Source organism: Triturus cristatus, chromosome 10, assembly GCF_964204655.1.
Source record: "Triturus cristatus chromosome 10, aTriCri1.1, whole genome shotgun sequence".
Taxonomy (NCBI): Eukaryota; Metazoa; Chordata; class Amphibia; order Caudata; family Salamandridae; genus Triturus; species Triturus cristatus.
The window spans coordinates 996,108,388-996,252,566 of NC_140593.1; the positions used below are offsets into that span (position 1 = coordinate 996,108,388).

A 144,179-nucleotide genomic window follows, 5' to 3' on the forward strand; every position below is an offset into this window, starting at 1 on the left:
GTCCGAATTTTATTATGATGAGGCGGACTATTTTGAGGAGGAACCCTCTGGGTTTTTGGAGTATGAGCTCGTCGAAGCTCTTGATGTGGGAGTTCAGCACTCCACGTCCAAAATTACTCCTTCTAGCTCCCCCCCCCCGGAGGTGATGGTAATACCTCCTCTGGTACTTCGTCGGAGTCCGAGTCTTCTCCTCCGCCAGCAAAGAAATCACGTAAGGAGCGATTTGTGGACGCCCCCTCGCATCCCTCTTTATTGACCTTTGAGCCTTCTACAATTGTCCATCCAAACTCTTCTTCATGGCTCCCCTCAGATGAAGTTGCGACCTACGTCCATTCCCACTTATGTCAACCTTTTGACAAAGATGTTAGAGCGCGTTTGCATTCTGAATGTCCACGCCCAGACCTAGCGGACAAGGCAGCAGATACTCCTGATGTGGATCCTTCCATGCTTACATATCTTAAAAAATAGACAAAGGACCCAAAGAGAGGTCTGGATCGGGCATGGAGATCCTGCCAGGATAAGTTGCTGGATTTGTCCGGCCCCTTCACACAGATTTTGGATTTGGGTTATATTGCCAAAGCCTCAGGGCAGATTATCAACCCTGATGATTTAATTGGTTGGGCCCAACGGGCAATATGTTTATTGGGCAATGCAAACTGTGCCATGTCTAGTGAGTGCCGCCGCTCTATCCTTTTAAAACTTGATCCCAAACTAGCTGAGTTGTCTTCCTCAGAGTCTGGCCCTTTGGCTCAGGGTCTCCTTTTTGGTCAACCCTTTTTAAAAGAGTTGACTAAGTTTGTCGCGACATTCAGTGGTCTGGACAAAGCACAAGGCTCCTTAAAGCGGGCTTTCCGCCCGGTTTTTGGAAGGGCCGGACGATACAGGGGCGGTCGTTCGGCCGAGGTTTCCAAAGAGGCACCCAGCGAGGCTATGATGCTCACCGTGGAAAATATCAGGAGTCCACTTCATCCGCCAATTTCTACCCCACACGGGGATCCCGTAATTCCAGCAAAAAAGGACATTTTGGAGGCAACCAAGGAGGTCACCGCGATGCCACTCCTTCAGGTGAGCTTAATTCCCTTTTCAGAGGTTCTATTGGGGGGCCGTCTCCAGTTTTTTCTCCACAAATGGCGAGAGATCTCGCAGGATGCGTGGATCCTGGATACGGTGCAGGGATACAGAATAGAATTTCTTCATTCTCCCTCTCAGAGTCTTGCCCCACATCCGATGGTTTTTTCCCATCTAGATCGGGTCTTCATTTCCAGCGAGATAGATTCGCTTCTCCAAAAAGGGGCCATAGAGCAGACGGTTCGTCACCCTCAGGGTTTTGTCAGCAACGTCTTCCTAGTTCAGAAGAAGGGGGTTGGATCCAGGCTTGTTTTAAATCTCAAGGACTTCAATGGATGGGTCGTATATCGTCACTTCAAGATGGAGGGGATCCATCTTCTTCGCGATCTTCTTCAGGAAGGGGACTGGATGGTCCGTCTAGATCTGAAAGATGCTTATCTGTCAGTACTCATCTTCGGACCTCATCGTCGTTTTCTCCAATTCCAATAGCAGGGTCTATGGTACGAGTACAAAGTCCTTCCTTTCGGCCTCTCGTCAGCACCTTGGTGCTTCACGAAGCTTCTGAGGCCTGTGGTCGAGTTTCTTCGGGTCAGGGGCATTCGCCTCATTATTTACCTGGACGACATCCTCATCATGGGTCAATGTCCTCGTCTTGCTTTACAACATCTTGCCTGGACCACGGATCTCTTGCAGAATCTAGGATTCTTGATCAACCCTCAAAAGTCAATGCTGATTCCATCTCAGTTGGTGGAGTTTCTGGGCTTTCTTGTCAACTCCCTATCTTGTCAACTCCTCTTACCCCAACAGAAGATCAGATCGATCAAGAGAGAGTTGAGGTTGATTTTGAACAAGCAGACTGTGTCCTTGAGGTCAGTAGCCCGGGTTGTAGGGTTGTTGGCTTCTTCTATACAAGCGATTTTTCCAGGTCCTCTTCATTACCGAGCGCTTCAACGCCTAAAAATCCGCCATCTCCAGAAAGGCCTCAAGTATTCCGATAAGATTCCTCTTTCAGAGGAGGCGAGGTGGGAGATGTTATGGTGGCTGGAACATATGGAATCTTGGAACGGTCGAGCCCTATTCGGCACCACTCCGGAGGTAGTGATCGAATCCGACGCCAGTCGGTGGGGTTGGGGAGCCCGATGCGGTCAAGTGTCGACGGGCTGCCGTTGGTCTCCGGAAGAATTGAACCTTCACATCAATTGTCTGGTGCTATTAGCGGGCTCCTTTGCGATTCGTTGTCTCTCTCCCCGCCAGACAAAATGTTGCATCCTTCTCCGCATGGACAATGTGTCGGCGGTTCGGTATGTCAACAAGCTGGGGGGGACCCGGTCCCGTCTTCTGGCAGAAATTGCCAAGGACTTTTGGCACTTTTGCCTTCAGAACAGTCTTTTTGTAGTGGCGGAGTATCTTCCAGGGTGCAGCAATCAAGTTGCGGATTGGAATTCCAGACATCTCCGAGATTTCAGCGATTGGCGGCTTCACCCTCGAATGTTTCGATTGTTGGACAGGTTATGGGGCCCTTGCCGGATCGATCTGTTTGCCTCCCGACTCAACAAACAAATTCTGTAATTTTTCAGCTGGCGTCCGGATCCGGAGGCACTTGCCACGGATGCTTTTCTGCAAATATGGCCTCCAGTGATGTGTTATGCGTTCCCTCCGTTTGTAATGATTCCCAGGGTACTAGCCAGAACCAAATGTTATCGCTCAGAATTGATTGTGTTTTATAAGGCCCGATTGTATAATATGTATCTTTTATGGCTATTTTTAATAACCGAATAAAGATTACTTGAATTGAATTTAATTGATTCTGATCACTCCTCTTTGGAGGGCACAAGCATGGTTCCCGGTAATTCTAGAAATGTTATCTGCAGTTCCGGTTCTTCTTCCCCTTCGTTGGAATCTATTGTTAGACCCTCTCCAATCTCCACATCCGTTGATAACATCAGGTCAACTACGGCTGGTCGCTTGGCGAATTTCGGGGATCGTTGGAAAGTCCCTGGCCTTTCGGGAGACGCTACCAGATTTATCAATGAGGCTTGGTCGCCCAACACACACATTATGCTACAGCATGGAAATGATGGTGTGATTGGTGCTCTTCACGGGATGTGGATCCCTCTGCAGCAGATGTATCCTTGGTAGTGAACTTCTTAGCGTCCTTAGCCGCTTCAGGTCTTGCTTATCGTACTGTTAATAATTTTCGATCAGCCATCTCGGCAGGTCACGTGGCCCTTGAGGGCAAACCGATTGGTGATCATCCTTTGGTGTGTAAATTACTTAGGGGTATCCGGTTGGTAAAACTTCCGTGTCCTAAATATTCTGAGCTCTGGGATGTCTCCATTATACTACGTTTCTTGGATTCCTGGCCTGTCAATCAGAGTTTGTCTCGCAAACAGCTTTCTGCCAAACTAGCGATGCTACTTTGTTTGGTATCATGTAAACGCGTATCTGATATTCGCGCTCTCGATCTAGCGGGTCGTAGTTTTTCCCCTGAGGGTGTTACTTTTTTGGTCACCAGACGCACTAAAAATAACACCACTTCTGTCACATATCCCGCGTTTCCTGACAATCCCAAACTATGTGTGGTACAATGTATCCGAGATTATGAGGTAAGTACTGCAGGTTTTCGTCAAGATTTGACAGGTCAATTGTTGATTGCTCTCCAGAAACCTTTTCGTCCAGTGACCCCAGCTACACTGGCACGTTGGGTGCGTTGGCTCATGAGCGTAGCTGGTATTGATGTTTCCAAATTTGGTGCTCATTCTGCTCGTGGTGCTATGGCATCCAAGGCCTTTTCTATGGGAGTCACTTTAGTGAACATTATGAAGACTGCTGATTGGTCCTCTGAATGTACATTTAAAACTTTTTATTATAAACCTATTGTAAATGTTGCATCTGTTGTGGTGGCACAGCTTTAAACAAGCATAATCGGAGCCTCCGGTCCTGACATAGAATTAAAAATTTGCAAACATTTGTGACAAGAATTTTCAATTCTATTAAGGACACGAAGGCGAGGATTATCCCACCCATACTCAGTTCTGTACTGTTTGATTTGCACTGTTTTATAATGAAATGTATATTTATGCTCATGATTTTTCCCTCCCCTTTTTTGCTATATCCCTTCTTGGGAATATGGTATTACGGCTTTATATTTCTGTTTCCAGGTTCTGATCTCAAGTGAGCTCTGCTACCTTTTCATCTTCAAGGAAGGATCTTCGTCGTCTTCCAGGACATGCTGTTCCTTTGAAGTTGTTTTCACGTTTTCCGTTGCTGCCTTTGGCTTTTTGGATTCCTTTGGTTGAATGGACTTTTCCAGTTTTCCTCGCATTCCAGACTGTGACTATATTTTGACTTAACTTTTCACACAAAGAAAGAGGAAGTGGTATTCTCTTGTGCTCCATTTATAGTGGACTACTCTATAGTTATGATGTGATACCCACTAGGTTTATGGGTATTGTTGTACTTATTGTGTTTTTTCTACTTTCTGATTGGCTGCTGAGATTTTCAGTAAAGAAAATGAGAAGCATAATCCTCGCCTCCGTGTCCTTAATAGAATTGAAAATTCTTGTCACGAATGTTTGCAAATTTTTTAATTGTGTAGCAGACAGGTAAGTGGGCGTACTCGTTGGCGCTTGTTGCTTCTTATCAACTAACTTGCTATTAAAAGAACACAATCCTTCTCTTTGTTCATGCTGATTTGGTTTGTCTACTGGTCCTGTTGTTACCGTTCCTTACTCTGTTAGTGTAATATGAGAACTGAAGTTAGCACTCTAGTTTTTCCTAAGAGAAATCTCTTGGTTTTGGCCGGTCCCAGTCCATCGTCTAAGTCGATTACCCGCCACGGCACAAGCGACGTTTCTTCTGTCACGTATTTCTAAGGAGTAAGCCAAAGTATCCAAACAATGGGAGTCTATGCGCGCCTGTTTTTATACCTTCCTTGAAAAAAATGTTATAAGGCAACGGCCGTAAAGACTATGGGGGCGTGTCTTTTAATGAAGAAAAATATTTGTATGAAAAAATGTGTCGCCCTTAAAACGACTGTTAATGACCTGTAAATTAATATCCTGTTTGTCAGGCATTCAATTACGCAGCCTTAACGTCACAGGGGTCCTCATAATCGCCACTCGTCATTCTAACTTGTGTAGATACATAATATACTATGGTCGTTTGATGGAAGGTCGACTGAACCAATGGGTAGAGTAAGCGCTCCTTTCTTCGCCCCAGCTCGTTGTCGCGGCCAATGGGACTGCGAAGGGGAGAGGCTGGGTCTCGCTGTCTGAAGTTAGGTTGAGGTGGAGACCGGGATTTGCGGGCTGCGCTACAGCCAGGCACCCTAAAATAACCCGGTTTTCGTTGTTTTGGTGGATAGGGGACTACCAACGTCACTCTGCCCCCGAAATCCCTGCTCTCCCGGGCAGGCGAAGGCGGTCCTTCATCATGGACTCTTTAGCTCGATCTTGATCTTGCCCTCGCGCCGATCGGCGGAGCTGAGCCATGCGCGGCGGCGGCTCCCCCTGCTGCAGCCGCCTTTGGGTGATGTGAGCCCCGCAGCATGGCCGCCAGTGGATACACGGACCTACGGGAGAAGCTGCAGTCCATGATGCCTTACCATAAAGGCCCAGAGCCGGGCTCCAAGAGAAAGCTGTCAGACGGCGAGTACAGCGACCATGAGGAGCCGCCACTGCCCCCTCTGCCGCCACTCCACCACCGGGACGAGGAGGCGCGCCTGGTGAAACACGGCATCCGTCAGATGCGCCTCTTCAGCCCAGAAGAGTGCGCCCGCATCGAGAGCCGCATCGACGATGTGGTGCACGCCGCCGAGAAGGGGCTCTACAAGGAGCACACCGTGGACCGGGCTCCGCTCCGCAATAAGTACTTTTTCGGGGAGGGTTACACTTATGGAGCGCAGCTGCAGAAACGCGGGCCCGGCCAGGAGCGGCTATACCCCAAGGGGGATGTGGATGAGATTCCCGCCTGGGTGCACCAGCTGGTCATCCGCAAACTGGAGCAGCACCGGGTCATCCCCGAGGGCTTCGTTAACAGCGCCGTCATCAACGATTACCAGCCCGGAGGCTGCATCGTCTCGCACGTGGACCCCATCCACATCTTCGAAAGGCCCATCGTTTCTGTGTCCTTCTTCAGCGACTCGGCGCTGTGCTTCGGCTGCAAGTTCCAGTTCAAGCCGATCCGGGTGTCCGAGCCCGTGGTGTTGTTGCCTGTGCGGAGGGGTAGCGTCACCATCCTCAGGTAAGGAAAGATGGGGTTACTGCCATGCTGGGGGAGTGAAGATACCTCCGTGTAGGGCTAAAGTGATAGGTAATGTCATTTTAATTGCAAAAAGGCTAAAACATTTGCGATCATCGCAGTACCGCAATGCAGTGCATAATGCCGTCTGTTGTTAATATCGAGCCCCCTCAAACTCGGGACCTGTAACAATTCTTAAGCAAAGCGCAACATGTAGTTATCAGTCTTCCTGGCAGATGGACAGATAAGAGGATCACAGTCCTTGAGGTAAGGTGGTATAAAGGCCCACTGCCCTCTAGTAAAGACATATATGCTAAAACTATCCACAGGGGGAGGAAGCATAATTCACCACCTTGATTGATAGAAGAGTGTGGCGGAAGTCACCCTCTGAGGGTCGGAGCGCCATGCTTACGCACGGATGAGCGTCACGGATACTTCCCTCAAGTAAAGTGGGGCCTTGGCTGAGGGGGAGGGGGGGCTTGCGTACTTTTCTTGGGATGACATGGTCATAGTTATTGCAAGGTGGGAAAAGTATGACCAAGTCCATGGCGATTGTACTGTGGGGTTTACATCCACTCTAGAGTCGCTCCCTGTTGCTGAGTGTCGCTCCCTGTTGCTGGGTTGTCATTTCCTGGTAATAAGAATACCATTACTATTTACATTTAAAAAAACGGCATGTCATTGTTAAATCACAGCTGACTATCTAGATTTGTTTGAAGTAACGCTGCAGTGTTGTTTTGCTCGTACTGGCGATAGAGTGCTGAGCATTTTATAGCGCACGATAGGGCTGCGGAGACCTACTTGTACTTGAGGTAATTCACCGTACGCCAGTCAGTTGGTGGCCCAATGGCCAATCTGTTTGGTCACTTGCGATCTGAAAGAGAAACCTATCCATCATTCTTTGCTGTTGAAGTTGCAGCATGATCCCCGTTCTCGGATAAGGAACGCAGATTCCTGATAAACCAGGATATGGATGGAAACATTCCTGCGGGAAACACTGTCCTCATTCTCCCATATGGTTCTTGAGACTGATTTTTCCGGTTGAAAACGTGATAGCAGGATCAACATAATAAAGGAATTTCAACACCGTTCTATGTTTACACTGAGGCAGAGTTAAAATTCATTGGCAAGTGGTTTTGGCGGATAATCCCCCAATTTTGACTTCGTAGAAGAAAAGTGATCCCCTTGCTTGGTCGAGGGTGACGGAATCCTCTTTCTTTTTGCCAGAGGGAATCCTCTTTCTTTTTGCCAGATGTATGTGGGTAAGCTGCTACCTTTGAGATATCAGTGGGCCATCAAGCTTGGATCTTAAGGATTGACCGCATCCTTGGTGAGGGGCAACGGTTTGCGATCGAAATCGAGGGTCGCCGAGTGCTAATTACTGTCTAATTATGTATATTCTGTACCGGCATAACTGTACCATTTGTGGTTGCCAAATCATTAATTGTAGTAACGGTGCGTGTATGCTGAGAGAGTGGCTCAAATTACTCTAGTTAGTTTCCCTTCACTGAAGCGAAACTAATGTTGAAAGCATTAGTTACAGTGTTGTAAAGTGAAAGCATTATTTGCAGCTGCAGTGGTATGTTTTCTTATGGGATTAAGCCAGCAAAAACATGTTATTGCATTAAATATATTCCACCCTGATTATAGAAGATTAGGTGCCGCCCCCCCCCCCCCCCGCCCTTATTTAATAATTGTAGTCATAGGATTCCTTAGTGGTGTAGTTGCATTTTTTTTTCCCTTTTCATTCCATGTGCAAAAAGGGATACTGAGCAAGCACAAGGAGATGATGGACAGAGCGCTGAAACTTTTTCGGACACTGGCCCCCAGTCACAGAGCTGGATTGAATCCATCATCGTTCCTTAGCTCATTTCGCCACCTCAGTTCAGACCCAACTATATGCAAATCAGTCTTGACCCTGTGCCTCATGGGAACAGTCCAGCCCAATCTGCCAAGCCAGGTCTTCCCTGAACCGGAAACAAGCATCCTGGGACTGGTTTCGGGGTAACACTCCTCATCAGCCAGACTAGCTTGAATCCAGTGGCAAAGTGAGCAAGGGACCCACTTCTGGGCATACCCTGCCAACTTAGCGCGGACAAAGCAAACACAAGGAGATGATGGGTGGATACTGAGCATTGCTGAGATGTATGCATTGGACCACGAATAGGCTTAACCTCTTAAGTTTTAGCCTAACAATTACAAAGTTATAAGTAAATCAAAACTGTATGACCCTACCCACCCCTTAACTTGCCTCCACCTCCATTCCATCTGCATGAAACCTGAACTACCTGCTCTGAGTGTAAATTGATAACTGCCTTAGACCTTTGATGCAGGTTCCTCAAACTGCGCTAAAGTTATTGAACATTTTATTGCCTGCCACTTGATGAATTGGCACAAAACTCGACATAAACCAATCCGTCAACGCATCTGCCTAATTTTGTTCATATGTGGTATTCAATGGCAATATTATTATTATCAAACGAATCTGTTCAGATGAATCTGTGCAAACTTTATATACCAGGCAAAGGTTAAATGTTCTAAGTCTCAACCAGATTTTGTCCACAGTTTCGAATTGGGACAATTATTAAAAAAAATCAAATATATTTTTAACCTGTCCAACCTGCGTTTGATTCCTTGGTTACACACACATATTCCAGCCAGCTCTTTAATCCTCTCGACTTTCTGAGGTTGATAAAATCGATACCATTAGCATGACAACATTAAACGTTCATTAGTTTGCTTCCGGAGCCCATTCACAATGAACTTGCACTCTTGAGATACCCCTATTCTTTCGGTTTACCTTTATTTTTCTACATATGATTCAAAAGTGTTGTGGGGCAATTTGTGGTTATATTTGGGGCGTGAGCGAATCCTCTGACTTTATCGCCCTTTTAGGTGTAATACTGACACATCACTGATTCTGGCCAGCTAACTTTTAAGATGTTATCCTGACGTATGGCTATTGTCAGCACAACAGTGATGTCAGTAGTCTGTGACCATCGTTTCAGAGAGAAATATGTCACACAACAGACTCTCACCCAGCCCTACTAACTTTGTACAGGTGATCATCGCATTTGACTGACTTGCTCACTCCTGCCCCCTGCCTTTGGTAATGTGACAAGTGATAGGCACTCTTCCAAGGCTGTCCATCTTTCGGAGATGATTTTGACATGTGTCCGCAGTGCTGCAAAGTTGCCCCAGATCATTTGTGACACTTGCAGCCAATCTAGTATTTTTGACACCCACACTACCGTCTTGGATTTGTGCTTTTGCTTTTTTCCATGATAATCGTGCGCTCCTAAATCTCTGCTTGGGAAGTGCTCTCTGCTGTCAAGCCAACTGGCTGCGGGTGTTGCCAGAAATTGGATCTGTATGGAGATACGTGTGTGGTGCTCCATTCCCCACTCAACCCCCCCCCCCCCCCCAAAACCCATAATAATATCCCTACCGAACGACCGAGGGGGCGTTCAGTGACAGCTGTCAAAATAAGTGAAAACCCAAGCGGACAGGAACAAATACATGAACATCCTGAAATGCCTATTGTGGTTTTTAGAGATTCACAACTGGGTAAGAGAACTGTTTTTTTTTTTTTGTTTTAACTAGATGGCTCCTTTTAGCGGCAGGTTGGGAAAAGACAGTAACACATGCGTTAAAATAAAAGTTTTGTTATGAGCACTGTAAGTTGGACAAGTATTGCCTAAAAGCAGAAATTACTAAAAGTATACACAAATGACACCATTGCTTTTCCACACTTGGGTATATGCCGTGATTTGAGTCCTTCCCAGGACATGGGATCAGGCAGGTTCTAGGCATTAAGAATATCTCCAGTTCTACGGGACCCTCACTGGAAAATTAACTTTCTCGCCCCAGTGGCGGAGTAAAGTGATAAAACCAAATTAACCTCCAGTAAATCTTCCCATCATTACGAGCGGACGGCTATGTTGAGCCTTGAACTTGTTTCTCGCGGGCCTGCAGTTTAGAGATATTCCTGTTCAGTCCAAACTGTTCCTGGTACCCAGGAGTGGTCGACACTTCCTGTTACACTTCTTTCCATTTCAGTCCTTGCAGATTCACTCCATTGAGTAAGGTATGATGCAAAGTTTTCATAAAGAAGTTTGTTTGTTAAACACAAGTGTTGCTGGGCAGTAAGGAACCTTTACGCCTGGACATCTATGTTGGCCACTTGCGTTTTTTGCCCATGTCATCACATCAAAAAGTTTCCAGGCGTAAAACAAGGACCCACAGGAGCACCAGCCCTGACAGCCCCCTCTTAAACCTTCTCTGGGACACTGAACGTTCATGAACAGCAGTGTGTTGTATGCCTGACATGGTTGACCTCTCGATTTAGTGTTTTTACTAGAGGTTGCTGCTGTTCGTTAGCACAGCAGGATGCTTAAACATTTAGCTATCGTTGAACACCCTAAACAATACGGATCAGATTCCAACCAGTCACATTTCCTGAATGTGTCACTCTTAACAAGGCATCAATTGTTCAGTGGTCCCTCTGTGATTTTGTAATTCTCCACTTGGTTGCTAGAATCCCTCCCACAACAGTTCTTCTCGGGACTTTAGGCGGCATTTCCGTTTCTGTTATCAGAAAAGTGCGCGCGTTTTTCAAGAGGGCTTCAGCATTCTATTGTCACAATGGAGACTCCAAACCTTGTTTTTTGTTGCCTAAGCCTGTTAGTACACTTGTGTGTCCCATCACAAATCGCCTTTTTCCTTGTGTTATAAAAAGCTTGACTACGTATCAAACGGAAAATAATCTTAAGAAAAACGAAATATATTGTTACGTAACAAACAGTCCAGAACATATAGTTAGTTGATGGGTATATTTCCTTGTTCATAATTTCAGTTTCTGAAGTCCAACCAAGCTGCAGCATAGTTACATAATCCAGTGCTGTAAAGGTCACCCGGTACCAAATGGCTGCTTTTGGCGGTAGTGATGTTTAAATTGGACGCTACAGTAGGTAAGTCCTACGGAAACTGTTTTAAAGGGCCACACAACGTAAAATAGCACTTAAAAATGTTGGTAAGGGACTGCTGTGGAGACGACAGGATATTCACATGTTGTTCTGATATGAATCCATAGTTAACACTGCTAGGTATTTCCGAATTCAGCAACGTTTTTATTTTGCGTTAGGGAATGGTTAGGTGAAGATGGGAGTCCCATTTTTCATAGTGTTTGGATGGCCAGGATACTGGCCAACCCTGGCTGCTTCCACTTTTCGTGCACATACGATCATAATGGATGTTTCTGTCTGCTTGCTGCTAGCACCACCTAGTTAGAAAGTGCTTGTTTCAGTGTTGTTTTGCTGCAACTTTTTATGTTCACGAGTTTCATATTTGGCGTTCTTGCATTCTTTTTCCTTCACTAAAATATATTGTGAAGGCATAATTTTGTGAAATTACCTTCATAGGAGTCAAGTATGCAACTTTAATGATGCGTGCAGTTCTTTAGGTATTTACATTTTTATAAAATATGAATAGGACTATGTAATCTTCACAGAGATGATGGTGAATGTGAGCCCATTTGTTTTTCTTTTTTTTTTTTTTTTTTTTTTTATTTCACTCCTGAGTCTGATGAAATCTTAAGACTGCTTAAAGTAAAGGCAGCATTGTTTGTTGAATTCCAAAAAGTTAGGTAGTTCGAATAGGAGGCATGGTGGCTACCAAGTTAGGTGCACGGCTAGAGCTCCACATGTTGAAGCTACCTTTCCGTGCAGTACCACCTGCTGAGCACTCTAGTGGGTTCTTGATCACCCAAAGGCATGTGTTTTCACACTCTTCTTGCTGAGAGCAAGGCACAAGAATATTTCTTTCCTCTAATAGTCAAGGCCTGAAGTTAGAATAATAGATTATGCAGTCTTCTAGACTAGTAGTTGATTTCTTTGTATGCTTTTCGTCATATTTACAGGGCACGGATAGTAATACAGCAACAGACGAGAGAGCTTCTGCATTTAGAATACCAGTAGAATGGCTCAGTTAGATAAACGCATGCGCCCATCTGATGGAATGTGCTGGAATCCAGCAAGTCGAGCTGTGCTTCTGTCTTTCTGAGTTAATTTGGGTTATAGTAACTGCTTTAATTTCTACATTTGGAGACTACAAAAACTTTGGGATAAAGCACTGTGTAGTAAACAGGTTATTTGTATTCACAATTGTGTAGCAAGCAGGTAAGTGGACGTACTCTTTGTCGCTTGTTGTTTCCTATCAGCTAACTTGCTATTAAAAGAATGCAATCTTTCTCCATGCTGATTTGGTTTGTCGACTGGTCTTGTCGTTACCGTGCCTTACTTTGTTATAAAGAGACGCACACAGAAACACAATGCAGTGGCATCAATGGGTGTCTTGGTAACCAGGAGCCCACCATGCACTCTTTATGAGCTCAGGCTTCACCCCTTGCTTTGTTTCTCCAGCATACCTTGTGATAAGCTATCTGATGACAAAGAAGTAGAAGGCCGTGTACCATGCTTTGCTTTTCCATTTGTGTGCAAGTGTTTGGTTTACCCAGTGCTTTTGAAATCTGCTTGTTTGTCAGTCTCCTCTTCCTTAAATGTTGCCTGTCTCTGAGTTTAGGAGGACGCCATACACTTCTTGCCTCTATCGGCACTAACTCTTGGGTAATATCTTTAATCCTGCAAGGAGGAGCAGTCTCTATCTCTATTGGTTCCAATTCGGCTCATGGATCAGTATTTGCACATCACTCCCTGCCGTTTGGCTGTCTGTCATGACAGTGCGAGGTCACTATACCCAGAGCTCAAGAGGATAGGTACGAACTGAAGTTTAGATCCTTTACTGTTTCATGCATTCACAATTTTAGATTTGGTGTTGGCCAAGACCGTTTCAATTTACTAGGGTTATATGTATAATAATTGGGCCTTCCGGTCAGTCCTCTTTAGTCTGTTATTGTGTCATTCACATTTTTCTTTCGTCCACTACAGCATGGGGTCATCCTGCTTTAGCCATTGGATAACTTCACTGCGAGTGGTTGCGTTTTTCCCGTTCTAAAGGGATGCATCCACAGACAACGTAGTTTCTTCACTGCCAGTGGCTACTATGGCAATTTGCTTGATTTGGGACTCAGCAACTTCCCCCAATAATAATGTTTTGTAAAAATCATGACAAAACAAAAATTGCCAAAACCAAAATAGGTGCCCACCACCAGACCTGTTGGCTTTGCCAATGCTTGTTAGCTTCTCTGAACAGACTACCATGCGCAAAGGAAGGGATGGCCTTGCACGTCAATCCTAAAACTTTGAAAGACAGATAATGAAGGTAAGCTTAATAGTTATTCTGAAAGACATCTCTGTATGAGTCCTCGCAGAAAGAGCTGCAACAGCCAACCAGTAGCCTAGAGCATTGTCCCCATAAGTGAGGACACTGGTGGACTGCCTAAACTGCAGAATGGGTGGTTTGATCCAGGGCAGATTTGCAGGATAATCACTTGCAGCATAAGCGTTCCAGCTAGATTACCTGTATGTACATTTTATTTTTTCTGTTTTGGTACGGATCCAACCCTCCTAAACCTACTTAGCACAATCCCGATACAGACCTTTGTGCAGGTCACAGTAACTGTCTATACTGGAGTGTGATTAGTGAAAACGCAGCAGTAATTATGTTTGGTGCATGAGGATAGTTGCAGTGACAGAGTGAGGAACGATTCCTCCCCTAGATAGTGATTAGTTTACATAAGCACTGTGGACTGGCAGTGCAGTAGGCTGTCATGCAACAGCCTCTGAATGTGCCCTTTAACAAAGTGCTGCAGCTGGCTGGAACCCGCGTGCGCCATTGATGATTTTATAAGGGTGAGTAAAATGGCATTAATATTGCATTTTAGCCCTGGCTTTGAAATAACAGGCAATCTTAACATTCATCCGCATTTGTCTCTTCTGTGGTGAATTGGCGAGCAAAACCTGATTTGACATGCTTGTTTATGCCCAGAAGCAGCCAGCCAGCCATCAGGTTAGGTCAACCAAGGGACAACGACAAGACTGGCCAACCACACCCTGTACTCGATTAACCCCTTCAGCGCTGCGCGGATTCCCCCGCGGTGCTGAAGGGTTCGAGCGCGGGCGGGGCCATGACGGAACGGTTCCGTCATGAGCACAGCTCAACCGATGCTCATGACGGAATCGTTCCGTCATGAGCATGGAAGGGGTTAAACATTAGTCATGAGGGACCACATACATCAGAAAGGGCGAGGGGGGGAAACCATAAACTGATAGGGTGCTTTCTACAGATGTGTACTGCAACTATGCCTGTGCCCCAGTTTGTGGGAATGAAGAGGAGCATGTTAGTCCCCCTTGTATACTCTTTTTCTCACCTGAAAGCTTCCTCTGTCTTTAATGACGAGCCACAGTTTCCGGTACTGGTCACGTGCCCACTATGTATCCTTATTTCTGTATTCTCCAGTTACCTGATGTGCAGTACTATACTGAGCACCACAGGTTGACTTTGTATGCGATTTGTGGAATTTCCAAGGCCAACTCCTGTTTGTCTTGTTGCTATTTTTCGTACTTTAAGGCATTGAACACTTTTATTATGGTGTGTAGCTTATGCACGCCTCTTCTTACTATGAATTTGTAGGGCAATAATGCACATCTTGCATTCCTTTTTCTTCTGCGCTTGATCTTGTTGGCTTGGGTACCCATAACTAAACTAACCTCATGAAAGTTAAGTCGCCTTATGAGCTGCTGAGGATACGTGTCTAGTTATTTTCTGATGCAGTGAACCACGCAGCACAGGTTGCATAAATGGCTGCTGTGTATGACCACTGAAGAGCAGTTGAGGAGATGGAGCTGCTTACAGAGAGCATGGCAAGAACATTTAGCTAGGAGTCCTAGGTGCCTCTGTTTGTTGGTATTGTAAATTTGATGTTGGCAGTGTCCTACCTGCTTCACCTTAGCACTGTGTTGTGTCCTAACATGATCATGCAAACACTGTTCTGATGCAGATGACGGGGATAATGGTGAAAATGGTGCATGTGACACTGCCTGTCGTTTTAGAGTAGTTGCCTTTATGAGAGGTTTCTTAACCTCTGAAAAGCCTCAGGCCTTTTTTAACTTTTTTAGGTCTGGTGTTAGCCAATACCTTTTTGTTTTTAATAACATATATATCCTCTTCATCCATTGGTCTGCTGCATTGCCTTTCACTCTTGGCTTCCCACCTCCACTGCGTAAAGCATGGGGCACAGGGTCTGCCAACTTCAGCCATTGGTTTATCTGACTTGAGTGTCAGCCTGCTGTTCTTGCACAATGCAGTACAATAAACAATTGGTCACAGTAGCAACAATTTAACAATACGACAGAAATAGTGGCATTCACTACACCAATATGCAAAATCCGCAGTGAATGCAATTTATTTTCAAAGTATTAATCACTTTTTATAGGCAACACAGTTGCTCATGCATCTAAACTCATAAATATATTTTTAACGAAGGTGCTCTAGTGTTGGGAAGGGTAGGGGTGTTCTGGATCAAAGTGAGTGAGTGAGGGTAATTGACAAGGGAGAGGTAATGTGAAATATATATGTCAAATTAACATAGTGAAACCTTTCCGGCCTATCACAGGCCAAATGTTCCAGTAAATACACATAGCGTTTAAAGACTCTGATAATGAATTCAGTCGTCGGAGCTTGTATAATGGTTAGTAGTAGTCAACGTTTCGACCCCTTAGAAGTTCAAGGTGATTCGATCCTTAGAGTGGGGTCTTCATCAGGACAGTGCGAAAGAAGCACCTGAAAACAATTGGATACTCTGTATTAAAGGGGGGGTCATCATGACAGGGTGTGAATGCTCATACTGAAAGATATTGATTACCTAATCTGGCAAACAGCACATAGAATCAGGCTGTGCAGTTAAGGAGAGTGGGATCAATGGAGCTCCTAAGTCGGAGAAAACAAAAAATCTGATTGTGAGCTATTCAATCCTACTGAGAACTCAAATGTCTATCCAGGCGCTGAACCATCACTTACCAATTAGCAGGAGCCAGTAACGAGATCAATAGGAATATTGATGGACATTAGAAACTAATCTCGGTGACCATGAGATTCCGGATCCACCTATGCACTCTTTTAAAAAAGCGAGAAACATCAGAGACCATGTGGTTCGATCCCTCCTTGACACGCCTCCTCAGCCCACTATTCAGACACTGTGGAAACTTCCAGAGATTGTGGGTTATTTCAAATGCGCACAATGCAAAGCGTGTAAATTGACCCTTGAAACAAAAAAATTCTGCTATTAGCAACACACCATAGACCTCAAGGTACATATTAATTGCAACTCAACAGATGTGATTTATGCCAGTCTATGTCCCTGTAATGAGTTGTGTATATAGGTCAAACGAGGCAGAAAGTGAAGACCAGGATCTTGCAATACTGTAGCAGGGTACAATGTGGCACAGTGGGAGCACCCCTGGTTGAACATTTCCTCACTAGAGCACACAAACCAGAGTCCTTTAGATGGTTGGTTCTGGAAAAGTTGTCCCTGGGCATAAGGGGTGGTGAAATGAATTCCTTTCTGAATATGCGAGAATGTAAATGCATGTACACAGTGAATAATGGCCTTAACGAACTTGATGCCACTAATGCGCAACTCTCCATTCTAAATACTGAATAGTGTCCGATAACTACTATGTAATTGCCCTTCTGTTTGTTTAATAATACAGGCTGTGGTATTTATACAGATTTTGCTACTGTATCCAAACGTTTAACTGTATTTCACATATAATGCTCATTTGTAATGTGGGGCGAACATAAGACCTTTCACTTCTGGAAGTGCCTCCTTGTGCTTAGCGCGATTGTGTTTGACCACACTATATTGTAATGTTTAAATAGATTACATGTCGCAGCTGTAAAATGCACCCCCGGTAGTATGAACTATGACACTACCTAACCACACTGTATTACATTGTATAGACATAGGAGTGTTTAGATTTGCCTTTTGCTCGGTTTCCGCTGACATCCGATCCCTTAGTAGTATGTCATCCAACATACTTGACACAAGAAGAGCCCGTGTACCACCTGGGGCTTTTTGCCGCCACTGGTAATATCGCTGTTATGTACATTTTCCCTGAGTATTGTACACTTACTGCAGAATTTTGTCTTTTTAAATAAACCCATGCCGCGACACCGGCTGCGTTGGGAAGCTCCAAGCGAACCAGTGACTGGCCTACAGTGAGCAGGGTTCGGTTCGTGCTGGCAGCAAGCGGCTGCACTCAACGTGCACGTAACCGCTCGCGCCTTTATCTTGCACATTGCATTGGCCCGGTCCCACTTTCGCTTGAGGTATAGAGCCGGAAGGTTGATGGTTAAGGTATGTCGCATTCTGACAATCACGTTCGTACTCGTTAGTGGGGACCATCGCCTGCATGCTTATTTAACTAATGTTCAAAAGCCACACATATAACCATCTCTCTCTAATTACCGTTTTCATGTAGTTATGGAAGATTACGAACGCCGGGTAGCACACTCACTTTCACGGCTCTCCTTATTATCACTATGAGCAGTTTAGTCTGTCGAATCGCACTCCGATTTCTTTCTGAATAGTCCTACAGTTTGGGACTACATTGAGGGGCATTTTTGACCGTATATGCATTGAAAATATTTTCACTGCTACCGCGTTCATGACACTTCTTCCCTAATCACTGTGTGGACGAGCAGGCAACATGTATCTCCACCGTGATATGTTGTGGGGCAATCCGTGCTTTATTTTCTCTTCAAATGCGCTTCTTTAGGGCTTTTGATTGGACGCATCAACCAGACCAGCATATCCTACAGTCGCTTATGTAATTTGTGCGTGGCCGCCTTTACGGGCTTAGTGCGATCTCATAGGATTCGTTTCCTATCGCCTTGATAATGCGCTACACTACGGTAATCAATTTGCATGTATATATTTGTTGTCTCACACGTGTTGGACCATACTTAGGATCTTAGCGAGGTCCTATAGGATCAGAGTGTCACCCTCCTGCTGATGTTTTATAAGGCGCTTCTCACAACTATATAGAATCTAGGCTTTATTTCATTTTTATTATTTCTTATTTAATGGTATGCCACTAGAACCCGGCCATTGAATTGGTTAACTAAACACCAGACCAGTCTCTGTCTTTTGAAACCACCCTGTCCGTAGCATTGTCCTTTCCTTTGTTTGATAGATGTGTCCTTTTACTGCGAGGTATCGTTTAACCCACAGTTTAACTATGGATGTCCGTACGTGTACTCTTGGCCGTACTGGTTCTGGCTAATTAGTAAGTGATGGTTCAGCGCCTGGATAGACATTTGAGGTCTCATTTGGATTGAGTACCTCGTTGTTCTCTGCCCCTCCCCAATCCAGTCAAGATATCACTGAATACAAACAGCTCAGAAGGCAGGACACATGTTGAAACACTGATCATGACGCATGTAACTGAGGTGGTTGTGTACAGGCTCACAAATGATGAATAGGTAGGTATTGGGCAGTTCTGGATCTATAAACAGCATAATTTAGCCCTGTTCATGGGTCCTACATGTACATTTTAACATAGTTTGTAATGCCGCATAATCCACTAGAAAGTGCTGTCTCGGGCATTGCACCATCCAGTGGAGGGGGAGGAGGAGGTCAAGAGACAGTTAACGTTGGTTTACCCAGAGGTACATGTCTACATTTGGAACCAAATCTCAGCTTGGGGAATTCTGCAAAAAGATTTGCTCTCGGGGCTTTGGATGCCGTTTTTTACGGCCCGTGTATAAAACTGAAGAGCTTTGGTCAACTCTTCCTTGTCTTTCCACAGTTAGGATAGAGCGTATTTAATTTGTTTGCATACAGTTTACGCCCCTTTGGCGACCTTGCTTGCTCTTTGTATCCACACTACCCCAGAAGGAAAATAGAGTTTATCTAAGCTAGTGGAACAATGGCCTTTCTTCAGGCTAAGCTAGGGTGCAGTTTTCCGCTCCTTTGAACAATGAGGTCTAAGCTATTGACCACGTTTCCTGCAGGCTCCCCTGTAAGCTCTCAATTGAGTTTTAAGTAGGAGACTATTTTGCCCCCTTTGGGTGTAGTGTAAATTTGCAGAGCGCTGCTAATCTCTCGCGCGGATATCCAGCTGCTGAGTAGGGCAGGCCTGAGAGGGGTAGGAGGAGATCATGACAGTTTTGTCTGGAAGAGCCATTTCTTGAGGTTCCTTTGGCAGTCTATTAGGGAGGTGGATGTTCTGAGATGATTCGGGAGGCCGTGCCAGGTCTTGGCTGCGAAGTATGAGAATCAGCGTCCTCCGCTTCTGTTCTTCTTGATGCGAGGGGCGTGTGCTCTTGTTTGGGACACACATCGCAGGTGTCTGGTGGATTGGTAGAAGTTGAGGCAATGGTTGAGGTATGCTGGACCGGTGTTGTGGAGAGCTTTGTAGGCGTGGGTGAGTTGTTGAACTTGCTTCTTTTCTGGACTAGGAGCCAGTGGAGATTGTTGAGGTGTGGAGAGATGTGGTTATTTCGCAGGATGTACAGGATGAATCTCAGTGCAGCGGCGTTCTGGGTGGTTTTGAGTCTGCCTAGGACATGAGTTGAGATTCTGATTTAGGGGGTGTTTCCGTAGTTGAGCCTTTTTGTGAGAAGTGCCTGGGTGACCGTTGGTCTGGTGTTCAGTGGGATCCATTTGAAAATCTTGTATAGCATTCACAGGATGTTAAAAAGCATGAAGAGGTGGTGTTGTCTCTGCTCATAAAGAGGTTAGTGTCCAGGATGATCCCACGGTTCTTGTCATGGTCTGCAGGGGTCGGGGGGGTTAGTTCAGGGGGCCACCAGGAGGCCAACCAGGGGGAGTGGTTGTTGTCGAACATTAGGACTTTGGTTTTGTCTGTGTTTAGCTGGAGGCAGTTGTTTTTCATCCAAGCAGTAATGTTGCTCAGGCAGTTGGTGAAGTTTGCTTTGGTGGTGCTGGTTGATTCATTAAGGGAGAGGATGAGCTGTGTGTTGTCAGTGTAGGACACTATGTTGATGCTGCAGGCACTTACTAGGTCAGCGAGGGGAGTCATGTAGACTTAGAGTGCTGAGCGACGATCCTTGAGGGACTCCGCAGATGAGTTTCTTGGGTTCTGAGGTGTAGGGTGCAAGTCTAACTCCTTGGGTTCTGTCAGTGAGGAAGGAGGATATCCACTTGAGGGCTGATCTGCAAATACCCAATTACTGAAGGTTTCCGATGAGTGACTTGTGGGCGACTGTATTGAAAGCTGAGGAGAGGTCGAGGAGGATGAGTGTGGCTGTTTCTTCTCGGACGAGGATGCTTCTGATGTCATTAGTGGAAGCAATTAGGACTGTCTCTGTGCTGTGGTTGGTGCGAAAGCCTTTTTGTGGGCTGTCTAGGAGTTGATGGAGTTCTAGGTGGTCTGCAAGTTGGGTATTGATGGCTTTCTCCATGACTTTAGCTGGAAAAGGCAAGAGTGAGATGGGTCTGTAGCTGTTGAGGGTGTTGGAGTCTGCTGTCTGTTTCTTCAATAGTGTGTTGACTTTCCAGCAAGACAGGAAGGTGGTGGTGGTGGTTTTGGATGTTTTGATGATGGTGGTTAATGGCTCTTGCAGGGTTGTATATGAAGTGGGGTTATGGGTTTGAGGGGGCTCCTGAGCGGATAGTATTTATCAGGGCAGTGGTTTCTTTGTTTGAGAGGGGCTTCCAGTTTTTTAGCTGCTGTTTTGGCAATGGAGGTATCCAGGCAGTTGGGGGTCGTTTGTATCTGTATGCTGCGGGTCAAATGTGTTGGAGGTCTTGGCAGTCTTCTGTTTGAAAAAGTTTGGAGGTCTTTGAGAGTGCTTGGATGGGATGATGATGGCAGCTGCGAGATTGGAGAACTCCTTGACGATGGTGAAAAGTTCTTTGATGTTGCTGGAGCTGGATTTGAGTCTTAGAGTTTAGGCCTTTTTCTTTGCATCTTGTAGTTTTGGTGGTAGACGTGGAGGACGGCTTTGTATGTGGATCTTGCAGTGGTGTTTTTGTCGAGTCTCCCATTTTCTTTCAAGTTGTTTGAAGTGGTTCTTGGACTCCCTTAGATTGTTTATGTACCAGCTAGGTTGTTTGTGATTTTGTTGGTCTTGCTTCTGGTGGGAGCTGTGCGGTTAGCGAAGTCGGTGGGCCATTTATTGAAGAGCTTGCTGTCAACATCGAGGTTCCTAGTGTGGTCGGGTGGACGTTCCTGTAGGGTATTGGTCCAGTTTTCTTTGGATATTTAGCCCTAGTGTCTTGATGGAACTTTGGGGTTTTCTGGTGAGGTGGCTTGGTGGGTGGTTATCTTGAATTGTATGATGTAGTGGTAATACTATGTGAGCGGGGTGGTGTGGGTTGTGATACTATTGTTGGGGGAGAAAATAGGGTTGAGGATTTGGTCTGCTGTATGAGTTGGTCCTTGGACGAGCTGGGTGAATCGAAGGTTGCTGAGGCTGTCGACGAGGGCCGTGGAGTTGGGGTCTGTGGCTCTTTCTACTTCTAAATGCACCTACTACTTTATTAAATGGCATACAACACTAATTTGTGCAGTTGACTTTAGCACTGCTGGGGACATCTAGACTTTCCTCCTCACCCTCACTTGGGTTTTTAGGTCTTCCAGGTCCTTATCCGTCAACAAGACTATCTGTAGTTCCAGTGATTGGTCAGTGGCCCAGATAGTCCAGTTGCTGTCAACTCCTAAAAATATGACATGGTGATCCAAAAGCATGTTTCTTTTGCTCCAACACTACTTCACAATAGGGAAGTAAGTGCACTGCAAATTGTTTTGGAGGAGTTTGCACAACTCTTCCCATACCCACTAATCAAATACTTAAGTATGTTAAACTAGACTGTCTGAGTGCACAGTGGAATCATGTAAAACCGTGTATCCATATGCTTGTAACTGGACAAAGACACAGTTTACCTTTGTACAAGGAAACCCCATATAAACTTGTAGTGGCTTCTATTTAATAGGTAGCTTGTTTGAAAATGAGATTGCCTGAAAATCAGTGTACAAAGCGCTATTTATTCTGAAATACAAAGTGCTCAGCTATAACTTGTCTGGATGCAAACTTTTTAGTCTGCTCAAAATGTAATGCAGCTGTACTTTGCCTAAGTGCAGCCCTCCATAAATTGGACAGCGTGGGAGATTCTGACAGCAGTTGCAAACCTTCACAAGAGATGGAGGTTAGATTAAAGATTAAAGAAGTGTTTGCTGGCGTCTTCTGAGTTCCATGTTTACCTATGTCTGTATTTCACGTGAGAGTTTGAAACGGTATGTAGGATCTATGGAGCATTTAAAAATAAACACCAGCTGTTGACCTGCTGCTGTAACTTGACCGTTGCAAAGTGTGACGTCAGTGGGTGAAGAGTGCCTCTTCCTTGTATGTGCAAATTGAAACATTGACTAGCTTAATGTGGATTTGCATCCAGAGACATTCATAATTGCAGCAAATTGTCAGAACTCTGGCTGCACAACGGCAATTTCATTTTTGAGACCCCTAGGAAATGTTGGAAATGTTTCTTAAATAAAAGTATGGCCTGATTTGTGGGTTGGTGTTCTTTGAAAGCTCCATCCACTGTAGAAATTTGAAACAAAGATTTGAAGTTTTTGCCAGAAATGATTGCATTAAAATTCTGCTCATCTACCCTCTTTTTTTTCTATGTTAATTTTCTTCATTCCATCAAAGTATTTCTCTTTTTGTATTCACACCCATTTTACAAAAAGAGTCTTCGTAGTAGGTGGATTGTGGTGGATGTCATGTTGCATTGATTTTTAAAGAGCAAGTAAGCTATTTAAGTTGTTGTACACGTTTTCCATCATTTCCTCATCTATGATAGAATGGTGATTAGGATCAACATTTTGCTGCTTCTGCTGTTGAATGATTAATATAGTGGTATACAGGTGTTAGCTAGGTTTGACATGCCCCCCCCCCCCCCCAACCACAGATGCAAAATTAGGCTTTTGGGATGGGCCCCGGAGTCTTCCATTGTCTGGCTGGAACTGGTAGCGTCTGCCCTCAAGGAACTGATTTTGTAGGTTTGTGTATAGTGCGTGCACCATTCATAGGCAACATATTTTATTCTGTCCTTACTTGAAAGGGAATTGAGTCCCTCTTCTACTGCCATTGACGTCTTTGTTCAGAACCTTCAGCCTTTGGCTTGAGACATTGCAAATCACACCTTGGTTCAAGCCACACTAGTATTTTATTTTCTCCATTTTTAGGTCGAGCCAGGGCAGCGCATGTGCTGCTGCGAGGCATGATGTATTGGAGTATGGCTTTGAAGCCCCGCCCACTCTCTGCCCATATTTGTCACTGGCTTGTGTCATTGTCCTTCGTAAACGCTGGCTTCCGAGTTATTAGGCATGTTAGTCCGTCCTTGTTACTGCCTTGTCTGCATTTGTAACCTGGTGACTGGCCCTTCTACTTCGGATGCGATACGGTATGTCTTATTTAGTCTGTAAGCACTCTTTTCTTCAATGGGTTTCTCCTGCTGCAGCCAGGACTGCTTTCCTAGCCATGCGTGCTTTCACTTTCAAGCAGCCCCAGACAATGGCGGCCGCTTCTTTGAAGTGAAATAGGTTTCGCATTTACAAGAGTGTGAGCTATTGCCCTTGTAAATGACAATAGCTTAAACACTCGTAAGTGCGAGACCTTTTGCATTGCAAATGCTTGTTATATTGTGCTTTTGGGTTTGTTCTTCCCTCTATCTCTGTTGCAATGTATGACAAGCTATTTTACAGTAATCAATTAAACGGTGAGCACGGAGTAGTGAGTGCTGACAAAAACATCTGAGAATGGATGCTACTGAAAAGGAAACTTTTTTCCACACCAACGATGTTTTTTTCTGTTCTTGTTCCCATTTCCCAAACAAACCTTGGCAAAGCTAATAGTACTCTGGTAGTGTGCTTGTTTTTGTATGTAATCCACGTGGAGGTGCAAGGCAAGCAATTTATAGAGAGCTGAACAACATGGCATTGGTTGCTCAGCTGGGAAGCAAATTGAGCAATCTTTGCTCAAGGAGTTAAATGTTCACCATTGTCCTTTTGTAGTGGCCTGAAGGTCACAAGTTTGAAAAGGCAGAGACGGGAGTTTATCCTTCAAAGTTCGTAAATGTAGTACTACTAAATTAGTTAATGGTAGCACCTGTTAATTGCAGTGCTTTCAGGTAGCAGATGCGGCATGAAGCTCTTATATTAAAAAATATATACATATCCAAAAACTCTACTTTCCCCCAACTGTCACCTTCTAAATATTTTTTGCATTTGAGCACTAATGTTCTTACAGGTCATATGATACCTGTAACTTTTAACTTCAGTTTTGATAAATTCTGCCTCCTCCTTCACTTCCCCTAAGTTGCTTATTCAGTCACGTTTTTCCGCAATCACTGCTATTCAGAATGCAGCTTTTCAGAAGGAGGACTGTGCCAGTGCTTTATTTGAGCAGGTGGCTGTTACCGGCACTCCTATTTGGGGACCAGCACTTATTTTTCCTCATAACACATTTCCCCAGAGCGAGAAAAAACACAAACGGGAAATGAGAAAAACGGAAAACTGTCACAAAGGAGAAAGCTGGCACCTGGGAGAGTGAAGAAAGGGGCTGGCAGGGAGTGACTGGTAGTGGATTCAGAACTCCGAGCCTTGGTTCTCGGCGCGTTCACATTTCTGAGCAGCGCTTTGGGCACCGGCACTCATTATTTTCCAAATTAAACACTTGTCTGTACCTTTTATATCTGCCTCAATCTTATTCCTAATTTTAGAGGTTTGCCTTCTTTTTACCTTTCCTTATTAACCGCCCACCGGTCATATTTTTAAATTTCCATTGTTTTCCCTGATTCCTATCCAGATATTCTAACGGTCATGTTTTGTGTTGCCCCCATGTCTGTCTGTAGGCCTGCTCACTCTATGCTTCTCTTGCTGGATATTATCAGTTCTCACCCATTCCTTTTCACTCGTCTCAATTTTCTTGCCTCACGTTTTATATAATGTATTTTTAGTGAGCGCGTGCGGTCTATAATTTTACTGCCCCTACCCTCCCAAGCGTTAATATTTTCTTGAAGTCGACAGTGGAGAATATGTTAATGGAGCATAATATGAAACCTCTCCTAATAATGAGTTAAACCAGTGTAAAAATGTGTTTATTCTGCTTCCTTTTCAATATTAACATAACTTTGCTCTAATAAGCTTTTATATCGTTTTTTGTTCTTTACTTCACTTGGGTGCAAAAAAAAAAGCTTCTCACGTTAAGTGAAAAGCCTGGAATGTTAGAGAGTGGTTCGGATTTTAAACTGGTAAAGATGTGAGTTTACCGGATGACAGTCACCAAGGACGCTGTGCGCGAATGCAGGATTGAATTAAGTCGCCGTAAACCATAGTTTGTGGAAGAAAAGCGAAGGGCTGGAAAGACATTTGGTGTCTTGGAGTTCATGTGTGTAGCCTCGCACAGATTCGAAGCAGAGCTCTTCTGAGAGTTTCTAGCTCGGAGTTGCGGGTCCCTTATTGGCTCTATACACCTTTTGTAAGGTTAGAAATTAGGAATGGAATAGAAGGTTGGGTAAGAACCTCTTTAATTTTGCGATTAGGGTGCAGTGACTGTTGTTCCAGGGAATGAGACTTCACAGGCAAGTTTCTCTTTAGGTCTCGCCTGACCCAGCGCATGCGCTGGTCTGGAGAGACTTATTGAGAGGGCTCTAAAAAGTGCTACCAGGCCAGCCTCGCTTTACCGCGATTACTTTCACTTTGACGGCCGCTTTGATGTTTGATCGCGATCACTTACGCGGCCGCACGGCCGCTTTGCATAGCCAATAGGTCTCGCTTTTTGGACCTTTATAAGTATTTAGTTATGCAACTGTTGCATAGCTAAACACTTCTAAGGTCCCAAAGGCGAGACCTATTGGCTATGCCAATGCTTGTTTTAAGAATATGAACACCAAACAAGAACAGGTTGTTTTACCAGAGTTTAGCCATAACCATCTGTGTTGGCAACGACACTTGCGTCTAGACAGAATCTAGACAGAATCTGTAAGTTGAAATTGAATTACATTTTTTTAATGCTTAAGGCTGGAGTCTCGTGACAGCTGTCGTTTAACACTAGTGTCTATTGACGTGTGCCAGTTTGCGCCGACATTAATGTTTCTTCTTGTGACGCGTTCCTAGCCAGTTCTCGAGAACTTGACCTTTCTAGAGTATATTTTGCACTGGGTAAAGCTATCGTCAGTATTTTAGTGCAAAGCTAATACATGAAGTCCAAGAATGCCATTTTGCCTTTTAGGTCTGCAGATACAATCAACATTCTGTAAAACACTGGGAAAAGAAGGCCGAAGCGTGGAATGCAGCATTATTTTTATCACATGAGTTATCTAGCCAAAGGGTGCTTCAGAAACACAAAACACATTTGTCTCTACCTTCTTGGAAAAAACAAGATCATGCTTATCTTTAGAGTGTTGTAGCATGAGAGATTAAAGGGCAGCCCTGTGGGTAATGCGCCTGTTGCAGAAATCTGTGCGCTGAAGGTACGTCTCAAATCAAGTAGACTGACGTAACTTATCGTCTTAACTCCTGATCTTGGCAGCAAAGGCTCTGTGGAACAAGGTAGTATTTCTTGATCGTGCCTGTACAGCAAGTAGATTGTGACTTTACTGCATGACAGACCATATAGGTTGGTGTGTGTGTGTGTGTGTGTATTTTAGAAAACCTCTTTCCATAAGCTACACTGCCTTTCCTCATGAGCTTTCTCTTTTGTTGCTTTGGACTAGTGAACCCCCTATGTCTTTGCCGAGTTCTCTTCTCTCTCAGCATCCTTCACTGCTCTTATCTCAGGTTAGGGAGAAGTGAATGGGGTAGCCATAGACATTTTAGAAGTTTTGTCGTGCATTATTTCTTGATGCTTCTGAGTGGCCTTGCCGGGAGTGCATCAAATGCGAGACCTATTACCTTTGTCAGGTCCGTTCCCAGTTCGTAACACGACTTCCCTTCGACCTGTAATCCACAGAGCTCTCCTGTTGATGTTGCAAGATGTCACTTTTCTACTTTTAGAGCCTAGCATTTACGACCCTCCTTCACCTCCCCCAGCACTGGGTTCCTTTATGGGTGTGCAGTCTGATCTGCCATCCAGTTACTAAAGAGCCCAATGGTTTGCCCCCACGTGCACTACTTTGAGGTTGCTGGTAATAATATTCAAGAGTATTTTTAACTCTCCGGAAATAAATAGTCGTACATACTGTAAAAATATACTCTGTACTGGGCGTCTTTTTTAGACTTCTTTCTATTGCATTTTATGTGTTAGCACGTTTCTGCTTTGAAGAATCTCATGTAAGCGGCAGACGTGCTGAATCAAGTTGCTGTGGAAAATCTTAAATAGTTACTTTAGTATCGGTAGTCTCGCCAGCAAATTCTCGGTTTTAATGGAACTAAATCAGTGCCTTTTATGTATCCCTTTAGATTCTATCCTGCTCCTGCTTGCACCAATAGATTAAGAAGCACTCGAACACGAACATGGAGCTCCAAGCTTAAGCCCTTTATTAGTGGTACGGAAGACACCAGCCTGCTCCCTTTCACAGCCATCTCCCACTTCTGCCGACGCGTTTCGAAATTATCTTTCTTCTTCAAAGGCTTGTGGGAAAGGAGAACAAGCTTAGTCCAGTCTCTCCCAGTTAAATACACAAAGATAGCGCGCCCTCTATGGACCGCTCTGCATGAGTCAACGCTGAGTGTTCTGGGAGATGTGGTCCTGAACAATTGCTTGTGAATATTCTGTTGGTGCGTGCGAGGCCCGTAGATGAGCCCCGGCAGGTGGGCGCTTCCTAAATCCAAATGTTCATGCCCCACATAGAGAGGCCGTTGGATATCAACCTCAGTGGCTCCCACTTTAGACGGGATGGTGCATTCTCTACGGCATGGCCGCCGCAAAAATATCCTGCTCCTGCTTGCACCAATAGATTAAGAAGCACTCGAACACGAACATTACACAAGATAGTTCACTTGTTTCTAACTTGATGAAGATTTCGTAATGTAGGAGAAAGTCTAACTCATGAATAGTCCTGTGTGTGAGCAGAGGTGTTCTGGGACAACTTCCTATAACATTTAAAAGATTTGAAGATTTAGTTTCTGATCCGTAATGGAGCAGCCTGTCCTCGCGCGACCTTTTTAACGGCTTACGATTCTGAGGTATTTATTTCACATTACAGCACTGCTGCTGTCGGAGTTTTTGTTGAGCTCTTTGATAACCAAGCTGGTGATTATAACGGATCACAGGTGTAAGCCCAAGTAACTTTAGTAACCTCCTACACTAGCCTCTGAAGCTCTTCAATGGTTCGATGCACAAAGTGCATTGTTTACTTGCGCAGATCCATCTTGGTTATTCACAAAATCTGAATTTGCACTCATACAAGGATTTGCTGATATGGAAAATTCAACCAGTAAGTCACCATTGTAAGTGAGAGCAATCCTATAGCGCTGTTTATTGTTTTTTCCGACGCCAGCAAAAAGGTGGTGAACACCTATAAATTTGCAAGTTTTCCAAATGTTGTTTTTCAGATAGTGTCCCACCCTGAGTACACTATGAGATTTGCATTTCTCGCTGGCAGGGTAAGGAGAATGACTCTCAGCTAGTGGGAATGATGAAATTATGGAGGCTTCACCACAGTCCAACATAAATACTTTGACCAAAAACAAAAAATACATCACTCACTACATAGCATTTCCACATTAAGAAAAATGCATTTTTATATATGCCATTTATATAGCGCAAACCCAAGGCAGCAAAGCGCCTTCTTTACAGAGTCCAAAACTGAGATGCAGTCTAGATGTGTAAGGAGGGATAGAGAGAATGTGGACTGTTGGTGCATCATGATGGGATGTTTTTAAAGAGGTAAGTCTTCTTTCCTAAATTGGAATAAGATTTGGGTATTACTGATCTATGTGGGGATGGGCCTTGTTTTTACGCCGAGCCTACGAGAAGGCTGGTTTCAAAAGACATTGTGGGCTTACCAAGAATATACATGGACTAGGAGCCCACCCATTGCTTACCACTGGTTCACTTTCCTGTCGCTCATTTGCTTGCCTCTTATTCTTGTCCCAGCTTGATAGTTTTGTGTTTTTCCCTCCCATAAAGCACAGCCTCTTCACCATCTCTTTTGATTGGCTGGCTTCCATTGCTTGCCTTTCAAGCACAACGTTTTAGGTCTCGCCTAGCGATGCAAGGCATGCGCTGCTCCCTTGCGAGACTATTGTCGTCGGTTTTGCTTTGGAAGCGGAGTGGAAGCTCCACCCATGCTTCTCATTGGTGCGCGTTAAAAATGCTCACTTTTGATTGGAAGGGAGGCATGTTTGTTCCCTCCCTGTCTCCTGTTTGCAGTGCCTGCCCGGACAGGAGATGCGCACAGCGTCTCTTTTGCTCGCTGCGTTGCTGTGACACCACCAGGTTAAAACATTTCCTTGAAGTTCTGTACTAAGCAGCGTGTCGTCGGATGTGTGTCCGATTTCAGGAACACTTCCCACATTGGCCGCATTGCAAGTACAACATTATTTCAAGCATGCACATCAATCACAAAGTTGTCATGTGCGGCCCATCTGATAATGCACTTTGGCGCCTCGCAATGGTGTTTAAGCGCTATACAGAATTCTTGACAATCAAAGCGACATCTGTGCCTTTTCTCGATGCACGTACGGACAGGCTCGGATTGTATTTCTCATCTTAGGAACGCATTGAGCTATATATCCAGGCGCTTGTCAGCTTTGTCGGATTCAGAGTGCGCATGTCTTAATGTGTGACTGTTGTGTTGTGCATCCGTCTTCGGGGTGCGTGCCCAGCTACCAGCCTGCCTCTGCATGTAACTGTGTTTTCCCATCCATGCTGCAGGCAGCACGAACACCAGTCGTTTGATTTTCTGCCTGTTTTCAGTAAAGGCTAGGCTCGCTCGTACCCAAGGGACTGATGTGGTTTGTCAAAACCAATTCATTTTCTTCCTAAGAGTGCTTTAGGCTCCCGAGGATCTCACTCAAGTGCTTGCTCACCGAAGAATCGAGGGAAGCGGGCAATAAAACGGCTTTGCAGCCTCTGAACAGCGGCCGGCTGCGGCTCCCACAGTGCTGAGCACGGAGGCGCCCACCCAAGGCGCGCACCCTCTCCCCGCGTGCCGAGGCTCCCCAGGCGCCGCGTGACCTCTTTAACGCACCAGCTCTGGAAGGGAGGCGCAGCTTGCACGAATCGGCAAAGAAATCCTTCAAGGATGCATAACCTAGATGCTGTTTAATGGTAGGGGGTCAGCCGCACAAACCAGTGCTGGGTATCGATAAAGACTAGGGCAAGACCACAAACCATCTTTGACTGGTGGCGTTTCATGTCCTGTTTGGTAAACTTAGGAAGCACTTGGGGCAAACACCTTTTACCACCTACTATGAAGGCAGGTTTCTGGAGGTTCTAATGTGCAACAAGAACGCTGGAACATTTTTGATGCATGTTACTTTGTTGTGATGTGTGCCTCTGTGTTTTTGTGCTGCAATATTACAAAACGATGCTGGCTTGTACAGTGTTGGGTTGTGTTTGGACTGTTGTGCCCAGCTACGTTTTTAGTGTGCGATGTTGCGTGTGTATGCTATTTTGGTATTTTCTATTGTTTATACTCTATATGTCTACAGTGCTACATGTCCATGCAAAACCAGCACATGCCTTTACATTTCCAATACCAGCATGGCTTTAAGTGGGATATAAAACTCGGAGGGGGGGGGGCTTCACTCAAAGGGACGTGGCCAATGTAATTAACGGCCCGTCCTTAAAAACACGTAAGCTAAAAATCTGTGCTTAGCATAGTCTCTCCTTAGTACCTCCTTGTCTAATTTTGTAACATCCCATGAGGACACCCCCCTGTTACGTGTGTTGTTACTCGGTAGGCTTTAATCCCCTGTTACGTGTGTTGTTACTCGGTAGGCTTTAATTAAAGCCTCCGAACACTATTTTCTGCGGCTGTTGCATGCAGGACACGTTTTCTTCTAACGGTTTATTTTTAATATTTATAGCACTGGCGCCAAGCGCAATACAATAGGTCTCTGATTTGCGAGAGTTTTTTAGCTATTGGCATTGTAAATGACAATGCCTTTTATTTATCTGGTTTAAAAACACAAAATCGCAAATGCGAGACCTATTGCATTGCAAATGCTTGTTTCTTTTTGGTTCAGCATTTCTCAAGAATGCATGTTTCCCAGCTGTCACCCCCATGTACATACTTCTTACCACCTGCACTCCTTGTTGCCCACTGTCGCCTTTGTGCTTCTCTCCACAATCCTTAATGTTGTGCTCATGTCTTCGCCCATGTGCTTCTCTCCTCGCCCGATTCATGTTGCTCTCATCTGTTGATTCTCCACACCCTCCCTATTGCCTCCCACCCCCTTCCTTCTGTCACCCATTGCTTCTTCACCCTTCCACCGCCCTCTGTGTTCCTTTCGCCCCCCCTCCTCTCCGTGTTGCTTCCTCGCAACCCCACTCTCCTCTGTCAACCGTTGCCGTTCTTCACCCCACCCTGTGTTGCTTCTCCTCCCAACCCGCAGCATTGCTTCCCGTCACCAGCAGCAGTCTGTTACCCCATCCGCACCTTCCATTTGCTTTTGCGCACTTTTTTTTCTTTTTCTTTGCCGATGCAACTCAAAAAAATAACTGCTGCATCATTTCATAGGCGCACATGTGCATGGTGTGCGTACATTCAAAATTACCTGACGTACCCATCCTAGGTTTTGTTTTCCTCTTATTTAAACATGCTGCACAGCACATTGATGCTGTACAGCATGACTCAAAACCATTGACAAAGGTAATAGGTCTCAAAAGCGAGACATGGCTAAGCCTACTTCTGAAGTTCATAAGCAATCTTCTGAAAGTTGTCAGTTTGCTTTAAGAGCAGGAGTATTTCTGCAGGAGTACATTTCACAATTTCATTGTGAATCTAACCCATATTTCTTACCTTGGAAGTAGTACAGTGCTTATAAATTTACCAGCAAGAAATGATTTCCTGAATGCTGTGTTTCTCCTGTAGCATACATGCATAAACCTAAAGCAAAATAACTTGTTTGTATGTTGCTTCATACAGGACTTGTGCCTTTTCTAAGTGCTATAAGTAACCGGCAATACATTTTCCCAGCGTTTGGTGTTCAGTTAATCCACTTTCAGTCGTTCCAGGTTTTGGCCTCTTGAGATACACACCACTGCATGTTTCAGAGACGAGCATGCATCTCACTATAAGCCACCCTGGCATTGGCATACTTTTGTTGACGAACATGTCTTATTGCCTTCCTTAAGTGCTAGAACCTTGCATTACTTAATGGACAGGCAAGCAGTAACATGTGAGCTGGCAACAACATTTTCGTAGTTTATATTATCCCGATAAATGCTAGTTATTTTTGTTTATATGTTTAAGCAGTGGAATACAAACAGATATAACTGCCCATTTCGGGTTCTCACTGCTTCTGAGCGCAGTACGTTGTGTCGACTGAAATGCTGCTCTTCGGTCAGAAATGGCCTGTTTGTTTAGGTTTTGAAATTTACCAAATACAATCATCTCTCTTCCGTGTGTTAAGTCTACCAACGTTTTGGTCTTTCCTCAGTCTATCTTTCTGCTGATTGCAGCACTTTTAGCATAATGTTATTCCATCTGTCCTGTGCATTTTCATCTCTTTTCTATTCTATTGATTTGTAGGGAACTAGTGCCGACGCCTGGTTTATTTGGTTAAAATATTGTTCTGTATTTGTTGGGACCATAAACTAGTTGGAGGCAGTATGTTAAGTTTGTGTAACTTGTGACTTAGATGAGCTAGATGTTTTTTTAAAATCTGTTGGTGGCATATTTTATGCCAGTAATGCAATTTCAGCATTATGAAAACCCTCCGCTAGTTACATTTGCAGCATGAAGGTGCAACTGAATGCGCTTTGATGTCAGTTACCAATCAGTCATTAATCGTAAAGTTGTTCGTTCCACACTTGTAAGAAAGTATAACTTACACAGCAGAGTTAGAGATCTATTTTTATCTGAAAGAATTTTTTTTTTTTAAAGATACATTTTTATTGCACAATTAATTAAAATTATTGCAATTCATACAAAAGAGCTTAAAAGCAATTCCCATTCTCTATTAAAACAGGAGTTCATATAAAAAGAAAGTTCATGACTGGCATGGCTGAAATTCATGGCGGTCGTCTACTGGTAAAATAGATTTGATCTCAGACATGTATTTTACAAAACGGGCGGCCATCTGAGCTGAATCACCCTTCATTCACTCCTCTAGGGCATCTTGACATGTCCGCACATTGTGGATGCGTCAGATTGGATGCAGCAAAAAGGTTCGCAAGGGGTGCAGGGTCTTGCAAATGCATAAGACATGAATTAAGGTTTTTTCCCTTTTGCTGCAGAAACAGCATTGAGAGGGCGTGTCTTCCTTATACTTCTGACCATACTTGTACGCCATCAGGGGGATTAGGCCAAAGCGTAATCTAATTAAATGATGTTTCACTGATGAGTTCATGGTAGATGACAAATAGTGTGGTGGAGTTTCACGAGCATAGAGATTTGACACTGAGCTACATGGGAGAGATTTTTCACGGCAAGTACATCATGTTCCACTGACAAGATCTTCGCTTGTTTGGTTAGTCCTTTTGCGACCACCCCACATGGGTAGCGAGCTGGCCCATATATCTTGGGCTTCTAGTGCATCCAAGCAATGTGTTAAGAATTGAGTCTAGGTGGTTCTTGGGTTGTTAAGCAGGGACCAGATGCAACTCTTTAATGTGAGGTCACGGGCCTTTTTAGTTTTTGAGCAGTAGGTAATAAATCTTGCTTTCATGATCCAATGTTGGGATGATAAGCTAAACTCCATACGGATTTGGGCGTGAGATGTCGAGTTGGGTAGATGGAACACTCTGTGAAAACAGACTGATTGCACTCTGTCTAACCAAGTGAACATTTTGTCCTTGAAGGTTAGTGCGCCAAAAGCTAAAGTCGGTAGAAGTTTGGCACCTATCACTTGGATTAACGGCGAGAAATCAGGGGAATTAAGGGCTTTCTTGGTTCTTGAGAAGCCCCCCTCCAGGTAGCGAGCCACTCGTTGCATTGCAGCAATATGCGGAGCTGGTCTTCCACTTGTATGTGGCCACTACCTATATTGATTTCCCTTCAATATACCAGAAGCACTTTCTTGCTCGTTGTCTTGAAACTATCATCACCTTGGTTTTGGCGATGTTTATCTCTAAAACGTTTGTTTTGCAGTAGGAGGCCAAAGAGCCTCTGGGGGGCCCACCTGGGTTTGGGCGAGGAGAATCGTGTCTTCTGCATATTGCATTGATTGAATTTGAATAGATGTGATTCTGGGCGGAAATGCTTGCGAGACAGCCAGCCACTCGGGCAGATCTGCTAGGTACAAATTAAAGAGTAGAGGGGCCAATATGCATCCATGCTTTAAGCCTCTGTTAGTCATGATTTCATCGGTTGTTGACCATCCAGAGGAAACGCTTATTTTTACCAAGGTGTCATGGGTGATCAGAGCTTTCAATAGGGATTGCGCGATGCCCCAGTTCTTTTATTTTTCCCACAGTCTGGGGCGAGCAACGCTGACAAAGGCTTTTCAGAAATCGATGAACCCCAGATATAGCAATTTTCCTTTTGTAGCGAGCGTGTGTCCCCTCAATCATGTGTGCTAGACAGATCAGATTGTCTTCAATGTGGCAGCCCTTTTGGAAGCCGGTTTGAGTAAAGGGTATTGGTTTACGTTCTTCCACCCAGGTAGTCAATTCTTGAAGTAGAGCACTTGCATAGGCCTTCCCTTCGACACCAAGGAGGGCAATCATCCGGTAGTTATCGGGGCTGGACCGGGACCTTTTTTAGGTCTCACCTAGCAACACGCATGCGCTGCTCTGTGAGACTTATTGTAAGGGCTTCAAAAAGCTCACCACACACGCTCATGCGTGTGTGACCTATTGCTTGCGGTTACCCGCACGGCGCCATATGTTTTGAATTATCGTGCCCAGACACGGTTGCGATAATTCAAAACATATTGCCTGGTCCTTGCTCTCGCACCCACTACTCGTGGACCGCTGCATTCCTTGTTTCACTAAGCATGCAGGCCTGCTAGTAGCAGATCGCCTACCCTTTGACTCTGTCACCAGGGCACTATGCTTCCACTCCTGGACTTTTGTAGTTCTTCTACAGAACTCATCACACTGCATAATAAATGAACTCCTAGGGCTGCAGCGGAGCTGTCCTTGTGACTAGGATGCAGAGGATCACACTACAAACAAGGTTAATGTGAGAGGAGTAAGGACTAGCTTTCAAGTTACCGCGGGTCGAGTTTACTTGAAACCCAGCTCGGGTCAGATTCGGACTGAGTGCCTGATGCGGGACCCCTCAGCCCAAATCTGTGATGGCCACACGAAATGCCACGTCACGACTGCTTGTAAATATTAATGTTGCCAGCCAGTTGTAACCAGCGGCACTGATGACCTTTCAGCTTCAAGGGTGTGTGCGCGCGCATTAGAAGAGACTGCTCGGCCACAAGGGCGCAAGAAAACCCTGGGCACCCCGCTGTGTCCCAGTCTCTGAAACGCCCAGGGATAATGAGGTTAGGAAAGGTCAACTGGCAATTAACAGGCACTCGAGAGCCGGTGTACTCGCTAATGACATTCTTCCACAGAGCGCGTGGGCTTGCGTTCGTGCAGGAACAACAAAGGGCTCCTGATTGCGAACATGTTGTTTTATGGCCAATCAGCTTGCACAGAGCCACATGTTGCCAATTATCGCACCAAATTAAGGAGGTCACGACTCCTCTGCAGACACCCCAAGTCCTCAATGACCTTTAGCAGACTTCTCACGTGTCCCAGGTCGTGCTCGGGTAGCTCGCCCAGCTCAGCTTTGTTTTTTGCATTCTGCTTCTCGTAGTCACATTTATAGCAGTATTACTACAGGACTACAAGTAACCGAATGCAAAGAAAAACATTAGACTGGATAAGATTTGGAGGCAGGGAACTGTGGATTTAAGAGGTCTGCTTCTCTCTGAACCTTTGGGATAAGTAGAACTGTGGTCTCACGGCTAGACTGCCGACTTTGGAGCTGGGAAACCAAGGTTTGAGCCTCTGGGTCGACTCCACATCCTGTGATTCTGGGCAAATCACTTAATCTCCCCATGCCTACCAAAACAAGCATTGGCATAGCCAATAGGTCTCGCTTTTGGGACCTTATAAGTAGTTATGCAGTACAATATCCTTGGTGCAGCAACATCAACCGTTTCATGGCTAAACAGTTATAAGGTCCCAAAGGTGAGACCTATTGGCTATGCCAATGCTTGTTGTGGATAGGGGCAAGGAGAGAGCTTCGCCAGGAGTCTGGAATAGGCCTGCCCATTCTGCTAGTCTCAAAGGGTGCCAAGAGTGCGGCCCACTTATGAATAGATGCTTTGTACAGTTTAATCAGGGTGGAGGGAAGGAGAAGCTATGGTCCATTCGGCTTCCATACGTTAGTACAAAAAAATCAAAAGGGGGAGAATGTACCAGGGTCAAATTCATTATCGATCCGTCTAAAAAAAACCCTCATTAACGTACACAATATTTTGGGCGGTATATCTTGATTCTCCGCCTTTCCGTAGCGTGACCGCATCATCGTAGGGTTTAGTTTGTGAATATGCTGACTTCCACCTGGAGGAAGACCAACTGGTATTGCAGTAGCGTCCACTTTCTCTTCAATTATGTCCTGATGGTCCAAGGCCCACTGTACTTTTCTTACAGGCTTCAACTTGACTTGCCCAATCAGCTGAATTTCTGGGCGGAGACACTGCCGGAATGACACTTTGCACATAAGAACGGCATGATCACTTTCCGGTGAGGGGGTTACCACGAATTCCTGCGCTAGATGGAAATGAGCGACCGAGATTCATATGTAGTCCAGAGTGGCCGTTCTGGAGGGAGATAAGTGCGTGTAAGCGGCGGGCGAGTCTGAGTCAAGTCTTCCGTTTAAGATGTGGAGGCCTAGTTGGTTTAGGTAACCTGCCACCATTATCTCTTGAGCGTCCTTCTGTTGCTCCTTATGTCCGGGATCGCCCACATTTGATCGTCCAGTGAAGCTGGGGAAGAGGAGTCCAAACCTGTCTCCATTAAGTTTGCATTAAATCTCCCATTATTAGCCCCATATCACTAGGAAAGTGAAAGAGAAGGTCTCTCATGGCAGGGAGCATTTTGCTCAAGGTTGCCTTTCGCTTGATTTTAGAGGGGTCTAGATGGATGCAGCCAAGGATCGTTGTTTGTTGTTTCGAGTTATAATTTTCCAGTAGCTGTGTCTGGGTTTTGAGAAAAATATAATCTGCATGCCCTTTACAGAGCAACGAAACCTGTAAGGCCAGGTTGCTCTTCACTTAGATTGACACTCCTCCTGATGCCTGGCCACCTGCTTGGGATGCTATTGCATAGGATTTATAAACGGTGAAATCCTCCCAGGCGATAGTTTGCAAGGACCAAGTTTCTTGTAGGGCGATTATGTCATAGCTCTTCAAGAGGGAGGTAGTTGTCCTTTCAGCTTTTTCCTTGGTTAGTCCACGAATGTTCCATAACAGATTTTGAGGTGGTAAGTGACCTACTTATTAATTTTATGTTCAGCCGGGGTGCTAGGTGCTTCACCCTAGGGTCTGGGAAAACCAGGATCAGTCTTGGGAATTCTGCCGTTTAAGAGCGCACTGTCGTGGGCCTCCTACTTTGGTTGTAGTTATTTGCAGCAAATTCTCTCTCCAGGACATTGTTTGAGTTCCGGCTAGGGAGCCACATAGGACTGAAGTTGGTGGCTGCCTGGTTGTGTTGCTGCTGGTCACGTTTGTGTTGTTGGAGACCTCCTTGTGGGGCATCAACAAAAGTAACAAGCATTGGCATAGCCAATAGGTCTCGCTTTTGGGACCTTATAAGTGTTTAGCCATTGAACAGTTGCATAACTAAATACTTATAAGCTCCCAAAAGCGAGACCTATTGGCTATGCCAATGCTTGTTTCTGTTTATTACTTCTCTGTAGTAATGGCGGCGCACGGGTGCCACCATTACTACATAGAAGTAATAAACAGGAGAGAAAAAAAACCTGGCTCACGGAGAACATCAAAGCGGCCGTGCGGTCGCGAAAGTGAAAGTGATCGCAATCGTGATCAAACATCAAAGCGAAAGTGAGGCGCCCGCGCACCTGCACTGTAGCTCTATGCTACAGTGGTAGCACTTTTTTGAGCCCTCACAATAAGTCTCGCCATACCAGCGCATGCGCTGGAAATGCACTTTGTTGCATGATGGTGGCGCCACTGATCTGAGCAGGAAATGTGAAATGAGTGATAACAGAACGGTATCCAGTGTAGCTTTTTAGTGCCCCCAAACTTTAAAAAAATAAATATTTAGAAACTGGCACTGGTGTGTTGCTTATCTTGCATTCTAAAATTGAGTTAAAGAGAGACTTCTAGAAGATACCGAATAAGAATATAATTGTAAAATGAAAGCTGTTTTAGTAAAAAAATAAATTGTATACTACTATTAACCATTCAGGTCTCGAAGCGTTTGTGTCTTGTCTCCCAGACAGCTTTTATCCGTCTGTTGGCAAATGCCTATTGTTAACGTTACAAAAAACGGAGTGGTCTTTGATCCATCCCATTGCTTACCTTTGTTTGGCATTATCTCTTATTTGCTTACCTCGTATTCATGACTTTCTGTTCTTATGTTTGTCCCTTCACTGGAGCATAGCCTTTTTGCCATCCTTTAGATTGCCTGACTTGTGCCCTTCTATTGCTCACATTTAGAGAACTACTTTATTCTTCTTTGAGGTCTCCATGAGGGCTTGGTTTTTTAGGTCTCGCCTGGCTGTCGCGTAGGCTATCGCGTAAGCGATCGCTCAGCGAGACTTATGTAGGGGCTTCAGAAAATGCTCCCAAAGGCTTCCCAGGCGGATCGGGTGGCGGTTACGCGCACAACCACGCGCATTCCATTTGCCACCAGCTACTTCCTGCGCGTGCGCCGCCTCGCGCATTCAGAGAGATTTAGTAAGGGGCACAAGACCTTAGGAATGCGGTTTATGGCCAGTGCATGTGAGGCATTCAAGCGCAAAGCTGGCATCTGTCATCGGACTTGAAAGCAGCAGACTGCTTTCGCCAGCACGCGCTCGGCCTCACTTCCTGCATCCCCTCTTACAACAATTAACTTTAGTTATAACTCACACCCCCATATGCTCGTTTCCTCCCACCCTTCCGTTGATGTCCGCTTTTCTTCTTGTTTACAAACCACGCCACACACTGCTGCACACTACCGCACACTGCTGCACGCCTCACACTGCTGCACGCCTCACACTGCTGCACGCCTCACACTGCTGCACACTGCTGCATTACTCACTGCTGCATTACTCACTGCTGCATGCTGCACGACACTGCTGCACGCCACACACTGCACGCTGCACACTGCCGCACGCCACGCACTGCTGCATTACGCACTGCTGCATTACGCACTGCTGCATTACGCACTGCTGCACGCCGCACAATGCTACACGAAACACTGCTGCACGCCGCACACTGCTGCATTACTCACTGCTGCACGCCGCACGACACTGCTGCACGACACTGCTGCACGACACTGCTGCACGCCGCACACTGCTGCACGCCACACACTGCTGCACACCGCTGCACGCCGCACACTGCTGCACGCCACGCACTGCTGCACACTGCTGCATTACTCACTGCTGCACGCCGCTGCACGTCACACAGTGCTGCATGCCTCACACTGCTACACGAAACACTGCTGCACGCCGCACACTGCTGCACGCCGCACACTGCTGCACGCCGCACACTGCTGCACGCCACAAACTGCTGCACAATGCTGCACGCCACACACTGCTGCATTACTCACTGCTGCATGCTGCACGCCGCACACTGCTGCACGCCGCACACTGCTGCACGCCGCACACTGCTGCACGCCGCACACGGCTGCACTCCACACACTGCTGCACGCCGCACACTGCTTTTAATGCGAGTTTATGCTACTGACATTGTAAATGACAATGCCTTTTTTTTGTTTTAAAACCAAAACATAAATAAAAGGCATTGTAATTTTGCAATGCCAATAGCTCAAACTCTTATAAATGCGAGACCTATTGCATTGCAAATGCTTGTCTTACCCTTTCTCATGTACTGCTTTCACCCACCGGAAATATCTGCTCCTGCCTCCAGTTGCTTCCTCTTCACCCACTCCTGGCTGCTTTACCCACCCTGGTTGCTTCTTCACCCACTCCCCACCTTGTTTATTCTCTACACCTCACTCGTTGCTCCCTTGCATTCTTTGGAATACATTCATACATTTTCTGCTGGGTCCTAACAAGCGCTTTTGTACACCCCCTTTGCTACCTACCCCCTGATATATATATAAATAGATAGATAGATAGATATTTTTTTTTTTTTATTCGTTTTTTTTTGTAACAGAATTTTTTTTTGTGTGGAGGGTCTGGCTGCTGCAGTTTGCTGCCCAATGCTACGCTACCCAAAAAGTGCTGTAACACAGTTGTTATTTACTTATCTAAAAGGCATCTGCCAACTTAGATCGGTAAATATAAAAAAAAATACATACATTGGCAGCCGCCTCATTCAGCAGGTGTGAGCATCTACGGTGACTCATGCACGTGCATATATCTTAAAGCATGAGCAGTCTTTAGAATAACATGGCAGGCAGCGCCGCTACGTCTTTGCACTTTTTTTTCTTTTCTTTTCTTTTCTCTTGCTAGTACTGCTCTGCGTTGATTGAAAGCATTGGTGTAGCCAATCTGACCTCCACTGTGGTAATCCTCCACCATCATAGACGTCTCCTTCCTACTGTATTTTCTTTACATTAATGTCCAGGTCACCCCTATGATATCCTTCTGATCCCTGAGTAGATTGGTAATCGCCACAAACGTATTTTCCTCTCTCCCCCCCTTCCACCTCCTCATAAGAGGATAGAGTAAGTCCTATGGTGTTTTAGTGCTAATTTATCTGACATCGTAAAATTCACCAATAGCAGACTATTGCCTCAAACCTTTGGCCTAGAGCCTGAGACGTGGCTGCCCCAACCCAGTAATATTTCTGCCTTCTACACGACCAACAGCTCTTCAGCATTCCTGGTTAAACCAGCTTGCACTCGCTGCCTACACGAGGATCCACATCAACACAGCATCCAGCAACAGCTTTTTGAGACTCTGCAGGTCTGAGCATCCCCCTTCTTCACAACCATGCTTTGGTGCTGAAAGTTCCTGCTGTGCTACACCCACTGTCTTGTGCCTCGATCCCAGCGGGTGTGGGCGCCTTCCTTTGCACAGTACGTATTTCCATGGGGCCCTTTGTTTTAGAAGGTGAGCTACAGGACCTCTTCACGGGCTCCTGCACATTCACACAGCAGCCCCTGGACCTCTGACTCCCATAGATTGTCTGGCTTTGTGAAATTGGGGCTGCTTTATAAGCTCCCAAAAGAATGGCCATTCAGTACACTGTTTGACTCCACCCCCTGTAATCATTTTATGTAAGACTATTTAATGAAATATATTTAGCCAGCTGTTATTAAAAACAAAAAAGCATGTTCATCTTTTTAGTTTTCTAGAATGCTCATGTCAGCTGGAAAGATATCTGATAACGTTTATTTATTGCACTTTGAAGTTCCTAGGCAAGGAGTATGGAATGTGGGCCAAGGACATTCAGTAAGAAGTCCTGCTTATTTGCAAACAACCAGCCAGGTCTTGTTGCATTATCAAGCTTATTTTAGCACTTAGCTGTGGGAGTTGCCCTATCCCTCTGTCTGTTATTCACTGTCCTCAATTACTGTTTTGGTGGCACGGGAGTAAGTTCTCCAGCTCTTGGTATCTCCGGTAAATAGTTGTTTTTTCTTTTCTAGAAGGCAGACTGAACGCTGGGCAGGACAATCAGTTTTCTGATTCACCTATGGCTGCAAAGCATTCACCTGTTCCACTTTGAATACTAACCTGAATCATAATGGGGCTCCATTTAATACCCTGTACAACATATTTATTACGTTCCCAGATGCTTTGTCTTTGATTTGCAAGGTTACTTTTTTTTTAGATTGCTTTGCCTTTTAGCCTTTACAGTGAGGTGACTTAGTTATTTGTGCATGCAATTTGAAGTCTCTCACCAGGGCCAGAATATGTTGATATAGATTGACATTGCCTAGAAGCTTACCCTTATGCAGGTTGCTCTGTCCTGTTTCGTCCAGTTGGGAAATTGAGGATTTGGGTTTCTGTAACCCTTGGTCCAGTTGGCTGTGTAACATCACATTTACAAAAACTATCCAATAGCCGTCCGGTGGCATCATTATTGAATATCACTTACTGAAGGAGACAATAGAGAATGAGTAGGCCAGTACACAAGTCTCACATGATTCCTTTTTCCCTTTGACGGAACATGTTATTTTAAGTCTCAGGTTTTTTTTTTCCTTTCAGTGATTTTGCTCTATTAAGAAAATTGTGCCTGTGGTGTCAAGAAATGCTTGACCATTCAATGTCTCTTACTGGATCAAGAAAAAGGCTGTATATCTTTCCCCTAGTTCTATAGGTCTTCTGCTTGTTAGTTGTATTGTTGCCCCTGATGATCTTGTTGATTTGATCTGTGATTAAGTGCTGTCCCTGTACTTTCTCACAAGTGGGTCTATTAATGAAGTGGTATCATTATCAGTCTTTGAGGTGAAGCTGAAGCACCGTCACTTGAAATTAGAACGTGGCGTGATAATGTAGAATAGATTTATTTCTTAAAGCATCTCTGCTCCATGACTCAAGGTTCTTATCATAGGCAGGACGGGTGGAATTGGAGGGGATAGTTGGTTGGCCATGTTGAAGTAATTGAGCCACCTTGTGCAGAATTGGTGAAGAAATATCTGTAGGTGGTTTGTCGTGTGCATTGTGGCCCTGTACAGTGCTCGCCTGCCTTTTGGGTAGATTTGCTCTATTTCTCTCCCCAATCAACCCCCCCTCCCCTCCCCCCCCCACCCCCCGCCCCCGCCCCCAACTCTTTTTTTTGTTTTGTTTTCTCTTGGGCCTGGAAAATAAATTCTTACTTTGGGTGAGAATTTACTTTCCAGGCCCATGAAAATATGACCTACTGGATATACTTACTTGGAGAGTTATTTGTATATTGTTGTAAAATAATATTATTGAGGAGCAACTTAGAAAAGAAACACGTCATATTCACAAAATGTGGATCTGCCCGCATAGAAGTCAAACCCCAAAGCCTTCAGAAATGTCCAAAATAAAACCCACACCTCAGATCTGGGAATATGAAAATTTTGCAATCTCTAACACTCCAGTCTTTTTCTGTCTACACCTGCCCTCATCACTTCCTCCCTTCGAGAGGCACAGACAACTCTAGAATGACAGTCCTGGCACCTGCTGTCCTTGTGCCTGAACTCCAGTGTACGAATCCTCAGTGGTTTGTAATTTCTCCAACCAAGCATTAAGTACACTCAAACTGACTTGCTTCTTTAGAAATTGAAAAAGGAGTTTCCAGATTTTAGCCTATTATAGGAGTGGTGTTCAAAAAACCCTGAACTTGGCATCTCTTTGGAGATTGTCCTAGGGCCCCACCTTGTTCTCTACTCAAAGCTCAGAAGTGGTGCTGTAGTCTAAGATTCTCAGACAATTGAAAGGGTCCCTCGGTGACATGTTTGATTCCAAACTTAAAAACGTATAGCCAGTACCCATGGCATTCTTCTTTCCGTGGCCCACCTTCAATTTAATCTTATGTAAGGTTCCCTCTATAAGCAAGGCTTTGGTGTCTATGGTGGTGGTTGTGGTCTCAGTTCATGGGGCAGGGATTCCAGCTGAGTCCGTGTGACCAGTCTGTGATAATCCTCAGAGCTGCCGCTGGTTCAGCCTGCAAATGCTCCATCCCCTGGCCAGCTTTTTGCCCTCTACCACCAGTCCTGTAGAAGGAACTGCACCAAATCCTTATGGAGACTTTTATTTGGAAATCTGGTAAGCCCGGACCTATTCTCCACCTACCCTGTGTATTTATTTTCAAAATGCTTGTTAACATTTTCTTGGCTAGTTCTAGGAAATTATTTGGGCCTCAGTCTTCAAAAGGCAGTATAGTACCACCCAGCGGTAAACTGCCTGACCATAATATTCAGCCATTGGACATTCGTAAAGAACATGTTGGTATATTGTGGGCAGTTGCACTCACTTGCATCACCTGGGCAAAGATGAATCATTAGCCTTTCATTTGCTTGGGGAGTAGTTCTCACACATGAATCCTTCTGGTGTTTTCTGGCAAATTGCCTTTACAGAGCTGTTATAGATTGGTTGAAATCTTGTCACACTGGCAGGCAGTATTTGGTCATTTTAAAGTCGATATAGTTGTTAGACTAGTGTCCAAATACTGGGACGGTATATTGCGTATGGTTCTATCTCGTGCTACTTTCATGTTTTTTATTTTATATTCGACAATTTGTACATTGCAACATTTCGTTTTCATGTCGAGGTTCCATGCAAGAGGCCAGAAGAGCCTAAGGTGTACGGAGAAGGACCATGATCACTTAATAAACCGAATTTTGATTAACCATCCCTTGTTGATTTGTTTCCACACGCTTGAACTGCCTTGGCTTGACATGTTTTCACGGTGTAAGTTTTGAAGTGAGAAATTAAGTTAAAAGAGGAACAAAAAAGGTCCCCGTTGATGATTGGCCCATCTAGATTGGAGCGATTTGTAGTTCTATATGTATTTTTGTCTGAAAAGTCATCCTTGTTTTAACAGGAGCATCTGAAGGGCATGTTGATTGGGCATGTGTTTGAGATTCAAAAGTCAGTATGCTGAGTTGCTCCTGGTTTCTTAAACTGCCAGTAGAACTAGAACACTCCCACTTTCAGACTTTTCTTAGTAAGGTCTGGCCCCTTATCAGTGTGTCACCAACCGTCTCACTTAGTTTGTGTCTTTTCTACCTGTTAGACAGTGAACATGTTATGTGTTTCCTTTGGCCCCTTTCAGCCATGCAGTGTTTTATTTTCTTGTTCAGAACTCCCATGAGCAGGTAGGTTTGTGTGGCATTCCATATAATTCTTAACAGGGGTTGCAGGAAAGAAACAGTGGCTACCTCTGATGCACATATTGTGGAGATGAGAGCATATCCAGTGTTTGGAATATGTTGAAAGTACAGTAGTCTAAATCGAATGATTGAGGGTGCTGTCTGCTAGATGTCTGAGGCAAGACAATACCACCTTTAGAGTTCATAAGGTGTAATAGATAGGTCTTTATAACAGCCACTTGAGTGGAAACTTTCATCGGAAAGCCGATTCCACAGTGCTTTTGGGAAATGCTGAACGTGGCATCTGGACTGTAGTTGGTGGTTACTTGAAGTGCGACAGAGTCTTTGTTGGTTGGGACACCAGAGTTAAGAGAGCAGGTTTTGCATTGACTTTATGCTTGAGTTGATCCAAATTAGCTTCATGTTGTTTGAAAATATCTTTTGTTAAGCTCATCTTTCAGAGATGGAAGATGCTGAAGCTCTGGACTAGGAAGTTGTCTTTGAGGAATGAGACCGGGCAGTGATTAGCAGGAGATTCACACTGCTTTATTCTCTTGTGACTGGCTGAATGCTGGATGTGGGGGGCAGCAGTTGAAGGAATGAGCTGGTTGGGATAAGAGATCTTGCTGCTGAAAACATGGTACTGGAACAGCCAAGACCTTCACTACCCTACAAACTACAGGGTGAGTGCGAAAGTATTTTTCCCCCTGAAATAGAGATCTGGTAATAATGTAGATGCCAACCCAGATATCTGGAAGCGTTCTGTAAAGCTAAGAACAGAGAAAGGAACTATATAGCGTTCCAAACGAGGTGGCTCCTGTGACAGTGATGTGGAGTTCAGGCTTTAGAGAATGGAGAAATCAAAGACAAACTAGTTAAGTTACTACTAGTCTAGGTTCAAGATTTTGGACAGTGCAGCAGAGTTTCATTAGTATGTGGTAAACCTTCACTTTGAAAGCCATACCTGGAATGCTGTAGAATTTGAGGGCAGCAAATCTGAGCAGGAAAGATTAATTCAATAGATATAAGAAAAGTTGTTGGGCTAAATTTCTCTCAGAAAATTGTTTAATTCAGACTTTCAAAAGTCAGATCTAAAATAATTTACCCTATCTAGAGGCATTCTTTTAGGCATTTGTTCAAACAGTAGCTTTTTGCTGATACTTAATGCTAGCTAAGTCCCTGTTAGTTAGCTCAATGAAGTTCCGATACAAATATGATTTACTTAGGGGAAAGAGAGTCTTTAGGACCCGTCCACCCTACCTTCCCCTTCCTTGAAATGCAGAAGAATCCAGAGCTCCAAACACTGTGTTGAAGTAAAAGTTATTTTATGTCTTACTTTTAGACTTAAGAGTGTAAAAATATTTCCTGAGGAGTAAACAAGGGATGTATCATTCCTGAAAAAAAAGTAAACAAAAGGCTTTTCCTTATGCCACTATAGAGATCGGGCAGCAACAGTAGACCAGCACCTTCTTATGGCACAATGCCACTGAGGTCATTAATCTGGGCATATCACCAGATCACTGCAGAAGAAAAATTCAGACAGATGTGCATCCGTTAACACCTGTTTATCCGTGTGTGTGTGTGTGTGTGTGTGTGCGTATATATATATATATATATATATATATATATATATATCTCTGTGTGGGCTCCTCATTGCAGGCAACTTTGCTGTTGGATATCTATCTATCTATATATATATTGAAACAAATTCTCCTTGCGGAAGAAGTAGGTCGCACTCCAACAGCTTTCAAATTACTTGTCTTTATTTTCAGAATTCCGTAGTTTTAGCAAAACCAATAGGTTGACCAACCCGTTTCGGTAAGCTCCGCTACCTTGCTCACGGTCGTCGTTTTTACTAATGTTAAACAAACTATTTTAAATAAAGATATTTGAAGGAAGTCCTTTGACACCAATTTCCTGTTCCCACCCTAATGATGCCCCACAGGTTTATGGGTCTTGTAGTTAGCATTAGGACATTCAGTGAAGGTACATTTTAACATTTAATTATTGTCCATCATTGCAGCAATTCTTTCTCAGTGGAGGGCTTGTCAATAAAGTTAATTGAGCACCGAAAACACGGTGAACTGGAAAGCCCACTGGAGGGCTCGTCAATCAAGTGAATTAAGCACTGAAAATACGAGAAAGAATTGCTGCAATGATGGACAATAATTAAATGTTAAAATGTACCTTCACTGAATGTCCTAATGCTAACTACAAGACCCATAAACCTGTGGGGCATCATTAGGGTGGGAACAGGAAATTGGTGTCAAAGGACTTCCTTCAAATATCTTTATTTAAAATAGTTTGTTTAACATTAGTAAAAACGACGACCGTGAGCAAGGTAGCGGAGCTTACCGAAACGCGTTGGTCAACCTATTGGTTTTGCTAAAACTACGGAATTCTGAAAATAAAGACAAGTAATTTGAAAGCTGTTGGAGTGCGACCTACTTCTTCCGCAAGGAGAATTTGTTTCAATATTGGCGGTTTGGTTCAACCGCGAGGCAACGCACCCGCCGAGGCAACGCACCCGCCGAGCAGCGCCCGGAGCAAAGTAAAACGGAACCACCTGGGAGGATATAGATAGATATATATATATATATATATATATATATATATATATATATTCCTTAATAGTTTTGATTTTCCATGATGCGTAATGTGTCGAGCAGAACTGCAATAATTTTGACTTTGTATGGTGTTGGAAGTCATGGTGAGAAATTGCGTGTGGAATTGAAAACAAAATTAAATATAAAAAGTGTTTATTGGTTAATACAGTCCGGTTATTTATATCGGACTAGAAGTGCTATAATTCTGTGTGAAATAGGTTTCATTTTGTTCAGATTAAGAGTGTGGAGAATGTAATGTTATAAGTCGACTAACCTTTCTGCTTAATTCTTTCTACACTATAGTCAGGGCAACTGGAATTATGCGATGACGTGGCATTTTTCAGTTGTGTACTCTCCACACCATCTGCCTCATAATTTACAGATTTTAACCAAAAAAAATTGTTTCTAACTCAAATGGATTTAAAGTTACTGTGCAGTGAAAGGCCCTTCGAAACAGTTCATTGGTCACCTTTCTATTTCTTATTGCTCTATGTGAATGTTAAACTTGTACTAATTAGGTGAAACCTTTCCCCGAATTGTGTTAAAATGTTGAAATAATGACAACCTAATCAAAAAAGAAGCTGAATTATGCCACACGTTTCACCTTTTTTCCACTTAATTTAGGGCCTTGCATTCTGATTCCACTTTAATCCTCTGAAAGAAGATTTTGACGAACAATGCCCGCAAACAGGGAACATATTATCAATCATTAAATATGATCTAAATATCTTAATTCCATCTTGAACCCATCTTTGAAAACAGTAAATTCAGAGTCAAATATACGTACAAAATGGACACATCATAGGAGAATGGTTTCCCTTTTCAATGGAGCTGCATCGACATAGCTGCAGCAGCCAGTGGCCCGAATTAACAACTGAAATAACTATTACTCAAGAAAAACAACTCTATCTGTATTTACAGAGCAGAACCTCCGCATAACTTAGTTCTCCTCGTCGCATAATTCCAGTGCCCTGACTCCAATTCCCCCAGGATTCCTTTCATTTTGCTGAAATTTCCCATGTAGAATAAAATCTTCAGAACTGACTGCCCTGGTAGAACTGAAATGGCTTACTTTAGTCCATACCTAATTTTCAGAAAGGTAGCTAGCTGTCTATATATCCAAGGACCTGGATGTGTGTTGTTGATGGCGTCAATTCAAGCTTCGGGGTGCACTGCATTACTATAATCCTTGCAAGGCCAAGGTGTAAACATATATACCTTTTTTAGTATGTAAGAACATTTTAAAAAGGAGCAGTACATCCCTTTTGATCAATTCACCAACACCATGTCTTGTTACCTTCTTTTCAGTCTATTGTCAGGACATGTATTGTTTCTGTGCACTATTAAACCTTGCTCTTTTGAACATTTGCTCTAGAAAAAGGAGAGTTGTGTAGTTATCTTTTTGTAAGAATAATCTATTGTGACCGTCATAGTCAACAAAGCTACCAATCTGCAGCAACCATTTCAATTTCCATAGGCCTAATCCCTGATCAAGCTGCTAAAGGCAGAGTACCTAGATGTTATCCAGGAAGTATTTTGAAGCATAAACTGTCAAGATGTTCAGCTATTTTTATACAGTTGAGGTTGTTTATCTTGAGTAATAGTCTATTTCAGTTGTTAATTCAGGTCACTGACTGCTGCAGCTATGTCGATGCAGCTCCATTGAAAAGGGAAATCATTAATTTATTACATTATTTACGCTGCTAGTTTTCTCTTTCTTGAACTGATATACTCCTGAAAGCCTTCTCCTATGATGTCTGTTTTGTACTTCTAATTGATTGTCACTTTCAGTTTTCAAAGATGGGTTCAAGATTGAATTAAGATTTTTATACCATATTCAATGATTGATATAATGCTCTTTCTTTGAGGAACTTCGGATCTGGGAAGAGGAAAAGCAGATGCAATGAGACGAAGGAGGGATATCTCTTCAAGGTCCTTAAGAAAGGAGACCTAACTAACCATGCAAAGTACCAAAGGATAACTCATCTATCAACCCCAGACAAAGTGTTAAACAGAGTCATCCTGAACAGAATGAAGGAACAAGTTGACGTTCAGTTGCAAGACCAGCAAGCTGGCGTCCGCAAATATAGATCCTGCACAGACCCGATTGCAACACTGCCCATCATCATTGAGCAGTTGTGGAATGGAACTCTTCCCCCCACCCCTCCTTCTGTCAGCTTGATCGACTATGAGGAGGCATTCGACAGTGTGAGCAGACAGAGAGATCCTTGTGGAACTCCTCCGCCACTATAGTGTGCCAGATAAACTTGTAAGAATCATCAGGAACTCTTACAAAGGAATGACCTGCAAGAGAGTCCATGGAGGACCACTCACCAAAGCCTTCCAAGTGAGGACCGGAGAGGGCCAGGGGTGTTTGCTCTACCTTTTCTCTTCCTGCTGGCCATAGACTGGATCATGAAGGCATCCACCACAAGGAGAAGAAATGGGATCCAGTGGATACCTTGGGTGTAGCTTGACTACCTGGTCTTTGCAGATGACCTGGTGCTACTCTCTTATACCCATCCACAGATGCAAGAGGAGACCAACAATGTGGCATCCACATCAGCACTACGCGGTCTCGACATCTACAGGGCAAAAACCAAGATCCTGAATGCTAACGTGGCTAGCACAACTACAGTCACTCTTGCAGGCGATTTACTGGGAGAGGTGGAGGCCTTCACCTACCTGGGCAGTGTCACAGACAAGCAGGGTGGCACATACTCCAAAGTCAAAGCAAGAATCAGCAAAGCAAGAGCTACCACCCTTCAGCTAAAGAAGAGCTGGAGTTCCAAGGACCCACTGCTGCAAACTAAGATCAGGCTTTTTAACATCAACATAAAATCAGTCCTTCTGTATTGAGCAGAAACTTTGAGGACAAAAGGGACCACCACAAACAAAGTCCAGACCATTATCAACACCTGTCTGAGGAAAATCCTCCAAGTCCACTGGCCAAACACCATCAACAGCAATGACCTATAGCAGCAGACTTTTCAACTCCCTGCTCATGAAGAAATCATGAAAAGATGCTTGCATTGGGTATGTGGCACCATCTGCAAGCCCGCATCAAGCACCACCAAGCAGGTCCTGACCTGGAACCCTAGAGGGTAAAGGAAAAGAGGAAGGCCAAGAAATACCAGACACCAAGGCCTCAAGACTGACTGCAAGGAGATGAGCTACACCTGGAGTCGGATTGAAAGAAAAGCCCAGAGCAGAGATGGCTGGAGAGTCCTGGTTGTTGGCCTGTACCCCAGAAAGGGTAGTAGGCATAAGTAAGTCTCTTTGAGGGCAGTGTTCACCAAAATTCTTTCTTGCAGGATTAATGTGGCAACATAATGCAAGACACTTGAGGTATTTATTTTTTGCGAAATAAACCCTAGTGTTACATGTTAGATGTCTCCTAGAGTACCGCGTTCATAGCACAGTGGTATGCAGCCCTGCTACTTTTTCTTAGATATGCTGTCTTTTCCTAGGTATGTTTAGATTTGATATAGGTGTGACTGAATATTGTGTGTCAATGTTATTTCACAGTGTTAGCTTTCCTCTCACTACTGGTACTAGCGCAAGCTTTATTAAGAAAGGTTTGGAGAAGATCTCTACATCTGTTAAGAATCTAGTCTAGTTTATTATACTTTGAAATTTTTTCGAAGACAAGGTGCTGACAGTTGACTGCATGAGGGTTTGTTACCACTAAGGCCAGCGAGAAAGCTGCAGTATATCCTTTGAAGTTCTCAAAGTGATCCTCGTGCACTTTGCTTGTTGGTCAGTTGTGGCCTCCACTGTCCCGATTTACTCTTGGTAGGGTTTAGGCAGGGCTCGAAAAATGTACTCGACCGCTCGCAAATGCGAGTGATTTTTGTGAAGGGCGAGCCAGTTTTCAGGCCTACTTGACCGGCCTGGCGAGTGCTATCTGCCACTGCAATAGCAGGTGAAAGGCTCTAGGGGGCAGCACGCACCACCTAGCATAGTGGTGGTGGTGCGGTGAAGGCTCTAGGGGGCAGCAGGGTACGACGCCAATCAAGTGGTGGTGCGGTGAAGGCTCTAGGCGGCAGCAGGGTGCACGCACCACCTAACATAGTGGTGGTGGTGGTGTGGTGCGCTGCCTATCGTTTTGTGGGTCCCAGGGCCGTCAATCGTGTAGCGCGCGGAAAGCGCTACCAATGACTGCCCAAGACATCATTTTGGCCTGCCCCCGCGATGTGCTGCTTAAAGTGCAGCAGTGACGCAGCACGCCACCACGCGCTCTATTCAGTGGAGTCGGGAGTGCAGGGCGATTTGGCTTGCCGTCTAGGAGAGGTGAGTCGCAGTTTTTTCCATTAATGTATGATTATGGTGATGTTGGGGGATATAACGCAGATAGCATAGGAATTGAATGTTCATGAAATTAGATAGAGGTCTGAAACCGGCATCTTAGAGTCTACCCTAAAACAAATACCAGCTATGTGAAGGGCACAGTGGAAACTGATTTTTCTAAAGTTTGGATACCTACAAAGCCCAAAGGCTTCTACATGTGTAGAATATGCATTATGTAAGGATCATCATTGTCTATGGTAAAGACGATGGATACATTGCTCAAATATTACTAAAAGTTAAACAAGTTAAACAATCACATGCTGCACATGCGTAGATGTAATTGTATAATTATTGGTGTCCCAGGCTTCAAAGGTCTATTACCTGCACAAATCCTTTGTGCCCTTTCCAAACCCCCTTGTAAAAGCATTCTATCTCGGGACACAAACCGAAGAGGTACTGTAAATGTGGGGGCACAAATACATTTTAAATCCCTTAATACATTGCTGGTTTAGTGCCATTTAGACACATTTCTAAAATACAGCGTAGTTGTGTGGTGTCTTTTAAGCTGTAAAACAAATTATTCAAAAACCTTGTTTTTAAAGTAGATTTCGGTGGCTAAAGCCTACATATGCTTAATTGCATCGGGGTTTGAATAACAATATTTTAGTGCTTATCTTTTACACTTTGTAGAATTTTAAAAATAGTTTTATTTCCAAAGATAGCTGGGCTAAAAACCTGGTATTCGTACATCGGAGCTATAAAGTTATTCACTATTACTTGTTACCATGCTCAATTTCAGTGTTTGTCTTTCATTTAAGCTCACTTGACAACTGCAAGTAAATATTGTCACTTAATGGCTGAAGTAAGGTCCAGCACGATTCTTCTCACCATTTTGCATTATTTCTTTATGGTTCTCTGCTCTGCATTTTTAACTACATAGGGTACTATGGAAGTACACACACCACAATTTATCTTTCTCTTTCGCGCTGCTGAAGTACTTTTAATGAGGGGCCTAGAATTCCTCCCTTACTCCAAGTAAACTCTTTAGCGTTACAGTCATTCTTTAAACACCGGATCTCAATGAATGTGCGCAACATCCTGTGATTCTAGCCAAATCATTTAATCTCCATCATGTGCCTATCAAAAATTAATGCATCCTCATGTAATGCAACTGGTGCTCGTGTAAAGCGCTCTGATACCTTCGGGTCAAGTTCGCGCTATATAATACTCCGAAAAAAATGTAGGCAGACAATGGTAGGAAGAGGGGCTGTAATCTGCCCTTCCTTCTAAACAAGCATTTGCAGTGCAGTAGTTCTCGAATAACTGAAAGTTTGAGCTATTGGCGTTGCAAAAAATAATGCTACGGCGCGCCAATAGCTCAAACTCAGTAATGCGAGATCTATTGAATTGCAAATCTTGTATCTCTTGTTAATGACGCTGCCTCATTTTTCCAAATCGATAGCCATTAGCTGGGGCAGATTTCAATGTTGTCATTTATGTAGCTTAGACCCAGCTCACTAAGGCAAATGAAATGTGGGGTGGAAAGAGGGGCAGATAAAAGCTTTTTTAAAAAAAAAAGCAACTTTCCTGTGTTTGAATTACTGAAAGTCCCTGATGCCCCAATCTACCGCCTCGTATGTAGCGACCGGTACACATTGCATGGAATAGATTTGAAGCATGGAAGCAAATGCTTGGTCCCAGGGGCCTAATTGCTGGAGGCGTACAATTCATATGCGATCAATTTGTGGGTCGAATGTGTTGATGTTAGGTCGAGTGCAAAAGTCTACTCACTCGACCTGCAGGTCAAATTAGATGTTTTAGATTTGTCGAGCCCTGGTTTAGGGTTGTATGGGGGTAGCGTTGGGTTATAGGAGGAAGGCTTCTGTTGTTGAGATTTTTGTTTGTATGCTACTCCATCTCCTTGCTCTAGCCTACTTCTCCATTCTAGGTACTGGTCAATGCGGAGCCACAGCAGTTGAACCCTTCTGGGCTCCATGGAACATAAAATTACCTAGTTTCTTATACCATCTTGCACTGGAACAGTTAGACTGCCTACATTTGTACTTTTAGTTCACAGAGACACGGATGACGTTCTCTCTTTCAAATATCATTAATTACCCAACAAAATCACGTGTATGGGGCTTAACACACGAGGCATGCCCAATATTAAGGTTGTCTCCCTAAGCAGCAAAACTGCGACATCCTGTAAAGTGCTAAAAAATCCAGGACCACTCTTCTAATTTAAGAAGACCTAATTTTCCTACAAGGGACTAGAATTTTGTAGGCTAAGCAATCCAGGTGAGAAACTGATAGATGAATGACTTTGCTTGCTCGCCTTCATTCAAAAAGAAAAATGAACTAATGACACTGATCTCTGATAGAGAAATACTTATGTCAGAAGGTGATTCTGAATTCAGATGGATCCTTATGAGACTCCAAAAAGGATGGCTTCACATTTTAGGCCGCATCGCAGATAAACCGGACTTTTGGTATAATTAAACAAAAAACGTTCTGTACTTCCCAGGGAAATGAGAATTATCACAGGAAAGGATTTTATTCTACTGTGGGTGGGACCATGAATGGAATCTTGCCTTGTAATTTTATACCCAACATATCCCACAAATAAGGGACTAATCTCTGTATATCGTTTGATCTTAAGGGTATAAGGAGACTTCACAACTCAACCAGGAAAGCCCCCACCATTTCTTCTCTGGAATTGACAATATTACGGTGGCTATAGCACACGTTTTGAACTCCTCTGCTCCCACAATTACACCTATATTAACTTCAGGCCATGTGTATATCTGAATAACGTATAGCTTTAAAAGCACAATAAAACTGAAATAGTGGCAGATGAGCATATACCTTAAGATCCTTAGGATCTCGCCCATCCTTAACTAAAGGTGTGATTATGGATTTTTGGCTGGCATGTTGAGAGGCGCATACAAAGATTGGTCTCTTTCAAGTACAGTCAATTAAAGGAAATATGTGGAATGTAATGAACCAGGAATGTGTATGGCCTTAGTTGAGTCTGCATAGGATAGGTGCCTTTACTTGTTATAATTTTGTTGTGCCTTATCTACTTCCTGTCGTGTAGATTAAGATTGCAGCTGTTATCCCGTTAATCAGACATTTTAGTGACAACCAAGTATCCGAGGTAAGTGGAACACCTCTGTGAAAACCTGGTGTCTAGCTTGAGAATTATCTAAATTAACGATGAGATGAAATATTTTTGTGGAAAGGTCCAATCTGCAGGTGGAATGACTATGCCGTCCCTTTATTTAAATTTCACAAGTGGCAATTCTTTCAGCAGTCTCTAGCATATACTTCTGCTTTTGGAAGTATTTAGGTGTGGTTTGTGCTCCTTTTTTAGGTCTCGGCTAGCGAAGGCTGCGCTTGCGCAGTCTCGCTCGCGAGATTTAATGAGTTTGAGAAGAGGGGCTTGCACCCGCCCCTTTTCTCTCCTGTTCTCCATTGGCTGGCCTCTTAAATGCTGGCCAGCCACTGGAGAAGAGGTCCAGTCACTCCGATTATGCCCCGTCCTTTTCGGATCGGGAGGCGTGTTTTTTGCGAGAAGTCTCAGGGAGGAGACAACAGCAAAACACGCCCCCCAATCCGAAAAGGACACTCCCTTTCTCCGAGGCATTTTCTGCTGTGCCTCGGAGAAAGGCGGTGGTGTCCCGGCGTTGCTCCCTCACCTGATCTCCTACTGTACGGCAGGAGCTCTGTGCTTGGCCGCTGAGGTGACGGACCCGCGTCATGGGCAGCGTCCGTGCTCATTCCGGAACCCGGAGTCTCCGCTCTCACATCCAAGGTATCCACACAAAGGCGCTGCCCCCCACACCTGACCCCAAGCACAAAGAGCCCTGCTGAATGGGCAAAGTTTGCACTTTAATTTATATCGCCGTTTTTGACTCGGCAGCAAAACATTTAGCCAACATGGCGATCTCTATCAATTAAAAAACAAGCAGGCGTTATCAGGACTCGGTTCGCATGTAACACCAAGTTCACAATTTTCTGTTTCAAAATTTACCTGACACAAAACAAGAAACAACCACTTTTCATCCAGCAAGAAAAAAAACCGCAAACCTTTCGGTTTAATGGTGGGGACGAGAAAGCTACTCCAAAGTGATATGGCGTAGCTACGGGTTATGGTATTTTTTGTAACTTGTGCCTCAACAGGACAATATGGTGAGTTCTCTTCGGGATTACTCAGTAGAGTGAAGCAGCCTTAACACTCTTCCAGACACAGACCCCCTCTCTCGTCACAGATCGGACCTTTCGTCGAGCCCCTCACACAGCTTTCCTCCCTCCATTTCCACTTTCACCAAAGCAGACTCCTCACTCAGCACGGTCTCGGTTTGTCCGTCACCGATGTCCCTGCCTTTCCTTCCCAATGGTTAGCGGTGCTCAAAGGCGCTGCCCCCCACACCTGACCCCAAGCACAAAGAGCCCTGCTGAATGGGCAAAGTTTGCACTTTAATTTATATCGCCGTTTTTGACTCGGCAGCAAAACATTTAGCCAACATGGCGATCTCTATCAATTAAACAAGCAGGCGTTATCAGGACTCGGTTCGCATGTAACACCAAGTTCACAATTTTCTGTTTCAAAATTTACCTGACACAAAACAAGAAACAACCACTTTTCATCCAGCAAGAAAAAAAACCGCAAACCTTTCGGTTTAATGGTGGGGACGAGAAAGCTACTCCTAAGTGATATGGCGTAGCTACGGTTTATGGTATTTTTTGTAACTTGTGCCTCAACAGGACAATATGGTGAGTTCTCTTCGGGATTACTCAGTAGAGTGAAGCAGCCTTAACACTCTTCCAGATACAGACCCCCTCTTTCGTCACAGATCGGACCTTTCGTCGAGCCCCTCACACAGCTTTCCTCCCTCCATTTCCACTTTCACCAAAGCAGGCTCCTCACTCAGCACGGTCTCGGTTTGTCCGTCACCGATGTCCCTGCCTTTCCTTCCCAATGGTTAGCGGTGCTCCCGGGCTTGTATATAGATAGAATAGGCGGGAGAGGCAGTGGTATGAGTTTAGCACCCTAAAACACGAGGTGGACACTAGTTGCCGATCCTTGGAGTGGGTCTAGGCCTCCAAAATATAGAATGGTGTCCACAGCGCCTCTACATACCTCAAATCTGACGGGCGCGTGCACCTCGAAACGCACCTATCCGATGTTTCAGATCAGACCGGTCCTGCGACTTCACTCCTCTAGAGGGCGCTGTTCCTTTGTTGTTTGATCCTAAGAGCTACAAAGCTAAACATACACTTATGTGCATTAGGATAACAGTTAAGTGCCAGGGCCACGGAAATTATGCGACAGGGGGCAACCAAACTATGTGTCGGGAATTACTTAATTATGCGCCAATAAAAGGCAAAATATATTGTGGCACATTTTGTAAAAGTATTGCCTCACATATTTTACATTGTTTATATATGTTAACACTTACGGTTTCATTCACATCATTCGAACCAGTCGGACACCCAAATACAGCAACAAGCAACGAATGACGACCAGTCATACTTTGCAAGGGCCTTCCACTGAGCAGCAACACGGGTTGCGGCGTTTTAGTAACCTGATCCGTTTGGCCTAGAAACAGGTTTTTTTTTTTTAAATCAGCAGATTATGCAGCAGGTGATGAATTATGTGGCAAAACCATAATTACGTAGAAAACGTTGCAGCCGCAAAATCCCAGCATTTCAGTGACCCAGATTATATATAGCACGCTTCATAAAGTGCAGACTTTGAATGAAGATATCATTGTAAACTAGCATAGTGAATTAAATAGTTTATGCCGAGATCTATGTAGAACTGCTAGCGCAAAGTTTTCAGTTCGAGAAAAGAGGATTGGGCCTTTCATCTATCCGAAGGTCGATATAACGAGCATCCATTTTGATTCAAGGAAATAACCCTTTACAAAAATGTTAAAAGTTAAGTGCTTTCTATAAATTATTTACACTCCTAGAAATCTATTTTATCTCCTACATTTAAAAGCAAATTAGTAAAATGCACCCATTTCACAGGTACATTTAAAACCCGCCTGTTTTAGAGTACCGAAACAGCAAAAGGAAAGGCACCGACCTGAGGCTAAGCAGAGGCACTTTAATAGAATTTTAGTAAAATTATATATTTATAGAAAATTTCTATATAACCAGTCTTAAGGTGCTAATCACTAATAGACCCCACAGATCCTTTCCCATGGACATAAAATAAATGACAGTAAGAAGTACGAGCGCGCCTTTTCTTAGTCCTATGCTAAATGCCTCAGGTGAACTCAAAATTATTAGTTTCAATGTAAAACTGTAGGATTCTTCACAAGGACCGGTCAGCTCTCACTGTCCCCACCCCAATTTGTGCCGGAAACATGCTGCGCATGCGCACTGAATACAGCACTGGACGTTGGTGATCTGCCAGGAACGATAGTGATCGAGACAATCAAACTCCCTCCACGTGACTTTGGATTGGAGGTTCTTCAACTGAGGACATTCTACAGCACACTTTACACTTTTGAAGCACAAAGTGCCCTGTGAGGCGAGAATAGAGATGAGGGTGCACTATTCTCCCACACACGACACCTGGGAGGAGGGTTGTTATCTCCAGGTATATGGCACCTGAGTGGGGCTCACTTCGTGCACCAGTCCAACAGACAGTGAACCTAGAAGGACAAAGGGCTCTAGAGTAGCTGCACTTCGAGGGGCCTTGGGCGTCCATGCCTAGCAGCTTGATACCACATGTCGAATTAGCGGGCATTTCCCATCATCAAAGTCATCTCTAAATGTACATGGCGGTCTACACTCCATATTATTTTTAAGATCATTGTATGTCTTTCCTTGCGATGCTCTACAAGTCAGCCCCACAGTACGCTTTTAAAAGAACAAACCACGTGCACATGCACCTCAGATAGATCTTAAACAGTTGTAATGGTTCATCAACTATACTCAAAACTAAAATTACCTTCTACAGGACACATTAGACAGAGCTCAGTGCAGACAAACGAAACCGTCCAAACATGCCATATGGTTTCCAAAAGCGCTTACCACCACCAATGACTACCCAAGCCTTCAAAACACCGTGTTAGATACAACACCTCACACACATCCAAAAAATGTAAATGTGAACGGGTGTAGAACTTAGGTGGATATCGACGTGCCCACAGCAGCATTCACCCATTACCCTGTACCATCCATCATCAGAGGTGGCCAAGAAGTACACGGGCAGAGCCGAGAGTCTGGCTCGGCTCTGAGAGCCCTGGTATGAGTAGAGCCATGAAAATATTTGGCAAGTGAACCGTGCCACAAACATCAACAAGCATTTACAATGCAACGGTCTCGGCATTGTTAAAGTTAGAGCTATTGGAATTGCTCATGACATTATTTTTGTTTATGTTTTTAAAACATGTAAAGAAACGGCATTGTTATTTACAATGTCAATAGCTTAATCTGTGTGTGGGTGCAAATGCACTAGGTCTCGCATTGGAGAGTGATTAAGCTATTGACATTGTAAATAACAATGCCGTTTCTTGAAATGTTTTAAAAACAAAAACATAAACAAAAATAATGTCATGAGCAATGCCAATAGCTCTAACTTTACCAATGCCGAGACCATTGCATTGTAAATGCTTGTTGTAGATGGTAAGCCAGTAAGACTTTCTGTGAGGTAAGATGGCAACATCTTCAGATGGAAGTTGAATATGAATTGCCACAGTGTCAGATTGAAGCCCTTCTGCACAACTGCCTATTGCTTGTCAAATTGTGATTTAGGGGCACTTAACTTAGTGGATAAAAGGTATTTCCAGAGGTGTTTGTGTCATGGCTCCATCCATTCTCTTGCCTTTTTAATTCCAGGATGCCTTATTCCTCATGATCGTCTTAATCTGGCAGTCTTGTATAAATTAATGTTGATGTTAACTTTTTGCATACGTTCAATTATGGCCTATTTGAGAGGATTCAGTTGCAGTTTTCAATTCAGGATCATACATCGCTGATAACAATTTTCTTTGCCAACATATTAATAAGTATAGATTCACATAACCAATATACTAGAAGTTCTATGAAACCCTTAAATGCAGTACTCCAAGCGCCCCTCACATATAAGCTCAGATCAAGGACGGCAACAGGCCTAAAAGATTGCTTCTTTTGTAATATCAGAGCCCTCACCTTCACATCCTCTCGATTCATAAATATAATTGATTTCAGTGGTTGGTGTATTGTGATACTTGCTTCCCTGTTTGTCATCCCATTCAAAATTGTCTGGTCCAAATTTTTTTTTTTTTTAAATGTTATTCTATGGCAGTACTGAAGCTTCCTGTGCTATTTGGCCCACCTTGGTTTTCTTTATACTTTACGACTATATTGAAGTTGCTGATGCATTGAAGGAAGGTTCCGGTTTTTATATATGTCCCCTTCTGTAATAATGCAGACTTTCTACAAATTGTGGGTGGAAATGCTTGAATTAATTAATTTTCTATTGCTCTATTTGGATCACCGTTCACTGTTAGTCAATGAAAGAAAATGTTTCTAGCCTATTGACTGTTAGGCACCATGGAATAATAGAATGTGTGTTGCCCAATGGCACAAACTACAGAACAGACAAACTCTGTATGTCAGCATCCTAAATTGATCTACTAGAGCAGAGCGAGTGATCGTTTTGTGACTTTTTAAGCAGGCATTGTTTCTGAAGTTTGGACTAGGATTTTTGCACCCTCCGCTTTGCTGTTGGTGGATTAGAGGGAATTAAGTAGAATTTTTTTGTTACCATCCAGTTGCAAATCCTGAAGTTGTTTGTTATACCAAATGCTTTGTTTGGGTGATAGTGCTGTTGTAAAATGTGCCTAATTCTGTGAAAAAACAGTGTGTCTGACCCTAGCTGCCGCTGTTTACTAGCATGACCTGGGTTCTAGCTTCCAAATTTTAATATGTCAGAGAGAATAGATGCTACACCACTTGTATTGCAGCAATTTATATTCAACAGTTTCACTAATTTAGCTGTTTAACTACTGGCAAAAAAAATAAGTTGTTCATATTTTAGTAGTTCAGCTGGGAAGTTGTAAAGTCACCTGGGGTCTTGGAGTGATCTGACCATGTTGCCATTCTTCGTATAAATGGGCCTTCTGATTTCAGTGCCAGACTTTCATATTGAGAAAACCATAGATCTTAAACATTAAACTGTGGGAAGTTTTTACATATGTCACAGGTGTGAAGCTGGGTATACATTTAAATGTAACCTGCCGGTCAAAAAATACACTCCTGGCATGGCAAAAGAAAATTTGCATTCTCCGCAGTTCATTGCAATTGGAGAGGAGCATGAGTAAGCACTTCCAGTGAACCAGTACCATCTGGTAGCCTGATGTTAGACTTGTCCAGTGCTATTCTAGACTAGCATCTCTTTCAGAACTGACCAGGGATGCATCAGTACAGAAATAGTATTTAAGGCTTCCTGTTCATGACTTCTATGAAGTAACTACTCGCCTCATAAAGTTTAAACTGTTACTTCATTGATGATTCCCTTTCTGGGGTTGATCTACATCTTGGACATGTTAGTCACATTGGCAGAACCAAATTTAAAATTGAAGGCTAAAGTTTGGGGAAGTTGGAAGTGTGAGCTTCTCTTGGCTGGCTCCCCAAGTACATAAACTTGAGATGGTACGAAGAAGACTGAATATTTGAACTGTTGACATAAATAGGATTGATTGTGGCTAAAATGATGAATTCCCATTGGGTGTGTTCTATTCAAAATATTCTATTCTACCAGTCTGTAAAAGCGAGAAGGTAAAATGGGCCTACCCTGCTGCCAGAAGTTCTTTACTGTGGTATGGTTGAGTAAAATCTAGCATGGTATTTGTCTTTTAACAAATAACACTATCTATAATTAAATTGAATATAGATTGATACTTCATTACATACTGTTATTGTCTGTTTGAAATTAATTTGTGCAGTTTGAGTTTTTGTTTTTTTAATGGTGTCGGTCATTAAAAACACACGTCTATTCCATTGTGATTCCACTAAATTGCCTTTGCAGAATAAAAACGACTGTCATTTGTTCAAACTGTATATAAAAACAGTATTATCCTAAAATATCACTGCAAAAGAACTCCTGGCTCATTTCTATAAGTATCCCCAAGTTTAAACCCAACCCTTTGCTTTTTGATGTGGCTCCTCAGTGGCATAAGCTCTATATAAAAACATAACTCAAGGAATGTATTCTCATGCTGGATTCAAGTTGCAAAGTTGTAGCATTGTAGGTGCAATGTATATATATTTTTTTTTGATTTGCAGTGAGTAAGCAAAATGGAGTTAAAAATCACTGGAACATAGATTAGAGATTTAGAATCTTTGAAGTATGTTCTTTTAGGAGATAGTAGCTTTTAAGACCCTTTTCATTCAAGCTATTTCTTTTTTATGTTCCCCAGTGGATATGCAGCTGATGAAATTACCCACTGCATTCGACCACAGGATATCAAAGAAAGAAGAGCTGTCATTATACTACGAAAGTAAGTTTATCTCTACTAAGTTTATCTCTTTTTGTTGCAAAAAATGGGCAGAAAGTAACTATTGAGCTATCTGTCAGTAAACGGCCATTGTGTACAATGCCAATACTTGGAGTTGGCTTTGGGTCAGACTGTTGCTTTCCATTTTTTGGCTTTCTTGCCAGTCTCATTTGCTTGGTTCTTTATTCAATGGCTTTCTTTTACCTTCTTGTGTTTGTCCCACTCCAGTAGCATTATATTATTAGAGACAATGGTCCCTGTCCTGGAAAATATAAAACCATAACCACAAAACTGCAATCAGCGTTGGGTGTATTATTGTCCCAATGAAACATATTGTATTTATATACCTATTCAATAAACATGAGAAAACATAGTAACATATAGTGAGCAGAAAGTGAAGGGGTTCTGGAAACCAAAAGATTTCCTGACCTCACTGATTACAGTAGTCACGATAGTAAGAACATCTTGTACTCCACAACAATAAAAAAATTAAGAGTTGGAGTTAAGATGTAGTTTTCGAAACCCACCCCAGTAGAATAACCGCTTTACCATCTTTCTGATTGAATGACTTCTATTCTTAGACATTCCACTCCATGAAAGTTTGTATTTTCTTGCCCTCTTCCCTATATGCTGTTCCCCACACCCTTACTGATCCTGCTTAACTTTTTTTTGTCACTTATGTTTTTTTAACATCGCTGCTCACCCCTCTCCATTTTCTACCACACAGCTCTTCCCAGAAGTGTACCCCAAATCAACTCCTCACCCCCCCCCCCCCTTTTCCTGCAGCAGATGAATTCAAAATATTAAGGATTTTAAGCCCTCGTCAGAAGCGCTCCAATTTGTGCCTTATGTAAATTAATTTACCATTTGTTCCTGCTCCACACTGACTGGCCTGTGCACTCCTGTGTTGCTCAAAGTGCCAGCAGCCAGACTTTGAGATGTGTTTTTTTTTTTTTTAAAGTTGACCCTCGCCATTTTCTGTCAATTGCAGCTCCTAACCCCTGTCTTTCCAGTCCCTGCTTTTTCATATGAGAGCCTGTATTGAGGCTGAAAAAGATTGCATTATGTAGCAATAGATTCTTGGGATTATGGCCAGAAATATCCTGCTATTCCTCCTCTGTGACTCTCCCACGCCAAGGTTGTGCTTAAACCATCATCCGTAAAAGCCTATTACTTTTTCAGAAGTAGTCAGGTAAAAAAGCTTCTTAGGGGAATCTCTTCTACTTTGAGGATTGACATCCGGAACACCCGCCCTGAGGCACTTATTCATTGCATCACTTTCCACGGGCAGGCTACCTCTTTCTCATCACCCATACGAAATGCTGTTCTTGACCATCTCAAGCGTCCTTTGAAAACAATGTGCAGGGAGAAGTCTCGCCTTGTGTAGGTGGCATCTGCAGACTACAGCCCTCCAGTTGCTGCTCCATGGTAGGGTCACTGTGCTGCAATTGTTGCCATAACATGTTTCAGTCCCTACCACCAATATGACCTCTCTGATGCAGTTCACTTGGATGGACATGAAGTGGCCACAAAGTTATCAATTAGAACCAATTGAAATCCAGTGAGCGCTCCTGAGCAGCTATTTGCATATTACTTTCCAAATTTGTTTATATATTGTTTCTTTGATTCCACATGCATTTTTGGAATTAAAAGCTAAAAATGGGAACAATCGGTGCAGTTAGAGGTTCGCATCTGCAGACCTCAAAGCACCTCCTAATACAACCCATTATCCAAAAGAAACGTATCCCGCATTTTACAACAAGTTTGTTGTAAATGAAAGTGCTAGAAGACATTATGGATTTCATGCCTTCAAAAAAAGTGCTGTCTAAACCATCACCTTAGAATGCTCAGCTGTCCAAGCATGAGAAATGCCTTGATATCTTAGTAATGGATAGCCAAGCACAAGGTACCCCAAAAATCTTTTTTGTAGCCACTAAGTGGTAACGTAAATTATTTTGTGCTTCCTGTGTCCTCAAGCATTTATTTTGTACACTTTTGCAAAGTTTTAGGTAGAAGCCTACCAGGCAGCGTAGCTGTCTTGTTTGCTAAAGACGTCTTGGGGAAATTCTGAAAGCTGAACTAAGAATGAATTCCACCCATTGCTTACCATTGGCTTTGTGGTTTATGGCTTACATTTGCTTGCTTTTTATTTTCTCACCTTATTTGTTTTAGGCTGTCCAGTATGTCTTGGTCACTCCCATGGAGCATAGCCTGTTTACTGTTTTGTTCCACGAGTGCTTGCTTTCTGTATACAGGTCTTTAAAATGTGTTCTTATTTTGTCTCATTTGCCGTGCATTCAAAGACAGAGGTCAAATGTTAGGCTCTGTCTTCCTAAGGAGCTTGGTGTTTACTTTTCTTTCTCTTGCCTTCAAAGTGAGAGGATTTATGTGACAATCTGAGTGTGTGAAAGGAAATGCTTTTTCTAGAAAACAACAAAATTTAAATGTGTAAATGAAAATTTACAAATATTTCAGAATATACCAGAATCGGGAAAGCGCAAAGCAAAAACATTTTTTGTAATTCTAAAGCGTGCTGGAAAGATTTTAATATGAACAAAACAAATAAATACACTAGATCATGCCATTTCTGCACCGTATTGTTTCTCATGTTTAGTTTTATCAGTAAAACTGTATGTCTATGCAAATGTAATGGTTATTTAAATTGAAAATTTGGGGGGAAATGGTGCATTTTACAACACATTTGTCATTATATATTAAATTGTATTAGCTTTTAAAGCATAGTAAACAATGACCTTACTATGCACCAGGATACAACAATCTTTTGTCAATCTTCACTGATTTACAATCTTCAATGATTCCCTCACTACTACCCTCCAACAGTGCCTCTCATCTCTCCATAGCCCCACTGTCACATGTATTTAATTTATTTTATAGCACCTCCCATACCACTGTAGGGTGTAATAGCACTTTACATCACACACAAGGAGAGACCATGAATCATAAGTGTGTAAATCAGTGAATAGAAAATGTTACATAAGGCGAAGGGGACTACAAGGTGTAGGATTCACATGTCATCCATACTGGTAGGTATTTTTTAAGAGTGCTTGGTCTGGAGAAGCAGAAACTCAGGATTCAGAATATAACACAGGGATTAGCATTGATTTTAATTTTTTTTTGTTGTTGAAAATATCTTTATTGCGCATCAGACAAAAGCAATCACATTTACATCCGGTATCCATGTGTCCTCTGTGCATTTTACGGTAAACAAAAACCAAAAGGTCTACAATCTGATATCAAAGTGACAAAGATCCACCACCTCAGCAATGCGCCACTGCATTTCCAACATTGTCAATGAGTGTAAGCAAACGAGACCAGTAGCCCGCACCCTGAGTGGTTTGTCATGCACCTACAGAGAGCAGAACAGTACAATACTCAATATAGCCCTACCCCACAACCACCCCCCTCCCCCCAACCCAAAACTAACTAAAAACATTGGTGCCGTTTCACGGGTGAAGCACCCCCTCCGATGTAGTAGCGGCAGGTGTCCACCCAGCTCTGTTGCCCCCAGCTTGGGGGGGGGGGGGGGGGGTCTGTACCGAGGGGGAGGGGGAGGAGGAAGGGGAAGGGGGAGAGGCAGGGGCGGGGGGGAAGAAACTGGGGGGGGGGGCAAAGGTCACATAAAGGGAAGGCAGAAGAGGGGACAGGGAGGCTAATCCCCCCCCGGAGCGGGGGGGAGGGGGGAGGAAAGGCCAGTTCACGGAGGGAGCCAGGAGGGAACCCCACACCCAGGAAGCATTGATTTTAATAATAAGGATTTATTTCTACCCAAACAAACCGTTTTAGCAGCATCTGGATAATGAAAGACTGGGAAAAAGCATAACTTACTAACTTGTACTGTGCAGTTTGCCTGCAGCTCTTTGATGGCAGTTCATAGCTCACTGTGCTAGACTACGATTGGAACTTGTGAGCTATGCTTAAAATCTGACATGGATCTGACCCTCCAAGACTGACATTAAAGAACCTTGCTGTACCCGGGCAGGGAAGCTGAAAAGAGTCCTACTATGGCAATTCCCATACAAGTATGTTAATAGTGCATGGGGTTAAATGAGGTGAAGTTTCACAAACCTAATCAATTTAAGAAACTGAGATTTTGTGTTGGTCTTAAATATTCCCAACACTACATGTGTTCTTCTAACTCCGTTTCTGCTAACAATGATAAGAAGCTATTGTTTTTGTGCTTTTCTTAGGTTTGCTCTGTCTGAAGTAGACCCTAAAGCCTTTTTCCTTCAAACATGCTTATTCATCAGAAACATGCAACACGTCAGCCTTGGTGGTGATCTCCACCTGACACCAGTTTTCTCCACCGCTGCACCTTCTACGCCTCATCTGTATACATTCTATCTTCCAAGTTCTATAATCAAAAGCCCACTGAAATAGAACTCATTCCTAACTCCTTACTAAGAATTATCAGTAAATGTGTTTTACATTCATATAACCAAATTCAATAACCGCTTACCTGACAGTAAGTAATACTTAAATGGATAAATATTTAACACTTAGTTAAGTATAAGTGCCATCTGTGAGTGAACATTTTGGTTGTCCTATTGTTGGACCTGCAATGGGCAAGCCCAGCACAAAGGGGGGTAGCTTGGCTCGAGTGACAAGGCGGTAGAAGGCTGTTGTGTTAAGCCGGCTATGACCAAATAATAACTCCCTGCACACCACATAAAAAGAAGGACACCAAACCACTGTTATAGAAAAATACGTTTCGTTTATGTAAAAGTTCTCTGGGTTGGAAGAAGTTCAATTAGTTCATCACATTCACCTTTCTTACATGGGTTTGATTAGCTGTGTACTGGTTGAGTAGGATTAAATGGTTGGACTCTAATAAATAAATATACTGGATAAATATCAAGATTCAATACATTTGGAATAAATATCAGCAATGACTGGAATAAATATCAGCAAAACATCACAGTTGCATAGCAAGTTAGATACCGATCGTTTCACATAAATATCTCAGGGTCATACTGGTTTCGCTGCCACCAATTAATCACTTTCAGGGTAAACACATTTAGATTGCCATTTAATGCGGAATGCGCGCTCTTACAGTTTTTGAAGTGTTCACGGGTTCGGGCTCTCTGGGCACAAGATACTCGTGATAATCCTTTAGTTGCACTTAAAGCATATTGCGCGTGTATCTGGAAGATAAAGACATACAATGACTACAGCAATTACACTCCGCGGCCAGCCGGTTTAATACTACTGCGGCCGGAGGAGTCTGTGCGCTTCTGTCAACGCAGGCGGGGTCTCCGAAGGCGGCTTCAGTTCACGAGTCCTCAGACCGTCGAACGGGCTGCCGGAGGGGTCAAACTACCTGCGCGCACAGTTCAAAATTGGAGCCGCACCTCAGTCCCGGAACAATGCGGCAACTTCAGGGGAAGAGACGGTCCCACCTCACTTTAGCTGCGCCAGTAAGCGCTCCAGTCAGTATGGCCCTTCTCCCAAGGGCGAAGGGGGGTTCCAGGGGCTCCGCGATCCTCCCTCCGATCTCACTCACGGGGGGGGCTCCCGCCCACAACAACAGTCCCCAAGTCACTCGGGCAGGGCAGAGACGGTACTCTCGCCCAAATGAAGGCCAGCCTTTCCCCGCCCCAGCGCAGCACCTCACCTTCTGTCCACGATCAGCGCTTCGACGGCGGTGGGTTCGGAGACGTCCGAACGCCCGCCAGGAGGCACTTAAGTTGAAGGGGCCCTGTCAAGGGTCGCAGTCGCGATCTCACCACTGGGGGAGGCGGGGAGGCTCTAACTACGGCCAAAGTCTCTGAGGGGCAATTGGGCACTCGCTGGCCAGGCGCTGAAGGCGAGAGGTCACTGCTCGCGCTTCTGACTGGAACGCCAGTCAGGGTCCACGCCAACAACCTCGGCTGTACTTCGGCCTGCACTATCAGCTGCCTCAGGGGGGGGGGGGGGGGGGGGGGACAGGGCAGGTGTCAATCTGGTGTCAAGTCCTCTTCTATGTTTCTTCTCTTCTCCACTTTTTCTCCTCATGGCCGCCAGGGACTGGGCCTTTTATAGCCAGTGCCCTGGGGTGCCAGCACGAGCCAGAAGGTTCTAGAACCTTCCCTGGCTGTGTCAATGACATGGCCCTTCCAAGGTGTCTTTTTGGTCATTAGGAGCCACCATACTGGGCTTCCTAAGGCAGCCATTTTGTGTACTTGTAACTTCTGAGGGATTCCTGTCAGGTTTGCAGGTTACACAGAGTGCGCCAAAACCTCCAAAGGGTCAGAGGTCAGAAGGACTCCAATGGGAGTCACTCTCATAGGGGACAATGGTGTCCACCATTTTAGGGTTGACAACCTCAGTGTGTAATGCCACCGGTTCCGTCAGGCGCCTTGTACATAGGTGCCAGGAACTTGGTGAGCAACTGAGCGTCAAGGAGCATCTAGCCCCATGGGACAACACACAAAAAGGTCCTGGTAGACAAATAAAAAGCGACAAATTTTAGGAGGCACGGGGGAACAAAATAAATCATGGTGTGAGGGGACTCTCAGAAGCAGACAGGTCTAACACGCCCCCCCCCCCAAGCTGAAAGTGGGGAGAGCTACCCAACCCCTTGGGAGTCCTCAACACTAAGGCGGAAATACCTGGAGAGACCGTCTGCATTGGCGTGGTCAGCTCCGGGCCGATGTTCCACCCGAAAGTCCATTCCCTGTAGGGAGATAGACCACCTCAACAGTTTTGGGTTTTCCCCCTTCATCTGCATGAGCCAACGAAGGGGTCGGTGGTCTGTCTGAACCAGGAAGTGCGAACCAAACAGGTATGGTCGCAGCTTCTTCAGTGCCCAGACCACCGCAAAGGCTTCCCGCTCAATGGTACTCCATCTCTGTTCCCGGGGAAGTAGTCTCCGTGACAGGAAGATCACGGGCTGATCCAGACCCTCTTCATTGAGTTGCGATAGCACCGCCCCAATGCCAATGTCGGATGCATCTGTCTGAACAATGAATTCCTTCGAGAAGTCTGGAGCCTTCATAACTGGAGCGTTGCACAATGCCTGTTTCAGAGTGTCGAAGGCTCGTTGGCAAGCCTCGGTCCAGATGACTCTCCTGGGTTGCTTCTTGGCCGTGAGTTCAGTAAGGGGAGCCACGATAGTGCCATACCCCTTCACGAACCGTCTGTAGTAACCTGTGAGGCCCAGGAAGGCTCGGACCTCAGTCTGGGTCTTGGGGGGGTTCCCAGGCCACGATTGCCTCAATCTTTGCCTGAAGGGGTTGCACCGTTCCCCGGCCCACCAAGTGACCTAAGTACACCACCGACCCTGCCCAATCTGACACTTGCTGGCCTTGATCGTCAGACCAGCTTGTTCCAGGGCCTGGAGAACGTCTTGCAGGTGCTGCAAGTGATCCTCCCAACTGCTACTGAAGACAGCAATGTCGTCAAGGTAAGCAGCAGAGAAGGATTCCTTCCCAGTGAGGATCATGTTCACCAGCCGCTGGAAGGTTGCAGGAGCGTTCTTGAGCCCAAAGGGCATCACACAGAACTGGTAGTGTCCATCAGGTGTGGAGAAGGCTGACCTTTCCCTCGCTCCACCAGTCATAGGAATCTGCCAGTACCCTGCTGTGAGGTCCATGGTACTCAGATATTGGGCAGCTCCCAACCGGTCAATTAGTTCATCCGCCCGAGGGATCGGATGAGCATCGGTCTTCGTGACCGAATTAAGTCCTCGATAGTCCACGCAGAATCGCAATTCTGGCGTGGTGCCAGGTGGTGCAGCTTTAGGAACTAAAACCACCGGGCTAGACCAAGGGCTATTTGAAGGTTCAATAACTCCGAGCTCCAGCATCTTAGCTACTTCACTTCGGATGCTGGCCTTCACCTTGTCTGACAGCCGGTAAGACTTAGACTTCACAGGTGGGCTGTCGCCGGTGTCCACGTCATGAACACACAGATGGGTCTTACCCGGGACAAGGGAGAACAGAGGAGAGAATGACCCCAGGACCTGGCGGCATTCCTCCTGCTGCTCCGGAGTTAGGGATGGTGAGAGTTTCACTCCCTCCAATGACCCATCCTTTTCTTGAGACGCCAACAGGTCGGGGAGAGGCTCAGTGTCCTCTTCCTCCGATCCATCAGTCACCAGGATCAACATGACTTCGGGCCTCTCATAGTGGGGCTTGAGGCGATTGGCATGCAGCACCCGACGTGGATGCCGTGGGGTCTTGACGTCCACCAGGTAGGTAGACTTGCCCATCTTTTCCAATACCTCATATGGGCCTGTCCAACGGTCCTGAAGAGCGCTTAGCTCTCCCGGTTCCATCACCCACACCTTCTGTCCAGGCTCCAGCTCCACTGGGTGAGCGTTGTGGTCTTACCACGCTTTCATCACTGCCTGGCTGGCTTCCAAGTTGTCAGAAGCTTGCTTCCACAACTTAGCCATTTGGCTCCGGAAGGCCAGCATATAGCTCACCACGTCCTGGGGAACTTTCCGGGGAGACTTTTCCCATGAGTCCCTCACCAGGCTGAGAGGTCCACGTACAGGGTGCCCATACAGAAGCTCGAAGGGGCTAAAGCCCACTCCCTTTTGTGGCACTTCCCTGTAGGAAAAAAGTAAGCAGGGTAGGAGGACGTCCCATTTCCTCCGCAGGCTTTCGGGTAGACTTCTGATCATACCCTTCAACGTCTTGTTGAACCTTTCCACAAGGCCATTGGCCTGTGGGTGATAAGGAGTGGTGAACCGGTAGGTCACTCCACACTCCTTCCACATTGCCCGCATGTATGCTGACATGAAGTTGGTCCCCCTATCAGACACAACTTCCTTGGGGAAACCCACTCGGGTAAAGATCCCCATCAGGGCCTTTGCCACCACCGGTGCAGTGATGGTTCTCAGAGGAATTGCCTCTGGATACCTTGTGGCATGATCCACCAGTACCAAGATAAACCTGTGACCGGATGTTGTCGGTGGATCTAAGGGCCCAGCAATGTCGATGCCCACCCTTTCAAAGGGGGTGCCAACGACGGGAAGTGGTTCCAGGGGAGCCTTCAGCTTCGTCCCTGTTTTCCCACTGGCTTGGCATGACGCACACAACCGAAAATATGCGTCGGACGCCACCCTCATTCGAGGCCAATAAAAGTGGGGGACAAGCCTGGCAAAGGTCTTGTCCTGACCCAAGTGTCCTGCCAAGGGAATCTCATGAGCCAACTCTAACAGGAAGGCTCGGTAACACTGTGGGACTACCAGGGCCCGTGACAATCCGTGCACTGGCGCCCTGGGTTCACTGTAGAGGAGGCCATCCTCCCAGTAAATACAATAGTTCCCAGACTCGTTACCCGCTGCTTGGGCTTCAGCCTGTTGCCTCAGACCCTTGAGGGTGGGACATTCCCTTTGTCCCCTGCTCAGTTCCTCCCTGGACGGACCTCCCTCCACTCGCCAATCAGCGGGGATAGGTAAGTTCTCCAACGGAACCATGTCCTCCTCCGTGGACTCCGGATCCACCTCCGTAGGTGGCCTATCCGTCTCACGGGGCACGGACGTCGAGGCAGGCTCCTCCTGTCCTCGGCATGCTCCCTCATCAGCAGCTACGGGGTGGGCCATTGTTCCAGACTCCGACCCCTGCGACTTCTCTTCCCGAGCAGTTGCCGACCTGGTACTCACACAGGCCCAATCAGGTGTACCCAGCATCTCCGAATGGGTCCGGTATTCCACCTCCTTCCTAGCATTGTGCTCCATATCATTGCTCAGCAAACAATCGACTGGCACGGCGGGGCTTACGGCGACTCGAAGTGGACCTGCAACCCCTCCCCACTCAAAGGGAACCTCGGCCACAGGATAGTGGCCCATTCTGCCGTCAGCCAGTGCGGCTGGATGAAGTACGCCCGGAACCACCTGCTCCGAGGACACCAGTTGACTCCTTACCATAGTCATACTGGCTCCTGTATCTCTCAGAGCTTCCCCCTCTATGGCCATTGATGGTGACCCACTGCCCATACTTGGTAGTATTCGAGGGCACCTGGATCTTTGGAACCATCTCCCGATCACCCAGGGACACTAAGGTGACTCCCGCCCACTCCCTTCCCTCACTTAAGGGCATCTCCTCCCCGAGCGCTACACTAGCGACTCCCGGGGCCTTTCCTCCAGCGGGAGGGGGTGGTCTCTTTGGGCATTTCGGGTCTCCTTTGTAATGTCCAATACCACCGCACTCAAAGCAATGGACAACCCTTGGCTGCTGACTCTGGCCAGGGTTAGGGTTCTTCTGCGGGTTAGCCTTAGAGTTGGAAAAGGTGTTTTTCCCCTTAAAGTTATTTTGGGGGCCTTTGGAGAACTCCTGTTTCTTGTTATCTCCCCCCTCTTTCCTTAGGGGAGCGCCCTGTCCGGACTTCTGAGAATCTCCTCCAGTCCCCTTCGTGGACACTCGGTTACTTGCCCAAATGTCCGCCTCCTCAGCAAGCTTACGGGGGCAAGTAAGTTTGCTGTCTACCAGGTGTTGCCTCAGCTCGGGAAGGCATTTCTCGAGTAGATGCTCCTTGAGGATTAAGTCATACAACCCTTGATAGTCCTCCACCTCACTACCTTGGACCCACCCTTCCAGGGCTTTCTTGGCAAAATCCAGGAAGTCAACCCAATTTTGTGAGCTCAGCTTGTGGCTACCCCTAAACCTTTGCCGGTATTTCTCCGGGGTCAACCCAAACTTCCTAATGAGCGGGGTAGTCTACCTGTTCCTCCTGGTCTAGGGCCAATAGGGCATCCCTTCCTGTCGGAGGCATGTACCGGTATAATCCACCACCCCAGTGCTTCTCATGGATCCCATGGGCTCTTAAGGAGACCTCATAGGCTGCCAGCCACTTGGCTATGTCGTCCCCAGCGGAATAACTGGCGACTACGTCCTTTGGTAAATGGGGCCTGGGCTCCCTGGCAATTTCCTTGGACTCGACACCCCCCGGAGTATTGTTAATGGTCTTGAGGTCGAGTTCTCGTAGCTTGAACTCATGTTCCATCCTCCTCCCTTCCATCTCCAGCTTGGCCAACTCCCACCTTAACTGTCTTTCCTCTCTCCTGTCGGCTAACTCGGTTTCTGATAACCCTCTTGATGACACACTACTGCCCTCCCGTGAGGCTACCTTGGGGCTGATAGAAATCGCACCCACCCCCAGGGGACATTCTGTAATCATCTCCCTGACAGTTTCCCTGTCTGATTACTCCTCCTCCACCGTTCCCTCCGTGTGTGCTTCCACCCAGGCTCGCAGACTAGTACGGAGCTCCTCTCTCTTGGCTCCTCGCCTAACGAACACTCCCCTTTCCTGACAGAACTCCCTGAGCTGTGCCACAGTATATGTCTCCAGCTCTGACATTTTGAATTCCATTTTTGTCAGTTGAAAGGGTGGACCACCACCCCGAAGTAGGTTATGAAGATAGGAACTTTCTCTGAGGATCACCTCCACCCACCTCCAGGAAAGAATTTAAAAAAACAAAATCCCAGAATTAGAAGGCCGCTGGGAGAATACTCCGGGTGTGTACCTGTGATGCACACTGAATTATTATGAGGTTCACAACGGCACGGCTCGTAATCCCAACCGCTGCCACCAATTTTATGTTGGACCTGCGATGGGCAAGCCCAGCACAAAGGGGGGTAGCTTGGCTCGAGTGACAAGGCGGTAGAAGGCTGTTGTGTTAAGCCGGCTATGACCAAATAATAACTCCCTGCACACCACATAAAAAGAAGGACACCACACCACTGTTATAGAAAAATACGTTTCGTTTATGTAAAAGTTCTCTGGGTTGGAAGAAGTTCAATTAGTTAATCACATTCACCTTTCTTACATGGGTTTGATTAGCTGTGTACTGGTTGCGTAGGAATAAATGGTTGGACTCAAATAAATATACTGGATAAATATCAGGATTCAATACATTTGGAATAAATATCAGCAATGACTGGAATAAATATCAGCAAAACATCACAGTTGCATAGCAAGTTAGATACCGATCGTTTCACATAAATATCTCAGGGTCATACTGGTATCGCTGCCACCAATTAATCACTTTCAGGGTAAACACATTTAGATTGCCATTTAATGCGGAATGCGCGCTCTTACAGTTTTTGAAGTGTTCACGGGTTCGGGCTCTCTGGGCACAAGATACTCGTGATAATCCTTTAGTTGCACTTAAAGCATATTACGCGTGTATCTGGAAGATAAAGACATACAATGACTACGGCAATTACACTCCGCGGCCAGCCGGTTTAATACTGCTGCGGCCGGAGGAGTCTGTGCGCTTCTGTCAACGCAGGCGGGGTCTCCGAAGGCAGCTTCAGTTCACGAGTCCTCAGACCGTCGAACGGGCTGCCGGAGGGGTCAAACTACCTGCGCGCACAGTTCAAAATTGGAGCCGCACCTCAGTCCCGGAACAATGCGGCAACTTCAGGGGAAGAGACGGTCCCACCTCACTTTAGCTGCGCCAGTAAGCGCTCCAGTCAGTATGGCCCTTCTCCCAAGGGCGAAGGGGGGTTCCAGGGGCTCCGCGATCCTCCCTCCGATCTCACTCACGGGGGGGCTCCCGCCCACAACAACAGTCCCCAAGTCAGTCGGGCAGGGCAGAGACGGTACTCTCGCCCAAATGAAGGCCAGCCTTTCCCCGCCCCAGCGCAGCACCTCACCTTCTGTCCACGATCAGCGCTTCGACGGCGGTGGGTTCGGAGACGTCCGAACGCCCGCCAGGAGGCACTTAAGTTGAAGGGGCCCTGTCAAGGGTCGCAGTCGCGATCTCACCACTGGGGAAGGCGGGGAGGCTCTAACTATGGCCAAAGTCTCTGAGGGGCAATTGGGCACTCGCTGAAGGCGAGAGGTCACTGCTCGCGCTTCTGACTGGAACGCCAGTCAGGGTCCACGCCAACAACCTCGGCTGTACTTCGGCCTGCGCTATCAGCTGCCTCGGGGGGGGGGGGGGGGGGGGGATGATAACAGGGCAGGTGTCAATCTGGTGTCAAGTCCTCTTCTATGTTTCTTCTCTTCTCCACTTTTTCTCCTCATGGCCGCCAGGGACTGGGCCTTTTATAGCCAGTGCCCTGGGGTGCCCGCACGAGCCAGAAGGTTCTAGAACCTTCCCTGGCTGTGTCAATGACATGGCCCTTCCAAGGTGTCTTTTTGGTCATTAGGAGCCACCATACTGGGCTTCCTAAGGCAGCCATTTTGTGTACTTGTAACTTCTGAGGGATTCCTGTCAGGTTTGCAGGTTACACAGAGTGTGCCAAAACCTCCAAAGGGTCAGAGGTCAGAAGGACTCCAATGGGAGTCACTCTCATAGGGGACAATGGTGTCCACCATTTTAGGGTTGACAACTTCAGTGTGTAATGCCACCGGTTCCGTCAGGCGCCTTGTACATAGGTGCCAGGAACTTGGTGAGCAACTGAGCGTCAAGGAGCATCTAGCCCCATGGGACAACACACAAAAAGGTCCTGGTAGACAAATAAAAAGCGACAAATTTTAGGAGGCACGGGGGAACAAAATAAATCATGGTGTGAGGGGACTCTCAGAAGCAGACAGGTCTAACACCTATGAAATCTTTTTGTGCTTTAAACAAGCCTAAAACGTTTTTGTCGTACCACAGTCAACAGCTCTTCTGTATACTACCACTCTTCTGTATACTACCACTCTTCTCTAATTCTCCCTCATTGCAATGGGCCTCCTCATGTTCACATCAGTTCCCACCTTCCACAATCAGAGTTCCCATGAACTGTTTCCATTCACATCAGCTTTGACCATTTTCGCACCCCCCATCTTGTAGGACCTAGTTTTATACGGAACCAATTGCCCACCTTGCAGAACTACTTCCTCACAACCCAAAACCTGTCATTATCTCGGAGTATTTATATTCTTTCAGTTTTACTACTTAAGCCAACTTTTCTTTACCCATAACCTTACCTGGGCACCTGCCCATTCACGGTGTAGACACTCCTATGCCTGAGACCCATCCCATAATCAGATTAGATGGTGATTCCTCAGTTAGCAATCAAGGGAATGAACTATACATCCACAATATTTTCTTGACTTTTCACTCTATTCCAAAGCATTCTGATGCACCAATTGTGCACAGTCCTTCAATGTCCTGTTCAATCTTTGTATTAATACATTTTGACAAGGATGATAAGCTGCAGTTTTGTAATGCTTACTTCCTTGTTGTCAGGCTGTGGTTGGATTACTAGTTGTGCCAAATCCACGGGAGCGAAGATAACGCGTCTTCCTTCCCTCAGCGCTATGACACCTCCAGCTAGTATATACTGAAGATATTCAAAGCCCCCAGGGAGTGGAGAGACTGGAAAGGATCACCAAGACCATGACGGGGAGATTCAAGGACCCCTGCAGAAAAGAGAGAGAACAGACCGATATAAGGTTATAGCTATCCCACCAAAGTAATCAGTGTAACAAACAAGAAACTACGACCTATCCGATGTTATGCCTGCCCATACTTACACTCTTCACCCAGACTCTACGCTGACTAGAGGATTCTGTGGGGCTCTGACTTATCAGCGGGAGTTCAATGACCGGATAATAAATCCAACAATTCCTTTCAAGCTACAAGAGAGTTCAAGTAGTTGCTGGAGAACAAAAGAGGGGATAACCAGCGATAAACAACTTGCTGTGAATGATTAAAGTTTGTTCAAATTAATAATATTCCCCACTGGGATTGATGTCTCTGATACTGATGTTCGTTACAGTCCATAGGTTTGATAACGCGCTCGTCAGCGCTTATTAGCAACGAGAAGCATCAATAAAAGAATTGAATCCACCATGTTCTTAAAGTGATAAACTGAAAAAAGTCGGGAACTCCGGCAGGGAGAACTTAACTGAAAGTGCAGTCTCTGTTCAGCGCTCTTCCTGGCTCTGCCGGTAACGCCAATATCGTTTTCGTGAAGAACAAACACTGCGGGTGCATGAGGTCAGATCTCTGCTACGGAGCCGATGGCAGTCTTTTTGGTTGTAGCTAATTGTGAAGGCGGGGGCAGAGGTTCACAGGCGGGATCGCGAAGGCAAGTACAATTCTCCGAGGTGGGGTCTTGGAAGGCGGGGACGTGAGCAGGACTCAGGTGCTTTGCAGGATAACTGGAAACGCGGCGGATGAAAAATCCTTTAGCAGTCCGTGAACTGTGACTTGACTCGCAAGGTACTCGAACAAGGGGGCGTGATCCTCAACTGGATGAAAGGGGAAGCATCTGTTACAAGGGGCTGCGTGATTATATACTATAACTGTTCTCTGATTGGTCTCACCACATCATGGGCAGGCAAACCATGCGATAACCATCGCAATGCATCCTGGGACATGTAGTCTTTTGCTTGTTCTCGAGCCCAGAAAGCGTGCATGAAGCCAGACTGTTAACAGTTCTCCCCCCTAACGGCCTCCTCGCAGGTCTAGGCTTAGAGGGGTGTAGTGCATGGAATCGTCTCACTAACAGGGGAGCATGAATGTTCTCAGCCGGTTCCCAAGTTCTATCTTCGGGGGCATATCCTACCCAATCTACCAGATATTGCAATTTTCCCCTACATCTTCGGGAGTCTACAATACGTCGTACTTCATACTCTAGTTCCCCTTCAATAAGAATAGGAGGAGGAGGAGGGTCAGGGCAAGAGGGAGGGAGAAAAGGCTTGAGAAGCGAAGTATGAAAGACAGGGTGTATTTGCATGTCTGAGGGTAGCTCTAGTTTCATAGCGACAGGATTAATGACATGGACTATGGGGAATGGTCCAATATATCTAGGTTGGAGTTTTCGTGGACCAGGTAATTTCAAATTTTTTGTGGAAAGCCAGACTTGATCTCCTACCTCATAGACTGGAGCAGGGCGTCTGTTTATCTGCGCTCTCTTTCATGTGCTGTTTGGCTTCTGTTAGCTTTAGTTTCGCCTGTTCCCATATAGCCCTGAGATTGGTATGAAGTTCAGTAACAGCTGGTATGTTGCTTAACTCGGGAGGCAAATGCAGCGGGAGGAATTTAGGATGATAACCTGTCAAAGTAGAAAGGGGAAACATCAGAGGCAGAGTGTGTGGAGTTATTATAAGCAAATTCTGCTAACGGGAGTGCTTGAGTCCAGTCGCCAGAAGTGGTACTGAGTAAGCATCGTAGGAATTGTTCCATGGTCTGGTTAGTTCTTTCTGTCTGACCATTCGTTTGTGGATGGTAAGCTGAAGACAATCTGTGGTCTATATGTAAAGCGTGACATAGCCCCTGCCACAAAATTTAGAAATAAACTGAGGGCCTCGGTCAGATACAATTACTGAGGGCAATCCATGTAGCTTTACTATGTGTCCTATAAAGACATTCTGTGAGTTCTATAGCAGTAGGAAGTTTTTTAAGAGGGATAAAATGCGCCATCTTAGATAAGACATCCACTACAATTAGTATAGTTGTGAAACACCTACTAACAGGTAAATCAGTGACAAAATCCATGCTGATGGTGGACCATGGGCGCCCAGAGAGTGGTAACGGTCGCAAAAGACAAGCAGGGGCACAATGCAAGGGTTTTTGTCTGGCACAGATAGGACAGGCCTTAACAAAGTTTAATACGTCCTGGGTCATTCCTTTCCACCAAAACCACCTCTGACACACCTGGAGTGTCTTTTCTCCTCCGGGATGTGCCACCATGGGTAATGTATGACACCAATTCATGATCATAGAACGAGTGTCATCTGAGGAGAGAAACAGACGGTCTTTGTGGTGGAACACACCCTGTATTATCGTATTCCGTGGATCAGCTAGCCATTCCTCTCTATCAAGCGTGCTGTGTTCCTGTTTGAGTCGTAACAGGAAAGCGTCAGTGTTTATTCCTTGTTTTTCTCCCACCGCTACAATTTTATGTTCTGGTATGATGGGTACAGGAACCTCCTCAACCAAACTATGGTCCTTTCCCAATCTAGATAAAACATCTGCTTTTCCATGTTTCGCACCCGGGCGAAAGGTGATTAGAAAATCAAATTCACAGAAGGACACCCACCTCATCTGTCTGGGGTTAAGAGCTCTAGCAGAGCGAAAGAACTGGAGGTTTCTATGATCAGAATAGATTGTGATGGTATGGGGAGAACCCAATAAGTAATGCCACCACTCCTGAAAAGCCTGCTTTATAGCCAGGAGCTCCCTCTCTCCTATTGTGTAATTCTGTTCTGACTGTGTCAAGGTTTTCGAAAAGTAGGCCACTGGATGAAGGGTACCCGTCTTACTGTCTCTCTGTGATAGTACTCCTCCCACCGCATACTGCGAGGCATCAGCTTCCACAAAATATGGTTGGGTCTCGTCAGCGTGTCTGATGATTGGGGCAGAAGTGAATCTTGTCTTCAAAGCCTTAAAAGCAGCCTCAGCCTCTTGGTCCCATGTAAAAACTACCCCTTTTTTCAACAACCTAGTTATCGGGGCCACTAAGTCAGAGAAGTGATGGATAAATCGCCTATAAAAATTAGCGAAGCCAAGAAAGGATTGTACTTCTCTAACCGTAGTAGGACTAGCCCAACTGTTGATAGCAGACACCTTGGTAGGATCCATGTGAATCCCGTTAGGAGATATAACAAATCCCAAGAAATCTACCTTCTGAGTGTGGAAAAGGCATTTATCCAACTTGGCAAACAAGTGATTGTCACAGAGACGTTGTAATATCAATCTTACATGTTGCACATGTTCTTGTTCCGTTTGTGAGTATATAAGAATATCGTCTATATAGACAACAAATAAGTCAAGGTACTCTCTTAGAATTTCATTGACAAAAAATTGGAACGCCGCAGGGGCGTTACATAAGCCAAACGGCATCACACAATATTCGTATAATCCGAAGACTGTTCGAAAAGCAGTTTTCCACTCATCTCCTTCTCTTACTCGAATCAGGTGGTACGCCCCTCGCAAATCAAGCTTGGTAAAAATTTTAGCCTTACGCACCTGATCCAAGAGAGTGGAGATAAGTGGAAGGGGGTATTTGTTTTTTACCGTGGCTTTGTTTAGCGCCCTATAGTCTAGACTCGCTCTCAAACCTCCTTCTCTCTTAGGTATTAAAAAAAGAGGAGAAGACACAGGAGAGGTAGAAGGGCGTATAAACCCTTTCTTCAACATGTCTTGTAAATAATCCTGAAGATACTTGGTTTCTGGTCCCGTTAAGGCGTACAATCTGCTAACAGGTAACTCAACCCCCGGAATCAAATCAATTCGGCAATCATATGCCCTGTAAGGAGGAAGAACCGTAGCCTTTACTTCATCAAAGACTCCTGCAAATTCGCTATATTCCATAGAGAGTACAAAAGACTCAGAAGCAGAAAGGGCACAGCACAAAGGCCCTTGCCATAAAGCCGTTTCCTTATAATAGTGCACTATACAATAAGAGGATCGTAAGGTTACCTTTCGGGTCACCCAGTCTATATGTGGATTATGTTGTTGTAACCAGGGCACACCTAGGATGGCCCCGAAGGCAGGGGTGTCGATTAGATCAAAAGATATAACCTCCGAATGTCCATTATCACATACCATGATCAGATCAGGAGTGTGATGCGAAATAAAACCAGAGGATAATTCGGATCCATCCACCGCCCTTACTCTTTCAGGTTGTCTTTTTTGAATAAAGTCTAAACCAAGAGTCTTTGCTACCGTGATGTCTAAGAAGTTGCCTGTGGCTCCTGAGTCTATCAAAATAGACATAGACTGTCTGCGTTGCGAGGGTAATCGAAGGACAACAGAGATGGAGAAGTGCTTGGGCACTTGAGGGAGGGTATGGGCTACAAACTGTGAGACCTGGGATACGAACAAGCCTGGACTAGTGGTCTCCGTACTATCCAAGCCCGTTAGTTTTCCGCTGGCCCCACGGCCCCTGATGCTGCTCACGGCCGCCTTGGGTTTGGAGGTGCATTCTCTGGCGAAGTGCCCTCCCTTACCACAATACAGACATAGATGTAGCCTTCTACTTTCTTTTTCCTCCGCAGACAAAGGGCCTTTGATTCCCCCTATTTGCATCGGCTCGCTAACATCTTTAGTCTTTCTTTTCTGTCCGTGAAAAAAGAAGACGTGGATAATCCCCCTTCATCTTCTCACCTTTTCTTTTTGTTAAATGGTGGTCCAATTTTACCACTAAATCTATAAATGAAGCACAGTCTTTAGGGGGATTCACTATTTGAGACAGAACGTCCTTCAGTTCGTCTTTTAAACCCCTATAAAACAATGAGGTTCTCTTCTCTTCTGGCCAATGCGTCTCAGTAACCAATCTGCTAAAAGTGGTGATATAGGTTGACAAGTCTTTCGTGCCTTGTTTGAGGTTACAACAAACAAATGATGGACGGAATGCTGACAATGCAGACATTCTCCCCCAGTCAAGAGATCTGGGTTAAATCCATCGTTCTTTTGCCCACTACACCACCCCAGTTTAGACATGGCCATATGCAAATCATTCTTGACCCTGTGCCTCATGGGAACAGTCCAGCCCGAACTGCCAAGCCATGTCTTCCCTGGACCGGAATCAAGCATCCTAGGACCGGTTTCTGGCTATCAGCCGTCATCAGCCAGGATAGCTTGACTCCAGTGGCGTAGTGAGCACGGGTCCCACGTCTGGGAATACCCATCCCACTTAGGGCGAAAAGCGTTACAACAAACAAATGATGGACGGAATGCTGACAGTGCAGACATTCTGCCCCAGTCAAGAGATCTGGGTTAAATCCATCGTTCTTTTGCCCACTACACCACCCCAGTTTAGATATGGCCATATGCAAATCAGTCTTGACCCTGTGCCTCATGGGAACAGTCCAGCCCGAACTGCCAAGCCATGTCTTCCCTGGACCGGAATCAAGCATCCTATGACCGGTTTCTGGCTATCAGCCATCATCAGCCAGGATAGTCTGAACTGGGGTGGCGTAGTGGGCAAAAGAACGATGGATTTAACCCAGATCTCTTGACTGGGGGAGAATGTCTGCATTGTCAGCATTCCGTCCATCATTTGTTTGTTGTAACGCTTTTTGCCCTAAGTGGGATGGGTATTCCCAGACGTGGGACCCGTGCTCACTACGCCACTGGAGTCAAGCTATCCTGGCTGATGACGGCTGATAGCCAGAAACCGGTCCTAGGATGCTTGATTCCGGTCCAGGGAAGACATGGCATGGCAGTTAGGGCTGGACTGTTCCCATGAGGCACAGGGTCAAGACTGATTTGCATATGGCCATGTCTGAACTGGGGTGGCGTAGTGGGCAAAAGAACGATGGATTTAACCCAGATCTCTTGACTGGGGGAGAATGTCTGCATTGTCAGCATTTCGTCCATCATTTGTTTGTTGTAACGTTGTTTGAGGTTAAGCAGCTCATTATCACTCGCCTGCATGTACGAGTGACGGGCAAAAAGATTCCGCATCCTTTCTTTAAACTGCACTAAATCATAGTTATAGGGTCATCGTTTTCTACTAATGGCACAGCCCACAGGGCTGCGTTCCCACTAAGATAGGAAATGATAAAGGCTATCTTGGCTGCGTCTGTGGGGAAAGATGCGGCTCTACAAAGGAACTGAAGATGACATTGGTTCAGGAATACAGCATACTTAGAACTGTCTCCAGTAAAACGTTCCGGCATAGCCAAGGGTGTCTGGGGTGGTGTGACTACAGTCCCGTTAACTGGGGCAGAGGTAGAGGTGCTGGGTGCTGAATCTGCCGACGTATTAAGTTGGAAATGGCCTGGTTGAATGTAACTACGTTTAGACTTGGGATGTACGTCTGTCACAGAGGCCTCTACTTGCTTTTGTGTTATCAGAATGTTCAATTCTGTTACCAACCGCTGATTGTCTCCCCTCAACAACCTAAGCTCTGTCTGTAAGTTGACCACCGTAGTCGCCAACTCAGCCATTGATATCTCAGAAGACTCAGGAGTTAAGGGGTCCATCATGGCAGCGTCATAAGACGCACCCTTCTGCATCTTCGCTCAGGGGATTGGATATACGTGGGCTTGACCTTTCTGTCGGGCTGTGGTTGGATTACTAGTTGTGCCAAATCCACGGGAGCGAAGATAACGCCTCTTCCTTCCCTCAGCGCTATGACACCTCCAGCTAGTATATACTGAAGATATTCAAAGCCCCCAGGGAGTGGAGAGACTGGAAAGGATCACCAAGACCACGACGGGGAGATTCAAGGAACCCTGCAGAAAAGAGAGAGAACAGACAGATATAAGGTTATAGCTATCCCACCCAAGTAATTAGTGTAACAAACAAACTACGACCTATCCGATGTTATGCCTGCCCATACTTACACTCTTCACCCAGACTCTACGCTGACTAGAGGATTCTGTGGGGCTCTGACTTATCAGCGGGAGGTCAATGACCGGATAATAAGTCCAACAATTCCTTTCAAGTTACAAGAGAGTTCAAGTAGTTGCTGGAGAACAAAAGAGGGGATAACCAGCGATAAACAACTCGCTGTGAATGATTAAAGTTTGTTCAAATTAATAATATTCCCCACTGGGATTGATGTCTCTGATACTGATGTTCGTTACAGTCCATAGGTTTGATAACGCGCTCGTCAGCGCTTATTAGCAACGAGAAGCATCAATAAAAGAATTGAATCCACCATGTTCTTAGAGTGATACACTGAAAAAAAAAAAGGTAACGAAGTCGGGAACTCCGGCAGGGAGAACTTAACTGAAAGTGCAGTCTCTGTTCAGCGGTCTTCCTGGCTCTGCCGGTAATGCCGATATCGTTTTCGTGAAGAACAAACACTGCGGGTGCACGAGGTCAGATCTCTGCTACGGAGCCGATTGCAGTCTTTTCGGTTGTAGCTAATTGTGAAGGCGGGGGCAGAGGTTCGCAGGCGGGATCGCAAAGGCAAGTACAATTCTCCGAGGTGGGGTCTTGGAATGCGGGGACGTGAGCAGGACTCAGGTGCTTTGCAGGATAACTGGAAACGCGGCGGATGAAAAATCCTTTAGCAGTCCGTGAACTGTGACTTAACTCGCAAGGTACTCGAACAAGGGGGCGTGATCCTCAACTGGATGGAAGGTCAAGCACCTGTTACAAGGGGCTGCGTGATTATATACTATAACGTGTTCTCTGATTGGTCTCACCACATCATGGGCAGGCAAACCATGCGATAACCATCGCAATGCATCCTGGGACATGTAGTCTTTTGCTTGTTCTCGAGCCCAGAAAGCGTGCATGAAGCCAGACTGTTAACAGTTCTCCCCCCTAACGGCCTCCTCGCAGGTCTAGGCTTAGAGGGGTGTAGTGCATGGAATCGTCTCACTAACAGGGGAGCATGAATGTTCTCAGCCGGTTCCCAAGTTCTATCTTCGGGGGCATATCCTACCCAATCTACCAGATATTGCAATTTTCCCCTACATCTTCGGGAGTCTACAATACGTCGTACTTCATACTCTAGTTCCCCTTCAATAAGAATAGGAGGAGGAGGAGGGTCAGGGCAAGAGGGAGGGAGAAAAGGCTTGAGAAGCGAAGTATGAAAGACAGGGTGTATTTGCATGTCTGAGGGTAGCTCTAGTTTCATAGCGACAGGATTAATGACATGGACTATGGGGAATGGTCCAATATATCTAGGTTGGAGTTTTCGTGGACCAGGTAATTTCAAATTTTTTGTGGAAAGCCAGACTTGATCTCCTACCTCATAGACTGGAGCAGGGCGTCTGTTTATCTGCGCTCTCTTTCATGTGCTGTTTGGCTTCTGTTAGCTTTAGTTTCGCCTGTTCCCATATAGCCCTGAGATTGGTATGAAGTTCAGTAACAGCTGGTATGTTGCTTAACTCGGGAGGCAAATGCAGCGGGAGGAATTTAGGATGATAACCTGTCAAAGTAGAAAGGGGAAACATCAGAGGCAGAGTGTGTGGAGTTATTATAAGCAAATTCTGCTAACGGGAGTGCTTGAGTCCAGTCGCCAGAAGTGGTACTGAGTAAGCATCGTAGGAATTGTTCCATGGTCTGGTTAGTTCTTTCTGTCTGACCATTCGTTTGTGGATGGTAAGCTGAAGACAATCTGTGGTCTATATGTAAAGCGTGACATAGCCCCTGCCACAAAATTTAGAAATAAACTGAGGGCCTCGGTCAGATACAATTACTGAGGGCAATCCATGTAGCTTTACTATGTGTCCTATAAAGACATTCTGTGAGTTCTATAGCAGTAGGAAGTTTTTTAAGAGGGATAAAATGCGCCATCTTAGATAAGACATCCACTACAATTAGTATAGTTGTGAAACACCTACTAACAGGTAAATCAGTGACAAAATCCATGCTGATGGTGGACCATGGGCGCCCAGAGAGTGGTAACGGTCGCAAAAGACAAGCAGGGGCACAATGCAAGGGTTTTTGTCTGGCACAGATAGGACAGGCCTTAACAAAGTTTAATACGTCCTGGGTCATTCCTTTCCACCAAAACCACCTCTGACACACCTGGAGTGTCTTTTCTCCTCCGGGATGTGCCACCATGGGTAATGTATGACACCAATTCATGATCATAGAACGAGTGTCATCTGAGGAGAGAAACAGACGGTCTTTGTGGTGGAACACACCCTGTATTATCGTATTCCGTGGATCAGCTAGCCATTCCTCTCTATCAAGCGTGCTGTGTTCCTGTTTGAGTCGTAACAGGAAAGCGTCAGTGTTTATTCCTTGTTTTTCTCCCACCGCTACAATTTTATGTTCTGGTATGATGGGTACAGGAACCTCCTCAACCAAACTATGGTCCTTTCCCAATCTAGATAAAACATCTGCTTTTCCATGTTTCGCACCCGGGCGAAAGGTGATTAGAAAATCAAATTCACAGAAGGACACCCACCTCATCTGTCTGGGGTTAAGAGCTCTAGCAGAGCGAAAGAACTGGAGGTTTCTATGATCAGAATAGATTGTGATGGTATGGGGAGAACCCAATAAGTAATGCCACCACTCCTGAAAAGCCTGCTTTATAGCCAGGAGCTCCCTCTCTCCTATTGTGTAATTCTGTTCTGACTGTGTCAAGGTTTTCGAAAAGTAGGCCACTGGATGAAGGGTACCCGTCTTACTGTCTCTCTGTGATAGTACTCCTCCCACCGCATACTGCGAGGCATCAGCTTCCACAAAATATGGTTGGGTCTCGTCAGCGTGTCTGATGATTGGGGCAGAAGTGAATCTTGTCTTCAAAGCCTTAAAAGCAGCCTCAGCCTCTTGGTCCCATGTAAAAACTACCCCTTTTTTCAACAACCTAGTTATCGGGGCCACTAAGTCAGAGAAGTGATGGATAAATCGCCTATAAAAATTAGCGAAGCCAAGAAAGGATTGTACTTCTCTAACCGTAGTAGGACTAGCCCAACTGTTGATAGCAGACACCTTGGTAGGATCCATGTGAATCCCGTTAGGAGATATAACAAATCCCAAGAAATCTACCTTCTGAGTGTGGAAAAGGCATTTATCCAACTTGGCAAACAAGTGATTGTCACAGAGACGTTGTAATATCAATCTTACATGTTGCACATGTTCTTGTTCCGTTTGTGAGTATATAAGAATATCGTCTATATAGACAACAAATAAGTCAAGGTACTCTCTTAGAATTTCATTGACAAAAAATTGGAACGCCGCAGGGGCGTTACATAAGCCAAACGGCATCACACAATATTCGTATAATCCGAAGACTGTTCGAAAAGCAGTTTTCCACTCATCTCCTTCTCTTACTCGAATCAGGTGGTACGCCCCTCGCAAATCAAGCTTGGTAAAAATTTTAGCCTTACGCACCTGATCCAAGAGAGTGGAGATAAGTGGAAGGGGGTATTTGTTTTTTACCGTGGCTTTGTTTAGCGCCCTATAGTCTAGACTCGCTCTCAAACCTCCTTCTCTCTTAGGTATTAAAAAAAGAGGAGAAGACACAGGAGAGGTAGAAGGGCGTATAAACCCTTTCTTCAACATGTCTTGTAAATAATCCTGAAGATACTTGGTTTCTGGTCCCGTTAAGGCGTACAATCTGCTAACAGGTAACTCAACCCCCGGAATCAAATCAATTCGGCAATCATATGCCCTGTAAGGAGGAAGAACCGTAGCCTTTACTTCATCAAAGACTCCTGCAAATTCGCTATATTCCATAGAGAGTACAAAAGACTCAGAAGCAGAAAGGGCACAGCACAAAGGCCCTTGCCATAAAGCCGTTTCCTTATAATAGTGCACTATACAATAAGAGGATCGTAAGGTTACCTTTCGGGTCACCCAGTCTATATGTGGATTATGTTGTTGTAACCAGGGCACACCTAGGATGGCCCCGAAGGCAGGGGTGTCGATTAGATCAAAAGATATAACCTCCGAATGTCCATTATCACATACCATGATCAGATCAGGAGTGTGATGCGAAATAAAACCAGAGGATAATTCGGATCCATCCACCGCCCTTACTCTTTCAGGTTGTCTTTTTTGAATAAAGTCTAAACCAAGAGTCTTTGCTACCGTGATGTCTAAGAAGTTGCCTGTGGCTCCTGAGTCTATCAAAATAGACATAGACTGTCTGCGTTGCGAGGGTAATCGAAGGACAACAGAGATGGAGAAGTGCTTGGGCACTTGAGGGAGGGTATGGGCTACAAACTGTGAGACCTGGGATACGAACAAGCCTGGACTAGTGGTCTCCGTACTATCCAAGCCCGTTAGTTTTCCGCTGGCCCCACGGCCCCTGATGCTGCTCACGGCCGCCTTGGGTTTGGAGGTGCATTCTCTGGCGAAGTGCCCTCCCTTACCACAATACAGACATAGATGTAGCCTTCTACTTTCTTTTTCCTCCGCAGACAAAGGGCCTTTGATTCCCCCTATTTGCATCGGCTCGCTAACATCTTTAGTCTTTCTTTTCTGTCCGTGAAAAAAGAAGACGTGGATAATCCCCCTTCATCTTCTCACCTTTTCTTTTTGTTAAATGGTGGTCCAATTTTACCACTAAATCTATAAATGAAGCACAGTCTTTAGGGGGATTCACTATTTGAGACAGAACGTCCTTCAGTTCGTCTTTTAAACCCCTATAAAACAATGAGGTTCTCTTCTCTTCTGGCCAATGCGTCTCAGTAACCAATCTGCTAAAAGTGGTGATATAGGTTGACAAGTCTTTCGTGCCTTGTTTGAGGTTACAACAAACAAATGATGGACGGAATGCTGACAATGCAGACATTCTCCCCCAGTCAAGAGATCTGGGTTAAATCCATCGTTCTTTTGCCCACTACACCACCCCAGTTTAGACATGGCCATATGCAAATCATTCTTGACCCTGTGCCTCATGGGAACAGTCCAGCCCGAACTGCCAAGCCATGTCTTCCCTGGACCGGAATCAAGCATCCTAGGACCGGTTTCTGGCTATCAGCCGTCATCAGCCAGGATAGCTTGACTCCAGTGGCGTAGTGAGCACGGGTCCCACGTCTGGGAATACCCATCCCACTTAGGGCGAAAAGCGTTACAACAAACAAATGATGGACGGAATGCTGACAGTGCAGACATTCTGCCCCAGTCAAGAGATCTGGGTTAAATCCATCGTTCTTTTGCCCACTACACCACCCCAGTTTAGATATGGCCATATGCAAATCAGTCTTGACCCTGTGCCTCATGGGAACAGTCCAGCCCGAACTGCCAAGCCATGTCTTCCCTGGACCGGAATCAAGCATCCTATGACCGGTTTCTGGCTATCAGCCATCATCAGCCAGGATAGTCTGAACTGGGGTGGCGTAGTGGGCAAAAGAACGATGGATTTAACCCAGATCTCTTGACTGGGGGAGAATGTCTGCATTGTCAGCATTCCGTCCATCATTTGTTTGTTGTAACGCTTTTTGCCCTAAGTGGGATGGGTATTCCCAGACGTGGGACCCGTGCTCACTACGCCACTGGAGTCAAGCTATCCTGGCTGATGACGGCTGATAGCCAGAAACCGGTCCTAGGATGCTTGATTCCGGTCCAGGGAAGACATGGCATGGCAGTTAGGGCTGGACTGTTCCCATGAGGCACAGGGTCAAGACTGATTTGCATATGGCCATGTCTGAACTGGGGTGGCGTAGTGGGCAAAAGAACGATGGATTTAACCCAGATCTCTTGACTGGGGGAGAATGTCTGCATTGTCAGCATTTCGTCCATCATTTGTTTGTTGTAACGTTGTTTGAGGTTAAGCAGCTCATTATCACTCGCCTGCATGTACGAGTGACGGGCAAAAAGATTCCGCATCCTTTCTTTAAACTGCACTAAATCATAGAGTTATAGGGTCATCGTTTTCTACTAATGGCACAGCCCACAGGGCTGCGTTCCCACTAAGATAGGAAATGATAAAGGCTATCTTGGCTGCGTCTGTGGGGAAAGATGCGGCTCTACAAAGGAACTGAAGATGACATTGGTTCAGGAATACAGCATACTTAGAACTGTCTCCAGTAAAACGTTCCGGCATAGCCAAGGGTGTCTGGGGTGGTGTGACTACAGTCCCGTTAACTGGGGCAGAGGTAGAGGTGCTGGGTGCTGAATCTGCCGACGTATTAAGTTGGAAATGGCCTGGTTGAATGTAACTACGTTTAGACTTGGGATGTACGTCTGTCACAGAGGCCTCTACTTGCTTTTGTGTTATCAGAATGTTCAATTCTGTTACCAACCGCTGATTGTCTCCCCTCAACAACCTAAGCTCTGTCTGTAAGTTGACCACCGTAGTCGCCAACTCAGCCATTGATATCTCAGAAGACTCAGGAGTTAAGGGGTCCATCATGGCAGCGTCATAAGACGCACCCTTCTGCATCTTCGCTCAGGGGATTGGATATACGTGGGCTTGACCTTTCTGTCGGGCTGTGGTTGGATTACTAGTTGTGCCAAATCCACGGGAGCGAAGATAACGCCTCTTCCTTCCCTCAGCGCTATGACACCTCCAGCTAGTATATACTGAAGATATTCAAAGCCCCCAGGGAGTGGAGAGACTGGAAAGGATCACCAAGACCACGACGGGGAGATTCAAGGAACCCTGCAGAAAAGAGAGAGAACAGACAGATATAAGGTTATAGCTATCCCACCCAAGTAATTAGTGTAACAAACAAACTACGACCTATCCGATGTTATGCCTGCCCATACTTACACTCTTCACCCAGACTCTACGCTGACTAGAGGATTCTGTGGGGCTCTGACTTATCAGCGGGAGGTCAATGACCGGATAATAAGTCCAACAATTCCTTTCAAGTTACAAGAGAGTTCAAGTAGTTGCTGGAGAACAAAAGAGGGGATAACCAGCGATAAACAACTCGCTGTGAATGATTAAAGTTTGTTCAAATTAATAATATTCCCCACTGGGATTGATGTCTCTGATACTGATGTTCGTTACAGTCCATAGGTTTGATAACGCGCTCGTCAGCGCTTATTAGCAACGAGAAGCATCAATAAAAGAATTGAATCCACCATGTTCTTAGAGTGATACACTGAAAAAAAAAAAGGTAACGAAGTCGGGAACTCCGGCAGGGAGAACTTAACTGAAAGTGCAGTCTCTGTTCAGCGGTCTTCCTGGCTCTGCCGGTAATGCCGATATCGTTTTCGTGAAGAACAAACACTGCGGGTGCACGAGGTCAGATCTCTGCTACGGAGCCGATTGCAGTCTTTTCGGTTGTAGCTAATTGTGAAGGCGGGGGCAGAGGTTCGCAGGCGGGATCGCAAAGGCAAGTACAATTCTCCGAGGTGGGGTCTTGGAATGCGGGGACGTGAGCAGGACTCAGGTGCTTTGCAGGATAACTGGAAACGCGGCGGATGAAAAATCCTTTAGCAGTCCGTGAACTGTGACTTAACTCGCAAGGTACTCGAACAAGGGGGCGTGATCCTCAACTGGATGGAAGGTCAAGCACCTGTTACAAGGGGCTGCGTGATTATATACTATAACGTGTTCTCTGATTGGTCTCACCACATCATGGGCAGGCAAACCATGCGATAACCATCGCAATGCATCCTGGGACATGTAGTCTTTTGCTTGTTCTCGAGCCCAGAAAGCGTGCATGAAGCCCGACTGTTAACACTTGTTGCTTCATGAACATCTTCATTTCTTCTGATATAAATTTGGTGCTATAAAATATGACAAATTCCTACACACAACCCTCTCTCATGAACACACACTCAGAGAATTTGATAACATTTTCAGACCGGACGTGTTTCACATAACCTCACTTTGGTCCACTGTTGGAATGAATCTGCCATCTTTATTGCATATTTTCCATCCGACCCTAGTTCATTAAAATGACCACAGATTCCCATTCCTATTTTTTTACATGGACTCTCAGACTTTTATGAGAATAATTATTGGTTCCTTCGCCATGTGTATTTTGATACACCGTGCACAACTAGAACACCCTCTCACAAATCTCTGTCCATGTTTGACCACCGAAAGCCCATTCTTGCGTTCATTTTCCTTACAGACTAGCCACCTTTTCCTAAATAAAGAAAACCCAGTAACCTTGCCAAAGGGACATAGGTACCTGGTACTTGTCGTCTGCCTTTTTTGTCTGCACCAGTGTCCTCCTATAATTCTGGTCAAATGACCTTATCCTGCAGTTCACTGTTTTTGTCATCTCTCTTGAACCAACCCTTCAATAGTTCTTTCTCTCATCAGAATCTTGGCTTTACCTACTCGTCTCTTACACTGCTCCTCAGATAGGGCTCCAGCACATTCAGTTTCACCACTCCTTCTATTCCATCACCTACATTTACAGATATAGTAGTAAGACAATGTGCATTCACTAGGCAGGTTCCTGGCATGTTTGTAATCACAAATAAATACTCCTGCAATTGATATAACCATGGTGCAAGCAGAGGGTTGCCCTGCTTGCACCTCCTGTGGTGAAAAGCTGAATACGCTTATGTCGAAGTTTGTCCCCTATATGTACATCCAAAGGTATGGTGCTCCTGATCAACATGCTACGGCTTCCTTCTCAATGGCAAATGAAGTCCTGCACACTCTGCTATTACCTTTCAAATGCCCCACAATCTAAAGATAAATTAAGTATGGTCCTTTGGTTGCCTATTGGTGCTGACTAGATCGTTTGGACTTGATGACTACATGATAATATGATGATAAATAAATGCATCTCCACGCTTTATTCTGGTTCCTTGCTTGAAACAGCCCATTATCATGACCTCTCTGATAGTGGATAGTTATTTTCTATCTCTTGTCTTCAATTGCGCAGAAATCAATATTTTGACGTCAGGAACTAGTGAGATTGAGAAAGGTGAGCTCATTAATCAAAGAAATAAAGGAGTAAAATGTGCTAGTCACTGGGCTGGTGGTCATTACTTATAACACATGTTACACTGCTTCAATGGTCTGTTGCATGTGAGATTATCTGTATGTACATATATTGTGATTAGATGTTTGATATCAAATGAGAAAATACCTTCCAGATTAGACCTGTTTGGTATATGCTTTGCACTTATAATTTCCCTCTTTCTTTTGTATTTGTCCAAATATTAATCCTTCACTGTGAAATATGTATTGAAACAGTCACAAATGGAGGAATTGTCTGGAGATCACCATGCACAGGGGTGATATGGTGAGGGTGATTTACTAGATATTTGAAATGAGATTTAGACATATATTGTTTATTTGCTTATAGCCCTGAGGAAGTCTGAGATGCACACGCATAGAGTCTGACGAAACATGTGTTGGCTGTATGAAGAACGCTGTAACATGCCAGAAGACGAGTGAATATGTTCTCTGAAGAAACTATCTTGGAAATAAAATCAAACTGTTAAGAACACGAATTAGATGAAATTTCTTAAACACACAAGTGGTGCTCAGGATAATCTATTTTTCTGTTTAAGGACTGGATGTGTCTAGTCCGTATGTGTGGGCACTAGTGGCTGCCCTCTTCCTTGGAGCACCCAACTTGAGACTTTTTGCATTTGACTGTGGGGGATATTGATAAGTTTGCGCAATAAGCCTTGCCACGTTCATTTTCACTTTAATGAATACGAAGGGCTGTATAATTTATTTCTGAAGGAGCGCATGCTTGATATTTGTTTTACAGAGCTGCACCTAGTGGATAGTAAGCTTTCTGACCCGAGGAAGGTTGCTGAGGAAGCAGACATCTGTGCCCAAGAAAGCAAAAAAGGGGGGGGGGGCGGGGTCAGGGTTCCAACCAGAAAAAGGCAAGGGGGGGGGAATGAAAAGACTGAGTTACTTATTTGTAAATATACCATCGCAAAGGAGGGGTCCCTGTATATGGCCTTTATGGACCTCTCCTCAGCTTTTGACCTGTTTAACAGGTCAAAACTGTGGAGAATCCTTCTGGATATGGGGGTTGATCCCCCCCCCCCCCCCCTGGTTGGTTTCTTGGCAGACCTTCACTGCGGCTTGTTAGCCTCAGTGAGAGTTACCCAAGGGGGAAGGTGCACCAGCTGCTTTAAGTCAGAGAGGGGTGTTAGGCAGGGGTGCATATTGGCACCCCTCCTTTTTACACTATATATAAATGCCCTGGACTCAGCCCTGGCCAACGCAGTGGAGAATGTACCGCGTGTAGGAGATACTAAGATCCCAGTTCTCCTATACGCCGACGACGCCGTGCTTTTGGCACGTTCAGGGGTGGCTCTTGATAGACTTTTGGTCTCTTTTGGTGATTTTATGACATCATTAGACCTGAAAATTAATATCCAAAAGTCTCCAGTCATGATCATTGGTCAGGCCAGTAGGAAAAAGAAATCCAAATCTTTTTTTTGCCTAGGCCATGAGGTTAAAAGGGTCCCCATTTTCACTTACCTAGGGGTTATTTTTGATGAGAAAGGTACATGGGGTCCGCAACAAACAAAAAGGCAATTCTGTGGCAAGATCGGCAGCAGCAATACTTGGATTTGCCAAACGGTTGGGAGCTCGCCCTTTGGAGGCTATTTTGAAAGTTTACAAAGCCAAATCTTTGGCCATAGCCACCTATGGTTCTGCCATCTGGGGTTATTCTAATACCGATACCATACAGAGGGTGGAGAATGGGTTTTTAAGATCCTTGTTGTCTGTCCCTCAGTCCACACCCACCTTTACGATACACTCAGAGTTGGGTGTGGGGTTTGTTGCAGACCAAATCAAGGTGGCTCCTGTTATTTGCTGGTTAAAAACCTGGCTTAACCAGGAAATCTTTTTAACCCATTTGATCCTCAAGGATTGCTTAACCTTGGATAGAGCCCACAGAATCCCCTGGCTGGCATATGTTAAAAAGATGTTGGCCTTTCTAGCGACCGGCCCTTGTGGTTGTAGGCCCTTGTTTGTATCTTTTTAATGTGTAATAAAGGTTTCTTATTTAAAAAAAAAAAAAAAAAAGATGTTGGCAATAGTGGGCAGACCAGAGCTATTTAATTCCCCTGATTGTATTAACAAGAAGGATGTCATGGGGATTAAGACAGCACTAGTGACACGATTTATGGCTGAGAGGGAGGACCTGGAACTAAAAAAGCCATTAGTTAGAAGGAACTATGCGCTAATAACTGTTCCTGGTCTGGAACCCTATCTGGCCTTTGTAACCAGTCCATTTCATAGGTTTCTCCTAATCAAATTTCGTTTTAATCTGATACATTTTGTGCTTGGCTTTTATCCCACAGGGGTTACTCCTGAAAATGCAAACCCATGTGATTGTGATAATTTTTCCACTCAGGACACACTACATTTCATTATTTTTTGTGACCACTATGCACAGATTAGGAAAAAATATTTGTTACCTTTTCTTAAAGGGGCTGGTTTCCAACAAGTTCGGCCAGCGCTTCTGTTCTTGCAACTCTTACCTAACACTACTATTGCTTTTTACGTAGCAAATTTCTTAGTTGCGGCTGTTCGCATTAACAAGAAGCGTGTCAGCGCACGGCCTAGTCTTAATATGATTGACCTGGTGTGAAGGATGGTGGTCTCTTTCTTTGGAGTTTCTTATCCCTGTTAGACTTCTTATATTGAAATCATACTATTGTATCTTATTTATTCTTTGAACTCAGAACTGAACTTATGAAATATGTTCACTTCATTCCTTTTAAATTTTGATAATATTATTTATAATTATTTTTGTAACTGATGAACTTTTGTCCTGTAATTTATGTGATTATCTGTTTGTTATGCCTTTTTTTGATTTTTATTAATCGAATAAAAGAAATTGACTGACTGACTGAGTTCTCTAAAGGAGTGTAGAGTAACTTTTAAGTTCTCCAACCCTTACCATCCACAAACCAATAGGCTAGTTGAAATTTTCAAGAAGGCCCTGAAGGGCTTGATCACTGGCCCTAGGGAAAAGGTGTGGTATCCTCTTACCATGCCTGTTTGCCTACATGGAGGTACCGCAGAAGACCGTGCATTTAAACATCTGTTTAGGCACCCTGTTAGAGGACCCCTGAGTTTGGTCAAGGAAGGCTGGGAGTAATCTCCCAGGAAAATTCCTCAGGATGTAGTGAGCTACATGCTGGTCTTCAGGAGCCAAATGGCCAGGTTATAGAAGCATGCTGCCCGTAACGGAGAAAACAGCCAGGATGTCATGAAGGAGCGGTATGGCAAAAATTCTACCACTGTGAATTGGCAGCCTGGTCAGAAAGTGTGGGTAATTGAGCCAGTGGAGCCCAACGCTCTCCAGGATCACTGGAGTGGCACCTATGATGTGATTGAGAAGAAAGGGGAGATCCCTGGGCTAGCTCACTTTGGGTGGTCAGAGGTAACCATGCTGCTGGTGACAGATGGTGGGGAGGAAGAGCAGAGCGAACCTCTCCATGATCTCTTAGCCTACGAGGAGAACGATGGGTCTGTGGAAGGAGTAAACCTTTCCCCCACTCAAACGCCTGAACAACAGAGATTGCCTTCAGGAATTGGGACAGTATTCCTCTGTTCTCACTTATCCCTGGGACTACCCACCTGTGTACGGATGATGTGGAGACAGTGAACAACCTCCCTGTTGAGAATACATCTTACAGGTTGTGAGATAAGGTGAAGTCCAATATTAAGGCTGAAGTGTCTCAAATATTGTAATTGGGGGTGATAAGACCCTCCTTTTAGCCCTTGGTCCAGTCTGGTGGTTCTGGTACCCAAAGCTTCCCCAGTGGGCACCACATCTGAACTGAGGTTCTGTGTGTTTTATAGGGAGCTGAATTCTTTGACAGACTGATGCTCACCCCATTCCCACGGCTGATGAGCTGATTGATCGTTTAGGGGCTGTCTAGTATCTCAGTAACTTTGATCAGGGTACTGACAGATCCCCCTAACAAAGGAGAGGTCAGCCTTCTCCACTCCAGAGAGCCACTACCAGTTCAGAGTGTTCCCTTTGGATTAAAGAATGCCCCTGCCACCTTCCTGGGGCTGATGAACAAGGTCTGTGCTGGTAAGGAGGCCTTCTCTGCTTCTTATCTAGGTGATATTGCTGTCCTCCTTAGCAGTTGAAAGGACCACCTTTTTCACCTCCAGCAAGTGCTTCAGGCTCTGCAACAGGCAGGCCTGACTATCAAGGCAAGTAAGTGCCAGATAGGGCAGGGGTCTGTGGTGTACATAGTACACCTGGTGGGCAGAGGGTAGGTGCAACCCCTTCAGGCCTAGATAAAAACCATCATGCCTTGGCTGCTCACCAAACCCCAGACTGACTTCAGAGCATTCTGAGGCCTCACTGGGTACTATAAGAGATTTGTCAAGGGATATGGCACCATTGTTGCCTTGTTCACTGAGCGGACTTCCAAGAAGCAGCCCAGGAATGTGATTTGGACAGAGGAATGCCAAACTGCATTTAACTCACTGAAGCAAGTAATGTGCACAGCTCCTGTGCTCAGGACTTCTGACTTCTCCAAGGAGTTTATCGTTCATACAGATGCTTCAGAGCATGGCATTGGTGCAGTATTATCCTAACTTAATGATGAGGTCATATACCAACCTGTAGCCTTCATCTTCAGAAGGTTACTCCCCAGGGAACAAAGGAGGAGTGCTATTGAACGAGCAGCTTTTGCTGTGGTTTGGGCACTGAAGAAGCTGAGACCATACCTGTTCTGCACTCACTAGTTCAGACTGACCACAGGCCCTTTAGGTGACTCATGTAAATGAGGGGTGACAATCTAAAACTGAGATGGTCCATTTCCCTACAGGGTATGGATTTTAGGGTGGAACACAGACCAGGGATAGACCACTCCAATGCTGATGGTCTATATAGTTTTTTCCACCTTAGTGAAGAGAACTCCGTAGGAACTGGGTAAATCTCACCACTTTCAGCTGAGGGAGGTGGGGAGACGCATGTTGGACCTGGCATCCTTAGGGTTGTCTTCCCCCAATCTTTTTGCTTTTAACCTCCTCATTTTGCTGTATCTTTTTGTTGAACGTATAACTCTAAATACTTTACCACTGCTAATCCGTGCTAAAGTGAATGTGCATCTTCCCTAAACTTGTGCAATTGGTGTATACCTGATTTATATATTTAATTTACTTGTAAGTCCCTTATAAAGTTGTATACCTTATACCCGGGGCCTGTAACTTAAGTGTTACTAGTGGGCTGTTGCACCGATTGTGCCACCCACAGAAGTAGCCTTTCAAACCTGTCCCAGGCCTGCCACTACAGTGCATGTGTGTGCTGTTTGATGCCATTTTGACTTGGAATGTAAAACTACTTGCCAAGCCTTAAACTCCTCTTTTATTGCATATGTCACCCCTAAGGTAGGCCCCTATGTAGCCCTAAGGGCAGGGTGATATGTATGTAAAAGGTAGGATATTTACTGTTGTGATTTGCTTGTTGTTGTAGTGACAAACAGCCTTTTTCATTTTTCACTACTGTGAGGCCTACCCCTTTTCATAAGTTAGCATTGGGAATTGCCTTATACCTTTTTAAGTGGTAATTCCTGATCAGAGAGGAGTAGCTTTTTGATGTTTCATATGTTTGGAATGGCAATGCTAAATCCTACTTACTGGTGAGGTTGGATTTAACTTTACTATTTCTGAAATGCCGCTTTTAGAAAGTGTTTAATAAAGAAAGCAGGGTTTGGGCTAGTGTCTGTCAGCAAGGCTAGGCCCCACAAATTGCATTCAAGAAGAAGTGCCTGTACTGACGGTCATGTAACACATCCAAAGACTTTAAATTTCGTAGGCGCGCGAAACAATTGACGCAACCACAAATTACGTCTTATTATATTCGGAAAGAGTTAACAGGTAATTTCTATACATAAAAATCATACACAGTATATGGACACACATTTAGAAACAATCTGTAAATCCTTTAGCAAAAACCTTAAACCCACAAAACATATCGCAGCACATCACATGTAACGAAAAACGTAATACAATATCATTTCACCTATGTTTAAACATATAACAGTATTTCATAGCTCATGTCTGGAGGGCTTGAACCAGAAGCAGAAAAACAAATCTGTGGCACATAACAGGGATCTTTTCTTTACACAATTTACATCTTTCGCCCTATAAGCCCAGCTTCACTTTTTTACAATGCTCTCTGGGTTGTGCCACTAACTCGTTTCAAACCCTGAAAGGCTTGAGGGTTCTCCTCAGGAGTCTGAACACATGGAAACTCTAAAAGAAAAACATGGTGCATTTAATATCTCATAAATGCATGTGTGGGATCAAACTTTCAATGACTATTAGTTCAACGGTTTACCTCCGGCCAAGAAGTTAATTAGTGTTTTGGTCTTCCAATTATTCTATAAAAAAAAAATGGATCACAAGTCTTTCTATTAAACAATAAATGTATTTAAGGATGGCATGCCGTGTCTGTCATGCTCTCTCACTTTTAATTACTTTCTAAAGATTTTAACATGTACTCACTTATCTGTAACAAAACCTGCCATCCTGTTATTGCTGCATGCCATCTTCTGAGCTCCTTCGAATACAATGAATTCTGTAGAAAAACTGAGAGCACAGAACTAAGTTCTCCTACACCCTCCAGAAAGCGTTAGACTTAGCCTTCATCTTCCTAGAGTTCAGAAGGTAGCACTCTGGAAATGTCAGTTCCTAGGACCCTGGAGAAGTTCTTCCCACCTCTGAGGGGAGAGGGTGCAGGGGGGGGCGGGGGGGGGTCAGTATAGGCAGGTGCCAGAACCTGCCACTGTGTGCCCAGGGGCATAAGGGCCTCTAACACTGCCCTCTTAACTGAGATGTGGGTGGCCACCTGGAGGGAGTTATCATGGAGTAGGAGTCTAAATTGACATTCTCATATCGGTCCTTGCCAAAAAGCTTTTCTACCATGATGTTCAGAGCAAGTTTCAGAGAAAGCAACCCACAATCCCTTTGTACCTTAACCAGCCTACACTGTAGACTTTCTAACAGGAACATACCTGCAATCTAGTGGAAACGGAGGAATGATCAAACTCAAAGGTGCCCCCCTTCAAAGTCAGTACCTGTAAACCACCAACAAGTCATTTTCAGGCAGAAGGGAGAGCCCGGGCTAGTCTCCACGCCTGCTGAGGCAACGATATGTCTCATGCGCCCAGTCTTCAACAGAAAACGCACACGTTTGTATAACGCAGCATAAGCATTTTCTGCATTCAGTTAAAAGGGTTAGATGTGACTGAGTAACTTGGGCTGGACAGCTTCCTAGCAGAGATTTACTATGGTGCTATCTACGGTTCAGCCCAACCTGCAACTCTGCTAAGCTACCATTATCGATGAGTTTAGCTCTGTCGATACCTGCAATGTTACTACTCTATATTAAAGGCAACCATTGCAACTTCGCCTTCTCGGTCCAAGTCATCCCCCCTACCTTTCTAATTTTCTCCGCACCTTGGGCATAAAAAACACATCTGCTGGTTATTTAAAAATCTGCTGAAAATGCGCACATTTCTCAAAAATCTGCATGAACCAAATCTTCTTTTCTGAAGAACAATCTGCATATTTGAATTCCATAGTATTTACTCCCTGCACTCCCCATCACCTTAGTGAGCCTTGTTCAAGGAGCATTTTATTGGTTGGTACAGCCTAGTGTCTGTGAATAGCTATCTGGAAGAAGTTGTCCGCTTTAATTGCCAGGGAAGATTCAGTTTCTTGCACTCTGACAAAAGGAAAGCTTAACTTGTCTATGCAGTCCAGAATCCCAGCCTAGCTCTCAGTCCATGGCTACAATATGCTTCATTTTGCAGCCTTACCTTTGACACCCTGGACTGTTCATTCTAACCACGCTCTGTGCAGCTCATGTTTTGTTCTCACTGGATGTCTGCAACGAGGGAACCGGGGGCCTTTCTTGGGCCTACAGTGTGGATGAAGGATGCTTCAGTCCATGTATCCATAATCCAGATTGATCAGAAAATTATTTACGGTGGACTATGAAGGACTAGGAATTTTGGAGCTTGTCTACATGTCTAAGACTAGAGCGCAATAAAGCCAAATATATTGCATCCCCGCACACGGTGTGCATGCTTCTGGCATGATTCTGAAATAGTTCCAGAACTTGTGTAAAGGGGAAGAATGCTCTGTTTGTATTAAATATCATATGCTTCAACAAGTTGCTTCTTTACAAAGTACTCGATGCAAGAGCGTGAATGAGGGCTAATCCCTTCCCATACTTGCACCCGATGGGCTCTTCTCAGTTATGTACAGCAATGGAAGCACTCTTTTGATATAGCAAGAAGATATTTTTTGTTTACCATTTACATAGCACATAGTCTGCAATTAGTAAGATATCTCAATGTTTTTGATAGTATGGTGATGACGTTCCAAAGAAGCAGCCAGCTCCTTCATGTTCCTTTATTGTAATACCATTACAGTGGATTTCCCCTAGTGAAGACGCGTCAAAATGTAAATAAGAGTTGGTGTCACCCTAAAACCTTAACGTCTTGCTCGATATCTGCTATTCTCCAAAATAAAATTACTGACAGACAACTATTAAAAATGCACACATGTCCATGTGTATGGTCAGTTAATCACTCCTGGGACCTTTAAAGAGGCTTCAAGGTCATGGAAGGATAAACGTTATCCTATAAAATCCTATATATTCATGATGATCCAGTCCCCCACAGTGTTGTGCTGACACCAGGTGCTGGTTCATATCCTTTGATATTTATAGACCTCTGTTTCTCTGCAAAACAAAGCATTGGGTTGTTTATTTTCCAGCTACTTCCAATGAATATTTCTGTGGTAAAGGTGTACAGATCCAAGAATCTTCACTTCTGATGTAAGGGAACCCTTCCTCTCCTGCTAACTCGTGTCATACTTTTTCACATAGAATTTACCAAACATCTTTGCCTTGCAACCCCAACCTTCAACCTTTTGATCCTTTTCAAGTCTGATCTCTCTTTCGTTCCCCAGATTAACGCTTTTACAAAGGGTGTAATCACACAGCTTTCTCTCTCTGAGCCTCATAAAATCATCCCACTTTACACCAACCACAAAGTTCCACTGATTTAGAGTTCTTGTTCTAGCACATTTCAATTATTCATTTACTCCAGTGTCCCAAACAAACACCTTAGTGGAGTCCAAAGACTTCAGAACACTACCAACAGATTTTCCTTTAACTTTTGTAAGCGGGGCCACTTCAAGACAGCCTTCAAAGCACTAAACTGGTTCCCTGTCAAAGATGTGATCAAGAACAGACTTGTATGCTGTCCATAAAGCAAACGGAGACAAAAGTTCAATGCAACTACAGACCTTGATCCCTCATCACATGTCTACCTGAGCCCCACACTCCGTGTGTGTCCATCCAGTCCCCCAAGTATTATTAGAACATTGGAATGTTGGGAGTTCCATTGAAGACAGTGGAATAGCTCCGTGCTTCTAATGGCTGGTAAAAGCCTTCTGCTTCAACATTTCAATGTCTGTCTTTCATAGCAACAGGTGTGAAAAAAGGCCTCACGGAGCCCTATGGGATTTTATGTCAAAGACAGGAGGCTAGCATTATGCATAATCTTTTATTAGCTCCTTCTGAGCAGCAAACCACCATTAAAAGTTCCCAGAATGGACCTTAAAAACATCACAATGAAAAAAGAATGTTCAGTTCAAATATGTCTGTGTCCTCCTTCTTCCTCTTTTGTCTGATGCGTCTGAGCAGATTAGTATATGAGCGCTTTGTGTATGGGTGATATGGCTTGTGAGAAAGTTTAAGTAATTACCCAGTTTGTGTATTGTTGAATGAGTGTAGATAAAGAAGATATATGTGAAACTGTAGAATTGAAATGTTGGTTATTCTAAGTATGTTAATTGTATTTACAGGTTAATGTAAAAAAAAAATTTTTTTTTTTATTTCTAAGTAGACATGCAAAGGTTTTAATTATGCATGTTTGTATTTCATACACATTAGCCTACTTGAACCGTTGAGAGTATTAGCATGAGCCAAGCTCGAGCGCGGACGGGCAAACAGGCCGAGATTCACCCCCTGGAGGAAGTGCGTATGACTAAATGAGCAGCACACACGATAGACGTGCAGATGTCGGCGTTCACATTGTTTTAGATGAGACCGTTTTGCACGGGCAATAGATGGCAAACCAAAACATTTTCGTTTGTTTCTGTGGTTTGTTGGCGTGCAAAGCCGTTGCCCTGGTAACGGACTGTTTTTTCTCCGATGCTTGCTCCCGGCTTCGGTTTCATTCGCACACAGTGCTTATGTGAGGGAGGGGGAATAGAAATCATTTGTGAAAACGTTTGGCTTTGGTTTCTTTTTAGGGCAGGAGATTTATGTGAATTTAAGGTAGAGGTTTGAAAAATAAATATATAAATAAAAGAAGAAATTAGAGTAAATGGATAGTAATGAGAATGATGATGACAGGGAAGAGAGATTAAGGAAGATAGTAAGTGGGGAGGTTCGGGCTGTAGTTCAGGACACCTTCAAGCAGGTTTTAGGAAAAAGAGACAGAGTTTATGATGATGAGGAATATTTTTCAGTATCAGAAGAGGATACTGTGAATAGAGGTCCAGGTGGAAAGTGCCTGAAAAAGAAGAGACATTTGGAGGACAAAGAAAAGAATAAAGGAGCCCCTAGCGCCACACTTGGAACAGGTGCTCAGAGCGGCACACGGAAGGGTCAGTTGAGCGCTGAGTTGGGGAATACTCCCGTTGATGAGGTTGAAATACAGAGAGGTGGATTCAGTGAGAATCTGGATGAATATATTGTGGTTTAGAATATAAGGATGATTATGAGGATGAGGAAAGCGATGTGGGTGTCTGGATTAGACTAGAGGATATATCTGCAGTTGTGGATCCTTTTTGTGAAAAGTTATTTGACCCAAGAGAGATAAGACACCCCAGGAGAAAAGATTGGTGGCCTATGGAGCATGTCTCTCAGTACGTTCAAACTAGGTTGCGAAAAGCTGTGGAAAAGGATGAACGAAATATAATGTGGGCTAAATGTACCAGACCTGTAATTGAGGAGAAGGTAACTCAGACACCTAATGTAGATCCCAAATTGCGAGGATAAGCTGCCAGATCTCCTTGGGCCCTTGGCAAGAATTTTTGATTCTGTTGAAGATGCTGTTTTGAGAGGCACAGAGATGGATTTGCTACTCCTGAGAGGTTGGTGCCAGAGGGCAATTTGTTTTATGGTTAATGCCAACGCAAGTCTGTTGGCAGACAGGCGTAGCTCCTTACTGATGAAGATGGACCCAAAAAGTGAGATGGCGATGAGAGAATCTTCTGATGATGTTTGTTTGGTGATGGATTGGTCAAATCCTTAACTAAGTTAAAACATTTACAATTCTTGATAAGGCACAATTTTCTATGTGCAGAGTTTTTGCGAAAAGCAGTTTTTATGGCAGAGCTGGTAGGAGAGAGCAACCTATTGGCCGGGCAGGTTTCAGAGCCCAGTACCAGAACTCAACGTATCAAGGATACGTTGCATACAGAGGAAACCCGGGCAGTGGCCAATTCTATCCTCGTAGGGGAAGAAACCAGGGAAGTTGTGGAGTCCCGGGAAGAGTACATAGCTCTAGTCAGGGGCAAGGACAAGGTGAGTACGAGGGTTGTTTTTTGTTCTATCCCATGAAATGTGGAAGGAAGGTTAAAGTTTTTGAGAAAGCAGTGGGAGACTAAAACATCAGATGCACAGGTTTTACAGACCATAAGAGGTTATCTGGTAGAGTTCGACATAAATCCAGTTCAGTTGATAGAGCCAACCGAATTGGTGTTTCATAGGGAATTAGAGGAGATAGTTCAGAAGGAGGTGAGGCAGATGTTGGGGAAGAATGCAATTCTACAGGTGAAGGAAGAAGAAAAAGGGTTATAAGTGCTTTATTTCCGGTAGAAAAGAAGGTCAAAGGGTGGAGACAAGTAATAAACCTCTGGAATTTTAATCAGTATGTAAAGTCGTCATTTCAAAATGGAAGGGGTTCATTTGTTGAGAGACTCACTTCAAGATCTCGATTGGATGGTGAAAATAGATCTAAAGGATGCTTATTTCACGATTCATATGGCAGAGGAGGGTCAGAAATATTTACAGTTCTGATGGAAGAATCCGTTGTATCAATTTCAGTGCCTTCCGTTCGGGCTATCAGCAGCACCTTGATGTTTCACGAAGGTAATGCATCCAGTTGTAGGTTATCTATGAGAAAGAATGATGAGATTCGTAATATATTTGGAAGATAGATTATTAATGAATCTGGATATGGATCAGTTGCTGAAGGAATTTAAAGTGATGATAGATGTGTTGCAATGCCTGGGTTTTTTTGATAAATGTGAACAAGTCTGTTATGTTGCCACCTTAGAACTTGGAATTTCTAGTGTTTGTGGGGGACACGAAAGAGCTGTTTACGTTTGCCGGAAAAGAAGATGAGAAAGATCAAGCAAGAAGTTTATTCTATGTCTAAAAAGGAATGCGTAAAGTTAAGGGAGTTGGCTTCAGTGATAGGCCTTTTATCTTCTTCGATTCAGGCATTTTTTTCAGGCCTGCTTCATTACAGATCCCTTCAACGGTTGAAGGCTCAGAGATTAGCAGAAGGTTTTTGGTACGGGGATATGATTTGCTTGAACAAGGAAGCAAAAGAAGAGTTGATTTGGTGGAAGGAAAATATGAAGGCTTGGAAGGGAAAAGCTATTTTTGGGAGTCAACCTGATTTTATTTTGGAGAGCGATGCAAGCAATCTTGGTTGGGGAGCTACATGGCTAAGGAGAAAGACAGATGATGTTTGGTCTATAACAGAAAGGGAGGAACATATACATTGTTTATAAATGCAGGCAGGTTTATTAGCTCTACAGAGTTTCAAAAAAGACTTGAGGGGGGGAGTTCATTTCTTTTGAGAATGGACAATGTAACAGCAGTAACTTATATAAACAAGTTGGGAGAAAGCAGATCAAAAAGGTTATCGGATTTAGCAAAGGAGATGTGGGCATTTTGTGTGGAACATAAGATGGATTTGAAAGCGGAATATTTGCCTGGGAAGATGACTGTAGTAGCAGTTTGGTATTCCAGTAAATGTGATCGATTGGAAGTTGAAGGATAATATTTTCGAGAAGATGATAAAAAGCTTTTGGCCCTTTGGATGTGGATTTATTTGCCTCCAGACTGACTTTTCAATTGGCAGAATATGTGAGTTGGAGGCCAAATCTGGGAGCAATAGTGATTGATGCTTTCCTACAGGATTGGAAGGGAATAAGAGGTTCTGCTTTTCCTCCTTTCTCGATGATCCAGAGAGTGCTGGTCCAAATGAGGATGCAGAGATGTCTTCTGGTTCTGGTGACTTCTTTTTGATGGTCTCAACCTTGATTTCCAGCGATAATGGAGTTAGCAGTTGAAGAGCCATATTAGATATCGGCTGTCAAAGGTCTTTTGTTTGGTGTAGAAGGAGTGGAACATCCTCTAGTGAAATCTCAACCTACTAGTTCAGGAGGAATCTGAAGACTTTCGGAATCAGCTTCTAGCTTACTCAATGAGTCATGGGCTCCAGGAAACTAGGAGAAGGTACAGAGGTGCCTGGAAGATATGGCTTTATTGGTGCCAGGAAAGGGATTTGGATCCTGTGGAGGCTGATGATGTAGAGGTGGCAATTTTTTGGGCACACTTGTTTGAGAGAGGAATGTCTTATAGAACGGTAAATTGTTATAGATCAGCAGTAGAGGCTGGGCATTCTTTGGTTCAAGGTCTTTCAGTGGGAAAAGGTCCTTTGTTATGCAGAGTAATTTAGGGTATTCGTTTAAAGAGGCCTCCTATTGCAAAGTGTAAACATTTGTGGGATGTGGGTTTGGTTTTACAGTTATTTCAAAACTGGCCAAGTAATAAATATTTGGAGGTGAGCGAGTTATCTTGGAAGCTGGCTACTTTTTGTGCCTTATTTCTTTTTGAAGGGTATCAGGTGTTAAAGCTTTGAAGGTGTCTAGACAGTTTTTCCAATTGTGTGGTTTTTGAAATTTGTAAATTTACAAAGATTGTCTGGATCTATATTCTACCCAAGATTTGATAACTCGCCAAAATCTTGTGTGGTACGTTGTATGAGAAGCAAATGTTGGATAAGAGAAGTGATGGAGTGGATCAGTTCTTAATTTCATACATGAGACCTTTTAAAGCTGTAAGTAATGCAAAAATTGCAAGATGGGTGAAAGCGGTTATGAAGGAAGCTGGTGTGGATATGCAAGTTTACAGCTCATCCAGCCAGTGGTGTGATGGCAATTAAAAGTGTGTATGATGAGGGGTCGAATTGAGGACATTCTGAAGGCAGCAGATTGGTCATCAGCTGAGACGTTTAGAAAATGGTACTATAAGACAGTAGATCATGTTTCAAAATGTGTTTGGAAAAGCTTTAAATATGCATAATGCTAGCCTCCTGTCTTGACATAAAATGATGATTCTTATAGGTTTACTGAATAAAGAATTAAGATTTCATTAAAGACAAAGGTTTGGGTTATTTTGTTTTTTGTGGAATCCCATGGATTGGGTTCATTTTTTGGTTTGGTTTCATTCTACAGATAATTAGAAAAGGATAGAGTTGATATGAAGATTGATTACTAGGATGTTCAGAAAGAAGTTTAAACAAATGAGGAAGAAGATGGAGGACACGGAGGTTATATTTGGACTGAACATTCTTTTTGATTGTTCAGTTTTCAAGTTCCATTCTGGGAGCTTTTAATGGTTGTTTGCTGCTCAGAAGGAGTTAATAAAAAATTATGCATAATGCTAGCCTCCTTGTCTTTAATAAAATCTTGATTCTTTATTCAGTAAACCTATAAGAATTGTCATTTCAACCACCTCAGGTCCATGAGGCCTTTGTTTGACTAATTAGTGCATTCTGCTCTGATGGGGCAGCGTGTTCTTATAGCCCGCCATATGTGGGCTATAAGGCTTTGTTAGAACATTGGAATGTTGAGAGCTCCATTTAAGACAATGGAGTGGCTCTGGCCTTATGATGGCTGGTATAAGCCCGAAGCTCCTAACATTCCAATATTAGTCTTCATGTTGTCCCCTTTTTAATTTAGAACATTCTACCCTTAGTGAGTGGAATGTTCTTGTATCCCTCCTGCCTCAGAATATATCGGTTGTTAAAGTCCCTCACCTTCATCATAGGCCCTTGTCGCTATAACTTGGGGTCAGGGCCTTTAACAACCGGCATAGACCTCTGCAGCGGGCTGTAAGGCTATTAAAGAGTCAGAAAAGCTAGCTCTTCAGAATTGCCTTTTAATTGAACTCTACACTAACCAGGTGCATCAGCTTATAATTTCACGCACTGTCAGGCCTCTTCACTCCCTTCTGTTCATTTTCTCCACACCCTTTTCTCTTCTGAAGCAACTGAAAGGATACACATAGCATAAAGCACTGTCTTAATAGATAAATAAACCTGCCTACGATGTTGGTTTTTCTTGTACAGTGTGGATTTTCATGCACTCCCCCTGACACTGGTGGAGTGCGTGACAACTTTTGGCATTCCTAGTCATATTTGTAGATCTTTCAACGTGTGTCCCTTTCTGAACAGCATGTGCTTCTCTCGGACGGTTTGATGGCATTACAATACTGTGTAGGTGTTTTGTTCTCCTCTCACACACCTTTGGTAAATTGATCCAGAAGAGACAACCAATCAAAACTTACATTCACACCGGAAATACATTTGTAAATAGTCATCCTTTCCTATGCAAAACTGTATAGGAGGATAAAATAATCCATTCCTGTGTGATTCCTAAATAGGACGCAGCCACGTGGACCGTTGGATAACCCAGTCAGAAAAGCATTTGGGGCTTTGAAACCAGCTCACCGTTTAAATTGGTCCTTAAACACTACCTAGTGCAGACCAATGTTATAGCTTAATGCCTTTTTAATGATTACTATTTAGCCTTTATGTTTCCACTGTTAACAATAGGACATGTTGTTTATGACTCTACTCTTAAACATATTTTGGGTGAGGAACGTTGTACTCCAGACTGGACCATGGGGGGTATTCTGTGGAAGCGATGGGTTTGTAGAAAGGACAATGGGGTGGTTACATGAAATTAGAACAACTCCTCAAACATAAAGGTATATCATTCTAAAGTACAGCTTAAGAAGATAGTGCTGGCTGTACAGTACACTCCTCACCTAGCGTATAAATGCCTTTGGATATCGCTTCAGTATCTGTCATGTGAATGTTTTGAGGATATAATTATATCTATGTAGGTTAACGCAGCTGTATCTTCATTTCTACCTACAATTCTTAGACGTGATAACAAAAATATTAACTTAAACCTAGCATTTGCTGTAACTTCCTCTCTTGGTTGCCTTGCTATCTCACACTCCATACCAGAAAGGTACCTATTGATATTAACATGTCATACATGGGTTACTGGCAAGCACAAATGTCTCGCATCTATCAACGTGCAAAAGACTGTCCCATCTAACAGATCTCCCATCACACCACAGCCAACTTGTGTCTATATTCCCCAGGCACACCTAGGTCCAAATTTCTCCTGATGTTGATTTGTTGAAAGTACTTTGTAGGCTGATGCAGCTTAGTGAGCAAGAAATCCAATATATGCGGGGCACATACATGCTTTTCAACCTTACAACTTTACCTAGCAAAACAACATTCCAAAGTATACCTATTAAAAATGGCATAACTTGCCTAACAAAAGGTGTTTTGTATGGGAATTAACTTCATACATAGTTGTGAATATTTACAGCAAAAAGAATTTGTGGAAGTTGCTGTCCGTTGTTGCTTTGGCTAAAACGAGTTGTAGTTTTTAACATTTCCTTTTTGTTTGACCAGATACTTGAGTGAGCGCTGTAAATACGTGACATTGCAGGACTCGAACAGTGAGAGAAATTTTACCAGTGCTGCAGGTCTAGTGACTTGAATAATCTACTCGACCATCTATAATGCGCTTGTATCTCAAATTTTGTGATCCTTGGCAACTTTTATTTCAGTCATTTTTTTTTTCATTATCAACTAAAAGAGCACCTTCAAAAATTAGTTCAGCATGTGTGCTGAACAAAAAACTTTTCTGTTTGATTTAATAAACTAAACTTTTGCCCCTTTTATAATAAAAATGAATCCCACATATTAGGTAGCCCATGCCCCCTGAATTGCATCTTCGTTCCCCAGTAGCATTGTCATCAAGGCAGGAATGGTTCTCAGTTCATTTTAAACTCTCCTTTCTAGAAATATTACCAAATAGTGACATGGTGCACTGTCATTTCCAGACATTTTCCATTGAACTGGCCCAGACTTTGAGACTGACATTCAGTTTTACTGATAAACTATATAATGTACAAATGATAAAGTGTGGGAACCCGGTTATCGTTTGCATATCACCAAGTAAAGCATTCTCATCTGTTCTGATCCTATTAAAATCTTTGTTTCCATCACACTTCAGAATTACCTAATCAATGGTTTTCTGACTATTGAAATATAATTTGAAATATTTGTACAGTTCATTTACAAACCCGATTGTCAGACATTTCACTTTGCAAAATCTTCTAACTTAGCAATCACAAAAAGAAACAAGCATTTGCAATGCATTAGGTCTCGTTTTTACACGAGTTTGAGCTATTGACATTGCAAATAACAATGCCTAATGTGGTCTCGATTACAGAGGCGCTGCGTCCCCTCAGAGCACAGGCTGCAAAGCAGCAACTGTACTGCTGTTATGGTGGGGAATGCTGGATTATTTTATGCAAAACTGTGTTGTGGTGTGGTGTGGCATGGCATGTTATCTCTCGTCTCACTTCTCTATGTTTTGTATTGGCATGTTATGCTATACTAGATTGCTACGTGACGTTGGGGTATTCCTGAAGCGGAACGTTTGCCAAGACCTGGCTTCGTGGCGCTGCTAGGTATTTAAATGGCGCTAAAACCTCACCGGTTGACGCGTACTTGTGATACGGCATTTCTAAACTAACCTTGGGGGGGGGGGGGTGTTGGGTGGGGGGGGGTTGAGGGCACTGGCCAACTTTGGGCCTGGCTCCCGAGGCTTGAGCAAGCTAAGCCAAGCTATCTTCATTTCTGAGCAGAGGTCAGAAGGTGACGTGCGCTTCCGCCCGTTGAGACCAATGGATGGAGGAAGTTTTTAAGTGAAAAGGCAGGTGAGCACATATGTAATAAATAGTTTAGTCCCCGGTCCTGAGTTATGCATTGCATCGTCTAACACTAGACAGTCAAGTGGTGTGAAGCGAGTCAACCTAATCCGAGCTCATTTCGGATGTGAGACCTGCGAGGGGTAGAAAGAGTTAATATTAAAGGGGAGAGAGCGAAAAAAAGTGAAGAGAAAAAAAGCCAATAGGTCTCGCTTTTGGCACCTTATAAGTGTTTAACTATGCAACAGTTGCATAACTAAATACTTATAAGGTCCCAAAAGCGAGACCTATTGGCTATGCCAATGCTTGTTTTTTGGTAGGCACGAAGAGCCACCCTCCCCCGTGTAATGCCAGCTGCTGCAACAGGGGGAGGGACGGACTCTGAGGAGAAAGAGCAGAGGAGGAAAGAGCAACAGAGAACCAGTCTGCCAAGTAGGTGCGAACGTTAAAGTGAAAGTAATCATTTCTCGGGCGCTTTAATGTTCGCAGTGGCCGCGCGGTTCACTGAGAACATCAAAGCGCCCGCGAAATGTACACGCAGGCTGCCAAATGGTGCGTGCGCACATGCACTGTAGTTGGGGGCCTGAAAAGCACTCGCTTGCACTTCCAAATCCCCATTTTCTATAGCTCTCGCCAGAGCAGCGCTACTGCGCTGGCTCAGGCGAGACCTAATGAGAGAAGCCCTCTGCGGTCGATAGGGAGTAAAGGAAGGAAATGAGAGACTTGCACAGAGGTGAGAAGGAGTCATGAGAATGAGACCGAAGGAGGACAGGCCAGGGAGAATGGAATAGAAGGTAAAACATGGGAAATAAAGAAGGTGAGAGAAAAGGGAGCCTTAGATATTAGGACATAAAATGAAAGCAAGAGAGAGCGCGAGTGAGCAGATGGGAGCTTCAGTGAAAGTGATCGCGATCAAACATCAAAGCGGCCGTGCGGCCGCGAAAGTGAAAGCAAATGGTGTGCAGGCTGCCAAATGGTGTGCGTGCCCGGTGCACATGCACTGTATTTGGAGGCCTGAAAGCGCTCGTTTGCACTTCCAGATCCCCCATTTACAAAAGCTCTCGCGAGAGCAGCGCAAAAGTGCTGGCTCAGGCGTGACCTAAAAATGAGCCTCAACTTGTAATAAGACATAAGCTGTCATTTGACCTGTTTTTGCACAGCAAATGTCTCAAGATAAAATAAGATTTAAAGGACTCATTATTGCTCATCCACTTTCACCGGTTGGGGCCATTAGGCATTAAAAAAAGCCCGCCCTGCTAAAATCTGACCCCCCATAGCAAATAGATTTCTCGAGGCCTGCATTATTGATATTATTTTCAGTGTTCCTTTGTTGCTTGTATATTATGCAAGTCTGCTGCAGTAGGTAGCTCCCTACGTCTGCACAATCCATGAAATTCCGACATGTAAATTAATGTTCACGTTGGTTGAGCTTCTCTGGTTCCCCACTTATCAGGGTCTGCTAAATCAACCCAATCTAGACTGCCAAAAGCTGTTGTGAGTTTCTTTCTGGTGGACACAAAGATTGTCTTGCTGTTAACACTAGGCTAGTAGAGCCAGTATTTTGCATCACTTAATATACACTTGTCTCTCAGATATCCAAGTAGATGGGGACACTTTCAGGAACAAATTAAATGCTCGTCACTACATCACTATTAGGATGCAGCTGGTGTGAGCTGAAGTGGGTGTAAGTTGTGCTTATGGAAAGTGGCTTCTTTGGATATCATTTCCTTTTGCACTGCTAATAAATGTGATAACTATTCTTTCATAGAATTAATATGAATGTAAAATTCATCCTATTTTCCAGAACAAGAACAGAAGCACCAAGGTTGGACACACATTCACTGGCCAGCTCAGTTTCTCCAGACAACTTTCCTGATCGGCTGTCCGGAAACAGGCAGCATATCTTGAAACCAAAGCGATCCCATCGCAAAGCTGACCCTGATGCAGCACACAGGTATGACAAAATCCAATACAGGAATGTGGTAATCTGTCTTCAGTTTTATATGCTTTGCACACAGTGCCCACACCAGATATTGTTAGTTTATTTTATTCCTTGGTGTCTAAGGGACACCATGATAAGCTCCTGCTCTTTCAAAGATTTCCAGTAATGTACACCCTGTTGATTTCTCAGCATTCAAATTTTCTGTGTTTCATCTAGAATATATTTTTTCCTTCAAATTGGGTCACAGAACTAAATATAAATGTTCTCTTTTTAACTGTTTGTTAAAAATAAATGCCCTCTTCGCAAACGTGTTTGCTACCTTTACTTGCTTTACGGTCTAGCATGTGAACTATAAATGTTTTCTTACCAGAAGCTTACATCATACTTGCAATATATTCACCCCCATTCCTTTCAGAGTATTCTCCCAGATATCTCAACACCTCTGGAATGTTTACACGTTTGAGGGCTAAAATAGAAACTTCCCAATTATGATTGAGACAACCTCTCTACCCTTCTCACATGCCCCATCCCTGAGCATCTCTCCTCATAAAATTCTAAAGATTCAACAGTGGTTCTGAAGAGAATGCGGTCTCTCTATCACAGTGTTGACTTGACACTCTTTGCAGGTGCATCAGTCATCTAGATCATGGTATCCCATTCACTTGCACCGTTCTCCATGTTATCCTCTTCTGCCGCTGAATACCCCCAAATCTTATTGGCTCATGGCAAGTCTGAACCTTGCCGTACCTCTTCTAACAAGTCCCTATATTTTACTTGCTTCTGTATTCTGCAAGTAATACTTTGTGTTGACTCATACACTCTTCAGAGGAGTCAACAGTGTGTCTCAGAAGACCAGCCCTCCCAACTCCAGAAAGTGTTAGTTGGAGAGTGGTATTCCTAATGTCATCCTAAATGTTGTGGCGGCTTATTGAAAAAAACAGCACAAGTATATATATTTTTTTCTGTAGATGAAGCAGTTCAAGACATTTCGCTAGATGCTTAGAAGAAGTACTTGGAGGCAAGATGCCCAGATAGGTGCCAAGTTATCTGAAAAAGGTATAATATTGTTGTGTCCAGTGGTTATTCCGGCTCCTGGGTGGTCCCTCAAAACTCCATGGCAGATCAAGGCTGAGGGCAGTTGGCTTCAACAGACAGGAGCAATAAAAAAAACGTATCATCTCCATACATTTCTGAAAGGTTCAAGTGTGTGCAACAGCTCTAAAAACTCTCAACCAGTATTATTTTTGGTAGTACCAGTTTTAGATGAGGGCCAACTCGACTTTGAGTGGTTTGAGAGTGTCGAATGAGTGGAACTTCGTGACATGGCTAATTAAAGGTGAACATCCTCCATCAGACTCTCCAGGGTTTTACGATTTTGCGGTTTGCCACGAAATCGGCACTTTTGTAAAAATGCCGCAATTTTTACAAAAGTGCCTGCGAAATCAAAGACAAAACAAAACACCTCTTTAGTACTGGTGCATCATTTCTCTTCATGTAGGCCAGGCAGTTCCCGAGATACATCATATAGACAGTCTCGAATCCAGGTTAATCTTGTTTGTTGTGAATATTCGCCTCGGATTCTGGGGTAAAAGTAAAACTGCTGGGAACTACTCTTATCTAAAACGCATGTTCCGTCTGATGTAGAGACATCACAAATGCAGGATTATTCAACTGGAAAGGAGAGATAGTCGCTGGTTTTTGTCTGAGCTTGTGAAGCTAAAGCTTGAGTTATGTCGATTAGAACTTAAATGATGCACAAATTGTGATCCTGACTCCTACACTTATAAATGGTCTCAAAGTCAAGGAGTAAAATGTGCTAAGAAAATATACTCCTTTAGGTTTACACACATATCCCAACTTACCTAAGTAACTCTTTTCAACTCTTAGAGCTTCAAACCCCTACCACCACTCAAAGCGATATCAGACTCCCCTGAAGTTTGTGTGGTCCTATCTAGCTTTTTTCAGATTAAATACTATCCGGTAGCAGATTGGTGCTAAAGTTCTTACCAAGCCATTTGTTTGCTCTTGGCTCGCCTGAGAGACTTTAGTTCAGGTTAGAGCAAGCATCTCTTAAATGAAAATCAGCTCATTGATTTAAGCCTCAAATGTTCATCCTTCTGGGTCACCCTTGGCCTGGCCCGGCATAATACATGCAGAAACTTGGATTCAGGATGGAAGATCATATTCCAGTATTCAAATGTTCTCTGAGAACTGGAATAGTTCCTTATAATTGGAGGAGTGGAGTAGTAAAGCCTCTTCTAAAAGAAACCTCGCTAGACCCCGCAGAACCAAACAATTCTACATTTGTCTCCCCTCTTTGTCCAAACTGATCAATGGATCTTTCAGCAGTTAACTAATTTCGCAAGATATATTGGATCCCTATCAAGCTGCCTTCGGGCAGATGATGAGCAAGGAACTGGTGGTGGTTTCTGCCTTAGATGACCTTCAAAGAGTGATGGCTGTGCAGGGGTAGCAGCCTTAGTGCACCTTGACCTCAACGTAGCCTTCGATACCATCGACCATAACATTCTGCTTATTAGATTGACAGATTGTGGAGTCAAGGGGATGGCACTGGCTGGCTGAAATGTTTAACCAATGAAGAGCAAATGGGTATAATTCAACCTTTTTCTTTACAATGTAGATCATATGATTGTAGTGTGCCTCGAGGGGCAGTATAATCACCACTGCTTTTCATCCTTTATAGTAGATAATTGAAATTTTTGTTACATCAGATGAGTGTTACATTTTATATGTACACAGCTGCTCTTTGGTCTTTTTGGTAATTCGGTTGTTGACATCCACCAATTTATTGAAGTTAAATGCCTGCAAAACGGCAGTACTTCTAACTTCTCAAAAAAATGTAGATACGTAATCTAAACTGGCCCAGTGTATTGTACTCTAGTGGCAGCCACACAAGTTTGGAATCCAGGCATTCAAATTAATGCGGACCTTGGACTTCAGTCTCATGTCACAAAAGTTTAAAACACCTTTTTTCCTATCTAAAATCTCTGAAAATTATGTTTCCGTTTTTAGTCAAGGAATTAAAACGAGAACACTTTTGGCAAAAATAAATTCTTGGTACATCCCGTGTAGACAATTGTGCTCTTATGAAAATTTCTGTGCCAAAAGTCAGAACGGTCACCTTCAGTGACCATTCTCTTTCATTGCGGCTAAACTCTGGAACTTGCTTCTCCTGCATGTACAAAATCAGCCGTCTAAACTGTATTTTTGGAGCTTCTTGAAAACCTTTTTGCTTAATTCTTAAGCAATCTTTATATTCTTAGTTCCTCTACCTCTAATCATTACCTCTCTGATAAATGTCAGAGAGCCAAGAAACTTCTGTGTTTGTGAACGAAACAAATACCTGTTTACATTACTGTATTTTTTTTCTTTGATTGACCTACTTTTTAACGCCCGCTGCTTCGGCCTTTTAATACTTGTACCATTCCATGATGACTACGTGCTGTGTTTGCATGCAGCATGGCTGCCATATTGGAATGGCACATGCATTAAAGTACATTTCAAGATGGTCCCCCATAGACAGTTCCGTTTTCAAATGTTTTTGCAGTACCGGTGGGTGGCAGAGGTACACTAAAGTAAAGGGCGGTTGTAGGGTCAGTAGCAGGATTTTAATTGACGAGCAGGGAGGCAGTAAAGCGAGGGACTAGGAACCATGGAAGGGGAGGCATCAGCAGACAGCAAAGTAGAAAGCGAGTGAGGGACAGTAAAGGAAGGAGCGGGAGAGCGACACTAGGAGCTAGAGAGGAAGAGAAAAAACTCCCTCATGCACTGCAATGCACGCAGTGGTGGAAGGGCACAAAGTAAGAGAGCCAATCACCTGTCTGATGGCCTAAAATGTGGTTAACCATGTCTGAGGCAGAAGGCTGAAACAGGAAGAATACAGTAAGCCAGTGATTAAAGTGAAGTGACTTAAAGCCAGCTCTCAAGTATCTTCTTAAAGTGTATTGAATATGGTAGGTCTGTCAAAGATAGACTGCTGAAACTGTTGGTTGTAGAGACCTAAAGTCCTTTCCATCTTATCTTGAACTTCTCACTGACTACTCTTGTTTCATTGAGTGACAAAAGTCAAAAGAACAATGTAATTTGAGTATAACTTCAGTGGCTGGAAGAGTATTGTGATAAGCAATGTGAATTGGTATTTTGTCATTGACTTGTCATTAGGTCTAGCTTGATCGAGCTGTTGTCTGCATGACCTATTTTTACCTTAAAATATACATAGATTCGACTTCGCCTCCTCAACTGAATATTTCTTTCTCACCTCATGGTATTATTGACTGTTTAGTTTGTTATTTTGTCTCCTATTGAGTGCTTGCATTACAATGCAGGAGGGATTAATTTATTCCACAAAAGTATACAAAATGTATCTCAAATGTATTTTTCAGTGTAGCAGACTGTTTTCAATGTTTAGTTCGAGCACCAATGTATGTCCGGCCTATTGACTTTGCAAATTCAAATTTTTGAGTTATGATTGGAGCACCGTGTTTTCATTTTGTTTTACATGTTGGTTTTCCACCTTTAGGCCCAGAATTTTAGAAATGGATAAAGAAGAAAACAGGCGCTCTGTTCTGCTCCCAAAACACAGCCGAAGAAGCAACTTTAGCTCGGAGAACTATTGGAGAAGGTCTTACGAGTACACGGACGACTACGAGGACGAGGGTCCTGAAGAAGTGATCGAGGATGAAAGCCCAGCGCGCAAAGTCAAAATGAGGAGACACTGAGAACTAGCTTTGGGACTTCATGCAGTTCCCCTAGTCTGTCTCCTGTCAATGACACTTTCCCGTTGCTCTTGTCTTTTTTTCTTCCCCTCCTACTCCCCCCAGTTGACGATTTAAAACGGGAAAGATCTGAAAGTTGCCTTTTTTCCTGTGAGGAATGAGATGCCCTTGAAGTGTGTGAAATGTTACTCGAATTGGAGCTTTGTGCACCCACACAATGCAGATTTTGTGCAGATTGTGTTGATTATGCAAACCCCTGGCCCTCTGCCAGTCCTGAGACTCGCCCGTCTTTAGTACTCTTCAACTGACTCAAGTGGGAATCTGCTGCTGCCCAGATCCTGTGCAATTCAGTCCGGGAACACAACCAGTTGTAAACGCAATATTTTGGGAGCGCCTGCCATGATTATTTGGGTGGGGCAGCAACATAGAGCCTTTTTTTTTTTTTAATTTAAGCAAGAAAAAGAATTAGTTATGTTTGTCTGTAAATCACTTTTTCCTAAGTTATGCGAAGTTTGATAAAGTATTGCCGCATCATAACCCTTTCTGTGCACTTATTTTGCCCCTGAGAAGCGTGAACTGTAAGTATGCCACACTTTGAAGCCTAAAGTCACCCTGCCAGCGAGGCAGATCACTTGCATGTTATTGGGGTCATTCTGTTTCTTCATTTAAATATAGGATTTGCAAGCTGCATCGTCGTTTAAGGGTTAGAGGAATGTTTTGCCACTAAGTGCAAGCTAGTTGATAAGAAATTAGTTAGATTTTGTCATCACTCAGTACAAATGTTTGTAGCAGTGTTATTCTTTATGGTTTGTTGGGGTTTTTGACCTGGGAGAAATGCCTCTGCAATGCTCCAGTGGTGCAGTTCACAATTATTCTGACACTTGTGTCCCTCCTTGTGTGTCAGTTTAGTCACTCTTATTTAATAGTAGGAAAGCGGGCAGAGCACACAATTAATTTGAAATGGGGGAGAAATGTTCCATCTTTATGGTTTACAGATGTTGCAACAGACACCCACAGCGGTTTTGATTTGTACTGGATGGGATATCTGTTTTGATGTTTTGCTTTCAGAATGCAAATCCAGGATAAAAAGGCAGCTTCAAGGGACATTGGGCCATGGTAAGCCACTTTTAGTTCCACAGAATGTAAAGTAGCCTTATTTCAGCGGGTGTGAGGGATATGTTCAGGAATTGCCCTTGTTAGAAAGGGGCATTTTTCTTCATAGAGATGCTCAGCACTGCTCCTGGTGTTGGTGGGTATTCTTGCCTGTTATAATGTGATTCAGGAGGATGTAAACAAACCTAGGTCGGCCCTGCTATAGTGCAAGGGGACGTCAATGACATGAAGCCTAGAGGATGAGCTGATGACTAAAGGTTACATCCCAGGCGATCACTTTCCTTGGAGTCATTTTTCAACAAACAAGAAGTAAATCAATATTTTAGCAGGGTTCCTAAACAGTTGCCTTGTTCATCATAGTCTGATGCTGTTTCCACTAGAGAGCTAGAGCAACGAGCGATGACCGGTAACACGCGTGCCAAAAAAATGAAGCATAACTGTAATGTCCTGAAATACGACCGCTCTTTCCCCATACTGTTTGATTAGTACCCGCAGTGGTTGATGGGCCAGTTTGTAGTGCGCACTGCGTAATGCTGTCCTAACATTGTACATTTACAAATGTTAGCCTTTAGGAGGTCCAAATTGCCTTGCCGCGTGTGTGCGTTTTCCGAAGTCTACCACAATGCCGTTATATACGGCCTACAGGGATCTAAACAAAAATGGCTTTCTTGGGGCCAGGTTAAAAGCAACAAGGATCCGTATACGGAATGCTACTTAAAGCATGACATTCAGGGTGGATTATCTTTGTTGAAGTAAATACCTCATCGGCGAATGGTCAGAGTCTACACCCAATTTAATATAAAAAGTATTTCAGTTTTTTTAATGTATTATTTTAGGGCTGTTTCTAAGAAGACACAATTTTACCCCCGTTTTCCCTTCCAATGTCCTCCAGCACCCCTATACTCGCCCGTAGCCTCACCACAACAAAAAAAACACACATCCTATGTACACCATTTCCTTCTATGTGATGGTCCTCTAGAATTATCTAAGGGATATGTATGATCATCTGGTTCGGGAAGTGCTTTTTATCCTGCACATTTTTACTTGGCGGCCAACAGCAGTGCACCGTTTTCGTCTCTGGTGGCAGGTGTTGAGCACCACTTTTGTAAACCCCTAAGGCTCCAGATAGGTGCCTTGTCCTGTAGCCTGGACCGCCTGTCATATTCTTCGCACATTTGTACTTTCTGTTCTCCTTCACTCACAGATACTATGCTTCCTATCTAACTGTTCCAGTTGGGCAGACCTGCTGTTCTCTTTTTTTTTTTTATTATTATTTTTGGACAAGAATACTGTGCCCATTAGAACATATTAAAAGTTCACTCATGTTTTTTAATTTTTCCAGAACGGACCATTTACTGCTATTTATAATATCTCTGACTGGCTGTGTTCTCGTTTTTATTAACAACACTGGATTGTCTTCTGTGGTTTCTTGGTCTATTGTTTTCCAGTTGCTCACATTAAATAGCATATTGGTTAAAGTCTGGGACAAAATAGTTGTCTCTTTTCTTGGGAGTTGTACTTTCCTTTTCATGGAGCAGGCTTACTTCCTGGATGCTGCTTGTGGACAAGAGACATCAAGTTGTCATTGTGACCAGCTGCAGTCTCTTTTGGTCCTGACCGCAGGTGACCTACTTTGTGGCAGTGGTATATATTTAGGTTGTCCATTTCTATGTAGGCAGGATGTCCACATGTTCCATTACAACAAGCTTGCTAACTCCTTGTTGTTGTTCAAGTAGACTGTATGGGGAATCCTGTGCGGTGGCACATGATTAATTCAAGAATAATTAGATTCCGTGGTTGGCCCGATCAGTTCTAAAATCGTCTGCTTTGTGATCACGTTTGTTGGAACTGCTGCACTAGGTGAACAGTTTTTAATCTTCAAAAGTTTGAAATCCTTGCAAATTTACATTCTCATAGCTTCAGCTTGTGCAAAATGTCACGTTGTCGTGTGGACTACTGCAGAGGGGCAGTCTCCTATGTTGGCATCTTGTGCATCTATTAGTTATATAGTTTCATTGTGGACTTTTTTTATCATTTGAAATTTATGTTGCATTGCGTTGCCCTTCAGACAGCAGTGTGTGTGTGTTAAAAATTGTTTACTATGCTGGGAGAGAATAAGTGTGTGTGTGTGTGTGTGGTGTGATCATTAGGCACAAACATTTCCCTTGTTCCTAAAACATAACCTGACTAATTTGCATCATTCAGCCGTTGGCTAGGTTAGCCTTCTCTTCACCTTAACAGTTGGCGGTAGTGTTTTGGCAATGGACTTTCATCACCTGCAAAAACTCAAGGGACATAGTTTCTAAATAAAGTTGATTTAGAAAACAAGATAACTATAAAAATTCTGTCCGCAACTTCGTGTGTGTGCTCCCACACTTCTTTAGTACTGGTTGTTATTTTGGAGCATGTAGTGAATATACGAGTATCCTCCTTAAAAAACAAAAGTAGGTGAACTCCACTGCAGGCTAACTTCCCAGACACCTTATCTTGAAGATTTGAGACCGTGCAAGATTCACTAATGTTTGAGAATAGTGCACGTAGGGGTTATTTTTCGCTCTTCGCTTCAGTAAGCCACTATCGTCTGTACTATTTCCATCTGCTTGCAGGGATATGACCACCTGTAGCACCCACTGCCAAATCATTCACCTTAAGGAAATCAGTTAATCTCTTTGTCTCTAATTTGGAGTGTGAACTTGAGCTTTTAAAGGTGTGCAAATCCTGTGAGAACAGAACAGCCCATACTACTGACATGTTTGGTTCTCTTTTCAAAGCCGGGTGACCACTCCATGTCTAGAAGATCAGGATGTGCAATTTAAAGCCACTTGGTCAACTTTACTTTCTTGCTATGGCTGGCATCAAAGTCAGTTAAGCTAAAACTTGCTCTGACGTCTCCGGTTCCAAAAAAGTATTCTTTTGTAATCGCATGATAAAATCCTCCTCCTTTTACTACATCAAGATCTTTGGTGAATGTTACTATGTTCTGGCTGATGGTGTGCTAGGAGTGGTTTGAGGTTTCAGCCAATACTCTAATCTGTTTCCCTCTCTGACCATACTATGATGAGTTTGTTAAATATCAATTATGACAGCAGTATGACAAACTGCCAATGCAAATTAATTTCTCAGATCTTAATGCTAGAGTCCTAGTCTTGACTACCTCGCTTGAAACTAATGTCCTGCTGTTTAGAAAATGTTTGGTGTTTGGTTTGCGGAGGAATTTTACTTTTGGAGTTTGCTGATGAGAACAGAGCTGTAATATACAAGTCCTTCAACGCAAAGCTGTTTAGATCCTCTAACTCCTAATCCAATTCCATTTGAGAAGAATCACATTGGATTATATTCTAGCATTTGTGTTTCTGATTTGAATATGTAAAACAGGGGAATTACATTAAATTTGAAATCTTGTTCAATGGTGCATGTGGCCACAGTTGATATGTGCTCACTTTCCCGCACCAACCTCATACACAACAGCTAGTTCAGGGATGGGGGAAAGAGTCTAAACGCACCAGAGAAAGAAAGAAAATAGGCTGAAATCATGAGTGGTCAGCTGAAGATTGGAAGGAATTATTGCTCTGCTGTTGTAGCACAGAACAGAATCCTAGAGTGTTCTATATTAAGAATTGCCCCCACAATTGCAGGTGCTCAGCATCAACCATAAAAAATCAGTCCCAAAATAATTTGATCGGAAGTCTACTAATTACTAACAGTCAACAAAGCCAGGACTGGTTGATTTCATTAATAATGCTGGCCTGTCTGGGACATTTTAGTGGTGCTAATCACATCAGATTTTTTTCTGGTTGTTGAGTGTTGGGTAACTTTTATTTAAAAAAAACTAGAAAATCTAAACTTCAGTGCTGTTTCAGGGTGTAGAATGGCAACTCTGTATCTGCAAAAGATAGAGTGGTCATTTCTGGTTTTTGTCTGCTCTTCTTTGAACAGTCAGATATTACTCAGTATAAATGTTTTAGAGCTAGGAAGGAGTGGTACGTTTGAACTTTCTTGCTATAGCACCCGAGAAAAGGAAACAATGAGGACCTTTTCCATGTTGGAGCAAACTTGTATATTACCCATAGTAAAAAAATAAATGTTTATAAATGTTTTGCTTATTTATTTTAACTATATTTTTTTCTTTTACAACCAGACTAGTCTGCCATACAGCAGCCATTCACTAACAAAGTCCAGTGCCTGCGTTTTCATGACATCCTTTGCTAACAATGATAGATGGGCAATAGATTGTGATGTTATTTGTAGACCATTTTATTTGCGATTCTAAGATGTTTGACTGTTGCCTTGAAGCCACACACCTCTCACCATAAATGAAACGCAAGTTAAATCTTCATCATTTGCTTTCTGTCTTATTAGTTAAATTGCTCTATCACCACATACAGTTCATCGGAGCGGATTTCTTTTCACTCTTGACTTTGGAGTACATTTTTGCACATTGGGACTGGGAGTGTACAAGCCTGTTGAGGGGTGATCTGAGATAATCAATGTAGCCATTCTTTTTTTCAGATTAGCACATTTGAGCTAGAAGCTTGGCCAATGCTCTTTTGAAAATGATTTTCATGTCACCAGTTGCTGAAAGCCAAGGTGTTGCTTTCTTTTCTTACTGAAGATCCCTGTGATTTTCCTACCACCTCTGAAAGATTGAGTGTGTGTGGCTGTTCCAGCAACATTGAGTACAGGAGTGGTCAAATAAAAGTACTACTTGGCTGTTGAGGGTGATAGTGGTAACTTGGAGTGCCCGCGTCAATCTTGAACTATACTGTTCAAGTTTGAATGGGTACTGTATTTTAAAGAAATTGGGGGGGGGGGATGCAGGGATACTTTTCACCATTTTTCTTTGGTTGGCTGAAGATCATCTTAAATACGTGGTTAAACGCTTATGTTTAAGTTAGATTGCAAGCCATTTTCAGCCTCTGGAGCAGTTCAGTAATGCGTTCCAATTTCATCAGACCCCAATGTACCTAGAACAGCAAAAAAAAAACCTTTTAGGTTCACGGGGCTAATCTCGTCCTAACTACTTCAAATTGAAGTACTACCAAGTCTTACCTGTCAATTTTAATACAGTTTTACTATGGATTTTTTCTATTCTTCTCAGCTGCCATTCCGTTTTGTTTCATTCTTAACATTTTTCCATCATCCGCTTTAGATTTCTTCCTGGATTGCCATTGAGGCTCCCATTGCTACAGACATTGTACCACATTTGGTGTCTTGAACACCCAAACAAGTGGTATGTGGTTGTTTAATATTAACTGCCTTATCATAGCGACATGCAAATATTCTGTGACCTCAGAATATTGGCCGGTAACAGCAGTACATAATGACCTGTAGTGACACTAGAGCTGTTCATTTCTAAGGTTGGGCAACAGAGCAATGCTTAATTGTGTCCTATGAAACCGTGCATAACATTCCTCGACAGCAGAAACTAACTACTGTGAGAAAATACACCTACTGTGTAACAGAGAATGGGCATACAGCTTTCCAGCAAAGATTTTAATAAGACAACAGTCACCCGCCACTACCGTGTGGCAGTCAGTTTACAGCTGCTTTTTCTGACATCCCACCCTAAGGTATTTGCGTTTCTTGACCAGAAAACACTGTCTATTAGCCGGTGACCTCAAAACAAAGCATGATAGTTTTATTACCTCATAGCAAGTCATAACTACATAGAGTGACACCTGTCTGACAGGAGACATCCACATTTGAAGTTTGTTAGGCTTCAGCTTGTAGGGTAAACCCACAGACTCTTTAAATGTTTGTCTTATTTTTCAGTTTTGTTTGATGTCTCGCTACATTTCAAGTTCTTGCAGTTGTCTCTTCGTTGTGTTATCTGGGTAACATACATTCTGCTGCTTGCAAGCTTTTGAACACTGAGAGATACTTTCCGACAATGGCATCTGGAAGGCAAAGGAATTGTGTGTTCTGTGGTCTCAATGGCGCCAAGCACTTTATACTTTCAGTTGTTGAATCTGTGTGGCGCAAACCGTTCTTCTGTCATTTATTTTCCAGGGTCTGCTCAGCTTGCTTTGCCTATAAGCATCTGTGCTCTGAGCTGCTTTGACTAGTTTGTATATAGCTTTTTTTATGGTGTAAAAATCCCATCTGTACAATTTTCACTTGGTCTTTTTGTGTGAATGAACGTTGATTGCACAGCTTTCTGGTTCCATGGCATTATCTTACTTTATGGTCTGACAAGATGACAAAACATCATGTTTAATCGTTTAACATTAACTAACCTTTTGGTAACTTTCTTCCTGGAATCTGAGCTGCTATTGTTTGGCATTTATCTAATGGGCACATGTAAGGACTCTGAATCTTGAAGCAAACACGAGAACATTTGAGTGTTATCAATGGTTTAATATGTAGGACTGTTGGTGGTAACTGCCTCACTTTTACACTCTTTTGTGCAGTGCCACAAATACTTATCCTCGAATGATTTCATCACAGATATACCGTAAAATTGAACTTAGCTGATAAGGGTACCGAACAAATATGGCGTGTATACCTGATTTACTGTTCTTCCCTTTCCCAGCCTGAAATGTTAAAAACATAGGTAATTCATTGGTTTGCGTGTTCTTTCCAGTCGGTAAATCTGACAGTCTATATAGTAGACATTTTAAAACTATTCCTTTACACACTGAATGAGCTGTAAGGTAGTTGCAGCCACCTAGTGAACATATTTCAGTGCTGGTTTGTAAGTACCAGATTCCCTTCTCATAATCAAGTATAAAACAAAATTTAGAAGGGAAACAAGCTGTAGACACAGCTTGCTTAGCATTGTGGGAAAATGAAAAAGATGCCTCATTATACTTTTTTCAGAGTATCATATATGCACACCAAGGATTTCTTGGAATTGTAGTTCGGAAATGTCGAAAAGGTGAGTGAGCCCTGCTCCTTTGCCAAAGTTGATTGGTAAAGCATAACCTTCCTCATATGCAGCAGCAATGTTTCTTTCTCCTGGCTGGAGAAATAGGGTCCAGCCCTGTTATCCAACTTTGACAGGCCAAAACTCTTAAAAAATGTTGTCTGGAAATCTTTGTTTTGCAGAAGGAAGGTTAAGTTTGATTGCACATTTTTAGCAAATTTGCTGCCATTTTTTTCGTGGGTTGTTTTGCATCTTAAGGACTCTCTCTCCTGTTTTAAACAAAGTGGCAATATTTTTTTTCCCGCGATTAAGACTTTTTTTGTCATAGGAAAAAGCCTTGTTTGTAACAAAGTTGTACAGTTCTGAAGTTTAAAATAAAGATGTATTGTACGAATAGATGTAAATGGAGGGCTCTATTTTATGTACAGTAAAGCGGGAGGGTGGGATATTTTAAATTTTCAGTTTCTGAATTGTAAGATTGGTTTCTTCACTGTCGGAGCTGTTAACGTTCATGAATTTGTTTCTTGTATAGAATGCTGCATTTAATTGAATAAAACTGAAAAGCATTGCTGTTTTCAACTTAAATGTGCTTCTTTCGCAGAAAATTCTGAGCTGATCGCGCATATTCATTTTGATTTGTAGTTAACATATTTTTCAGATTTATTGGGAGGTGAACTGCAAGTCTTAATTTTCTGCTTTCATGCAAACTACAGTACGGCACATCACAAACTCTTGAAGTACCTGCTCTGGAATCTGAATTCGAATTGTTGACCCAACTCGAGTGCAGTTATTGTGAGGAGCACACCATAACCTAAACAGGTGTGGGTTTGTATAGAATTCACATGCCCACGAATGCTTCCAAAATATACTTGTCCTGTTAAAAAAAAATATATATATATATGTTCCATAATGTGCCATGTAATGAAGTAAACAGCCATGGCAACATTCTCATTGTATCAGAGCTATAATAGTCTGATTGTACCTGTGCTCTTATAAGGTCAGTTTTTACTCTCATCCTACACCCTTCGGATTGTACTGGACTCTGAACATATCATGGCTCTACATCACGTATTTGATTAGTGAAATAGGGCCTGTGTATGTTAACTTTCTAATCACGGAGTATGCCGGAATTCTAATTATGGCACTTCTAAACATACCAGGAGAATCAAAGAATCACTAGGGACCTGTGGTATATTTGGCTTGCTTATTAGGTTGCTTTGATAATTTAATTAGAAATCACGGTTTCTTAACTTGCAGAGTTTTAAGTATATCAGAGGACCGAATATATCACTGTTCTGTTTCTTATGTTCCTTTCTGAGGAAGTGTCCTGCGAATTTCTCTGACAACTTTACTCTTTACGCATTTACTCAATATCATAGAATGTTACGTTAAAGAAAAGGAGCTTGCCCCAGTCTGACATTCTGCACGTCATCAAATTGCAAAATTCTTAGACAGAATACTCCTTCTCAATGTGCCTCAGATCTCTTGTTTGCCATAATTGTGACCACATACTACATTCTGCATCAGTAAATGGGCATTTATATTTTAAAGCTATGTAAACAATGGAAAGTCTTGTCAAAATCAAAATGTTATGGGCTAGGTGCACATGTAAGTTTGGTTTACACACACAGTTGTTTTTTTCACTCTTACAAAAAAAGATTTACTGGCATGAAAGTTTTTGCGTGAACAAATCGACTCACAGTATCTGGAAGTAGGCGGGAAGTGGTAGTTCCCATGTTGGGATGCCCTGTGTGCTTGTGCACACTCTCAGACCTGCCTGTTTATGGGTATTCAGCATGTGTAGTTACTTATGTGAAAATGGAATTCACAAAAGTTGCTATTACGATGCCTGGAAAACGAATGAAGTTATTTAAGATTGGTGCCCATATTAGTTTTACACTGATTCACCACAATTTTATTTTTAATATTGCCTTGCACCAAACCCATTTAATTAAATGATGCTTTAGAGAAGTGGTGTTTAACACTTCTTTAAAAAGCACACTGTAGTTTAGTAACACTTTTCCTCTAACCATTTTTTTTTTCTTCTGTAAAGTTACATTTCTTTGGTACGTTTTATTATGAAAGCAAACAATTTGTACATTAGATTAATCCTCTGCAATCTTCATGCGTTTTTTATTACATTTTTCTGCATGAATTGACATTTAATAAAGGGTCATACTGGGAGTATTACAAATATTATAATTTGTTAAAATTTGCAAACACATATTGGCACCACTGTCATTAATGCAAGCTGAGCTTACAACTTGGTGTATTTCTTACAGCACTCACCCTAACATTAAAGGTGTTGCATAATTGATACTTGTATACATACCATCTTAAACATCTTCTACATTTGGATGTATAACTTGCTTTAGCAGTTGACACTCCTTGTCCTGTAGACAAAATAAACATTTGGACTTGTTCTTGGACATAAAAAATATGTCCTGCTTCGGCCATTCCACACCCCTACAAAAAATGTGAGATTCTAGGGAGGCTTTATGTGAACCAATTTACTTTTGGCACTACGTGAGGGTGAACCTATATCATAAGACTAACTTCCTTTTTGTCCAGCACTGTCAGGTGTCCCTCAAGGTAGGCATCTCAGCCCAGCAGTCCATTTACCTTGCAGGTAATTTCTAATTACTGGTCAATGTTTGGTGCTAGGGAAATGGCCTTCATTGTTTGCGAAATAACCCTTATAGATTTTTGTATTGTTTTCATGAACCATCCTTGTATTTATTGCTTTTAGCTCTATGGTCAAAGCATAAAATATTTTATATAAAATAAAACATAACATTATGCATTTGAACAGAATAAGAATATGAAATTCCTAAATTGGACTGTGAAAATGCTGCTTCCTTGCATGCTACTAATATTTGTCAATAGCATGTAATTGACTTCCACTGTTCTACACAGGCAGCCTAGTGTACTTCAGTGTTTGGTAGAATTGGCTTTTTTTTAGTTTCATTTGTAACAGTTTACATACTGATTGTAGTAATAGTGTGTGTTATCTTCTTTTTGAGTCTGTAATGGGTTCACCTGATGGTCACAAACTTGTTTACCAACCACATACCTGTTCGTCAATTCACTGTTACTCCATCTCACTCACCCAATTCATGGTTATGATTATCATGGTACGTTTTTTAACAGTATGGGTTTCTTGGATATGGAAAGGGAGATTATCACACAATGCTGGCATCTAGAGTTTGATCTCGAAAGCTTGTTGAAAGCTATAAAACATACTCTGGGGGAATGGACTTTGCGGATCAGTGGGAGGCGAACTCTCCACGACATTGGATACCTCCCCATGACCAGCATTTGTGCTGTCTTCAGACTTTTGTGGACTATCTCACCTAGTCTCAGACACTGATATGATTATTCAAAAACATTATAGTACCATGGTTTGAGAATCCAAAATGTCACTGATGGTCTCCCTCAGCAGAGATCTACTTCATGCGTGTTCCATAGTTGTTCATTATGTGACACAGCATTGTACTGTGCTCTCATAGAGTTTATAAATCCATCTGAGACATGAAGCCAATCATCTCAAGACCTTGTCTGTGCTGTTCCCAGTGTCTGCTTTTCAGCTGGAGTAGCCCTGGTATTGGCAAAAACGTTTACCTTAAACTATAAAAGTGGGGGATACAGGCGCAAAATATTTCCTTGCTGCTGCCGAAGCAGGTGACCTTGTTTTCTAACACGCTTCAGCACTGGCACTTTGCAAACAGTAGACCAGATGTGCAATGTATGTGGTCAGTGGTCATTAGACTTTTTCTAACAATCCTTTATACAAACCACTACCTCACATGCCATTACCGCTTCTAACATTACATGATCACTTTTACCCAGACTTCATCAGCCTACAGTTAACATTAAATTTACCATTATCTTAGTACTGTTTCTTTGTTACCATCTTCGCAACGTCCTAGTCCATATTAATCACGCTGTCCCTTACGGATAAAGAAAATGCTTTTTTTTTTTTAAGTATTAATTTCAGGACCGAACCTCTATCCGAATCCTAGTACTAACTCTAACCTTTGCTAAATATGCATTCAATTTTATTATAATAAATTCAGTTTGTGTGGTACGTATCTTACCAGCAAAAATATTTACTCTTCATTTAATTCAGCTTTAATTAAGGAACACTTATTGTAACCCTAAGGCTTACCCTGATGTTTGTTAAATTTCATATAAATAAAAGTAGGAACCACCTACTATATATTTTTTTTATCTTAACACTAATCACTGTTAGTATTTAATGATATCACTTTAAGTAAATTAATATTCCTTATACGGTTCAAATGCTAACCCAAAAGATTGGTTAATATTTAATTATAGTATTAAGCTACTATTTATTTTTATGTAACCCTATCAATAATTTTATTTCAATAACTTTAATTTTATGCGACAGTGCAGAATTGCAAGGCATCTTGGCTGACAACTCAAAACAATCTCAAGCCTTTAAAGTGAAGAACATTAGTTGGAACTCTGCTCCAGTGTTATTCAATTTAAGAGAATGATATGCAAGTTCGTTATGCTCATTGATAGAGAGTCAAATGACACATGCACTATATAAGATTCTTTCAGGAGCCAATATCTATATGAGGAATTAGCATCTTTACAAATCATATTGATTGTTTTCAACCCTAACCTAATTCAAAAGACTGTAAATGCATATTTCTAAAGGATACATCTGCCTGTGGATTCCTCACGTTTTGAATTATCTCAATGCGCAGCATTCCACGGAAACTTTGCTCGTCACAATTGAACGGCTCCGCATGCGACTCCACTTGATGTCATTGGAGCCATAAGAAGACCTCGTTGGCGTACTAATGTCCGTTCCCTTTTTTCCACGCTGTCGACACATAGCGGTTTTTACCCAGCCTCTTCATTTCTGGGAGTTTCTTTGTTGCGGATTGTCATGACTTTATAGCCATCAAGGATGACTACTCCAAGAAAATCAGGTTTCAAGCCATGCAGAGAATTTGGAAGCCAGATGTCCTTCTCTGACCCCCATGAAGACTGATTATGGTGTCTTTTGTCAGACCACGACGTCTGGACGTGCACTTCGTGCAATCGCATGAATCATAAAGCGCCGAAGGAGCAGGAGGTCAAATTATTCATGGCCAAGGCCAAGAAGCAGAAAAGGGGTCGCAGGAGGTCAAGGACCTGTTCGAAGTCGCCGACTCCACATACTTCGAGGTCGCCGACTCCACATACTTCGAGGTCGTCGAGGAAACCTAAGAAAAAGTGGTGCCATGCTTCACCGCGTCGCTCAATGAAAGATGCAACTCCGAAGTCAGTGTTTTTGTGTCCCAGACGTTATTGAAGGTGTCGTACTTTGCAATTTGGGACCGCGTAGGAGGCAGGGCCCTACCCCTGTCTATCCCGGTATTAGTGAACCGCGAATGGTTAATGCGGTATGTACAAGTGCTTTGTGTAACGTTTTAGCTATGAATGCACTGTGTATATGCTATTATATATCACTACGTGGGTTCCATTTTAGATCGGTGGCCATCTTATGGTTGCCCTCACATAGGCTACATAGCATGAAGTGAATACGGGCCTTTTAGTTTCTTTGACTTTTCTGTGACCTGGGCAGCTTGGCTCCACTGCCCCAGGTCAAACTGGTCCCACGAGTTCCCCGTCCTCTGGCCACCTGTGATTAGCATCAGGGCTTGACACACCATAAAGTCTTTTCATCCTACACGAGCCTCCAGCTAATCTTTCTCACCTGACTGTTCCTGCTTTATGGCTTCTTTTCCAAACAGGAGATGCTCATGTTTATTGGGGCCTATCGATATCTGATGTGGGATCTGAGCCTTGCTGGGTAAATAATTGCGGGCTGGCTTAACTGGAATGTGGGATGGTCATCATGACTCTGCCTTTTTGTTTGTAATGTATACATGTAATGGCCATATCGTAAACTAAGAAATGTATGCCTGAAGCAGGATATTCTGTATTTAAGAAGAAGCCCGTTTCTGTGATTTTTAGCAGTCTCCTGAGAACATACACGCTGTTGTACTTCTAGGATACCTGTAATTGGTCTGCAGCCCATAAACTGATCTTTGACTTCACCCAGAAGACTGTGTTTCTGTAGGTCTGAAACAGGAAGAACCCCGAAGTCATAGGGTGTGTTCCCCTGCACCGCTGGGCTTAAAATACCCAGTACTTCAGTTGGCGCCCAACTCGGCGCGATTTCAGCGGTACCGGTCCAAGTCAGAGGTTCGTGAGGAGCTTCGTGTGGAAATTCTGGAGGAAGGCCGCCACTTCATCGACCCCTGCATGTCGACGTGGTCCAAAAGTCTTTTCTGCGAGGTTCTCCGCGTCCCGACGGCTACGAAGGACTGCTGCCCTGATTAATCGCCCTGTTTTGGACCCTTGACGATTTTTTTGGTAGAGCGAAACAATCGAGAGAGTCTTCTGGTGACGCCATCGATCATCAATATTCAGTTAAGTATAAGTGGAGCGTCTCCTAGTTTGAATTTGGTATCCTTCGGAATCATTTGGATTTGGTGCTTGCAAGTCCCAAAGCCAGAGGACTCGTGTATTCACGAGACTATCATATTTGATAATCCTTTGACGTTTGAAACTAGCCTAGTGAGCGAAGATGCCTGGTTCTAGTGTATTTTGTAGATTGTTTTGTTTGGGTTGTGGAAGGGATTTCCAGTTAGAGGATTCATGTCCGGTTCCTCCAATTGGAACTCCTACTTATGAGCTTTATGTAAAACATGGCGTGGGCCCCATTGCATATAATGAAGTATGGATCCGATACACCAGAAAGGACGGTGTTTTAAAATGGCCCCAAAATGGTAGTTTCGATACAGATATCTTAGATAATTTGAAAGTTAAATTGTTTAAAAAGAAAGCCCGGCCGGCGATGTTTGATTCTTTCCGCCTATGGCGAAAGGAAGCCAAACAGAAGGAAATTAAGCTAGCGAAAAGAAATGAGAGAGAGAGGTATGTCAGTGATGCAAGCAGCTGTGCAATTTAAAGATAATGAGGAGGAACAAATGAAGGAACAGTTACATAGACAGCGCAAACTAGGGATTGATAAATGTTACCCTGTTTTGTCACCCCTTGTGCAAGATGAGACAAAAGAGAATGAGAAAGATTCCCTAATGTCCCATTTGTTGAGTTTGCCACCCCCATATGCGCAAAATGCCACCGCACCTCCACAGCTTGTGAATGCGCAGCCTCCAGTAAATATGCCGCAAGCCTTCCCACAGGCGCCAGCTCCTCTTCAGCTGGCTCCTATCCCTGCAGTGCAGCCCTCTCAAGGGCCGCCAGTTTTGCTACCTGTTGCCCCCGCGCTTCCTGCGACTTTGCCTAGCACGCCAGCGGCTTGCCCTGGCGCTCCTTCTTACACTACCCAGGTACCTGTATCTGAATCCCTTTTTCTTCCCTCTGTCTATCCCCCCGTTTTCGCCTCAACTTCTCCTTCAGCGCGACAACGACTAGCTAATGTAGTTACTAGTTTAATGTCGCCTCTCTTTGGGTCATCTAGTGCGACTCCTGGTTTACAGCGTAAACAATTGCGTAGTCAGCTGCCTGGTCCCGACGAGAAAGAGGTGTTAGATCACCTGGCGCGTAGGTGGATTGGTTTCCCTTCACTCTATGATGTGGAATCAGTTGTTAACGTTTTTCACCAATGGGATGCCCCAAAACAGAGGTATGTCTTTGATAAAATGTGTGAATTCATCTGTGAGGAATTGGAGGATAATGGTGCAAACCCAAACCCGCAGGAGTTGTGTCGAGTGAGATTCGATTTTGAAACAGGTATAATTGTGGGCCCCAATGTAGATAAAGCAGTTGCGACTTTACTGCCCCTCAGAAATGGGGATTGTCAGCAATCATTGTTCGAACAGGAATTCCCTGTGGGGAAGAAGGGGAAAAGCGCGACAATACCCTATGAGAGAAGTCCCTCCGGTATGGAAAGAAGCCGTTGCGGCTAATGCCGGTCAAGGTATTGCTGCTGCTCCAGCACATTTTCAGCGTGTTTGGGTGCATGTCCCATGGAAGAGATCTGAGGTGTTAGCACTTAAGCAGACATTGCCTGACCCCCGTAAAAACCCTACCGGTTATTATAAGGAGTTATCACAAACTGCAGAATCATGTGTAATGAATTTGGCTGACATAGATATGTTGTTTGGGAATGTTGTTCCACAGCCTTTATGAGGATCCATTCGTAATGTAGATCACGCTGCAGAATTGGGTAACACATGGGCTAATATCGATGCTGGCCAAGTTGGTGGCGCGAAACCTGATCCTTTGGTAGCAGAACTCCCTGGTCGAATTATTACCTACATGAAAACTATAATGCCTGCGATGCGCGTAAATTGGGATAAACTATCCGCATGTAAGCAGAAGAAAGATGAGACAGTGTCTGATTTCTTCACCAGGTTTGAAGAAACGTTTATCGACCACAGTGGTCAAGACATAAGCACTGAAGGTGACCAACGGTTATTTGTTGATAAATTTGTGCAGAATCTACTTCCCGAGTTGTGTAAAAAATTAAAGGACTCAAAGTTCTTGGGCTGTTTCCTCTTCAGCGCAAATACTGGCTACTGCACAGTATTATGAAAATGGAGACAAAGATGAGAAGGATAGAACAGATAAGAAAACGAAAGAACTAAAAACAAAGGTCCTCTTGCAGCAGGCCTATCCGCCACGTGGAGGACAGAATAATTATAGGCAAACACAAGGTGTCTATCACCAGCCCCAACAGTTTCAAAATAATCAGCAAATGAATGGGTATTATCAACCACGTATCCCTATAGGTCCCAATAAATGTTCATATTGCAAAGAGGAAGGTCATTTCAAGTATAGTTGTCCTAAATTAATGCAGCGTAACAGTAATGCGTATGGCGCAAGAGGTAGAGGTGGTCAGCAAGCTCCTAGAGGTAGGGGGCGTGGAAATGTTTTCCAGAACGCGCGTCCTCTTCCGCCTCAAAATACCATAAATAGCTTTGATCAGCAGGCCAACGCGACTGGTAATACAGCCCAGTACTACAATAATGATTATTATGCAGAAGACGACAATGTAGAGGATAATGATTACTAGGACAGCCGTAGACGGAGAGAGGGAGTTGTTTCAGTGCCAGTGGATCAGAGCGGACCTTATGTTAAAGTAACTACAGCAAATGTAACGGAGCCCTTTCTGCTAGACACTGGTGCTGCAAAGAGTTCAATCATGCATTCAAAACTCCCTGGCGCGCCTTTGTCTGGCGAAATGAATGTTTCAGTAGGTTTTTCTGGCGCCCCAGTTAGGAACCCGATTTCTAGTCCTATGTCTCTTTCTGTTGGACCTTGCGAGCTAAAAGCACCTCTCATCCTAACAACAGGTTGTGGTGAGAATTTGTTAGGATTAGATTTGCTAAAAAGATTGCATGCCACGCTGTATTGTTCTCCCTCAGGAGTACAACTTACATTAGGTAAGAAAGTGATTTCCCCAATGTATTTGTCTAAAAATGCAATGCCACCTGAATTGTCATCCCTTCCGGATGTCCTTTGGGCTACTGGTCCCAATGATGTGGGTCTCTTGGAAATACCGCCATAAGTGGTAACTTTAAAGGCCAATGTCAGATTGCCACGTATTCCCCAGTATAAGATCTCCAATGAAGGTCAGAAAGCGTTGTTAGAAATTGTCAGCGATTTGATTAAGAAGGGTGTAATTGAAGAGACAAGAGGCAACGTTTGCAATAGTCCTGTTTTACCTGTCTTAAAACGAACGGACCCTTCACAGCCACCTGTTTACAGAGTTGTGATTGATCTTAGAGAGGTTAATAAGATTGTTGTGCCACAGTTTCCAGTTGTCCCTGATATAACTGCCTTGTTAACTATGATTCCAGCCTCCGCTGCATGGTTCTCAGTGATCGATTTAAAGAATGCTTTCTTTAGCATCCCAATTGCAGAGGAGAGCAGAGACATTTTTGGCTTCAGTTTAGGAGGTCGAAGCTTCCGCTTTAAACGCGCTCCTCAGGGCTACTGTGAAAGCCCATCAATATACAGCCAAGCTTTGAAAGCGCAGCTTGATGCACTTGTGCTATCCTCATTCAGTACGTTGACGATTTGCTAATCACCGCGGATACTGAAAAGATTTGCAAAGAAGCTACATTGTCATTGTTGCGTCATTTGTCTGCCTTTCATCACAAAGTGTCTCTCTCAAAATTGCAATATTGTCGACAAGAAGTGACCTACTTAGGTCATCTCTTATCGAAGGAGGGAAGGAAACTGACCCCAGAAAGAATTCAAGCAATTGCACAGTTGAGTGTGCCAAGAACACAGAGAGAAGTGCGTGCTTTCTTGGGCATTGCTTCATACTGTAGGCATTGGATTCCTCATTTTTCCTTGTTGGCAAAACCTTTGTTAGCATTAACATGCAAAGACACACCGAATCCTATCCCATGGTCTGAAGAGTGTCAGAAATGTTTTTTGGAATTGCGTAATGCGTTATGTTCAGCTCCTGTGTTAGGTACCCCTGACTACAGCAAGCCTTTTACATTGTATGTTCACGAGAAAGATGGTTGCGCATTATCAGTGTTAACACAGCTTTTTGGCGACAGACCGCGTCCATGCGCATACTTTTCATCAACCTTGGACCCTGTAGCGAGGGCATTGCCAAGTTGTCTGAGAGCCACAGCTGCCGCAGCTATGTCTATTCGACAGTCTGCTGGCCTAGTAATGGATAATACATTGATTGTTATGGTTCCGCATGCTGTGGACACATTGTTAAACAGGACCAAGACGCAGCACTTAACTAGTGCGCGATTATCTAGATATGAGCTGACACTGTTAGCAAATCACATACACATAAAGAGATGCAACACGTTGAATCCAGCTACATTATTGCCAATTCCAGCAGATCTAGATGAGATTGAGCAACATGATTGTCTGTTCAGAACAGAAGAAGAGACGAAAGGGAGAGTAGATCTCAAAGATACTCCCCTGACTCAGTGTGATGGTACCTTATGGGTGGATGGTTCGTGTTTTAAGCTTCCAAATGGTGATACGACTGCTGCATATGCTATCACGACTTTGCACACGGTTGTGGAAACTGCGCGTGTGCCACAAAATTCGGCTCAAGCAGCAGAATTAATTGCCCTTACGAGAGCATGCGTGTTGTCTAAAGGAATGAAAGTGAACATATATACGGATAGCCAGTACGCCTTTGGCGTGGCTCATAGTTTTGCGCGATTGTGGAAAGAACGTGGATTCCTGACTTCGCATGGAGCTAAGATTCAGAATGGCAAGTTGGTGAATGATCTCCTTGAGTCACTGACCCTACCCTCACAAGTTGCGATTATGAAATGCAGTGCGCACAAGAAAATCACTGATGATGTTGGTCGTGGTAATGCGTTTGCTGATGAAGTCGCGAAAGAAACAGCAAAAGATGTAAAGACTCGAATGTATGTTGCAGGCCCTGCCAGATGGGTTGGTGATGTTGGAATGTGTGAAAACACAATAGAAAGTGTAAAGTCCCTTCAAGCTGAAGCCACGGAGAAAGAGTTGAGCAAGTGGAGAGAAAGTATGGGTAAGTTGGATGAGAATGGTTGTTGGATTGATTTGTCAGAACATAGGCGATGGTTGTTACCTGATGCATATGTGCTTCCAGTGGTTACTATGGCACACATCAGTACGAAAGGAATCTGTAAGTTGTTGGCTCCAGTATGGCAGAATGCTGGAATTCCTAAGTGTGCAGAGAATGTGGTCAAGAATTGTATGGTATGCTTGAAGTACAACCCTGGTAGGGGAACCCCAACTCCAGCTGGTCATTTTGCGCCTCCATCATATCCATTTGAAGTTTTGCAGCTAGATTTTATCCACATGGAAAGATGCAACAACCTGAAATATGTATTGCTGGTTGTTTGCGCTTTCTCAAAATGGATAGAGGCCTATCCTCTAAAAGATAACACTGCTCTGTCCACAGCCAAAGCCCTTGTGAAGGAATTTCTCCCCAGGTTTGGAATGCCAAGAATGGTGTGGAGTGATAATGGAAGTGAGTTTGTGGGTAAAGTGATGAAGAATGTGTGTGAGGGACTAGGTATAAAACAAAAGTTCCACGCTGCAAATCACCCCCAATCAGCTGGATTAGTAGAGCGCTACAACGGCGCTCTAAAACTTAAATTGGCCAAAATCCAGGCGAGCACCGGTCTTAAATGGCCTGACGCTCTGCCTTTAGCACTCCTATCCACAAGAATGACTGTGCACTCACGAGTGGGACTTAGTCCTTATGAGGTTGTTTTTGGCCGCCCGGCCAATGTATAGGGTGTGACAAGACCTACGAAATTCAGTGAAATCGAGCATCCAGTACTGCTTGATTACTTGTATGATTTGACGGTTAAACTGCGTGTTTTACACCAACAGGTGCATGATACTCTCCCCCCGGCTTCTGAAGCTCCTTGACACCCTATCGAACCTGGCACGTGGGTCCTTGTGAAAAACTTCCAGCGGAAAACCAACGATGAGCCCCGCTGGATCGGCCCTCATCTCGTACTACTGTCTACAAGATCAGCTGTTCGAGTGAAGGGGAAAAAGAACTGGATCTACGGCGCCCACGTGAAGAGGATCCCTTTGCCTCTGCCGTATGACCAGTGGGTCCAGGAGGCGCAGACTCTGAAACAGACACTGTACCTCGTTTTGTGCCGTTCAGTGATGCACGCATAAAAGGCACAACTTCAGCACAGGAAAATGACGATATTTTGCAAGAAGCTGTGCCACCGTCAATTCGATTGGACACCACAGAGCCTGAACTCTTGTTCCAAGATCAAACAGTACCTGGCCGTCTCCACTACAATCTGAGACCAAGGCCTATGGACAAATAAATATTCTTTTCCTCACCTTTTTATTTTTTTGATAACCAGAGCTCTCCCATCTGAAGGACTTTCTTGATTTTTGTTTTTCGAACCACCATCCGGGTTCAGCCGCAGGGTCGCGGTGCCAAGACTTTGGGGTACAGGCCGAAGACGTTAGGTCAACGGTTCTGGTTGGTCTAGGGTGTTCCCTGGACTGACAGGCGTACTCCTTAGCAGAAGATACTCACCCACCGCGAGCGGCACGATTAGAGGATGGAGATTTGTAAGATGGAGAGACTCGCTGAGGAAATGAACTTTAAAGCAAGAATATGTAAAATAATGAAAAGCAAACGTTTTGTGTTTTTATGCCTGTTTATACTATGTAGTATGGTAGTGTTTACTGTAGGATTTGTATTCTTCTCTCAAGAGCCCATTGCACCCACTGTACAGCCTATACCTCCTCCTACTGTCTCCTCACACTCTTTTCACCCTCTGCCTGAACATGAACAAGCCAGACGATCAGAATTTGTAAACAACTCGTTTATTCAGCTCCTGCACCAGCACCAACTAGTCATGAATACAACCAATTGCTGGGTGTGTGGTTTAATGCCCCATACCATTAATAAGGGTATTCCTTATCTAGTGCTGCCGTATAGTTACAATGGATCGTCATGGGCATTCCAGACCATGTTTCTCTATGCTCTAGATGCGTACTCCCCGCGACAACCGCGTTCCATCAGACCTAGCACTAATAACAAAGCTTTAATGAAAGGAGTTGCCGATATGAGCAGAGATATCGACGCATACTCATCTATTCCCAAAGAAGAGTTGAGAGCTTATGTAGGGTGGAACGCGACGGGGTATAGTATTAGTCTGGGTGAAAGACAGCGAAAAATCTCATCCCCAATCTGGGTCGTACCCCACATAGGTCGGTTCTGTTTGCAAGGTAATGGTCAGAATCCTAGAGCTCAACTGGGAAGAAGTGACTGTACTGAAACGTACACTTTCCCGTCACAGTTTTCCCCTGCGTTTTTGGCTGCCAAGGGTACATGTTTTATCTGCAATGACCGAGCATATACATGGTTGCCCCCTGATTTCTCGGGCACATGTTATATTGCAAATCTGCTACCGCCAACATTTACTGCTGCCTCTGACTATCACAAGACCAGAGTTGTGAGAGGCGTGGTTAGTAAGGAGGATACTGCCGGTCAGGAAGCGGGAGACTTCTTTTTGGGTTTCCTGCCGTTTTGGGGACCTATGGTTAATAGTAGGAACCTGAGACAACTGACTCGTGTGGTTGAATCCACTGTTAATGTTACGGCTGGTGCCCTTGGTAATTTGACAGCTGAGCTCCAAGCGGATCGCCTCATGACTTTGCAGAACCGGATGGTTCTAGACGTCATACTTGCAGACCGCGGTGGGGTATGTAAGGTTATCCAATCCAGTTGTTGCATTTTCATACCAGACAACGCTCCAACAGTTTATCAAGCCATCTCCAAACTACATAAAATATCGGAGTCCATACATGTGGATAAAGGAGATTGGTCACTGGTGGGGTGGTTCTGGGAACTGATATCTGCCTGGGGTTGGAAAGTTCTGATGGTCATTGGAATGATCTTAGCCATCCTTTTCCTGTTCTGTCTGTGCATACAGTGTGCTCCTGCGATATGTGGCCTCTGTGCTACATTATGTGTAAGGAAACCTGTATCGAGGGACGAGCTAAGTAATAGGATGATGCTACAGCAACATCTCCATGACTTCGTGAATATTGACCTAGACTCTGATTGAAATGAGTATAGTTATTGCCTATGTAAGGGCAAAAGGAGGGTCTGTCGTACTTTGCAATTTGGGACCGCGTAGGAGGCAGGGCCCTACCCCTGTCTATCCCGGTATTAGTGAACCGTGAATGGTTAATGCGGTATGTACAAGTGCTTTGTGTAACGTTTTAGCTATGAATGCACTGTGTATACGCTATTATATATCACTACGTGGGTTCCATTTTAGATCGGTGGCCATCTTATGGTTGCCCTCACATAGGCTACATAGCATGAAGCGAATACGGGCCTTTTAGAGCACATGTGCCTTTCTTTGACTTTTCTGTGACCTGGGCAGCTTGGCTCCGCTGCCCCAGGTCAAACTGGTCCCACGAGTTCCCCGTCCTCTGGCCACCTGTGATTAGCATCAGGGCTTGACACACCATAAAGTCTTTTCATCCTACACGAGCCTCCAGCTAATCTCTTTCTCACCTGACTGTTCCTGCTTTATGGCTTGTTTTCCAAACAGGAGATGCTCATGTTTATTGGGGCCTATCGATATCTGATGTGGGATCTGAGCCTTGCTGGGTAAATAATTGCGGGCTGGCTTAACTGGAATGTGGGATGGTCATCATGACTCTGCCTTTTCGTTTGTAATGTATACATGTAATGGCCATATCGTAAACTAAGGAATGTATGCCTGAAGCAGGATATTCTGTATTTAAGAAGAAGCCCGTTTCTGTGATTTTTAGCAGTCTTCTGAGAACATACACGCTGTTGTACTTCTAGGATACCTGTAATTGGTCTGCAGCCAATAAACTGATCTTTGACTTCACCCAGAAGACTCTGTGTTTCTGTAGGTCTGAAACAGGAAGAACCCCGAAGTCATAGGGTGTGTTCCCCTGCACCGCTGGGCTTAAAATACCCAGTACTTCAAAGGGATGAGAGCTCTCGGTCTCCTTCACCTGGGTGGACTCCGGCCCAGTCTTCGGCTCCGAGAGCAGTGACTCCACCGGCTCTGAGAAATTCAACGCATCCCGCATTGCCAAAGTCTTCCACTCCATCTCTGGCTTCGAGGTCTCTCTTGCGCCGCAGCCAGAGCCGAATTTGGTGCCTCCCAGAGCAGCTTCTGAGCCTGTAGTACCGGATCCAAAGTATCCTGCTTTCCTGTCTACCGGTTTGGATCCATCACATTTTTTGAATGCAATGTTTGGGCTGTTTTTCAGAGCAGCAAACCCTACTGGTGCACCTGTTGGCCCCATGGGTCGGTTGTCCTATTCCCTGGGTTGTTTGCCACCTCACTTTCCTCAGGCACCTCTCATGCCTATGGCTCCAGGGAGTTGGCCTCTTCCAACGCCAAGATTTTCAACGCCTTTGCAATCTTTGAGAGTACTGCTGGATGGTCCATCCTTGGCGCAGTCTGGTTCCGAACCAGCGCCGACTCAACCTCAACCGGAGTCGACTCTTCTTCCAGTGGACCTCCCTTTGACTCCGATCCCAAAGTCACCGGCGCCGCGTCTGGCCTGATCCAAATATGAGGTCTCGGAGAGAGACACAAAGACTGTTGGAGGAAGAAGAGCTCCTGAAGGAGCATGGAGAGGATGAGGATGGAGAGATTGTGGATCCTGACCCTGAATTTGATTGTTTACAGAAGGCTAGTGGCCTGGACATCTCTCCTGAATGGGAGCTTTTATCTCCAAAGGGTCTGCTGACGCAGCAGGTGACCACTTATCACGCCGTGATCAGGAAGGCTGCGGATCTCTTGGAATTGCCTCTTCCTACAGATGAGTTAAAGTCAAATAACCTGACGGAGGTGCTCCATTTTACTTCCTCTATTTCAGAGCCTTTACTTCCCTTTAATGAGGCTTTGACAGAGCCCCTTCTCAATGTCTGGCAGAAGCTGATGTCTGTTGCAGCGGTTTCCAGGTCCGTGGCAAGGAGGTACAAGGTGGCACCGGAGGATCCTGCTTTTCTGTCCACCCATCCTTTGCCAGAACGCTTGGCCGTCCAGGCTTCGTGCTCCTCGAGACAGTCTGTAGGTTCCTTCCCATCTACGCCTGCAGATAGGGAGTCAAAACGCATGGAGAAATCTGCAAAGAATGTGTTCTTGTTGGGGAGTATGGCCCTCAAGTCAACGAATGCCACATGCCTTTTGAGTCGCTACATCCATACCCTCATGGACTCAGCCAGGAAGGTGGTCCCAAATTTGCCAGAGGAGGCGCAAGGGCATTTCTCAGAGGTGTTGTCTGATGCCCAAGCTGCAGCCTACCAGGTGATACAGTCTGGTCTGGATGCGGCCGATTCACTAGCCAGGGTGATGTGTTAGTCTGTGGCTACTAGGAGGCATGCTTTGTTGCGTGGGTCAGGGTTCTCTCCTAATGTCCAAGTTACTTTACTAGATCTGCCATTCGATGGATCTCGCCTGTGTGGGGCTCAAGCAGATTCGGTGCTGCAGTGCTTTAAAGACAGTAAAGCCACAGCAAGGTCATTGGGACTTCAGTCTCAGCCCAGGAGCCTAGGACAGTACTGCAAGTTTTGTGGCTTTGGGAGAAACATGTCCTTTCGTGCCAAGCAACAGCAGGCAAATCCCTTGTACAGGGCCTGTAGGGGAAAGGGCAGAGGTCATCTGCAAAGGGCTGCCCGACAACCCCCTCCCTCATCATCCTCCTCCTCCTCATCATCCCTCCTCATCCTCCTCCTCCCTCCTCCTCATCACCCTCCTCCTCCTCCTCCTCCTCATCACCATCATCCTCCTCTTCATCACCACCTCCTCCTCCTCACCACCATCATCCTCCTCCCACCACCATCATCCTCCCATCATCCTCCTCTCACCACCATCATCCTCCTCCTCACCACCATCATCCTCCTCCTCACCACCATCATCCTCCTCCTCCTCACCATCATCCTCCTCACCATCATCCTCCTCCTCCGCCTCATCACCATCATCCTCCTCCTCATCGTCACCATCTTCTTCACCACCACCATCCTCCTCACCACCACCACCATCCTCCTCACCACCACCACCCATCCTCCTCACCACCATCCTCCTCACCACCATCCTCCTCACCACCATCCTCCTCACCACCACCTTCTCCTCACCACCACCATCCTCCTCACCACCACCATCCTCCTCACCACCACCATCCTCCTCACCACCACCATCCTCCTCACCACCACCATCCTCCTCACCACCACCATCCTCCTCCTCCTCACCACCACCACCATCCTCCTCACCACCACCATCCTCCTCACCACCATCCTCCTCCTCACCACCATCCTCCTCCTCACCACCATCCTCCTCCTCACCACCACCCTCCTCCTCCTCCTCCTCACCATCCTCCTCCTCCTCCTCCTCACCACCACCATCCTCCTCCTCCTCACCACCATCCTCTTCCTCCTCACCACCATCCTCCTCCTCCTCACCACCACCATCCTCCTCCTCACCACCATCCTCCTCCTCCTCACCACCATCCTCCTCCTCCTCACCACCATCCTCCTCCTCCTCACCACCATCCTCCTCATCCTCCTCACCACCACCATCCTCCTCACCACCACCATCCTCCTCACCACCACCACCACCATCCTCCTCACCACCACCATCCTCCTCACCACCACCACCATCCTCCTCACCACCACCACCATCCTCCTCACCACCACCATCCTCCTCCCCACCACCATCTTGCTCACCACCACCATCCTCCTCCCCACCACCATCTTGCTCACCACCGCCATCCTCCTCACCGCCGTCGTCACCGCCGTCCTCCTACTCACCGTCGTCGTCCTCTTCCTCACCGTCGTCCTCCTCCTCCTCGTCGTCCTTCTCCTCCTCCTCCTCGCCGTCGTCCTCCTCCTCCTCCTCAGTCGTCCTCCTCCTCCCCGTCGTCGTCCTCCTCCTCCCCGTCGTCGTCCTCCTCCTCCCCACCGTCCTCGTCCTCCTCCTCCTCCTCACAGCCGTCGTCCTCCTCCTCCTCCTCACCGTCGTCCTCCTCCTCCTCCTCACCGTCGTCCTCCTCCTCCTCCTCACCGTCGTCGTTGTCCTCCTCCTCACCGTC

The 144,179-nt window shown here is 44.3% G+C and overlaps 1 protein-coding gene across 1 annotated transcript; it reads left to right on the forward strand.

Moving 5' to 3' along the window:
- The first annotated feature begins 5,241 nt into the window (after positions 1-5,241).
- On the forward strand, positions 5,242-121,158 carry ALKBH5 (alkB homolog 5, RNA demethylase). The gene is made up of 4 exons (XM_085628971.1): positions 5,242-6,312; positions 62,591-62,671; positions 112,728-112,877; positions 117,406-121,158. The coding sequence occupies exons 1-4, from the start codon at positions 5,618-5,620 to the stop codon at positions 117,602-117,604; spliced, it is 1,125 nt and encodes a 374-aa protein (XP_085485097.1). The 5' UTR covers positions 5,242-5,617; the 3' UTR covers positions 117,605-121,158.
- Positions 121,159-144,179: the final 23,021 nt, after the last annotated feature.

What these genes read in the sequence shown, in the direction of transcription:
- ALKBH5 (XM_085628971.1), top strand. Translation starts at nt 5,618, where the DNA reads ATGGCCGCCAGTGGATACACGGACCTACGGGAGAAGCTGCAGTCCATG. An exon ending in GCTGTCATTATACTACGAAA is followed by an intron (nt 62,672 to 112,727) that starts GTAAGTTTATCT and finishes CCTATTTTCCAG; the next exon opens with AACAAGAACAGAAGCACCAA. An exon ending in GACCCTGATGCAGCACACAG is followed by an intron (nt 112,878 to 117,405) that starts GTATGACAAAAT and finishes TTCCACCTTTAG; the next exon opens with GCCCAGAATTTTAGAAATGG.